Raw genomic sequence first — 144,179 nt, 5'->3', positions numbered from 1 at the left:
ACAGACAGCATAATGCTAGATATACATTTGAATTCAAACAGAAATGTCAGTTTTGGCACCACTTTTTCTTATGGGCCTAATGTGGTTGCATTATTCTTCGGGAATAAAAACACCACAAATCATGAGCACACTAGCAAAAACTGCTGTTGCAATGCGGTCAGTTTTGAAGAATAACATGGTTTGGCACATTGACAGCAATGCTTTACATCATTATGGCACAACAGAGAATTTGAGGAGGCATTAAAGGCACACATTTGCACAGCGGTTGGACCACAAAGTTAAGAATATAGACGGATGCCGAAAGCTTGAAGAAACCCTACCCTGGACTTGATTTTAGTAAATATAAGGAGTCAGCTAACAAGCAGTCCAATAACAAGTGAGTCTATGACATCATCAGAATTTTCTTGGGACAAATCATCATAAATGAGGGAAACATTCGTTTAGGCAAGCAGTCGGCAGGGTTGTTTATGCACAGTGCTGTCATTTCCTGTGCCAATAGTGTGACTTGGAAAACCTGTTAGTGACACTTTTCTAAAAAGCAGTAGTGTAACACTAATCTTTGAAGAAATATGCTTCACCTCTTAAAAACTGGCTTTGTTTTTTTTTAAATTTGTATTAATTATGTTCAGAGGACAATGTGAGACTATAGCTTATGAACAGTCTATTATCTTCTAGTCAGTGAATAAACTATATTCTATTCTATTATACAGTGTCGGACTGGCCCACCGGGATACCAGGAAAACTCCCGGTGGGCCAAGGTGTCAGTGGGCCCTCATGCTGCTAAACTTTTGGCCAATTTCATGGCCATTCCCTTTTTCTATGAGAACAAAGAAGCTAAATAGATGCAATAATTGATTATAGTATGTAAAGAAAACAGACTAGGAGAATAGAGGTTGATTGAGGAGATGAAGAATAATAGTACTGAGAGTGGGCCCCTGGTCTAAGGTTTTTGGGTGGGCCCCTGGTGTCCCAGTCCGACACTGCTATTATATCTATTCTATTATGGCACATGCGCACTCGCGACTGCGCACACATGGGGGGCAGGGTTAGGGTGCTGTTAATATATAAGCTATCAGCAATGGGGTGAACCAACTTGCTCCAGATCAGGCCTGGACTGGCAATCTGTGTATTCTGGTAAATGTCAGAGGGGCTGCTGTAAAATGTCACTATTTATTGGGCCTGTGGGGGGCTGTTTGGACCTCTGTGTACTTGAAATGCCAGGACCTATTTTGAATCCAGGTATTGAACCTGCTCTCAGTGCTACAAATAAGTATGTACTGTATGTGAACTTCTGTGTAGTACTTTTCCTATTTTCCCATCTCACAATATATTTACTATATTATAATCTTTGGGATTATTGCTGTCTTCCACAACATGTCCACACATTAAACTTCTAAAGGGAACATTGTGATTTGCTACCAACAAATTGCAGTTCTAACATTGTTTCTCAAATTGTGAGGCCAGATTCTATGGGCCTCTATGAAGCTCCTTTTACTCTCCGAAACATGATACACTCTGATACACTGGGTCTGCTGAGTCCCTAGGATTTTCTATTGCGTTTCAAAGTTTAAAGATCAAACTAGAACCTTTCTCACAAGAGCGTACTATCAGACATTGCTGTTGAGGTTATGGGAAATTTATATAAAAGTCATTCAAGAAATGGGTCATTTTGTTTAACTGCTGAGCAATTTTAGCCTGCAGGGGGCAGTATATTTCCACATTTATGCCCTTCAGGCTCAGTATTTTAGGGATTAGTATTAATGTTGCAATAGATGCTCTGCTCTGATAAGTACTGCAACTTTAACATTGTTTTTAATTAGAACTGTGTTATAATTACACTGTACAGACACCTAAGCAGCCTTAGCTGGGTGTTTTGGAACTGCTACTATAACAGAACTTGAAAAACTGATGGGTTCTAATTTCAGAGCATAGTTCCCCAAGCTGCCCAGGGGTCCTGTAGTATTGGAATTGTATTTATGTGGCATTGCATGTGCTATATGCCTTATAGGCAAAATAGGAAAGTTGTATAGCTTGGATTGTGGCACATGCTAGTGGCACTACCCACTCATTACAGAATGGCATCCACTGCATACAGAAAAAAACAGAATCGGTAAAAAAAAAAAGTAGTTTGATAATGGGGTTGGTCATATTCCATACCAGTGAATCCACAAAAGGGATATATATATTTATATCTGAAGACAAGTTTAAAGTTGCTGAGAATAGATCCATCTATAACATGTTAAAATTTAATATAAAGGTGAACAACCGCTACCAATATTACAGTATTGGGGATCCCTGTTACCTCAATGAGCTGCTGTTACTACACATTGTCTCCAGTTATGCTACACGTATAGTAAATGATGTGTGAGTTGTCACAAGTTGTGATAAAATTGTGATGCTCAGACCATTACAGAACCTTATTTGTGTCAGCCACTAATAACACATCGCCAGCAGCTGTCCCTGAGTGGAATGAGTGTGCTAATCGCCTTCTTAATGTAAATGAAGGTTCTTGGCTGTCTGCCTGAGGTTTATAGCCTGTAACAAATAATGTCTAATTGGACCATTAGGGATAATGGGCCATGTGATTTATTGAGTACAGGAGTAAATGCCACCTAATCCCACAGCTCCAAGACACACAAGAGCTTGGGCCTGGGGGTAGAAAAGATTCTCCAAACTGTAAAGATTGACAGGTCAGCTTACTTTTATTTGAGAGAATTTCTGACTTTTACTTAATCCATTTGCTCTGTAATAGCACAAAGTCTACAAAAACATTTTTCTACAGATCTACATTGAAGTGACTTAAATAACAACCAAATACACTGTCTAGTGCCTATGGGAAGTCAATCAATCACAAGCTGTTATCCAACCCGATTAATAAACCTGCCTAGCCATAATAGTGGTGGACCACAGGCCAAAATATCCTCTGTGTGTGGACCCATTATTTCTAATTTAGCCTGCAGCTCTACAACACCCAGCATCCAGTGACAGCATACAATTGTGTTGGTTGGTGGGAGTTCAGCTTCAAAAGGCTGAAGGTTATGCTGATCATCCGAAAACCCTTCTGCCAATAATTCCTAGGGACAAGCTAATTATAATATAAAATACTCCATATTTCCATTTCACGGCTTTTCTTATAAAGAGTAACAGAGACAGAAGTATTTATCTATTCTTTACACAATAGAAAATGTACAATCAAGATCAGGCATAAACATTTGTATGATACAATTCTAGATGATTCAGAAGCCTTCTATGAGGTGGTTGCCCCTTGTTGTGATTCTGAGTGGTGTTTATATCAAGCTTTGTGTGCAATCTCCATTATACATATCATTATAGCATTTGATCCACTTCAACCTTTAGTTGTTTAATCTGAATTAAATATTCACTTAGAAGGACAATTTCTGTTTTATTGATATTATTTGGATAAAAATCACTTTTCTGCTATGACCTCCTTTACTGAGCCATGTCGTACTTATATTCTTATCTTGTATTGAATTTTTGCTGGAACTTTTAGGGTAAATATGTGTAGGCATATTTCTCTTTTTTGAGCCAATTTGTTTTATGATTAGGATATTTTCCTGCCACCACTAAATACATGTACTGTGTAGCAGCAATGATTATTTTTGCCAACTACAAAACTGAGCTCGCTGTACTCTGAGATAACAGCATCCCCTGCCTAAAAAAACAGGAGAATATATAGTGTAGCAACATAGGCAATAGCCCAAAGCAAAGCAGCACTGTACTTGACAGGTACTTGCCAGAGATTACATTTTCCTATGGGGAATGACACATAATGGCAAAATACTTGAATTTGCCCTGTGTGCAGGACTGGCAGCACCAAGCAAGTTACCAGGGGCTTATACATAGGCAGTTTTTCTGCATTGAGGCTCAGGTTTGAGCGCACATAAACTCAATAGGTAATTGATTCCATTATATTCTGCCTGGTTGTACTCATGAGTGTTCAGTTGCGTATTACTCCATTTGGGGTGAAGGTGTTTTTTTAGACACAAGACACTGCGTTTTCTTGCGCTTGAAACAAGTTAAGGAACCAATAGAACAGAGGATTTAATTTGGAACTGACAAAAATGCACGAAGTTGCATTTTAGAAACACATATAAATGCATCAAAAAGTCTGTGTGTAAGAACCCTTAGGCCGGTTAAGGTCACAAATTAGGGTAAGGTCACACCTGGAGATTTGGGGAGATTTAGTTGCCCGGCGACTAATCCCCTCTTCTTTGGGGCGACTAATCTCCCCAAATGGCTTCCACTCGCGCTCGCGGCACTTCATTTTCCAAAGTTGCCTCACGAGGAAACGCCTGGTGACTATTCGCCTCTTCTTTGGGGCGACTACATCTCCCTGAATCTCCAGGTGTGACATTACCCTTAGGGTAGAACTACACAATGCATCTTCTTGAGATCTGACGCGATGAGAGGAAACAGATGCAAAGAGGCAGATGTGACAAAAATATGGTAAGTAATAGAAATGTCAGACCTTGTTGCTGTCGGATGAAGATGCAACGTGCAGTGTTAGCATCCATCAGTCATGTCGTGTCGGATGCAGAGTCCGACGTTTCTATTACGTACCTTATTTTTGTTGCGTTTGCCTTGTCGCATCCGTTTCCTCTCATTGTGTCGGATCTCAAGAAGATGCATTGTGTAGTTCTACCCTTAAAGAGATTGTGACACCACTATTTATGTCTTTAATAAGTATACCAATCGTGCACTTCTATTTTGCCTTCCTGCCTCCTTGCAGTCCCCATTCCTGAAATGAGTCATTTACAGTTCCTGTCCCTGCTGTCCCAGGAGTTGATGTCAAGCTTTGCGGTTGGGGCGCAGGACAAATGCAGACAGTACCCCATTTTATCTAAGCTTAGCACCACACATAGTTCATCAATGGCACAACTAAAAGTCACTAGGCTCCACAGTAAAATCATTTTACTGGCACAAACTTTGGGAATAAGACAAAAAACACATATATTTAATATATATATATATATATAACAAATGCTTATCAGTCAGCAGCCACTGGGCCCCCTATACTTTCTGGGCATCCCACGCACCTGAATGCTATGTTTCCTCTGTAGTTACCCCCCCCCCTTTAATTTCTACGAGGGTCTAGAGCAGCTATAAATGCACCCCAGGACAGTCTCTGTGTATAGCCCTCCATCTAACTAGCTAATATAAAATATTTTGCCATTCTGCTAGAAGTTTCAAGGCTTTCTATTTCTCTTGTCACTCTTTTAAATTCATATTTCTTGGCATGAAATTAACCCTCCTATGTTTAATATGCAATAGTTGTCTGTACTTAAGTTGAAATACAAGATCAGTAGCATTTATAACTATTTATGTCAATAAATAGACAAATAGGCATTTGGACAATGAGCTCTGGTACTTGTTAAAAGGGTTGTTCACCTTCCAAACACTTTTTTTCAGTTCAGTTGTTTTCAGATTGTTCCCCAGAAATAAAGATTTTTTTCAATTACTTTCCATTATTTATTTTGTATTGTTTTTCCAAAATCTTAGTTTAAAGTTGAATGCTCCTGTCTCTGGTGTCTGAGTCTGGCCAATCAGTAATTCAGGCGCAGATTCTGAACTGTTACAATTTGCTATATTAGTTGATACATTTCTCAGCAGCATCTCTGGAGTATTAGCAACTATTGTATCAATTCTAACAGCTGCCTGTAATGAAACTCAGGGATTCTGCTCAGCAGGGACAAAGATAAGAAATGTATCAACTAAATGTATCGATTAAGAACAGTTAACATGGTCAGCGACCCCCCTCCCAGAGCTGCTTTAGAAGGTGAAAAATGAAAGTAATTGGAAAAAGTTGTCATTTCTGTTCTGGCAACTGCTTTTCCAGGGAAAACTAGCAGCATTTCACTGAATATGGTTTTTTTTTAACAATTTCTTAAACCAGGTCTTTTCTAGAAGGGCCTTATTCCGCTGTTGATACAAGGCGAGCTAATCTTTAAAACAAAAAACATGAGCATCAGTACGTGCAGTAAATAGGCAAAGTGATCTGTAATAGCTGTGGAAAGGTTTTTTACTCCATTTTCTCAACCAGTGGCCTTTTGCCTAGCTCAGATATAAGAAGTTTTTTGTCACTATATGCTACTTTTCTTTAGAAGCAAAGGATTCCTACTGCAGCCGGTGCAGTTTTGTGGGGCTCTTGTGGTTCCTTTATTGCCTATTATGATTATAATTGTAGAGATCTATTTTTAATTATGCCAATTTGTGTTACCAGATAAAAACAATTCAATAAATAAAAAGGGGAAACAAAGCAAATTAATAACCAAATAAATTATAATTTCCACTTCAGTTGGGTTAGACAAAATGAAAGTAAATTTGGTAAACTGAGTTAAAAACATGGTTTATTAAATAAAAATATAGCTTTACATATAAGTAAGAGCATGTTAGCACATATGTACATTAAATATATAAGAAAATTGCCTACAACTGAAGGACACTGATATCAGACATTAATATGGATAAATCAATAGAATAATGATTACTTCTGTGAACAAGGTTTATTTTGGCATGAAAATGCACAGAAAAAAGGGTGTTGTGAATATTTCAACTTGAATAAAACTATACAACACAAGTAAAAAAAAAACAAGGTGAATTATGCGTTGTATGTTGTGTGACCTTTGCACAGTTACACAAGTAAAGCCATAGGAGAGTGAATTTGTGTTTGTAAGAAATCTAACCCAATAATTGATCTTTGACACTTACATATATCTTTCAAGTCCAGAAGCAAAATGTGTTTGTCTCATATAGGAACTGTTGTTATACTGACAAACCCCATTTATTTGAGTCCCGGGCAAAGACTGGAGCTGGTCTGTGTGATCTACACAAGGTCCAGATCTCATAGCCAGCCTGCTAGTGGAGCCATATAACTGTGAGTTATTGGGGGAATAGCTGGCAGGGGGCACTGGCAGGTGAGGTGGGGATGAGGAATAAGAATAGGTTAGGTTGGAAGACACAGCATTAGAAGACCGATTTAACAATGAACCTACCCCTGTGGGGCTGATTGACTGAGTCTGAAAACAGGAAAGATCTCCTACAGAACAACTGTTGGTCATGTTCCCTAGGTCCCCATTCAAGCCAAGGGAATGGTGAGTAAGCTCTGCACCAGGGGATGGTTGCATCAAAGATTGTTGGTTAATTAAACTGTCTATACTAAACATCCTGTGCTGTCCTTGCCCAGCTCCACCTGGAGACTGGTAGTACTGATGTACCACAGCCGGGTGGTGAGTCTGGTGTATCTGAGGGTTATATCCAGAGCCAACGCTAGAGTATATGCTGTTGGGGTAAGACGCCCTTCCAGTTGGAGTGGGGGTGAAGGCACTACTGTTCTGCATATACCCAGGGTAGGTGGTGATATCTGTCCTCTTAAATCTCTTCCTTCTTCTGAGGAAACTGCCATTGTCAAACATATCCTCAGCTGCAGGATCCAGAGTCCAGTAGTTGCCTTTGCCTGGATGGCCAGGTTCCCTGGGGATCTTTACAAAGCAGTCATTAAGCGTTAGGTTGTGGCGGATGGAGTTCTGCCATTTCTTGGAGTTCTCCCTATAGAAGGGGAACCTTTCCATGATGAATTTGTAAATGCCCCCTAGTGTCAGCTTCCTTTCTGGGGAATTGGCTATGGCCATTGCAATGAGGGCAATATAGCTGTAGGGTGGCTTTCCCCTTTGGACTGGACGTTTTCTTCTCCTGCCTCCAGAGGCCTGGTTGTGTTCTTCTGGTAGCCCATTATTCACACCCTCCTCTGGACTGCAGCTCCCCTTGGATTCACATTTGACTCTGACGGAGCCAGGGGAGTCCATGCTGGGCGAGCTTGGCATGGGGCTGGCAGCTTCAGTGGGTGAGTGCTGGGAATCTGCAGTCATGGTGCACATGCCTGAATAATAAGGGAAACTTGCCAAATTCATAAACAAAACCCTCTCAGTCCCAACACAGCAAAAGTCATCTGGGATCCCTCCAGCCAGGATATGAGGAGTACAGGCTCACCCTACCTGCCTTATATAACAATGAGGAGGAGACCTGGCACCTCCCTGTTTCCCAGCACTGTGAAAAAGCCCTTAATTACTATGCCCGCCCTGATCTCATCCTAAAGATCACGGCCCCCAGTACCGACTAGATAAGCCTCTGCTCTGGGAATGTCAATTACTTTTGTTAGTTCTACCTGCCTGGGACAGACAAACATTTTCATACTTTTTTTTTTGTTGTAACTTTGAAAAACCTTGTAACTTTCACTGTCTCTGTTATTTAACTTACCTAAAAATCCTGCTATTGTTTTGTACTTGCCCCCTCAAAGCTGAAATGAGAGAAGGGTATCTGTGCATATGTGTTTCAAATTTATAAAGCGCATGAGTGTATGTGAGTGTGAGTGATTGGGATTCTGTTTTAAAAATGTGGGTGAGGTGTAGAAAATGGAATGATTTGTATATTTTATTGAATCTAGCTTACAATAGTTTGCTCTCAAGTTTTAAATCTTTCAGTGATGGCATGATCAGACTACAGGTCCCATAATGCAGGATGAGGGATATGCTCAAATAAAAGCAGCAGTGATAGCTAGAACCTACAGCAGCGCTTCTTGTCTTCATCACATCGAACATAATGTTGCAGTCTCTTGTGTCCATTAATAGCTCAAGCAGAATGACTAGAATTCCTATGATTTACTCTAAAGAGCAGTAATAACAGTCAATATGTTCGGCAGTATGTACCAATATGTACATTTTGTTTATATAACTATGCCATAAATCTTATTAAGGCTGTCAGTCACCCATGAAATTGTATTATAAGGCACCTCTGCAGACTTACTTTGTACATAAACAGGGGAATGTAATAAAAGTCGCAAAGAGCAAAACAATTCGCACCAATAAGACTAAAAATCCACATCTTGCAATCTAATATTGTTCCTTAAACTGTGATTGCATTGCGAATTTTAATTGTGCATTGCGAATTTTAATTGCGCACTCATAAGAAGTGCTTGAAGGTGTCGTAATCTTTTGGAGCAAACATAACGACTTTTTCAGTAAGAAGTTTTATTACATTGACTGCGCATTGGCGCAAACTATAAAATTCGCAAACAGTCTTTCACTGTCGGAAGTGGTCGCTAAACAGTTTCCGGGTTCGCAAAAGCTATATTAAATTCGCACAAAGCAAAATTTGGTCGCGCAAAGGCATAACTTTTCGCATTGCGAATAGTTTTTTCGTTAGCGATTTTTATTACATTCCCCCGAAAGTCTTACATTGTAAAATCCACTGCAGGGGCAATACTACCATAGGGGAGGGCAGAATTGTTGCCTTGGGCAGCAGCACCCCAGAAATTACCAAGGGAAGCATACTCCTGCTCTTGGTAACTTTAAATTAAGGGCAGAGATACACACTCAGATTCAGGAAGATTAGTCGCCCAGTGACAAATCTCTTCTTCGGGGCAACTAATCTCCCCGAACTACCATAGGGGAGAGCAGAATTGTTGCCTTGGGCAGCAGCACCCCAGAAATTACCAAGGGAAGCATACTCCTGCTCTTGGTAACTTTAAATTAAGGGCAGAGATACACACTCAGATTCAGGAAGATTAGTCGCCCAGTGACAAATCTCTTCTTCGGGGCAACTAATCTCCCCGAACTACCATAGGGGAGAGCAGAATTGTTGCCTTGGGCAGCAGCACCCCAGAAATTACCAAGGGAAGCATACTCCTGCTCTTGGTAACTTTAAATTAAGGGCAGAGATACACACACAGACTCAGGAAGGTTAGTCGCCCAGCGACAAATCTCCTCTTCTTCGGGGTGACTAATCTCCCCGAACTGCCTCCTGCTGGCTAGAATGTAAATCTCTGGCAGGATGGAAATCAGTGCGCTTCATTTTCCGAAGTCGTCTGAAGTTGCCTCATGAGGAAACTTCGGAAAACGAAGCGCTCCGAGTGCCATCCCACCGGGGAGATTAGTCGCCCCCCACAGAAGAGGAGATTTATGGCCGGGTGACTAATAGCCCCAAATTTGAGCGTGTCTCTGCCCTTAGAGCTGAAATTCCAGTTATTGAACTGGAAATTCAACTCTCCTAGTGCATAGAGTGCAATTGCAGTCTCTGCCTCAGTGATGTGCCCCCCCCCCTTTACCTACTCCGATGCCGAATATCTGAGTGATGGGCAGGCCTGGACTGGTAGTCAAAATAGGCCCTGCCATTCCAAGTACACAGAGGCCCAAACAGCCCCCTACCAGCCCAAACAACCTCCTTCCAGCCCACTATATGGTAACTTTCTATGGAACCATACAGCAGCCCCTCTGGCATTTGCCAGAACCCACAGATTGCCAGTCCGGGCCTGGTGATGGGGGGTTGGCATCAGGGAAAGCGACAGCAGGAGGCCAGGGACAGAGAATTGTCCCAATCCACTGGAGCAGTGAGTGATGTATAACCACCATAAAGGACAGCAGAAATGTGTTGGCCATATATAAATACCAGGAAATAATGAAAAGAATTTAAACAAATAAAATAGGTTTGTTGCTACCAAATTTTTTTCTTTTATAAAGGAATGCTTTCATCCCATAGATGTCTAGAGAGCCATGAATGACCCCTGCTTATTGCCAATAAATCCATTGTATTCTAAATAGTTTATGCATATGCAAAGTGGATCCTCCAATGAAACAGAACTATACAATGTGACAGAAATATAAATAATTTTTACTGGTTACACTGGACCAGTCTAGTGGATAGATTAGACTACGCCAGTCGTGCAGACTGTTCAGTATTGGGTTTGTCAGTTGCCTCGCACATACCCCAAAAAAGGGTTTGTTCATCTTACAAACATATTTTTTTGGTTCAGTTGTTTTCAGATTGTTCACCAGACTTTTTTCAGTTGCTTTCCATCTTTTATTTTTAACTGGTTTTCCCAACTGTACGTTAAAAATGTAATGTTCGTGTCTCTTGGTGTTTCAGTCTGGCAGCTCAGTAATTCAGGTGCAGATTCTGAACTGTTACGATTTGCTACATTTAGTTGATACATTTACCATGCGTCGAAAATGCCCTGATGCTACAAGAGCTTGTTTTAAATAGCAGAATGCTTACTACATGGAGAGATTTTGTGACTTTGATTGTGTTGATGTTTTCTCTTCTAATATCTATTTCCCAGAAAAAATAAGAACAGCACCATTATCCAATAATGAACTTACAGATACTGTACAAGGGGGTTTAACATATTATTTTTATTAGTATATTATGATTTACATGCCAGGAAACTACAGAATTGCAGTACCACTCTCGTCCCCATCTCCTCCAAAATCAACCACAAATAATCATATACCCAATAGTATTGAGCGACCCAATTGCACTCATACCTCAACACCTGGGTGTGCAAGAAGCCCTGTACTCAAAATCATAAAGCACAAAGTAAACATAGGACTCCCTAACCAAATTATGAGGACTCATCCTGGTGGGCTAGCGGGCCATCGGGAACGCCCGCTGCACCTTCGGAGGGGACACCCGCCGCAGTGACATTTCTTCTTCCATCGCCGGTTCTACTATGGCGCATGCGGCGTGCACTTCCAGGTTTCGGTGCGTTGCGATCGTCATGACGTCATGGCAATGGCACGAAACTCTAACAGTCAAAGGGGCTCTGTGCACAAACTCATTGCCCGTTATCTGGGTAAGATTCTGCTCTTGTTTGATTCCTGTTTTGACCCTTGCCTGTACGACCCTTCTGAACTCATATCTTACCCTTGCCTGCCTGACTACTCTGATTCTACCGTTATTGACCCTTGCCTGCCTGACTATCCTTAAACACTGCCTGCACTGACCAGGCCTGTCTGACTACACTTTGTCTATTCCGAGAACTGTGTCTTCCGTCCAAAGACTTTAAAATGACCGTGCCCCTTTGCTCATTCAGAACTCTTGCTTGGCTCCTCTCTTATTAAGTACTGATGGCATCCAATTAGCCGAGGGCTGCTCCCAATGTGAAAGGCGGCTGCTACAGGCAGAAGTCGAGACCAGGGAACCTAGCTCTTGGTATATACTTGGCATATACTCATCCTAAGTCAAATAAGGTTTTCCAAAGAAGATCCAAGATTAGGGGGTAGGATTTTCATGAAGGAGAGTGAAACACTGTTCCATGCATACCGCCGGAGTCTCTTCTAATATCAGCTTCTGTATTATCAGGCATAGGTATTTTATTCAGAAAGCTCTGAATTACAGGAAGGTCATCTCTCATAGGGGTAAATTTATCAAAGAGTGAAGTTCCGCCTCTAGAGTGAAATTCCGCAGCTCTCAATTCATTTCTATGGGATTTTGAAAAGCGTATTTATCAATGGGTGAAAGTGAAAGATCACCCTTTGATAAATACGCCTATAAAAATCCCATAGAAATGAATGGAGAGTGGTGGAATTTCACTCTAGTGGCGGAACTTCACTATTAACTTCACTTTTTGATAAATATACCCTGTAGACTCCTTTTTAATCAAATAATTCAAAGTTTTAAAACCTATTTCCCTTTTCTCTGTAATAACAAAACAGTACCTTGTACTTGATTCCAACTAAGATATAATTAATCCTTTCTGGTGGAGAATCAGTCCTACTGGGTTTTATCAATGTTTAAACATTTTTTATCAGCCTTAAAGTATGGAGATCCGTATCCATATAAGACCTTTATCCAGAAACTGCCAGGTCCTGAGTATTCTGGATAACAGGCCCCATACCTGTACTTTGTACCACAACTATAAATTATATAGTGAATAAAGTACCCCCTTGTAATATATAAGGATATTATAAGTTAGCAAGGAGTTCCATGACCATATAAAAACATAAGGCTGAAGGCCAAGTGCTTTTTTGGTTTCAATCTTTTTATTGATTTCAAACATAAACCAGCTGATTTCTTTCAACAAGTTTATTTGCAGGTTACAAAGAGTTAGAACATTTAAACATTTCAGGTGATAATACAAAGTCTGAATCCATGTGATGTTTCAAACATCAAATAAAACATTCAATAAAATTAATACAATAAATCATCAAAATGTTTCTGATCAATACCTAGATAAAGATTAAGGCACTACAAGAGAGTACTAAACTATCAATGTGAATGAGTCAACTATTCTGCGTGGAAATAGGAGGAGCTTCTGTCAAAGTCCATACAGATCTTTATGAATTTCCAAGTGCTTTTTTACAGGTCATGAAACTCAGTTTCCTTATATTTTGCAACAGGGGTACTTTATTTATTATAATACACAAGTTTCAGTGAGAAACGTAACAGAAATGACATCACTAAGCTCCGATTTAAAGGAACCACCCATTCATGACAGGTAATAGTCTGTATAAAGGGATTAATAATATAAATATGTATAATATATTTATATAATAATAAATATAAATGTCAATTGCACCCACAATTCCCTAATACACAGAGATTGACATAAACCAGATTGGTGATGCAGGATTTAATGGTGGTCCAATAAAGTAATCAGCATCGGAATGGGCTGGCGGGACACCGGGAAAATACACGGTGGGCATGAAGGAATTTAACGGTCAGAGGGGGCCCCCGAGGACTGCCAGGTGGGCCCTTCCTTGTGCAGCCCGGAGGGCCCCGAAGGCTTCAGTCTGACCCTGAAAGTAATATAAAACTGTGCTCATTTAATGTCAAGGCCCTGCTGCCAGAGGCCAAAGGGTTAACTTTAGTTGGGACATGAGATAGAATTGTAGCTACAGAACTGCACGTATACACCCTGTCTGCAGCTGGCAGATATAGACCACAATGCTTGCACCATTCATGCCTGGGAAACTGTTTGATTGAGCAATACGTATTCCAGCAACTGTGCACTCGCCCCAGGAAGTGTTTTACCATGTATGGAAATCCTTGTACCCCCTTTTTATGGTAAATGCCCTGTAAAAGGTATAAAAACTTGGACAAACAGGCCCAGATTTGTGAAAAGGGCGGCAGGATTTTAAGGGCGACATGCCAAGCAGGTGCATTGGCATTTTTTTTAATTTCCTGCATGCCAGTCCGCAGAGCTACAGAACCAATGATGAAAATGTGCCCATTAGCCCAAGTAATGGGGCGATGAGCAGGGGCGATGAGCACCAGCAGGCCTAGGGGTGCCCACTATGTAAATTCGGCCCTGACATTGTAACAAGCTTCCCAATATTCCAATGTTTTGTCTAATAAATAATCCAGTTATCTTGAAATCTTGTTTAATAATGAGGTAGTGGTAAACAAATTACCAAAAGATTATAACCGATGACATCACTATGTACTGGATATCATTTACAGGATATTCATGGCTCTTGTATATTATGAGGATATAAGAAATTCTTTTTGGCTTTAAACAGTCAAATAACTCTACACTCCTGCACAAGGAGATATATTATCCACCATAACCATGTTTCCTCTTTGCTGTGTGCTCATGCGCATGCACACATATTTTAAGGCCAGCACACACAACAAATTGTGGTGCCCACAAAGAAATTTGTGTGAAAACAAAGTGTATCCTAGGTACGAATCTAAAATTTTGGAGCTGTTACAGCTAGTGGCTTTTTATCTTTATAAAGATTTTGGATTTCGTTTTTCCACCATGCGAGGTTCTGTTTAATGTTGGATAGATTTATTTATTACTACTTTATTTGTTTATTTGATTATCACCCTTTTACAATGATGTTATTGTACTTATATTTATATAAGTGTTTATTCCTTTGAGTTGTAAGCTGCATGACATATGCTTTTGTGATATTTTATTGTGGTTAACATGATCTGTTAATTTGAAAAAAAATTGTGCTTTGGAAAACCTAATAAAAATGTTGAAACAAAAACAAACAAACACATTTTGTGTTTATTCTGACCTGTGCACACAGTTAAAATACACATGCAAGTTTAAAATCTGTGCACAAAATGATTTTTTTCGAGCACATAGCGGAGATGAGATTAAGAGGGAACATTGCACCATATAGTATGTCCCCAGTGTCACAGTGTGTTCTTTCACGTGTTTCAGCAGTCTTTGTGTAAGCCTTTTTGCAGTCCCTGTGGATCCTTTCTGCAGTACGTCTTTAATTGCAGTAGGGTTGTACACTGGCACAAAGGGAAGTGCAGGAGAGTTGCAACTTGACATACACCGAAGAACTACACCTCTCTGGTTTCACTGACTACCTACATTTAACTGTGATTTTCACTTGCTTGGAAAGAATTACCAATGAAGAATTTCCTGTTCTGGGTCAGTGCATCATGTCTTAGTTATTCCTTATCTTTTTGTCTGACAGACATGACAGCATTTATTCCTTCTTAACCTTATTCTCCTGACCAGGAAACACGGAGCTCAGGTTTTATGTTTAAACGCAATCTTATGCTCAGGTTGTGACCTGGAACTGCTGAAGGCTGAAAAGGACACATTCTACACAGTCTATTATCAGGGGTGCTTCACCAATGAGGCGAGTTGAGGCTGTCGCCTCAGGCAGCAGCGCCCCACTAGGTACCAGGGGCAGCAAAAATGCTGCTCCTGGTACTTTAAGAGCGAATTTCCGGGGGAGGGGGGGCAGCAGCAACTGCTGCTGCCTCAGGCGGCGGAGGGGCCAGGATCGCCCCTGTCTATTATGGCAAAGCAATCAGCGGTTCCAGAGGACCGTCATTAGAGAAAGTCTCGGCCCCAGTCTTAAGTGATAAATGATATTATTTAGGGGTGTCCAACCTGCAACCCCGCAGGTGTTGTTAAACTGTTGGGAGTTGCAGTGGTAATTGAATAACAGATAGAGGGCTGCTGAGTAGAGTTTTCTTGAGATTTATATTTAAAGGACCAGTAACATAAAAAAAATGTAAAAAAATTTGTTTGTACATAACGAAAAAAAAAACACCAAGACACATTTAACTTTAAATTCGAAAAGTCTTTATTAAGAAATAACTCACCGATTCTCCACTTGCCCACCTCTTCAGAAACGGCGACAGGGCGACAATCCAAAGTGCGGCGCTCGATTTCTTCCATCTGCCTTCAATAGGAGATAGCCAGGGAGGAGAAATCGAGCGCCACACGAAGGATCGTCGCCCTGTCACTGTTTCTGAAGAGGAGCGCAAGCGGAGAATCAGTAAGTTATTTCTTAATGAAGACTTTGCGAATTTAAAGTTAAATGTGTCTTGATGTTTTTTGTTTTGTTATGTACAAACTAATTTTTTTTTACATTTTTTTATGTTACTGGTCCTTTAATCACTAACCATTTTTCCAGAATTTAAGTTTAAGGGGAGGTTATAGAATGGACTATTCTAAGTAACGTTTCAATTGGTCTTTACTATGTAATTTTTATACATTTTTTTTAAATTATTTTCTTCTGACTCTTTCTAGCTTTCAAATGGGGATCACTGACCCCATATAAAAACACATTTTCTGTAAAACTACAAATGTATTGTTATTGATACTTATTACTCATCTTTCTATTCAGGTCCTCTTCTATTCATATTCCAGTCTCTTAATTACATCAGCGCATGGTTGTTGTGGTAATTTAGACCCTAGCGACAAGAATCATACAATCCCAGGGGGTGGCCCTTATTTTTTTAAACGGCAGTTTTCTATTTAGGGTTACCCAATGACTCATACTACTAAAAAAAGTATATTATTATGAAAATGGTTTATTTACATGAAGCAGGGTTTTACATGTGAGCTGTTTTATGCAATATCTTTTTATAGAGACCTACATTGTTTGAGGGGTATAGTTTTCCTTTAATGTTCCTGTCTCTGGTGTTTCAGTCTGGCAGCTCAGTAATTCAGGTGCAGATTCTTAACTGTTTCAATTTTATCAGATTAAAAAACTTCGAAATTAGACCATCGAATAGGCCAAATTCAATAGTCGAACTTTTCTTTTTGAATTTTTTTGGCCGTTTTCAGTCGAATTTAAATCATTCAATCGATCATAAAAATCTTTTGAATCGATCGAACAATTTTCAAAAAAAAATACTTCGACTTTTTAAAATGTAGCCAAATTTTGGCTATAGGTTCTAGGAGGTCCCCATAGGCTAACATAGCAATTCGGCAGGTTTAAGGTGGCGAAGTATCAAAGTCAAACTTTTTAAAGAGACAGTACTTCGATTTTCGAATGGTCGAATATTCAAAGTATTTTCAATTCGAATTGAAGTCGAACTTGAATTTGGCCTATTCGATGGTCAAAGTACCCAAAACTTACTTCGAAATTCAAAGTTTTTAAATTCACTTCGAATTCACTTCAACCCTTAGTAAATGTGCCCCTTAATTGATACATTTCTCAGCAGCATCTATGGAATATTAGCAACTCTTGCATCAATAATAACAACTTTAATGAAACTCAGGGATTCTGCTAAAAAAAGATAAAAAAATGTATTAACTAATGCATCAATTTAGTACAGTTTACAGAGTCAGTGACACCCGCTCCCAGAGCTGATTCAGAAAGACATACAGTAAGAAGGTGGGAAATGAAACTTTAAATTTCAATATTAGAAAAATAATCACAAATAATACCTGGAAAGTAATTGAAAAAAGTCTTCTGGTGAACTACTTGAAAACAAGTGAATTGAAAAAAAGTGTTTGAAGGTAAACAACCCTTTTAATTTTAATAGACACTGGGTATCATAGATATACAAATTAACTAGGCCCAGCGCAGTATGTTCAGTAGCTACTGACACATATATTAGCATGTTTATATTAAGTACAGAAGCTTCTTTTTATACCACCTTTTTTCACTGTCTATTTAGAAGGCACTAATTCTCATTTACTAAAATGGTGCTAAATTATCCAAATAGCAACCAATCTACAATTAGTGTTCCCTTCAGCCCACTATATTGTAAGTAAAATATATCTGATAGCAGAAATTGAAAAAAAAAATTCCATGTATATTGAAAGCTCTTATGTGTTATTAAATGTATAAATATTTCACATGCGTTATACAAGTTACTGAGCAGATCACCCTTTTAAAGGGGTGGTTGACCTTTAGGTTAACTTTTAGTATGTTACAAAATGACTATTTCTAAGCAACGTTTCAATTGATCTTCTTTATCTATTTTGTATAGTTTTTTTAATTATTTGCCTTGACACTTGCCAGCTTTCAAATGGGGGTCACTGGTAATTTGAACCCTAGCAACCAGATTGCTGAAATTGCATACTGGAGAGCTGGGGAATAAAAAGCTAAATAACAGAATATCTCTATGTCATACTAAAAAAGTTAACTCAAAGGTGAATACCCCCTTTGAACTTTGTAAAATGTGGAAACACCTGCACAATACCCTGCTATTGGCAAAAAGAGACACTTTCAATTGAGAAAAATTAGAGGATACAGCCTGATGCCATAAACAACAAAATCCCAAAGCACACTGATGTGACAGTTTGTAGCTAGATTGGCCATTTAAATTGTATAGTTTATTTTCACACTTACTTATCTTGTTTTTTAGTAATTCCTGTTCTGATTGCAAATTAATGGTAGTTACCAGAAAGGAGATAAGTGTCTGTTGCCTGAGGCCTTAGCACACCTCTGTCTCTGTCCAATTCCATCAGATCGACACTAATTCCCCTATTAGCAGAGCGTCTGACATAAACAATGAACTGTGAATCAATAAGTGAAGAATATGCTTTCAGACAACTTTACTGTCCCCAGCCCCATTATAGTCAACTCTTTTTCAGATTGGAGAGTGTGAATGTAAAGCTGGCCATATACTTAAAGGGGCGATTCACCTTTTTTTTTTTTTTCTGAAATATGAATCTATATTAGAAGTTACCTATAGGTCATGTTGATTATTTTTTAGCTGATAGTTCTGCTTTTGTAAAAAAATTATCGCTTGAAGTTTTTAAACCTGACTGTCCCTTCTTACATAGTTACATAGTTGTATAGTTAAATTGGGTTGAAAAAAGACAAAGTCCATCACTCGGCAGTGCATTCCACAACCTCACTGTGAAGAACCACCTACGTTGCTTTAAATGAAAGTTCTTATCTTCTGAAGGGGTGGCCTCTGGTACGGTGATCCTCTTCATGGGTAAAATGGTCCCCTGCTATTTGTCTATAATGTCCTCTAATGTACTTGTAAAGTGTAATCATGTCCCCTCGCAAGCGCCTTTTTTCTAGAGAAAACAACCCCAACCTTGACAGTCTACCCTCATAATTGAAGTCTTCCGTCCCTCTAACCAGTTTAGTTGCGCGTCTCTGCACTCTCTCCAGCTCATTTATATCCCTCTTAAGGACTGGAGTCCAAAACTGCACTGCATACTCCAGATGAGGCCTTACCAGGGACCTATAAAGAGGCATAATTATGTTTTCATCCCTTGAGTTAAAGTGGACCTGTCACCAGACACAAAAAACTGTATAATAAGAGTCCTTTTCAAATTAATCATGAAATCCAATATCTATTTTTTTATTAAAGCATGCATAGCTGTTTTAAGCTCATTTAAAAATCTCAGCTGTCAATCAAATATTTTCTGCCCCTCCTCTATGCCTAAGGCATAGAGGCGGGGCAGACAATTACTTTCACTTTCTATCCAGCACTTCCTAGATGTCACTGCTCTCCACACATTCCCCTATTCTCTTCAACATTTAATTGTGTAACCAGGGCATGGGGATGGACATCCGGGCCCCAATTCTGATGCACAACAAGAATTTGAGATGATGTAAGACTTGCCTTAATAAGTGTCCACAAAATGGCTCCTGCCTGCTTGTTATAATTATGAATTCCCAGACTGAAGGAAACAAGATTCAAATAATTTCTATAGTGTAATTAAAGTTCATTTTGCTTGACTAATGTGACAAAGTAGGATTTTGAATAATTTTTTTGGGTGACGGGTCCCCTTAATGCCCTTTTTTTATGCAAGACAGAACTTTATTTGCTTTAGTAGCCACAGAATGACACTGCCCAGAATTAGACAATTTGTTATCTACAAAAATCCTTCTCATTTAAGGAAACTCCCAACACACTGCCATTTAGTGTATAACTTGCCTTTATATTATTTTTGCCACAACCTTGCATTTATCAACATTGAACCTCATTTTCCAGTTTGCTGCCCAGTTTCCCAACTTAGACAAATCACTCTGCAAAGTGGCAGCATCCTACATGGAACCTATTCTTAATCTGTCAGTTAGAGTTTCTAATGCTAACAGACTCCTGCTGCACAAATATGGCAGCCCCCCTCATAGAGGAACATGGGGCTAAGAAAGGTAATGTAACAGCATCAGGCAAATACTTTTATGGCAAGATTATAACTAGCATTCAAAGACAATCTTTTGATTGATATAAAACAAAAATGTCATTTTCTTTTGATTGATATAAAACAAAAATGTCATTTTCTGGTGTCAGTATCTGTTAACTTTTAGTATGCTATAGAATGGCCAATTCTAAGCAACTTTATAGTTTTTGGATTATTTGCCTTCTTCTTTTGACTATTTCCAACTTTCAAATGGGAGACCCCATCTAAAACAGATGCTCTGTAAGACTATAACTTTATTCTTATTGCTACTTTCTTTTACTCATCTTTCTATTCAGGCCCTCTCCTATTCATATTCCAGTCTCTTATTCAAATCAATGCATGCATGGTTGCTAAGGTAACATGGACCCTGGCAACCAGATTGCTGAAATTGCAAACTGGATAGAGGCTGAATAAAAAGCTAAATAACTCAAAAAACACAAATAATAAAAAATGAAAGACAGTTGCAAATGGTCTCAGAATTTCTCTTTCTACATCATACTCAGCTTCTTTGGTGAGGTTGCAAAATGAGCAGATCTTTCCCCAATATGACCACCTAGAGCTGAGGTTTATATTGGGCTATTCGGATTGCTCTGCCCTCAAACCAAATGATCATATCACAATGATGGTAAGTGCAGGCTGTTGGGATTTTTAAATCTGTCTGATAAATATCCGGTTTTGGGCAGATATACTGTATGTCAAACAGACAACCGGAGGGCCCCATACACGGGCCAATAGGCTGCCAACTCTGTCTGGAAAGATAGTCAGCAACAATTATCAGCCCATATCTGTAGAAAAAAGTCAAATCCACTGGACTTGCTGTGTTTTTTCCTTGAAGACATTTCACAATTCATCCAACTGGCTTTCTCAATTCAGAATAACTTGTAAATATAATCTTTTTTAGGGAATATATCCTCTGGAATGTTGCTCCAATCTGCATACTCTGTTTATCATAATTCACAATGATGTCATTAAATTGGGTGTTGATTGTATTAGCAAGATTGGAACTTTAAGGTGTTATTAAATCTTCCAGAGAGAGGTGCCAAAACAGCATTGTATGTGGCAAACAATAGATGTCGCACCCCCTCCACCTCTATTCAAACCTGGTTTTTCCATTTTTACATGTATGTAGTGATGGGCGAATTTCCGCATTTCGCTGACAATGAATAAATGTGTGCGAAAATTTTTTTGGATGCACGTCCAAAAAGTGGCTCGCGTCAAAATCTTTTGAACCAGTCACTCTCCTGTTCTAGAATCTGGACTTGGCATTCTTCAAACGTGTGTCCTGACCAGAGAAGCTGGCTCTTCTGAGCTGCGCCATATGCTGGTGTAACTGTTGTTTGGTTTCCCCCACATTGTGGAAAACAGATTATGCTGATTGAAGCAACATTCCAGAGGATATATACCAAAGAAATATCCTATATACAAGTTATCCTGAATTGAGAAAGCCAGTGAAATGTCTTCAAGGAAAAAACACAGCAAGTCCAATTGATTTGACTTATATCTACAGATATACCATGACTTGGATGAATAAGAATCTTCACAAACATTGTCAGCTTATGTATGGCCTCCTTAAAGGGGCTGTTCACCTACAAACACATTTTCTAGTTCAGTTGTTTTCAGCTAGTTCACCAGAAATAAATACTGGAAACACTGTTTCTGCTTGGGTGCAGGCAGACACTGCAAGTTTTTGGCGCAGAAAAAGAAACACATTTTGCATTTCATGCCAAATTCCACCTGCAGTTGAAAAGGCAAGCGGCAGGGCAGTGGATTCTCCACCTCTGAAGAATGCTATACTGTACATTGTCTGGCCCTAGCCTAAGGAACAATAAAAAATCTGCTGAAGACTGAGCTTACTTTTTGCTTATGTGAGATCACAAAAAAAAAATCTGTATGGAGTTCTTTTGCAGTATTTTAAATGTTTGAAAAAAAAAAAAAAAGTCCACTAAAATTATAGTTTTTGTCTTATGTGCATGTCTTATGGTAGACAATTAGTCTTCACTAGCAAAGGGTCTATAGGTCCATGTAAGGGCTATACATGACAACCACAACATTTCAGGATGAAGTTTGATTGAATATGTTCAAGGTCATACAGAGCAGTGTGTTCAAAAATTATGCCCCAACCCCAGAGACCCAAAACATAAGATGGTTCTAGTTATAGCCAGAACAGCAGTAGTCCAGGGTTACAACAGTGAGCACCACGGATCGCTTCTCTTCCATCTTCCGCTTTCTTTGCACAGCTGCACACAAGCAGTAGAACGAACAGCCGAACTTTAACTACAATGTCGGCTATTTCGTTCAACTGCGCATGCGTTTGCCTTGGGAAATTTGAAGCAACAAGAAGACGGAAGAGGATCGATCTGTGCTGCTCACTGGTAAAACCCGGTGCAGTTTTCTGCTGATAGGAGCACCGGCCCAGGGTTTCAGGTAAGTCAATACAATCACTTGAAGGTTCCTAACATTTGGCACCCCCAAGTGCAGAATGACTTTCCTTTTCCTCATTTTTAACATATTAATACAATCAAAATCAAAGGATGCCTTTCCTTCTCCTTTAAATGCATTATTAATGATACAATTTCAGTATTTTTGTAATTACACAGTATTTTTATACTCTGCAGTATAATATATCTTTATATATATCTTTAATAACATTTTTACAAATCACAAACGCTTGCTTCAGTGACTCACATAGCTACTTTGTAGGGCCCTGACATCAGTAGAGGACAGTGACTAAAACAGACTTCATGTCAAGATGTTAACAGATTTGGACATGTGTGGGATTTCTGCAGTCTATCTGTAGGAAAATCTGATGTTGAATGCCCCGGCTATGAGCAGGTCACCCTTAAACCTCTAAACATCCCAGGCAAAAAAAAAGCCTAAGGGAAAATGTACTGGGCCTAATCCTTTCTGCCATTCTGCATATTCATGGAACATTGTCATAACACATCAGGCTGTTTGGTAGGACAAAAGATCTGTCGGCACCCCTCCCTATTCCTCTGATGAAGCAGGAGACAAATGCTGAGTAAACACTTGGAAACCATTCACTGGGTCATTCTCATATTGATGAGAAAGGCCTGAATCTTTCTTACAGGCCCAGAACTGCTCAGCCTAATAAAGTACGGCCCATGGCTTGTGAAAAGAGGGGCCTACAGATGATGAAAACATGGATTATCACATTTCACTCTCCTTGTATCAAACCACTGCTTACATTCAGAGTGCACTTGGTCTGACACGCAATTACAAAAAAACGAGGACATTTAGAGAACATGGTAATTGTTCCTGAAATTTTACAGATGACCTTGTTCTAGTAAGAAAACATTTGCTTCTGGCATTTGGCCCTTTCCCATTGTTTCAAGAAGCTTTATCCAAAAAGTTATTATAGCAACCTCTTGTCTACTACTACCCATGGGATCTGAGAGTGGCAGTTATTTATCTAAGCACCACCAATTCACTGTGGCCAGAAGTGAAAAAGAATAAATCAGGGAGAAAGAAGCAAGTTTATAGCTAATATATTTACACTACAGACAGGCAACTATAAAAGCAGGTCCCACTATTGTTTAGGTTGTTCAAAGCAAAAATTACACCAATATGCTGCCCCTCTTCCTCACCCATATCCTCCTTCTCCATGCTCCACCAACAGTCTGAGGGTGTCACATTTTTAATACTTGGGGGCCAAATTAACAAAATCCGAGCTTGCGTTTTTTTCACAATTCGAGAAAAACACCAACATGTCTATTTTGCCAGACAACATGGCTGATGAGTATGTATGTTTGTCCACAATTGTCCCTAAATTATGTATTTTCCTCAGAGATATCTATATCAGCTTAACCACTATTGCCTTTAAAATATGACATTATATATTTAAATATTTTTATATTTTATTATCTGTGGAAGTGATAACTTTCCTGTGAATTATAAATATTGTTACTTATACTGGATAACCTAATGTAGCCTTACCTTCAGTTTCAATTATATTTACATAACTTTAAACCAGTAAAAATGTATAATTAATGTATATTAAAAAGCTGCTATTTTCTTTCATAATGGAAATATTATTTTAATTTATTTATTATTTGTAATCAATATTATTTCATAATGGGTCTAAAATGCCACATGCCCCTCCCCCTTACCTCTATCCTGCTAAATTCTGCAGTCTCTAATTATGCCTTAGAGGTGCTATAATAATGTCTATTAATTCACCGATCCAGTAATATATGTTAATATATAAATGGGCTTAACTTCTCTCCTTGAGTTTCCTGTTTTAATGACATTAATGCCATAAAGGTTGTATAACCAAATGGATAGCAGACAGAGGCTGCATAGCACAAGGTAGTTTCTGCAATACCAGCAGTTTAAAGGGCCAGGCTATTGATTTTCATTTAATTTGTATATATCTTTGAATGCATTTCATTAATATTTGGCCACCACTGTATGGTACTCAAAAGGTTAAAGATTATTGATCCTTTTGGAAAATTAGAAAACTTAGCAAACATTTGCACACTGATGCTAAGCATGTACCTAGCAGATCCTAGTGTCTGGCAGGTGAAACCTTGAGCAAACAAGGGCACTTTAATCCCTTAATGCTCTATTAAAAAGCTGCCAGTCACCACAGGAGGCTTGTTGTACCAGATCACACTAAACTGGGACATCTTAAAACCTTGTTTGACATGCCTCTGTTAAGTGCTGTCAAGATTTTCTTTCAGATTATGAAAATGTCAGTGCTACTTCAGCAGCACAAGAAATACCTTTATTATGCTTAAAATATACAATATATATAAAATATATATATCTAGAAAGAACAAAAAACCAGCACCAGGGGTCTTGTAGTGAAAAAACTTATATTGTTACATAGTATGTAAAACCGACGTTTCGGTCCCTATTGGGACCTTTATATATATCTATATCCTTAATAAAGTCCCTAATGGGGGCCGAAACGTTGGAAATGCATCAAAGAATAAAATAACACTGTTTTATTCACTGAAAAATGGTGTGCGAGTCCTTCTATCTTCCTGTATAACCAAAATTGACCAACGCACCCGAACTAACTACAAATCTGGTATATATATATATAGATAGATAGATAGATAGATAGATAGATAGATAGATAGATATAGAGATAGAGATAGAGATAGATAGATAGATAGATAGATAGATAGATAGATAGATAGATAGATAGATAGATAGATATAAAGATAGATAGATGATAGATAGATAGATAGATAGATAGATAGATAGATAGATAGATAGATAGATAGATAGATATAAAGATAGATAGATGATAGATAGATGATAGATAGATAGATATCAGCCATGCACTGAAAGCCATAGAGATGCCCCTTACATTTTCCAACTCATGTAAATCATTTATAAATATGTAAATCAAGTTTATTGTATGATTAAACTTAAATGTGATGCTCATTTCCTAATACATTTTGACCTTGTTCATATTTGAAACCATATTTCAGACTGAATGTTAATCACCTGTATACCTGCGTGGGCAAAACTTATATTCAGTAAGCTGATTTTATAACAAATAAAACATATATTGAATAAAAGGTTGGAACACAGTGGCTCATTTATGAACATTGGGCAAATTTGCACCTGGCAGTAACCCATAGCAACCAATCAGTGATTAGCTTTTTTCAGACAGTTGCAAGTTCAACACTGAAAGCAATCATCTGATTGGTTGAAATGGGTTACTGCCTAGGTGCAAATTTGCCCAGTGTTTATAAATAAACCCCAGTGTGCTCTTCCCCAGAGCCCTTGGGGAGGTAATTTATTATTTGAAACATCTTTATTACCTGTAGACAAAAGTCAAGCTGCTGCACTCTGTTGTGACAGAAATTAGTCTGCAGACTGTGTGTATCATGGTCAAGTGGGCAGCTGGCTGTCCTTATTCCACCTCTGCTAAAGGTGAAAACAAATATGTTTTAAAAAAATTTTGCTCCATAGGGCATATTGTCCAGTTGCTTTGCTTTCAAACTTGTGAATGTCCATTTAGCTTGCAGTATCTCACTCAGCACTTCATACAACATAACACTGCTTATGTTCTCAGGATTCCTTCATGGTCTTGATTCTATTTTTTTGCTGAACCACCGTTAGTGATGTCAGAGATAAAATTTGCACCTGGGCAAGAATGTGAATCGCTGGCAGAGTGGCAGAGTGGCATCTGTATCGCTTCAGTTTTCATTTTTTACCATTTTAAAAGGATTTTTTAGGAAAGGATTGCCAATGACAATTTCTGTCCCCTTTACAAATAACAAATGAATCTATAATTTGTTGGTAGTTGTCCGAAGTTGCCTCAGATCGAATTTACACCTGGGCAAGAATGTGAATCGATGGCAGGATGGCAGACGCATCGCTTCGATTTTCGGTTTTTACCATTTAAAAAGAATATTTTTAGGACAGGATTGCCAATAACAATTACTGTCCCCTTTAAAATAAATTAATCTATAATTTGTTGGTACTTTGACATTCACCCTGCCAAGATTGTTTGTCTCTGTGTTGCTAAATAGCTTTTTAATAAAACCCTTGTTTTTTTGTAACACTTGTCTAACTACAGTCACTTTTTTTGAATCTATATTACTAAGATTCTATTTCATTTCATCTGACTGGCTTTGTGGAATGCATAAAGGCTCCCATTCCAGTATCTACTGGTGGCTTCCCAGACTGAGGTGATTGCTTACTCAGTGTTGTTCCCATGCTGAGCAAGCAGGACTGAGCTCGACCTCCCAACCATGTTGTTTTAGTGTCAATTTATGCAAACTGTTAAACCTAATAATGCAATAGTGTTGAGTTGCTTATACTGTGACATTTACTAAAATGCTTTTGATAGGGTATGTTCAAATAAAAAAGGTTTCTTATTATCAGCGTCGTACTGGGAGGCCCAGGCCCACAGCCTCAGGGGCCCCCCACATCATCCCCCAGGCCCCCCAGCTGCAAAGTCCTCTCTGCACTCCCCCCCTGGAACACACACATGTGTACCTCTTTTCAGCGCATCACCTGGTTCAGGGAGGGAGTGCAGGGAGTGGATCTGGGCCGGCGGGGCCCAAAAGAGCCGGGGCCCACTGGGTTTTTTTCCCGGGGTCCTGCCAGCCCAGTCTGACCCTGCTTGTATTTATTTTAGGGTTTAGGTATATGTATTTTGAATTCGTCTGTTGGAATGTGTTACTGAAAGTTTTATTTGCTATCTACTTTTTAAGAGCAACACAAATGAAAAAAAGGAAAACTTACAAATCACTGAGGTACATTACTGATAAAGAATATTGCAAAGTGAGAAATGTTATTACAGTATTAAGTCTGCTCTGTTAAATGATCTCATAGAGAGGATTTCATCGATTCTTTTAGGGTCAGGGAACGGGTAAATGAGGGTTGTTGCAACCTTAAAGAGATAATCCATGCTCAGACCATACTGAAGGTATTTTAAGTGCTGTTCACCTTCCTAATACTATTAATTATGTAGCCTGTTTTAGATAATTTTGTAAGAAACTTCCTGCCCAAATGCAATTCCTAAGTTTGGACGACTCCCTGTTGAGAACAGCCACATTTGCGTATCTACCAAACTGCTTCCATTTAGAGGTTGTTCACCTTTCAAATACTTTTTTCAGTTCAGTTGTTTTCAGATTGTTCAGCATAAAGAAATTCTTTTTTTACTTGCTTTCCATCTTCTATTTTTTTACAGTTTTAACCAAAACTGAAGTTTAAAATGTAATGTTTCTGTCCCTAGTGTTTCACTCTGGCAACTCAGTGATCCACGAGCATTCTGAACTGTTACAATTTGCTACATTTAGTGGATACAATCAGTTGATACATATCTCAGCAGCATCTCTGGAGTATTAGCATCTATTGTATCAATTCAAACAGCTGCTTTAAATGAAACTTAGGGATTCTGCTCAGCACCAGCAGATAACAAATGCATCAACTAAATGTATCAGTTTAAAATAGTTAATGAGTCGGCGACCCCCCCCCCCAGAGCTGCTTTAAGAAGTACAAAATTAAACGTTACATTTGAATATTAGAAAAACAGTCACAAAAAAGTCTTTATTTCTGGTGAACTATCTGAAACCAACTGAACTGAAAAAAGTGTTTGAAGGTGAACAACCTCTTTAAAGGAGAACTAAACTCCCTTGCTATCAAAAACTGCTACCCCTACCCTACATAGCCTCCCTCTCTGCCCCGCCCAGCCTAGGTGTTACCTCCTGTATTGCCCCTAAATCTTTAATTTACTCTCCTTGCATAGTCAGTGCAGCTGAGCTCAAGGATAGTAGAGCAAGGTCATTGATGGTGCTGGCATAACCAATTAAACTAAGCTGTATGATTGTTTTTATTTGTTTGGAGTTTAATGGAAGCTGTTTAACCCTTCTAGAACAGTGGGGGGGTGGACCTTTTTGGTTAAAGCATATCTTTCAGTTCCAACTGTTGGTAAGTGCTCATAATACTGTTACAAATATACAAACACTTTGTTTTATGAGCCATTCAGTATTAGATTTCTGGGCGGATTCATCAAAGTTCGAAGTGAATTTTGGAAGTAAAAAACAAAGTAATTTTTGGGTACTTCGACTATCGAATAGTCCAACTTCGATTCGAAATTGAAAAAAATGTAGAAATTCGAATATCGAAATTTATCATGTACTGTCTCTTTAAAACTTCTACTTCGACTATTCGCCACCTAAAAGCTGCTGAAGTGCTATTTTAGCCTATGGGGGACCTCCTAGAACCTATATGGAGGCAATTGGTGGAGTCTGAGAGATCGAAGTTTTTTGGGGGGGAAACTTTGAATCGAAGTAGATCTAAGGCGCTATTCCTTCGATCGTACAATTCGAATACAGACTACTTCGACCCCCAAAAACCTTCAACCTCTATTCGGTTTGTCTTTTTGAAATTGAGTTCAAAGTTTTTTTTACTTCGAACTTCGACCCTTGATAAATCTGCCCCTAAGTGTTGATCCCAAAGCTCATTGCAGCAGCATTGTTAAGATGGGTGTTGATGATTATGTAGGTAACCGTAACACAACCATTGGGTGGGTGGTGAGCCAGAAAGAAAAAGTGATTATCAAACACTGAAGTATTTAAAGGGGAACTATTGTGTAAATGAAAATTTTATATATATATATATATATATATATATATATATATATATATATATATATATATATATCAAAAATCTTCTGACCAGCACTCCCTTTAAAAGTTTAATAATTTTATTGTCATTCTGTAATATCCGACGTTTCGGTCCACATTTGGACATATATATATATATATATATATATATATATATATATATATATATATATATATATATATATATATATATATATACTTCATCTCACTAAAAAAGACATTTTCTAAATATAATCAATTATCTGTGGTTTTCTGTTTTCAGATATATATTATTCTTTAAAGGGGCTCATTTACCCTTTCAATTTCAGAATGTAACATAGACATGAAAAATAATAGATTACATTTCAATATTTCAATATCTGCTTTTCAGATATCCACTGGGCCTTCTACTTTTAGATTTTAAAATCTTAACTTCATAACCTCCCCTAGGTTTTACCAGTAAGCCATTTTCTGTCTTCCTGTTGCATAATATGTTTCTTGTTACCTAGATTTTCTCTGATGAGAAAAACGAGTGTTAGGGTAGATAAAAGTTTACGGTCAGCTAAAGCTTTCCACTGAATAGAAAGTGCATGGGCCTGCCTTGTTACAGTAAACCCATAATCTTGTGGTTTATTGAATAACAAAGACCACATCTAAGTTTGGTTCTCTGTGCTATTTTTAATTCAAAACACAGAAACTCAAAATTAGTTTTTAATGTACCATTGTTTTCTGAAAAGTATTAGAATTATCTTCCTTGCAAGGACCAATAATGGAGTCACTTCAGTTTCCCTGCTTCCCCAGTTTTGCTCAAGAAATAACAAAATGTACAGATTTTTCCTGATTAAAACAATAGCAGCACACATTCACCTATTCACTGAACTCATGTTGAGCAAAGAAGTATACTGCCCCTTTAAATATTTACTTTTCATTCACACTATAGTTCACATCTACATCCACAAGTGCAGTGAGCAAAAGGCAATTTTAAGAGCAAGCGCCATGTTTTTTTCCCATAATGCAGAAGTTTTTTCCCAGAATTCCAGTGTCATTGCAGTTGCAAGGCAGCAATGCCCTTGGCACAATTCTCCTGCGTCGATAGGCACAACAGCACTTGATTGAGATAAACAGCCAGAAGAACTGAATGGTACTGAGTGCAACTATAAGGAAGTGCAAGGAGGGCATGTTGGCCTTTTTTCTCATTTTACCTTTAACGAAAGTGGTTTTCTTAGCCGCTGACTGCTGGGAAGTCGTGGGGACTGCAACTGCACTTGCAGATGTAAATGAGCCCTAATGAGTATTAGAGACCAATTTATGTGTGAATCAAAATATAGATGTTAATTTACATTGCTACATTTACACCCAATATAAGATCAGCATGATGATTAAATAATCATGTCCATATACCGGTATAGGATCCGTTATCCAGAAGGCTCCAAATTATGGGAAGGCCATCTCCCATAGAGTCAATGTTAATCAATTTTTTTTTAAATGATTTCCTTTTTCTCTGCAATAATAAAACAGTACCTTGTACTTGATCCAAACTAAGATATAATGAATCCTTATTGGAGGCAAAACCAGCCTATTGGGTTTAATTAATGTTTAAATGATTTTAGTAGACCATAGAGAATATGAAGATAAAATCCTTTTAATTTGGGTAGCTGATTTAATTGTTCCTCCAGCATTATTATTTGAATGCAGTGTGCATTTTCATATTAATTTCAAACAGGCTGAAATAGATGTGTAGTAAAACATAGCTATATTCAGATAAAATGTAAGTTGTCGATTTTGTGTAAACTTCTATGAGTTTGCATACAGGCTCTGAGCAACGTTCAAAGAAATCCTAATAAATAAAGCCAGTGATGTGCCAGTCTGTTAATCCTAAATACCATCGCAGTGCCTCTAAAACCAGACAATGTTCAATTCTCTGTAGTTTTACGCACAAGTCCGACAGGGCCCCAGAGTTAGTTCCAAAGTAATTGTGAACTAACAACAGATTCATTCATTGAATAGCATTTCATCAAAGACTTTTCTTTGAGTAACATAATGATATAAGTCCAGGTAAAGATGCTAATAAATTAGTGACCTCACGTCCAGATCTTTCTTCATATTTTTCAGGTGGTGAATTAGGCTGTAATTCGTGCTAACCCAAAATTGAGAAAGTGATGATAGATGTTTTGCTCTTTCAGAAGAGAATGAGGTGGCATATTTCAGATGTATCTACATAAATTGGCTCCATTACTATGGCAACATGCTCTCTCAAAGGTCACAAACAAAGGAGGAGCACAATTGCCTTCTAAGAAAATAAAAAGCATCTGTACATTTATTACACATTGGAATTCAGTGATATGTTGGGGTCATCACTGCTTAAACCATTTTACTATTACATGTGTTTATATCATGGCAATAGCAAGGCTGCCTGCAAAAAATTCAATTTAGAGTAAAAACAAACTGTACTCACAAAACTTGCTCAATAATATATTGCTAGGTGGCGTATAAAATGTATTGATCCCTGTTGGAATCTTTGCTGGGAAAAGTGTACACAAGCAAAAGTGTCGCGTGCAGCAAGTAAGTTGCAGGTAAAACTTGTGCAAAATGTATAATGCAACAATAGAATTCTTAATGAATCAGATGCAAGTTGAGCATAGGACTGGCCAGATATGGGATGACTTTGACGTAGTTGGCCAGCTTAACCTTTTAAATGCCATAGATCGTAGAATCTACGTTCTGCAGCACTTCCTGGTTCTCGAGCGGAGGAGCGGCTGTTAGAGCCGCACGCTCTGTTCCTCCTCGATCCCCTGCCCCTAGGCAACGAGCAGAGCAGGGGATCGAGTGGCCCCTGGGGCGCGACTTTTTCAGGTTAGTGCAACAATTACACACACAAACACACCAACACACACTTATTACAGTAATACACACTTAGATTCACACTTACACACACTTACACATACATTTTTGGGGATTGGGGGGGTCACTTACACTCACTGCACTTACACACACGTGCACACGCACACACGCACACACGCGCACATAACATGTAATTTACCATTTGTACACACGCACACGCACATACATGGCATTGTGGCTTTTTTTTTTTTTTTCTTATCGCATCGTCTCTTTTTTTGGCTGAAAAAAATGTTTTATTGCCATTACGAATAGCGTATTCGCTAACCGTACTGTGCAATACCTTTTGTATGTTATTTCGGTGATTATATTGCAATTTTGGGTATTTTGGTGCATTTTTAGCCATTTTATTGAATTTTTAGCCTTTTTATTGCATTTTCAGTTCTGCATATATTGTGTTCACTTGTTTCTAGCCGTATAACCTGTTTGGCCCATCTAAAATATTCAAACTGTGATTCTGACGGCCGATAACACTAGTCTGGAAAAAAAAACATTGATTTTTGTGGTTTTATTGGATTTTTTTGCATTTCACCCTTTACTGCCTTATTTTGTTTTGCCTTGTAAATTTTATCTACTATATATCCATTTGGGGGTCTCTGTGTGCCACATAGTATGGTATATCTATGCATATTGGGCATCAAAGTGTTCAGTAGACCCCTGGCGTTCATATTTAGGATGTTTTATGCTGATACGTTACGAAATGTGGGGCATATAATGGGGTAAAATTCAAGCTTTCTGACAATTTTCAGAAATTTGATAAAAACCGTTATGTTCAGCATTGCTTTGCAGTTTGGCAGTTTGCAGTAGAAACACTTATTTACCCATATTGGATTCATCAGAATGTGTACTTTCTGAAAATATATGGTTTTCTGGGGTATCTGTACTGTTAGGGGGGTCTAATGTCGCATAATACACACACGAGGTGCTTATATTGCAGCAGCCAGCGCGTCAGCTGTGAAAATGTATATACACTATTGTCATTTGGTGGTCTCTGTGCGCCGCATAGTTTGGTATATCTATGCATATTGGGCATCAAAGTGTTCAGTAGACCCCTGGCGTTCATATTTAGGATGTTTTATGCTCATACGTTACGAAATGTGGGGCATATAATAGGGTAAAATTCAATCTTTCTGACGATTTTCAAAAATTTTATAAAAACCGTTATGTTCAGCATTGCTTTGCAGTTTGGCAGTTTGCAGTAGAAACACATATTTACCCATATTGGATTCGTCAGAATGTGTACTTTCTGAAAATATATGGTTTTCTGGGGTCTCTGTACTGTTAGGGGGATCTAATGTCGCATTATACACACACGAGGTGCTTATATTGCAGCAGCCAGCGCGTCAGTTGTGAAAATGTATATACACTATTGTCATTTGGTGGTCTCTGTGCGCCGCATAGTTTGGTATATCTAGGCATATTGGGCATCAAAGTGTTCAGTAGACCCCTGGCGTTCATATTTAGGATGTTTTATGCTCATACATTACGAAATGTGGGGCATATAATGGGGTAAAATTCAATCTTTCTGACGATTTTCAAAAATTTGATAAAAACCGTTATGTTCAGCATTGCTTTGCAGTTTGGCAGTTTGCAGTAGAAACACATATTTACCCATATTGGATTCATCAGAATGTGTACTTTCTGAAAATATATGGTTTTATGGGGTCTCTGTACTGTTAGGGGGGTCTAATGTCGCATAATACACACACCAGGTGCTTATATTGCAGCAGCCAGGGCGTCAGCCGTGAAAATGTATATACACTATTGTCATTTGGGGGTCTCTGTGCGCCACATAGTTTGGTATATCTATGCATATTGGGCATCAAAGTGTTCAGTAGACCCCTGGCGTTCATATTTAGGATGTTTTATGCTGATAAGTTACGAAATGTGGGGCATATAATGGGGTAAAATTCAAGCTTTGTGACAATTTTCAGAAATTTGATAAAAACCGTTACGTTCAGCATTGATTTGCAGTTTGGCAGTTTGCAGTAGAAACACTTATTTACCCATATTGGATTCGTCAGAATGTGTACTTTCTGAAAATATATGGTTTTCTGGGGTCTCTGTACTTTTAGGGGGGTCTAATGTCGCATAATACTCACACCAGGTGCTCATATTGCAGCAGCCAGCGCGTCAGCCGTGAAAATGTATATACACTATTGTCATTTGGGGGTCTCTGTGCGCCACATAGTTTAGTATATCTATGCATATTGGGCATCAAAGTGTTCAGTAGACCCCTGGCGTTCATATTTAGGATGTTTTATGCTGATACGTTACGAAATGTGTGGCATATAATGGGGTAAAATTCAAGCTTTCTGACAATTTTCAGAAATTTGATAAAAACCGTTATGTTCAGCATTGCTTTGCAGTTTGGCAGTTTGCAGTAGAAACACTTATTTACCCATATTGGATTAGTCAGAATGTGTACTTTCTGAAAATATATGGTTTTCTGGGGTCTCTGTACTGTTAGGGGGGTCTAATGTTGCATAATACACACACCATGTGCTTATATTGCAGCAGCCAGCGCATCAGCCGTGAAAATGTATATACACTATTGTCATTTGGGGGTCTCTGTGCGCCACATAGTTTGGTATATCTATGCATACTGGGCATCAAAGTGTTCGGTAGACCCCTGGCGTTCATATTTAGGATGTTTTATGCTGATAAGTTACGAAATGTGGGGCATATAATGGGGTAAAATTCAAGCTTTGTGACGATTTTCAGAAATTTGATAAAAACCGTTACGTTCAGCATTGCTTTGCAGTTTGGCAGTTTGCAGTAGGAACACATATTTACCCATATTGGATTCGTCAGAATGTGTACTTTCTGAAAATATATGGTTTTCTGGGGTCTCTGTACTGTTAGGGGGGTCTAATGTCGCATAATACACACACCAGGTGCTTATATTGCAGCAGCCAGGGCGTCAGCCGTGAAAATGTATATACACTATTGTCATTTGGGGGTCTCTGTGCGCCACATAGTTTGGTATATCTATGCATATTGGGCATCAAAGTGTTCAGTAGACCCCTGGCGTTCATATTTAGGATGTTTTATGCTGATAAGTTACGAAATGTGGGGCATATAATGGGGTAAAATTCAAGCTTTGTGACAATTTTCAGAAATTTGATAAAAACCGTTACGTTCAGCATTGATTTGCAGTTTGGCAGTTTGCAGTAGAAACACTTATTTACCCATATTGGATTCGTCAGAATGTGTACTTTCTGAAAATATATGGTTTTCTGGGGTCTGTGTAATTGTAGGGGGGTCTAATGTCGCATAATACACACACCAGGTGCTCATATTGCAGCAGCCAGCGCGTCAGCCGTGAAAATGTATATACACTATTGTCATTTGGGGGTCTCTGTGCGCCACATAGTTTAGTATATCTATGCATATTGGGCATCAAAGTGTTCAGTAGACCCCTGGCGTTCATATTTAGGATGTTTTATGCTGATACGTTACGAAATGTGTGGCATATAATGGGGTAAAATTCAAGCTTTCTGACAATTTTCAGAAATTTGATAAAAACCGTTATGTTCAGCATTGCTTTGCAGTTTGGCAGTTTGCAGTAGAAACACTTATTTACCCATATTGGATTAGTCAGAATGTGTACTTTCTGAAAATATATGGTTTTCTGGGGTCTCTGTACTGTTAGGGGAGTCTAATGTTGCATAATACACACACCATGTGCTTATATTGCAGCAGCCAGCGCATCAGCCGTGAAAATGTATATACACTATTGTCATTTGGGGGTCTCTGTGCGCCACATAGTTTGGTATATCTATGCATACTGGGCATCAAAGTGTTCGGTAGACCCCTGGCGTTCATATTTAGGATGTTTTATGCTGATAAGTTACGAAATGTGGGGCATATAATGGGGTAAAATTCAAGCTTTGTGACGATTTTCAGAAATTTGATAAAAACCGTTACGTTCAGCATTGCTTTGCAGTTTGGCAGTTAGCAGTAGGAACACATATTTACCCATATTGGATTCGTCAGAATGTGTACTTTCTGAAAATATATGGTTTTCTGGGGTCTCTGTACTGTTGGGGGGGTCTAATGTCGCATATTACACACACCAGGTGCTCATATTGCAGCAGCCAGCGCGCGTCAGCCGTGAAAATATATATACACTATTGTCATTTGGGGGTCTCTGTGCACCGCATAGTTTGGTATATCTATGCATATTGGGCATCAAAGTGTTCAGTAGACCCCTGGCGTTCATATTTAGGATGTTTTATGCTGATAAGTTACGAAATGTGGGGCATATAATGGGGTAAAATTCAAGCTTTGTGACAATTTTCAGAAATTTGATAAAAACCGTTATGTTCAGCATTGCTTTGCAGTTTGGCAGTATGCAGTAGAAACACTTATTTACCCATATTGGATTCGTCAGAATGTGTACTTTCTGAAAATATATGGTTTTCTGGGGTCTCTGTATTGTTAGGTGGTCTAATGTCGCATAATACACACACCGGGTGGTTATATTGCAGCAGCCAGCGCGTCAGCCGTGAAAATGTCTATACATATTGTCATTTGGGGGACTCTGTGCACCACATAGTTTGGTATATCTATGCATATTGGGCATCAAACTGTTTAGTAGACCCCTATGTTTATATTTAGGATGCTTTATGCTGGTAATGATACATGGACAATACGATGCTGGAAAGTTGAAGCTTTGAGGCAATTTCCAGATATTTCACCAAAACCGCCAAATTTGGCAAAGCCTTGCGACTCAGTAGTTTGGAGCAGAAAGGCATGGGTACCCATTTTAGATTCTGTAGAATGTGTACTTTCCAAAAATATACGGGATTGGGGGGTAAACATATATTTCTGTGTTTTTACCCCACAAAAATGCAGTCAATGTGTTGATTTTTCATTAGCTGAAGTTACCCACAGGACAATTTGTATGTGCTAACTTCATTTTGGGGCCTCTAAATGCCATATACTTTGGTAAACTTATGAACAATGGCCACCAAAATGTTCAGAGGAACCCTGGCAATCATATTTAGGGTGCTTTTTCTTAGTACGTAATGACACATGGGTGATATGGTGCTGGGAAGTTGAAGCTTTGAGGCAATTTTCAGATATTTCACCAAAATGGACAACTTTGGGAAAGCCTGGCGACTCAGTAGTTTGGAGCAATAAGGCATGGGTACCCATTTTAGATTCTGTAGAATGTGTACTTTCCAAAAATGTATGGGTTTGGGGGGTAAACATATATTTCTGTGTTTTTACCCCACAAAAATGCAGTCAATGTGTTGATCTTTCATTAGCTGAAGTTACCCACAGAACTATTTGTATGCACTAACTTCATTTTGGGGCCTCTAAATGCCAGATACTTTGGTAAACTTATGAACAATGGCCACCAAACTGTTTGGAGGAACCCTGGCAATCATATTTAGGGTGCTTTTTCTTGGTGCATAACGATACATGGGTGATATGGTGCTGAGAAGTTGAAGCTTTGAGGCAATTTTCAGATATTTCACCAAAACCGACAATTGTGGGAAAGCCTTGCGACTCAGTAGTTTGGAGCAGAAAGGCATGGGTACCCATTTTAGATTCTGTAGAATGTGTACTTTCCAAAAATATATGGGTTTTGGGGGGTAAACATATATTTCTGTGTTTTTACCCCACAAAAATGCAGTCAATGTGTTGATTTCTCAGTAGCTGAAGTAAAGTCCTGAACAATTTGGATGTGCTAACTTCATATTGGTGTCTCTAAATGCCAGATACTTTGGTAAACCTATGCATAATGGGTATCAAACTGTTCAGTGGACCCCTGGCAATCATATTTCAGGTGCTTTTTCTTGGTACCTAATATAGTTTGGGATATGCGGAGCAGCAAAATAAAACCTTTGAAATGATTTTTCAGAATTTTTAATTTTTTTTTGAAAAACCGCTATGTTCAGACAAGCTTTTATGTTTGGTAGTTGGGAGTAGAGAGACATAGTTACCCATTTTGTAATCGGCAGAATGTGTACTTTTCAAAAATGTATGGTTTTCTGGGGTAAACCTACGGTTTCAGGATTTTTTGCCTTGGAATCTAAAGCATGCCGTTTTCTGCCTTAGTGCTTTCAAAATTCGGTAATATACTGCCGGGAGTTTTTGCTGTACAGAAATCCTAAATCTCCCTAAAACTATACATATCTGGTATTGGCACGTTCGAGAGACATAAGGCTTTCCAAATCAGTTGGATTTTCATCCCTAAAATGAAATATTTTTCTGGTATAAATTGATATACGATGAAAAATGGTAATTTTTCATTTTTTTTTGGTATTTAGCACTATAAATTTTTTTGCACAGTTGGAAATACATGAAAACTCAGGCAGATTTAGAAAGCTCAGTTTCTACCGAAAAAAACAATGTATAGTTTTCCTAGGTAAACTATAGGTTTCCCCTCAGAAAATGCCCCTAAAGTGAGAGAGCACAAAATGTTTCAAAAACGGCTGGCATTTCGCGTAACCAAAATGTGAAATTCTGCTGGCACTTAAAGGGTTAAATATATTGCAAAATATGGACAAACAATCCCTGTTTTGTTATTTAATTGCAAATTTTTTTTCTGAACTGGTTCTCCTTTGAAAAAAAGATATGCACTGACTTTGGGGAAAAAAAGAACGTATCGCCCATGCTGCCACCTTTCCCAGGTTTATATAGCATGATAAATAAATCCTTTGGATCTGTGCATGGGCAGTAGCAAATAATGCAAACAATTTACTCTCATGTGCATCTAAAAAGACATCTTATAAAATGACACTAAACTAAAATGTGTGTTGCTGCATTTGTTTTTTTCCTGAAAGAAGCACTGGCCTAGAGGAAGACCTTATCACTTATTTTAACTGGGTATGCCAATATATTAGGGGCTCTCTTGTCCTTTAATGTTACACTATAAGGGTAAGACTAATACAGTTAACCATAACAGCTAATTGGATGTTTCTAACCTGTAGTAGGCTGATAAACTAAAGGTACACTGCACTGATACAATTTGTTACTTTTGCTAAATGATAAGCCCCTGTAGGTCAAATTATATTGGCCTATATCAGTGATCCCCAACCAGTAGCTCGTAAGAAACATGTTGCTCCCCAACCCCTTGGATGTTGCTCTCAGTGACCTTAAAGCAGGTGCTTATTTTTGAATTCCTGGCTTGGAGGCAAGTTTTGGTTGTATAAAAACCAGATGTACTGCCAAACAGACCCTCCTGTAGGCTGTCAGTCCACATAGGGGCTACCAATAGCCAATCACAGCCCTTATTTGGTACCACCCAGGAACATTTTTGTGCTTGTGTTGCTCCCCAACTCTTTTTAAATCTGAATGTTGCTCACAGGTGAAAAAGGTTGGGGACCCCTGTCCTATATGTTTCTGTACAATTCTAGATCAGGGTTTGTGGATAAATCTGGAGCAGTGCTCTACATTTATGAAATACATTTGAGTGTATGCTGCTATGGGTGAACAATGATTTGTTGCTTTAACGTTACAGTAAGTCTGCAGGTGAGTTACCATCCATCTTTCCTATTTCCTTTTTTGATCCAAGTGCCGAAAGCTCAATTCATGTAGGTCCCTTCTGAACTTGTTCCAGGTGCTGTTGAGAGAACTTCCCTTTCTACTGCAGATCTTTTAGCTGAAGCCCAAATTAACCCAGAGGTACACTCTTTTGTGGTTTAAAAAATGTATTCCTTCCAAGTGTAGCTTCCTGAGGAGGTCAGAACACAAACTACTGCCAAGACTAAGCACAGTCCTGGGGCTGCTCATGTGTTTACTTTGAGCTTCTGCTTTCAGAGAAAAATAATTCTGCTAAAATAATTGGCAGATGCAGTAATATTTCTGTGGACTAGCGTGGAATCATGGAATTGCTGTTCTTTCCTCTTGGTTAATGGAGTTCACAGACCTCCATGAAACAATTTAAAAAAAAAACTATGCAGTATAGAAATAAGGGCATTTATACTGCTTTTTGGCCATAATGTAGCAAAATAACACTCCTCCAGCAACGCCCAGGCCCCCTACTCTTGCTGAAAATAGTTCAAACCACTGATTGAAATAGATGGAGAACCAGCGTCCATCACAATGATTCATAACCCAGAACAGAGGAACAGGACTGTCATAGCCTCCTTGTCAGTCTAATAAAGGATATTGTGCAATGGAAAAATCACGTTTCTCCAATATTACATTAGTGCTTTTATTACTCAAAAAAAGAAGATTTGCTGTACTCATAGTAGAAGCAGTTTGATGCATATTTTATCTGTCCACTGTGACAATCTATTTGCCTGACTCACCTGCTGCAAAACAAAGACAGGTATTCAATGGAGTTGACTGACACAAGGTAAATGTGTATGTATGTTCTTGAGCTCCTGTCCTTTTTATCAGAGATTTACTGAAAGGCATGAAGATTTGCAAAGCTTTCCCACTGTTTGACCAAGAGATTTAAGTCTCCACTACCACTAAAGTATGCACTCTCAGCATAAAACCCTGAGCCCAAACTAACCAAAGTGAACTGGAGAATGCATCTTATGTTCACCACAAATCTCACTAACACAAATACATGAATGTGGACTCTAATGAAACCATGTTGCACGCAGCAATACTTTCATTTAAAGGTCTTCTCTCGCTAATAGGCTGAAATGAGCAGATGCTTATCCTAATAATAATCAACATGAAAGATCAAGCTGGAGAGTCCAAACAGATTCCCAGCAGTTTGATCATTTTACTGACAGTTGGGAAATATTTTAATGGATCAACACATTTAGCAAAACCGATAAACGTGTCACTTCATCACATTTATTTATTATCACATTTATTCTTAAGGGTATTGGTGCTTGGCATAGATCAACAACATGGCTGAACACTAATACCCTTCCAAATGATCAGTACAAACTGTATGTGGAAAATAAATATTAAATCCGGCCTCAACCAGTGCGCCCTGTGAGGCCGTATTGACTAGCAGGCCAAGGGGTGGTTCACCTTTAAGTTAACTTTTAGCAACTTTCAGTTGGTCTTCATTATTTATTTTTTATAGTAGTTTTATTATTTGCTTTTTTCTTCAGACTCTTTCCAGCTTTTAAAGCGTTGGTTCACCTTTGAGTTAAACAGGCATTGATTTGAATAAGAGACTGGAATATGAATAGGAGAGGATCTGAATAGAAAGATGAGTAATAAAAAGCAGCGATAGCAATACATTTGTAGCTTTAAAGAGCATTTGCTTTTAGATGAGGTCGCTGACCCCCATTGGAAAGCTGTAAAGCGTCAGAACAAAAATGCAAATAATTAAAAAAAACTATAAAAAATAAATAATGAAGGCCAGTTGAAAAGTTGTTTAGAGTTAGCCATTCTATAACATACTAACAGTTCAATTAAATGTGAATAATCCCTTTAAATGGTGGTCACTGACCCCATCTAAAATCTGTGACTGAGCAACAGATTGATGGTTATAGTTTGGACATTGCAGATCAATGTAATTTGCTAAGTGATGGGCGAATAAATTCACCAGACACGAATTTGCTGTGAAATTCTGCGTTTTTCTGCCAACGAATAAAGTGAAACTGCAGAGAAAATTTTGGTGCGCGTCAGAATAGTCACGCGCATAAGAATTATAACGCGTCAAAATTATTCAGATGCCCATTGACTTTAATGCATTTGAACAAAATAGGCACGCGTATAAAAAGTGTCCTGGGCATCAAAATTGATGCACGTCAAAATAATTTTGACGCCTATTGACTTCAATGCGTTTCACGAATTTCACTGTAAATTCATGAATTTTTCAGTGAAATGTGACAAATTCGCCCGTCACTATTTGATAACTCTGGCCCTCAATGAGCATGGCCGCACAGTTTAAGACAGAATGATATAGAGCATATATGTACATGGAGAAACGAACTGTGGTTATTAAAGGGCTTTAATTTCCTTTAAAACCTAATAATCTGGAAGAGAATACAATCAGGCACTCTTTGCAGACAATGGAGGTTGCACAGTAATTCACTGCATGTCTGGCTGGTACTAAATAAATAAAAAAATCTTGCCATGGTAATTGTACATTCCCTGGATTCAATTTTCTTGTAATTTCCAAGTGAAAAAAAATGCAAAATATTTTGCCAAAATCTATGTACAATATTAGTTCAATTATGGTACCTTATGTTACCCTCTAGCATTACATGTGATGTTAGCCCTGCTTCCCTCCCCTGCTGTAAATGTGTTTTATATAAAGAGAATATGTTCAGCAGTAATAAAACAATCTTTTTTCTGAAAGCAACAGAACAGTGTATCCCGCAGTTCATGAGAAGTTTCAGGGTTCCATGTTCTTATAATAGATCCTGTGTTTGTTGCTTTGCATGGTGGGCAACATGGGCATAGACCAGCCTTTAGTAGTTCCAGGCCTTGCCAGTAAAACAAGTGTGAAATGGGAAATGAAAGGTACTAAGAAACATGTAAAATCAGGTTTATTGTAAGAAAGATTATTGATCCAGAGGGTGGTCTCAGATTTAGCCTTGCTTACTAGGTTGGTGGTCCGTTAAGTTTTGTGTCACCTGTTTTTTTGGCAATTAAATGAAAGTGTTGCAGAGCACCAGAGGTGTGTGAGAGATTACGGAGAAACTATATTACCGGATTTTGTAGGATAAGGGCAAGTCAGTTTACATAGTGTTGGACTGTGGTCCCAAATTTCAGCATGAGAGAAAGATACGCTATGGGGTATATTTATAATGCTGTGTAAAATATACATTTGCTGAAAAAAAGCTGTTTAAAGTAAATGGCGAGTTTATGAAGGTGTGTTATTTTACACCAAGCAAACGGCAGATTTGCTGCCATTATTTTACATTGCTTCAGGCAGAAGTCACTCTAAGAAAAAAACGCTTAAAAACTTACCACGTTTTCTACACAACGCAGCTTGGTGACGTGTGACAAATTATGCCTCCGTTTTTTTACCCTACATAACAAATCTGCCCCTATACATGACATAATACACAGAGAAGTAGACAGGATTCATACAATATGCATATGGCCAGATAGCAGATTAAGCTGACCAGTAGAGATGTGGAGTCCTGGTGCAAATGCCTCAATTCCTGCATCTTAAACAGATTATTCATACCAGAAAAAAGTAATGCTTCGGAAGACCCAATTTGGCCCCTGGTGTCTAGTTACATAGCCCTAGGGCCAATCGCTACAGGTAAGTGTACTTCTGCACACCTGAGTTGCCAGTGAGAGTTTGGTTGGAGCTGCTGCTTTCATTTCAGCTTTAGATAAAAATAAATGTATTACATATGTATAAATGTGTTTTGTGTATAAGTTCTGAGCTCTCTTTACAGGCTGCATTTTTTAGAATATCTAATTGCTGAATAATGTTTTTTTATCATGTTGATTTGAATTTTAAGTGAGGCCATTTAGTGTTGGTTGATATAGTAGTGTATGGTAGAGTCAAAATGCTAACTGTCCTGTTTTTCCAGGGCCATCTCTTAAAGGCTAAGTAAACCTTTACAATAAGTGAATGTTAAATTGATGATGGTGCTATTCTAGGCAATTTTGTAATTTACATTCATTATTTATTTACATTTGATCCCAAGATATTAAGGGATACAGGTACTGTTAATATGAATGAATTTTGTTACAACTGCTCCACCTGCTGGTCAGTTTCCCACCAGTCTGACCACCAAGTAGTCAAGGAAGCAGTAACGGAACTAGGTGGGGGCGGGCCCTGGTGCGGGCCCGCCCCCACCCTCGTCAGTGTGATTTTTCCGAATCCAGCGTGCGCAATCTGCCGGGGGGGCCCTGCGGGGGTGCGGGCCCTGGCACCCCCTGCTCCCCCGGTAGTTGCGCTCCTGCAAGGAAGTTGTCAGGAGAAAGAAAGAGGCTGTTCTGATGTTCTTCTGCTTAGGAAAGATGTGAGAAAGGTTTCTAATTCTTTTCCTAATCAGAAGAACATCAGATCAGCCTCTTTCTTTCTCCTGACAACTTCCTTGACTACTTGGTGATCAGACTGGTGGGAAACTGACCAGCAGGTGGCGCTGTCATGACAAATTCATTCATATTAACAGTACGGGTATCCTCTATTATCTTGGAATCAAGAAAATAAACAATGAATATAAATTACAAAAGTGTTTAGAATAGCACCAAAATCAATTTTACATTCACATATTTTAAAGGTTTATTTATCCTTGGTTTTCAGTATACTAAATGGGTGGAGATTTTTCAGAAAGTAGGCAGGTTTATCATTTTAGATTTTTAGGGGCACATTTACTTAGTTCGAGTGAAGTAATAAAATTAAAAAAAACTTTGAATTTCCAATGTTTTTTTTGGCTACTTCGACCATTGAATTGGCTACTTCGACCTTTGACTACGAATCGAACGATTCGAACTAAAAATCGTTCGACTATTCGACCATTCGATAGTCGAAGTACTGTCTCTTTAAAAAAAACTTCGACCCCCTACTTCGCCATCTAAAACCTACCGAACCTCAATCTTAGCCTATGGGGATTTTTTTGGTCGAAGAAAAATTGTTCGTTCGATGGATTAAAATCCTTCGAATCGAACGGTTCGATTTTTCGTTTGATATAACGAATTGCGGTAAATCCTTCCAACTTGGATATTCGAAGTCAAAGGATTTAACTTCGGCAGTCGAATATATTAACCCTCGATATTCGACCCTATGTAAATCTGCCCCTTAGTGTACAGCAGCTTCCCTGTTTCATATCTTCTACTAGAATAGTGGCCACAGAGAGGATTCTGGGAAATAGATAAGTGGCACAGAGAGGATTCTGGGCAATCAGCAGTCTTTGCATCATGGCCAGAGGTCAAAGTTTCTACAAAATACTTAAGAAAACCAATATTTTCATGGTCCTGTGTGAATGTTTAGTTATAGCACCCATATCCCTAAACTGGATTAGAAATATATATATACATATATATATATATATATATACACATTATGAGTTCCTTGAAAAAGGTCCCAGTGAGGACCGAAACGTTGGAAAATGAACCTGTGAATAAAGACACTTTTATTTCACTGAATTTGAACGAGTGCGGGTCCTGCTTACTGAATTGTATTACACTTTGACCAACGCACCAACATCGATTGAAACAAATCCGGAAGGAGTGCGTCCACTGAACCGACAGTACATATATATATATATATATATATATATATACACATTATGAGATTCTGTTTATTCTTATACATCATATACCCGCACACGGCAAAGGGGTTAAACACAATTCTAGTAATTGTTTTTTTTCTTCTGCAGAACTTTTCTCAGTGTGCTTCTATCACCGCCTAGTGGGAAGTCTGATGATCTGTAGTTGATTAAAGTAGAGAGAGCTCCAGTTGAGAAAGTGCGCCTCTCGGGATCCCAGAGGCAGGGAATGAAGCTAACATCAGCTGCAGATCTGTAAGTTTAAACAACCAAAACCAAAAAAACCTCAAAATTAGCCTAAGGTTTGGCACATTGTTTAAATAAGAGAACTGCACATCTTGAAATTCCGCTTTGTGAAAAAATAAACAGTCATTATAATTTACTGTCAGTTAAAAATAAACGTTACATAGCAAAACACACTTTTTAAACACATTAAAGAAGAAGAACTCTGTTACAGAGAAAAAGTTGCACCCACTAATTATAGTGCTACTTATTCTGGGTTAGTCTTGGATGAAATCCCATAAAATAATGTATAAAAAAGGCATCTATTATGGTCTCTAGCAGAAGAACTGGGTGCCTGAATTCCAAAGAAACATCTTCTACAACTGGAATCAGTAATCTGTACTGTTTAAACTGCAATGTCCCGTACCGTGTGGCCCCTGGTGGTACTAAGCTTGGACATTACATTAATTACATAAGTAAATTAAATAATATAATGACAGTATATTAATTATATGTAAAACATGTTATTATTTAGAAGCCTGAATATGAAAAATATGAATAAATGGACATTTCACTAAAGCCTAAGACTTGTTTAAAAAGGGTTTGATTTGTCAGTTTTGGGGTGGGTTGAACCTAAACCCAAACATTTTTCCCAGGACCCAACTGTGATGTGTTCATTGTCCCAGGAGTCAATCAGTCTACCTTGGCCTACCAGCTGTGAACATAGACAGCAGGAATAAAAAGGTGGAATCGTTAACATTTATGTAAAATCAGAAAACATTTAAGGATCCACACATTGACCAAGGTTATAGGGTGACCACTCACAGGTTTATGAAAATGCTAAATGCTAATGTTTTGCCTCTGCTACTTTAGGAACCAACTTTTAAATGAGAACTAAAGCTTAACTAAAGAAGTAGCTAGAAATGTTGTACATTAAGGGGCAGATTTATCAAAAGCTTTGATCAAATAAAAATCGTTCGATTGAACGATGAAATTGTTTGAATCAAACGATTTTAAGCGATAGATCGAAGGATTTTTATTCGACCAAAAAAAACGTAGAAAAGTGCTGGGGAAGGTCCCCATAGGCTAACATTGGACTTCGGTAGCTTTAATTTTGCAAAGTATGAAGTCGAAGTTTTTTTTCAAGAGACAGTACTTCGATTATCGAATGGTCGAACGACTTTTACTTCGAATCGTTCGAATCATTCGATCGAATTTGACCAATTCGATGGTCGAAGTATCCAAAAAATTACTTTGAAAATTCGCTGGAAAACACGATCAGTTTGAGCAATTAGAGCTTTTTTTTCACATATAGCTATTTTTCAGGTTAACCCCGAGCTCACTGATTCGAGATTTTTCCATTCCAGTTTTTTCTTAAATTAGACATCATTCGAGTTGTGAGTTCATTTGAGGTATAAAAGGCTCACATAAATCTAAAATTCAACCTTTGATAAATAACCCCTTAATATTTAATTAAAAGTGAACTATGCCTTTAATGTGAATAAAGTACTGTCTTGCACTTAATCTTTTGTACCCCTAAAATGGGTTGGTTTAGGATCTTTATAGATACCAGGTAAGACTGCTTTTTTGGGCAAAAGTGATAATCAGCATGGATGTTAAGGTAGCCAATCATTGCAAGGTACTGCAGACTAACAGGACATTCATTATCTGTATGGTTGTGTAAGTACACCCATTACCCATATGAATCCATGGGAACCCTACTAAAATAAATTACCTTTTTTTTGCCCTCAGTCTGTCAATAATCCTCACTAATAAGAATTAGGACTAGAAATTAAGGCCAAATTAAAACTACTGTTTTGGTTTTTACGATCAGTAAAACAGATTTAAGCGGGTCCAATTTTTTTCATTTGAATTGACTGATCCATATATCCACTTGTTACTGGTCACTAAAGAACCCAGCATTTTTCAAGCTTAACTAAATATGGTTATAACCTATTGGCCCCATACATGACACTTGATGGAAACTAAACATAAATAAGATTTGTTTATACAGACACAGAAGCTCATATTGCTGCCCTCCGTTTGTACATGAACTATAATGTATAGCTTCTGAAGCTTTGCATATGGAGGTTAATGATTCTCAGGTTAATAACAGTTTAGCTTTTTGCACTTGGTCAAGGATCCTGGCATACCCTATTGGCCGGGGTGATGTTAGGATCTACAGTCAAACACTTGGGGAATAACAGGCTGAATGGCAACTAGATACCAGCCATATTGCACCATACAATGCTTATGTAAACTAGTAAATCCTTTGAGAAGTATTTGATTTTTTTATTATGATCACATAATTATAGGTAAGTAAAAACCATAAAGTAAGCATATATATTTGCTGTCATTTTTAAGTAATCAAGTGTACATTATTATGCCAGCAAATAATAGAAAAGTAACAACCAGGATAAATCAACCGAACACAATTTGATCAGGTGAAACGAGTTCATAATGTACTAGCATTTAAACAAACTGACTGCATATTAATAAGTGGTCACTTAAAAGAACAACAGTTAAAGCAGTGAGTGATGGATCAGGAATTAATTCTCTGGGGTTATGAAGTAACATGCAAAGGCTTGCCCTACTTTAGATGTCATCTTTATTATTCTAACTGTAATAGTAAATTCTGATGGATGGCTTTATAGTGAACTGTGGGACAGACGTGGGTGGGTCAAAATTAGTACAAAATTTAATTTAACACAAGACTCTGCGCTTGCAGCTTAGAGAGAGCACTGGCCCTAGGCATCCTTTAGAAGAATTGATGCTAAATTGCACAGATGATGATCAGATCTTTGCAGTCATGTTGTAATTGGTTCAAAGCTAAACTAACAGAATACATGCAATAAAGCACATATATACCAGATCAGGCACAATTGTGATTAAGGGGGTTATATACCTGGGTAAATCTACCCCTATTTGGTAATTGATTATAACTGTTTATGGTTTGCTATGGTTTTCTAGACCAGGACAAATGCCCTTGTTACTCCTAATACCAACCAAAAAGATATTGGTTCAACAACAGCCAGAGGGCCACTGGTTTGATATTCATAAGTTACTAATTACGTTACCAACATCTTCAGAAAAGCATTGGAATTGTTGCGGAATGATATTACAGTGACATTAAACACATTTGATAAATTGATGCTGGCTACACAAAATTCTCCGACATCAGACCAATAACCATATAGGACAATAACGCAGACTTATAGCAAGTTGCCAATACATATATATGTCCAATCTCTCTGTAGAAGTTCATTAATGATCCTTTTAATTACCAAAATGATGTCAGCATTTGCCATCTTGGACTATACTAATAAATAGTGTTACTGCGCCATTCGAGGGAAACAGAGGCAACACCCATGCTGCCCAGCATATAGTTCCATCAGAAATTAAGCAGACTGTAGAGAGCTCTAGTAAGGGGGGAAAGTTTATATCAGTACTTGTCCTAAGTATGCAAAGTATACCAGTGTGTTCCAGCCAAGGTTGCTCAGCATTTTGAGGATTCTGTACATCTGAAAATATGTTCAGAATTACTGCGTAGTGAGTTCAACCTTAAAACAGCAAAATTAAAAATGTAAACAGCAGTTCTGGCCCATGGATTTGTAAACAGCTTCATGTGGAGATAGGATTGGCCATTCAATCATGGATAGCTCCTAGAATGTCAAGATATGTTCTGTGCAATAAGATATTCACTTGGCATTCACGTTACAAGCACCTCTTTAAGAGATTTCTCATTAAATGCACCATTTTGAGACAAAATTTTATTTCAGAATGAAAGATATATTTGCAGCTTTCCTGGGTCCCAACAACATCAATTTTAACAATGTGCCACAGTAAAATCACTTTTCTCCTAAATACTGCCTAAAACTGCAAGGTGTGCATTTTTTTGTATTTCATTAAGCTCTAGAGGGGGGGGGGGTTTAGTCACAAGTTGGTGCAAAAGCCTATAGCACCTGTATTTCAGGCATTCTGGGCACCTTCTTTTATATATATGCACCCTTGCCTAAGAATTATTTCCAGAGGTAAACCATTTGTATTTTAGGAGTCATTTTTTTTTCTTTACTTAAACACATTTCTCTAGAATACATTAATTATGGAGTCTTTCAATTCATTTTTAAATCACATATTTCATTAAATAAACCAATCAATATGAACAATTTTAAGTATGTTTACCATGAATCAGAGGTAGATTTTTTAGAATTCTAGCTAAGGGCAACAAGCTAATATATAAGCAGGATCCATTTAACTGAACAAGATAATGTACGAATTTTCACCCATCAAGGGAGTTTACAGTGCACTGCAGACACAGTTAAGTGCAAATGAAATAATGCAGGTTATACATTATGTGCTTATTCTAGTAAATAAATTTTGCCAAGAATGCAAGCACTATTGGGATATGCTCTCTAATGTGTAGCACAATCTCTGTGATGGTTTAAGGGAAGGAAACCAGAGAATATAAATCGGTACCCATTACAACTGGAACATATAGAACTGTAATATAATACATAAAGATACAAAGTTGACTTAAAAAAATTAAAGAAAAAAAATAGAAATGCAAAAAAATAAAAGTGGACAATAAAAGTGTATCCAAGAACTCTAGGGAAGATGACCTAAAATGCTTATTATCCTTCTCTGCCGAAGATATCTTGCACTTTGGTAAAAACCTGGAAAATGGAGAAACAACAGATAAAATCCTTTTAGAACAAGATTATTTTTGTTGCACACTTGGGGGCAGATTCACTAAGGGTCGAATTTCGAAGTTAAAAATACTTCGAAATTCGAATTTTTTTCATTCGAATCCTTCACTCGAAGTTAGTGAATCTGCCCCATGGTATGTGATATTCTTGTTATGTACCGTTACTATATTTTTTTTATATAGCAACAACTACTGCCTGTAGTCTTTAAAGGATTGTTCAGTGTGAAAATAAAAACTAGGTAAACAGGCTGTGCAAAATAAAAAATGTTTCTCATATAGTTATTTAGCCAAAAATGTAATGTATAAAGGCTGAAGTGACTGGATGTCTAACATAATAGCCAGAACACTACTTCCTGCTTTGCAGCTCTCTTGGTTTCCACTGATTGGTTACCAGGCAGTAACCAATCAGAGACTTGAGGGGGGCACATGGGTCATAACTGTTGCTTTTGAATCTGAGCTGAATGCTGAGGATCAATTGCAAACTCACTGAACAGTTATGTCCCATATGGCCCCCCCTTATAGTTACTGACTAACTCAGAGTAAAGGGGAGCTGAAAAGCAGGAACTACTTACCTACTAAGTTCTTTTACCTGCTACGTGTGCCTGAAAATGCAGGAGAGAAGACAACTATTTAGTCAGCTATTAAAGATTCCTGCTATTGAAGCATTCTGTACTGAGCCTATCATATCAATTTACCTCATCTACAGATTTGGAGGCATCCACCTTTCTGACCTTCCCTGTCTTTTCATACAGATCGATGATAGGTCTTGTTGACTGCAGGTACGTTTGTATTCTAAAACAAGAAACACAAATGAATAAATACAGTGCACTTAGAGGAGTTTGTGACATGAGAATCTAGAATGTGTTAAAAATCTTGCTCTCCAAAATGTTATAAAATAATAAATATTAATAACTTTTAAAGTCCGACTTCACTGTCAGTACCATAATGGTAATAGTTAAAAAAATAAAAATAGCAGGCTGACTTTGTTTGCGCTGAAACTAATATAGAGCCCTCTGTGACACTTTTGATACCCTTCACATTACTGTACTCTAGAAGGCGCATCTTTTGTCAATTGCAATAGAAAAAAACCAACTGCTGGGTAAACTATGCTGAAACTCTTCAAAAGTCATTGGTGTCATACTCGGAGAAATTTTCTGATGATGACACTTTTTGTCCAAACACAATAATTTTGGCAGTAAATCTGACCAAAATTGCTAGCCTGAGTCAAATAGGGCAAATTGGCACTTGCTGCACACATTCAGTAAAAGTCATTTTAGATCCGATAACATGGAAACAAACAAAGAATGAGGACTAGTTTATGGTCCCTAGATATTTTAAGATCCATCTTTACTGTTATAACCTTGATTCTAATATAGGGGAAAAAAACTGATGTACAGAATAACATGGGAAATCAAGTTTTACTTGAGTTTCTATGGATCACAGAGACCAAATGTTTTTACTATATCCAGGATTCGGCCATTTTCAGCAGGATTCGGATTTGGCCGAATCCTTGTGCCTGGCCGAAACTTTCGTCACAAAACAAGGAAGTAAAAAAAAAAAATTTCCCTCACTGATTTGCATATGCAAATTAGGGTTTGGATTTGGTTCAGTATTGACCCGAATCTTTCACAAAGGATTTGGGGGTTCAGCCGAATCCAAAAAAGTCGATTCGGTGCACCCCTGATATATATATATTATATTTTTAGGCATGAATACATAATACATTACCTCTTTTCTAAACTCTCCCTGTTATCATCACTCCGACCGCTGCTCTTCCCTCGCTCCAAGCACCGTTCAATACAGGTCTGTTAATGAAAATGAACATTATCCTGCTGCGATCTAGAACTGTAATGAGTTTGCTGCTCATATGCATACAAGTACAATCCCTGTGCACACACGTTCATACTTGCAATCAAGTACAAATAATATATACCAATGCCGTGACTAGGGATGTAGCGAACCGCCGATAATGTGTTCGCGAACGCCGCCGAACAGTCCGCGACATCCCTAGCCGTGACTAGGTATTTTAGCCAAAGAAGGCTCTAAACACAACACTGTTATCTAAGTGGCATGTTGATTTTGGAGTTTGGCCAGATTAGTCGTACTTTCATAGTATTTATATATTTTTACTTAGCCTTGGACTGCTCCCACAATCCCCCTTTTTTGTACTGAATTATTCTGCTGAAAGTTTAAAACATTCCATGTATTGGGGTGTGGTACCCATGCAATCTGATCATGCTGCCAGGGGTCAAATGACTTGGACCATTAATTGGGTGGCCAAATAAAGCAAAAATCCCCTACTGTGGTAAAGTTAATTTTCTTATGTACAGGCAATGGCAGTCTAAAAGACAAGAAAAGAATGCTGACTGGGGTGTGCCCCGGGCTGGGAAAAATGAATCAGACCTGTTAGTTTTCAGCAGAGTAGGCTGCCAACTTCCCCTACCTACCCCAGCTTCAAAGCCACACGTTTAGTCTTAGCACATGCACAGTACAACAAAATATTTCCAACTACTCATTAGCAGATCTATTATATTCAACAAAAGTGTTTTTTCTGTTCATCTTTAAAAAAAAGAAAAGAAAAAAAAAACTGTATTCTATTGCAATGTCAACACTAGAGTAACATGGACATTACCTCATTATCACAATCAAAGAACAACACAAAAGACACATCTGCTTTTCCATTCATTGTTCTTTCCCAGCCTTGCAAGTTGTCTTCATTCCTAGGGAATCCATCAATAAGGAATTTATGCTTGTTGGTATCGATGGCCATGGTCTGTTCCATCGCCTATAGAGTACAAAAAAAACCCCACAAAAACAATGGGAGACATGAGCGTTTTGGTGCCCTTGAGTCACAATGAACACTAAATTAATTATTAAAATATGCAGAACAGTAACTTTTGGTGTGAGAAATAGATAACCCATGCTGGAAAAAAACAGGCTGCATGGCAGGGTGAATGTCAATGAAGTGTGCCAAATAAAATGGCTTTAATGGAAAAAGGGGGATGAAAAACGTAAGAGAAGGATAAATGTCTTGATCACTGTTGAGCACCAAGAATAATACAGGTTTTGGATCTTTTTAGTGTATATCCCTACTACACCTCTAAATCCAGTTGGCCAGAATTAGACAAGATAACTGCAGTGCCTTAAGGGGGTAGCATCTAAGTACAAAAGATTGCTGTTGAAGTTGCTTCATTAACTTATATATATCTCAAGGTCAGTTGTGAAACAGTAACACACTTAAAAACAGCAGCACCATTTGTGGAGAACAGTATTTCTATGGGATGCAAATCTGCTATAATAAGGTAGAATAGTTAATGTAAAATGGGGCATTACTCTGTTGATACAGGGCTGATTTAGAAATATAATTTGTTTATTTACAACAAATTTTTACAGGTAGTCAGCCTAGTAATAAGGTGTCTGACCAATCACACTTCAGTGCAGTCATCCTGCATTTTCCTAAGATTTGAAAAGATTTGTTACAGCTTGATTGATACTCCATAGTGTCTCAGTAAACCAAGGGGCAAATTCACTAACCTCTGAAAATTTGCCAGCAACGGCTTCGCTCACAGCGCAACACTTCGCCAGGCGTAGATTTGCCAGGACACTGCTAATTCACTAAAATCCAGGTGCTGAACGTTGGCGAAGTTGCGCTAGCGTTACTGTGCCAAGCGAAGCGGCGCTAGCGTTGCCTAATTTGCATACAGCGGGAAGTTAAAGTTGAATGGAAGTATACTGTATGTTGCAGCAAATACATTACACTACACAAGCCCGAGAAACCTTAATAAAATGAAAAAGAGTTGTTATATTGCACTACACATGTGCCCAGTGTATAGTTTATGTGCCATATGTTAGGAAATGTAGGGGGTACCCAAAAAAAATGTACGGACTTTTGCAGCCCAGAAAAAAGGAAAGGCCGCCAGCGTTTTTTCGGACTTTTTCAACTAAATTTTGAGTAAGTCCTTTCTACTCTATTGCACTTTGCCTGGTCTGAGGTGGCGAAGGCAAGTCTGGCGCAGGAGGCAACGTTCAGTAAAATCCACATCTTAGTGAATTTGCGGAGTTACGTCCTTTCGCCAGATCGCAAATTCGCCTGGCATTAGGGAGCAAAGAGTCTATCTCCATCGCTAGCGAAGTTACACCGACGACTGTTAGCAAATCGGCGTAGTTCCGAAATTTTCGCCAGCGTTAGTCACTTCGGCCTTTAGTAAATTTGCCTCCAAGAGAGAAGCCATTCTTATCCACAATATAAGGAAACATATCACTTCGAGCATTGTAGTCTGTCTAGTTGCAAATTCACTTCATATGTGAAGGCAACAGTAAGCCATCCTATATAAAACAACTGGTTAACTATGCAACAATAAAACAGGAAAATGTACCCACTATTTAATTGCTACAATAGATCTTACTGGCAGGCATACTAGAGAATGAATTCATTATATAGCAGTGGCTAGACACAAAGAACATATGAAATGAAATCTCATACATGGCTGCACACTGAAAGATGGAAACAGGATGCAAGTGTGCTTGAAGCATGGTGTAATTAGCTGGTTTTATCTAAACCTGTCAATTATATGCCACTCTTTAGCGCTATAAATGCTGATTAGCAACAGCTTTGCAGATTATTCATTTATACATGGTTCGAGGCATGGAAAAAGTGACTCACCGCAAAATACGGTGTAATTCCCATCTTGGAACAAGCTTCATAGCGGCAGGAACTAATTCAGATCAGCTGTCAGTACAGCAAACAGTACCGGACGACATTTTATACAAAGAAGTTTGTTTTTGTTGAAGTCAATGCAACCACTCAGCTTGTTCAAATAATTGCTATTATTAGGCAAGTGCAATTTAGACTGATTAAGCATATTTTTTTAGAAGTTAGATTCCTATAGGCTTGGTCACACATTGGCCTAATGTTCTGAAATAAAAACACATTGCCTCTGCCGAATATACAGAATCAAAACGTGTCCTCCTGTAAAGGAAACAAATCTAACACGGAAACTAGTTTAAACGTGTAAAATGTTACCTTGACCTAGATTAGTCATACTTGTAATCTATAGCAAATGGGCAGCATCAGTCTGGGGTATCTCGTGCCCCTGCCACACAGTTTGTGGGATGAACTTAGGGCCAGGATCACCCAATGTTTTCCCACTACCTGGTGGGCCAGCCAGACCCCGCAGATGGGTCTATGCCTGTGGTATATTTATAAAACACACACAACCCTTTTTTGTCTTCTTCCTTAATACTGATCCCAATATCATATTTGGGTGCTAATGGCTCCGGAAGGTATCTTTGGGCCACAGGCCCATTTCCAAACTCATTTCAATCATCTTCTCTATACTCTTATGGGTTTATGCAAAAGGAATTAAAGGAAAACGATACCCCCAAAATGAATACTTAAGCAACAGAACACAACTCTGTCTGTTAATTGGCTCATGTGACCCAACATGTATGGTTTGTAGGTTTGTTTGTATGCACAATGAATCGTACGATCCCAGGGGGCTGTCCTTATTTTTTTAAAATGGCAATTTTCTATTTATGATTACCCAATGGCACATACTACAGGTATGAGACCTGTTATCCAGAATGCTCGGGACCTGGGGTTTTCCGGATAACGGATCTTTCCGTAATTTGGGTCTTCACACCTTAAGTCTACTAGAAATTAATTTAAACATTAAATAAACCCAATAGGTTGGTTTTGCTTCCACTAAGGATTAATTATATCTTAGTTGGGATCAAGGACAAGCTACTGTTTTATTATTACAGAGAAAAAGGAAATCATTTTAAAAAATTTGGATTATTTGGATAAAATGGAGTCTATGGGAGACAGCCATTCCGTAATTCGGAGCTTTCTGGATATCGGGTTTCCGGATAAGGGATCCTTTACCTGTACTAGAAAAATATATCATTATGAAAATGGTTTAATTACATGAAGCAGGGTTTTACATATGAGCTATTTTAGGCAATATCTTTTTATAGAGACCTACATCGTTTGGGGGGTATAGTTTTCCTTTAAGTCCTCCCAGGTGCAGTAACCCATGGAGACCATTCAACGGAAGCATTTGCTGCTCTCCTGTTTAAAAAGCAAATACGTATTGGTTGTTGTAGTTTATTGAACCTGGGCACACTTCTCTTTGTTGGAATACAGAAGAAATACTGAATGACCATGGTATAGCCATTATCACCACGGCCCAACATCACTTTTCATAGTATATTGGTAGGATAAACTGCCAACCCCAATCATATTTGACTTACTAAAACCTTCATTTTTGGATTTAACCTCAGAATCTGAATGGAAGAACAAATGTGCATAAGCCACACGAAAAGGTTCAAATACACAATTCAAATTTAAAGGTAAACAAAATATTCTATTTCTTTTAAGAGATTTGCATACAATGCAAAAATATTTTTCTTATATTAAAAGTAGGCGCATAATGAGTTCTAAACCATTTCTTGGGACTCTGACTCCCACACTTAATCTGGGTGCCATAGGCACAGTATTAAAACACCAGTAGCATCAAAAAAATTTTTTTTTAAAAAAGTTTGTTAGTATACATCGAAAAAAAAAAAAAAACACCAAGACAAATGAAACTTTAAAATTGTAAAGTCTTTATTAAGAAATAACTTACAGAAACTCAACTTGTGCTCCTCTTGCAGATATACTCCTGCATCTCTTGCATTGCAACCCCGCTGCTTCATAGATAGAAACCACCAAACACTATATTACATTCTGTATTTAAAGGATCAATAACATAAAAAAAAATGCAAGCTGTAATAGAACAACTAGACATAGTTCCCACAACATGTTATGTTTGCTGCTGGAAAAGTTGGTGACAAGTTTCAGGTATCATTTAGGATAAATGGTTTGGCTGCAACAATTTGCAAAGAATGCTTTAAAGGAAAACTATACCCTCAAAATTAATACTTAAGCAACAGATAGTTTATATCAAATTGAATGACATATTAAAGAATCTTACCAAACTGAAATATATATTTACATAAATATTGCCCTTTTACATCTCTTGCCTTGAACCACCATTTCGTGACTCTATCTGTGCTGCCTCAGAGATCACCTGACCAGAAATACTACAACACTAACTGTAACAGGAAGAAGTGAGGAAGCAAAAGGCAGAACTTTGTCTGTTAATTGGCTCATGTGACCTTAGATGTGGTTTGTATGTGTGCACAGTGAATCTTACGATCTCAGGGGGCGGCCCTTATTTTTTAAAATGGCAATTACCCAATGGCACATACTACTAAAAAAGTATATTATTATGATAATGGTTCATTTACATGAAGCAGGGTTTTACACATGAGCTGTTTTACTCAGTATCTTTTAATAGAGACCTACATTGTTTGGGGGGTACAGTTTTCCTTTAAGAGGGAACAGAAAACTTCAAAAGTTATTTTATATACAGTATATATTTTTTTAAGGACCAGTAACATCAAAAAAATGTTAGTATACCATGATAAAAAAACACCAAGACTAATTAAACTTTAAAATCGCACAGCCTTTATTAATAAATAACTTACCGAAACTCCGCCTGCGCTCCTCTTCAGAAAAGGCGACACGGCACGGCAATTTATTTCTTAAAAAAGGCTGTGCGATTTTAAAGTTTAATTAGTCTTAGTGGGGTTTTTTTTCGTGGTATACTAACAAATTTTTCTGATGTTAATGGTCCTTAAAAAAATATATACTGCATATAAAATAACTTTTGAACTTTTCTGTTCCCTCTTAAAGCATTCTTTGCAAACTGTTGCAGCCAAACCATTTATCCTAAATGATGCCTGAAACTTGTCACCAACTTTTCCAGCAGCAAACATAACATGTTGTGGGAACTATGTCTAGTTGTTCTTATTACAGCTTGAATTTTTTTTTATGTTATTGATCCTTTAAATACAGAATGTAATATAGTGTTTGGTGGTTTCTATCTATGAAGCAGCGGGGTTGCAATGCAAGAGATACAGGAGTATATCTAAAATATAGAATGCTTCTCCATTATATACCCCTCTCTGTTGCAACTATCACCTTGCTTATATTCTATATCAGGGGTGTCCAAACTTTTGGCTCGCCGGGCCACATTGGAAAAAGAAAAATTGTCTGGGGCCACACATGAAATACACAAACCTCCTCCTATATCCTTTGCAACATGACGTTTCCTCGGGAACCAAGCTGGGCTGCATTCATATGCATCCTGGGCTGCATGTGGCCCTCAGGCCGCAGTTTGGACACCCCTGTTCTATATGCTAGTGATGAAGGTTATACCTGTATTTTATGTTCCTCCAATTTTGGAACTAACGTTATCCCACTTCAAATTCCATTTTATCCACAGCAAAATAATTTCAACATACCCTTTGTAGCAGGCTGATTGTGATCTCCACTGGCACAATCTTTCCATCCCTTATGTAAGATTCAATAAGCTCACCATACTGGGAGTCTGGTTTTTTCCTCTCATCCCGCAGAAGGTCTCCAGCTGACAGGTGGGTGTACCCATACTTCTATTAAATTAAAAAGAGAATTGTCAAATCCTGGTAAACAATACACAAAAACTATCAATTTATGAACATACGGAGTATCATTCTCAACTGACTAATGACTACAAAAAATTATGGCAACTGTGCATTCATTTGAAAAAAAATGTGTTCATGGTTTATTTGAATGTTTCGAGCAGCATAAACAGCCTCAAGGACTTTCTTTGTATTTATACATCCAAATGTATCCATTGTACATGATTTTGCCCTTTATTTTCTGTTGGGGTGGGGGCTGTAAAGATCCAAAAGCTATTTATATTTTCTAAAATCTTGAAGTGAAAAAGACCTAATCAGCCAAAAGTAAATGAAAAAGCCATTAATGGGGAAGGGGGGTGACTCCCAAAATAACACTTTGCCTACTGAAAGATACTATAAGTCCAAGCAACTTTTTAATACACATTCATAACAGTTTTTCAGTGGTTTTAAAATTATCTGTCAATGTAACTGACAGCAGTATCCTTTTGGTCTGTATGATCCCTAGTAGTAACCATGGGACCCAATTGGTCAGAGATACAAATGATTGAAACGATAGAAAGGTGTGGGCCCATCAGTTAGAGAGCATAGGATATCAGCAATGCCTGGGGGGCCAGATAATTTGGACCGCTATTTCTTAAGGATACAAAAAACTTTTAAACATTAAAAGCACATAGAGGATAGTTCAGGTGAGTAACAGGAAAAAAAAACATTTCCTTGCGCAAACATAAAAAGTGCTGATATCTTTAAAAACCAGTAAAGTAGTACCTTTGTTTCCAAAAACTACACTGCTTTAAACAATATGCTAAAATGTTTGCAGTGTACAGTAAACACTTTGTATAACAGTATCCACGGTTGTAATTATAGAGGAAGCAGACCCTGCTAGTTGGCTGAGGAGGTATCCAAAACAATCCTGAGAAGTTGACTTGCTACTACTTGTACCAAAATATGTGTATGCATGAAGCCCTGAGGGCTACTGACTAATCTGCACGTATGTTCTCCAGTGAACAGCCTAACCAAAGGCATTAAAAGAAAAAAGAAAAGTTAAGATTAAACTTAATACATAATGCACCAAGGAAGATGGATTATACGATATAAAGTAGGTGTTTGAATGCAGATAAAAATCAAAATGAGTCCTAAACCCTGCCTTGATTGACATATGACAAGACACAGCCATTAACCAAGCTAAAATATAAAGAAAACAAAAATAAAACTCATCCCAAATAAAGAAAAAACAAAAAAACAATTCTTCACTAAAGGCAACTGAGACAGAATGCAATATAAAGTAGGTGGTTAGGAAATTATCATTAAGAAATATAGGGGCCGATTCACTAAAGGTCGAAAAATGAGTGTAATTTATAGCAGGCCTTAATTATATCACTTCTTATATTTTTATAATTAACGATCGATTCATTAAAAGTTCACTTGTCTTAGTTAAGAAGCGATGTTTTTACGTTCATTTTAGCTGAATTGTGTGCAGTATTTGATAGCATGCGTTATTTGGTGCGATATTTTACACTGCTGTGCAGAAATGTAGAATTAACGCTTGCGAGATGTCTATTAGCGCATGCGAAAATACTTTGATGAATCGTTTCTTAAATATCGCGTCTTAAATAACGCACAAAACTGTTCGTTAAGGAACCTTTTGTGAATCAGCCCCATAGTCTGCCCACATCCCAGGACCGTAGACTAAGAGAGTATGTATTGGACAGCACAAACATGTAAGCAAATAATCATAGTTGGATCATTAGTTAAATGGGCCCAGCTATACAGAACCACTGTTGCGGAGCACATGCTATCATCAGAAATATCAATCTATAACTACAGTGATTCATCTGCCACACTCAGTAAAGGATTTTGTATGAATCTACTTTCCTCCTTAGGCAATAATGCCTTCTATTGCTCAGTTTCTTCATGAATTCACCGGCCTAATTGAAGGGTATACTTGCAATGGTGTGTGGGCCCTTTAAATATCGTAGCCTTTGGCCTTACACGTCCTAGCGCAGTTTGCTCAGCTGTATACAAAAAATGCAGATCTTCTATTTATGCTGGGAATTGCTAAGTAAATTGCTGATCCAGCCTTAGCCTCCTATGACATTCCTTGTGCTTTACAGTGGAGACAATCGCTTAGCAAAGGTTACCTGCACGATCCTCTCACACTGGGTTCCCTTTCCTGCGCCTGGTCCTCCAAGAACGAACACTACTAAGGGCTTCATGATGTGTCGCACGGAATGAAAAGACGCTGCAGAAACCTGGGGCAAAGTTCTAAGCAGGCGATAAAGCATACAGAGGTAGAGGGAGCAAAAAGCCGGCAGCCTGCTGAGGTGTCACATACAGGAAGTGCATGTCATTTCCGGGACTCTACTACACCCATGCCACCTCACTCGCGCATTTGCTTTGTACGATAGTTTGATGGCACGCCGGCCATCTTTCATTTGGGAAAAAAGTATTCCGAATGCGTATGTTCCCAGGGCTGTAAAGTGCAGGTTGACCTATACAAAACAAACACCCCTTCTGATGACTCTGTTGTGTAATGCTTTGTCCTGGATCTTGTTATCTTGTTTCTTCTATTTGTGTTTTCTAACAAAATAAAAATTCTACCAGCCCAATAAATACTGACTTTCTATGGGACCTTATAGCAGCTCCTCTGGCATCTGCCAGAACCCACAGATTGCCAGTCCGGGCCTGGGTCCCAGGTTCAGGCAGGAGAGGAGGCCCAGTTAAGGCCTGATTTTCAGCCTGCATATTTCAGCAGGCTGATTTCAACTCCCATGTGGCACTAGCCAATGTTGAAGCTTTCCCAAATGAATACAGCTAGCCAGAGTGGAACTAGCACTGTGTGCCTGAAACTGGGTGGACACAGTTCTGTGTGCAGTGGCTGATTCTCGGCTAACTTTTTTCCTCAGGCGGAGATCAGCCCCTGTGTGGCATTAGGCTAGGGCCAGACGATTTAACATTGCAGATTCTGCTCTGCTGCTTCACTTGCATTTTCTACTGCAGGCGGATGTCACGTTTCGTGCTGAAATCTGCCACGTCTGCCTGCACCCAAGCAGAAACAATGTTTCCGGGTAGAGCCAGGGCAGGAGGCTGATCTTAGCATACATGCTGCTAGAATTATTTTCAGCATTAAAAGGGTGGTTCACCTTAAAGTTAACTTTTAGTATGTTAATTCTAAGCAACTTTTTAATTGGTCTTCATTATTTATTTTGTATCGTTTATTAATTATTTGCCTTCTTCTTCTGACTCTTTCCAGCTTTCAAATGGGGGTCATTGACCCCACCTAAAAACAAATGCTCTGTAAGGCTACAAATCTATTATCTATATGTTATTGCTACTTTTTATTATTCATCTTTCTATTCAGGCCTCTCCTGATCATATGCCAATCTCTTATTCAAATCAGTGCATGGTTGCTAGTGAAATTTGGACCCTAGCTACCAGATTGCTAAAATAGCAAGCTCTTGAGGCGCTAAATAAAAAGCTAAATAACTCAAAAACCACAAATAATACAAAATGAAAACCAATTGCAAATTGTCTCAGAATATCACCCTCTACGTCATACTAAAAGTCAATTTAAAGGTGAACGACCCCTTCAATGGGTTCTGCATTATGAATCATTTTTTGAATACCTTATATTGTAAGATTTGCTGTGATGGGAGAAGAACATGTGTTATTATATCACAAAAGCAGAGGTACTACTACTGGCATAGCCACATGCCGGCAATGCTCATGTAACACATTTAGATCCAATACCTGAAAATGTGCAGCAAAGGGGGTGATCTCAACTTTATTTTATGGTGATCAAAACACTTCCACACCATCAGTTTGTCTTATAAACAACCTCTGTGAAGTTCTGTGTAAAGGTATGCAGCTATATAAATGAAAGCTAATACAAATAAAAGTATATATATGCAGCATAATGGTGTCAGCCCCTGCAGTAACTGCAAGGCGCTTGTATCTTCTTCCTCGGCTACTCTGATTTTCTTCCATGCTCCAAAATCTTTCCTAGTTTGTGTGTTTGAATATTACAGGAACATTGTATGACATTGTAAGACCTTCAGTAGAACACGGACCAACGTGAACAAGAGAAAATCAATAAAAAAAAATGTAGCGTCCGCTTGGTTGCCAAGTAACCAGACGTTTCTAGTAAACTATCGCTTTCCATTGAACTTGCACATGCGCAATTCTCTGCTAGGCTTTGTTTCCGTTAAAATTTTGAAAACGGGGGTTTGTGAAAAGGTTAGCGCTCAAAGGATGGAGGCTGTGATTGGCTACTGACTAGCTCTAGAATGTCTCTGATTGGCTTGGGGCATTTCCTTTGGAGCGGGCTCTGCAGCTGTCCTGGCGCCATATTGACTCCTCCCGCTGTTGCTTGTTTGGAATTTTATGTAGTGTATCGAGTAACTGTCATTGTATTTACCGACGGTCCCTCCTTTGGGATCTACCGCCACTCCAGCCGCTCTTACCTGCTTCTGTGCGGGCCGGTTGGTGAGGCTTTCTTTTAAACAGCAGATACTGAGCGCGCAAGTGGTAGGACCCATGCTGAACTGCAAGTAACAGGTACGTCGACCCTTTATGACACAACAGCCGGCTTTTGTATCCACAAATCCCTATATTCCGTGTATTTCCTAATATGGGGCTGCGTACCTTTTACTTGTTTATTGGGAATGTTGGAGTGAGTGCATTGAATAAAATGTTTTTGTAACTACTGGCATTTAAAGAGCCAATATACCCGGCAATAATAAATGTACACGTCTTTGCAATACACTTGTAAAAGAAATGCTTTCTTCTCAGAGAGTAGAGTTAAAGGGTTTTATATACACTGAAATAAAATCTGCCAATGGGCTTGCTCATTCATTTGGGCCTTTCTGTGCTTCTTACACTCCTGGGCCCCCCTGCATACACTCTGCTCCCTACCTAGGGTTGCCACCTTTTCTTTGAAATAAATACCGGCCTTCCTAAATATTTCTTTTTTCCCTATTAATAATTGGGGTCAACCATCATTTTTACCACCAGGTGGCAACCCTATCCCTACCCTGGGAAGGAGCTCTGAATTATGGCTGTCCACAGGAGGTGGTAGAAGTCAGTGGCTATAAAGTCATTTGTGATTGCTCTTTGAAAGAAGTTTCAGTCTGTTCATACCTATGCGTTCCTTGTTCTGACTCCTAAGGGTCAGGCCAAATGAGCAGATTTGGAGAGATTATTCGGCCCAGCGACAAATCTCTTATTCGGGGCGACAATCTCCCCAAACTGCCTTCCCTCCGCCGGCTAAAATCGCCTGGGTGAATTCACATTTAGCACTTTAATTTCTGAAGTTGCCTCACGAGGAAACAGGGGAAGGCAGTTCATGGAGATTGTTGCCCCGAAGAAGAGGAGATTTGTCGCTGTGGCAACTAATCTCCCCGAATCGGCTAGTGTGGCCAGACCCTTGCACGCCTTTATCTTCCTAAAGAATATCAGTGATGGGTTGGTTCCCTCACCAAATTCACTAGCACACAGGGCAAATGCAGTAGGCAGATCCCTAAAAAATGTTTGTTTCATGAGCCAGAGAACAGAAAGTGATGAACAAATACTGCTTTCAAATACATTTACAAATAGATTTAGGCTAGTTCCACAGTGGGCATATATAAACCTGCTGCATTAATTGGGTGATTTCAGTCCCTACATGGGCAGTAGCCTCCTCTTCCTTTTGCATTTGGCGTGTCTTTGCTAAAATATGCCAAAATGCATCAGCCAGGGTTCTTTTCTCAGTACAGCACTGCACCATCGTACTCCTTCAGGTTGTCCATCACAGGAAGTTCCCATGCACTGTACGATGACCAATATGTTGCCTTTAAATTATTTATATATAAATTGTGTTTTGCACAAGGAGTGTTATGTGGAACTGCTTAAAGGACGCTTGTTTTTTACAAAGTTTGGATCATCCATTAGCTTCAAATAAACTGTTAAGTGAAATGTCCTCTTTCATGAGAAGTTTTCGTTCTATGGAAATCTATAAAAATATTTGAACCTTGGTTATCTCCCTGAGTAAATTCTTAGACTATGGCACATATGCAAACAGACAGGAGTGAACAAGGTCCACTTGTCACTGAGCTTTTCTGGCCAAAATCCCTGGCATGCGCATTGAAGGATGGATCTTATTCCTGTCACTATGCATATGAAGTGATCACATTTTCTTTGCCAGTATTTTACACAGGAAGAGACCCCCTCTGTCAAAAGTTTATTTTTATGCTGAAATTTTCTTATCTGTTATGGAAACAAGTGTCATGAAGCTTAATTTCATTAAAATAACTGCCCCCATTGCTACAAAGCTGCTTATGAAACTTTATTTGGGCTTCTTGATCAAATACTCAGTTTGTATCCGAAAAGAGGAGCAAAAAATAATGTATAAATGCTTAAACTGTTTTATTGGTTTGTGTTTTTAGATTTATAATGTAAAAATCAGGCAGTATGTTGCCTAGTGACTGTTTTAAAACAAGTATAATGCACTATTCAGTTTGTTCTTGGCTGAGCCGACATGCATACGGTTTCTCATAAGTCGTGTGAAAGATTTGTTCCGCCTATGATGAATTCCGGGAGTTCTTAAATATTAAAGGCGTTCTAACTAGCTGTTGTGTACTTTGCTTGATCTGTTTGCAGCACAGTGTCTCAGAAAATCAGCGGAAAAATCAGAAGATCAGGGGAAATTTAAAAAAAAAAAAGAGCATCCACGAGAAGAATATAGTGGGGGGGGGGGTTGAGACGAAAGAGTGATGTTATCTTTAAATCGTTTCTAAATCTTGTTTTAAGGCGATGAGCACGTCCATAAATTTGAAGAACACACAGTTCTATAAGGAAGTAAGGGGGGTTTCTATGGAAAACCAAAGAAATCTAAGGTAAGATTTAATGTGCATACCATAGGCTCTTAATGAATATGGAAGGCTGTTCAGTAACTGTTACATATTGTATATACCTTACTCGGCTTCATCCAAAATATTAGCAACTATCTATTTCCTGTCTACTGTTGCATATTTGGTACATGCTAGGCCAGTGGGCCACAACCTTTTTTGGCCCAGGGACAGGTGTAAAGCCCAAATTATTTGTAAGGATTGGGGGGGCTGTCAACTGAACACGCAGCATAAATTTTGCGTGTGGCATCAAATTTTGGGCTCACCAGCGTCACATTTGCGTGCCCGCATCAAAGGCACATGCCACATCAAATCTGGGCTCGGCGGCCCAGTTCAGGTATGTCCACGGCCCGACAGTTAGGGACCCCTGTGCTAGGCAATGGGGGAAAGATTTTAATGAGAATTGTTGAATAGTGCTGCTTCCTTAGGCACATTTTATAGCTGTGTCAACTGTTAGAGGCACATTTATCAAGGGTCGAATTTCAAATTCATGTGAGTTTTTTTTTTTTTTTTTTTAAAGTCCCATGAACTCGAAATTCGACCAATCGAAATTTATAAATTACATTTTTTTTTTAACTTAGATGAATAGAATCGACCCGAACATTTGAGTCAAATTCGATTTGAATTTAAAATAAACCAGCAATGCGTCAGGTTTTAGTTGGCGAATAGTTTCTACTAGAGTCTCTCAAAATGTGGTGCTGCACCCTCTGACCTAGTTTGAGTAGCTTGTGCAGAATATCTTAAAGCACTATATTGTGTTTGAGTATAGAGATGGTGTTCCTTTATTCCAGTCATAGACAATTAGTATCTTATGCATTGTAGTACATACACAGTCAAAAAATAGTAGCCGCTCTGTTCCACACTAATCTCGAGTGCTCAGCCACCAGTGCTCCTGCTGTACATATAGCAATTCAGAATGGATTTGGCGGCACTCCGATTTAAAATAAGAGAACATTTATTGCAACAATTGGTGGATGCACATAGTCTAAAGGCTGTAGAAGTTCCTTATATGTGAACCTATACAAGAGGTGAAGAGGACCCTTCCCAAAAGATCTTACAATCTACAAATAATAAAGATGTTGGCCTATAGAAGAGTTACAGGTAACAAAAGTTGGACATCCCCCTTTGAACCTAGCCAAAGTTCTACCAAACTGATAGGATTTTGCAAAAATAGAAAAACACTTTATCATGTAGCGATGTTTGAATTGTATTTTATAAATGATTAACGTGCACCACAGCCTTACAGGTGACAAATGCCTAATCACTTCCTTTCTCATTTGCATACATTTAAGTCTGTCACATCAGTGCTATGCAAAAGAAGCTCCCGTATGTGCAGTAGTTCTTAATTGCCTGTTGATCCCTGCACTGTACTGAGACCAGGATTAGGTAACCGGTTCATTTTAAGGTTTTGTCCAAGATTAATAAAAGCTGTGTCATGTCCACATCCAGCCCCTTATGAAGTGCCTATTGTATCATTAATATTCCAAATCCAGCTTGTATGTTGCTTTTGCAGTGCAGCTTGTAAGTGAACGTCTTTTCATAATAGATGGCTTGAGGCAACCTTTAATGCTAAGTGTGCCCTTTAAATCTGTGTATGATAATAGAAATTATATCTTATCTTATTATCGAGAAGTAAATTGGCATTACATGTTAAAAGATGCTTCAGATATAACTGGTTGAATAATTTACTTAATATTTGTTTCCCCCCTATTTCTAGGAGTATGTCAAACCGTATGTTATCTGTAAATTTCCCTCCATCCAAATGTGCATTGTGGGACCCAGCTCCCATGGGGGATCCTTTTGGCTTGCATTTCAGCTATTACAGGTACTTATAGTATCATGTTTCCTATACAATCCAAGTTTAGTAAAAAGGCCTCATTGCACTTGCTTTTAGCTGCAGAATTCTGTAGTTGTACATCAATCTGTGTATGTATATAGTGTGTGAGAAAAGCATAAACAAGATTTGGTGAAATAAACAGTGTATTAAAGGAACAGTAACACCAAAAATGTAAGTGTTTTAAAGTAATTAAAATATAATGAACCGTTAAATGCACTGGTGCAACTGGTGTGTTTGCATTAGAAACACTTCTAGTTTATATAAACAAGCTGCTGTGTAGCCATGGGAGCAGCAATTCAAAGCATAGGTTACGTAGCAGATACCAGATGCACTATGTAGAATCCTAGTGTATTCTATTACTGAGCTTATCTGCTAAGTAGCCTGTGCCTTTTCTACTTTTTAATTTAAATGGCTGCCCCCATAGCTGCACGATAGCCTATTTACATGACTATAGTTGTCTTATAACTTTTACCAATGCATCGTAACAATACATTATATTTTAATTACTTTAAAATGTTTGTTTTATTTTTTGTTGTTAATGTTCCTTTAAGGTACAACCAATGCATCCCAGAACTTTGTTTTTATGCACAAATGTATAAAAAAAAGTTCACAAGGGAGGTGCAAATGGTGGAGCAATCCTAAAAATGTTTTATGGGGGGGGGGGGGGGTTGCACCTGAGATTGCCCACTCTGTTTAGAATTCTACTTAACTTTATAACTCGATCTCAGAATCGTGCTTGTTCTCCAAACATTTAAACCTTGTGGGAATTTATCCAATTGGGTAATCCAGTTGATTGAACTGGCCAAATCCAGTCCAATCACAGATTTGTTCTGAATCTATGTATTTTAATTAATTCCAATCATTATGGATGGATGGAAAAAGCTTGTTCATTCACTCCAATGTGAATGTGACTTTAAGCTCTGAACCATGGCCAGTTTTACATTTATTTCTCTAATAAAACTTAACTGAAAGTGGTAATGGAACCAGTCTCAATTGTCGTGACAACTGAACACTCTCGTGTCTGCATTTTTATAAAGAAAGATTCCTTGTTTGGATCTAGCAAGCAAATTTATTTTGAGCAAAGTATCTTTGTGAAACTAACGTAATGTAAAATGATGAGCCAGCAGCTCCAGAAGTCTTTTTATTTATTTATTTATTTATTTATGTTATTTGAAAATCAAATAGAAGTGGATCTGGGGTTTTCTGCATAACTGATCTTTCCGTGATTTGGATCTTCATACCTTAAGTCTACTAGAAAATCTGTAAACATTAAATAAACCCAATAGGCTGGTTTTGCTTCCCATAAGGTTTCATTAAATCTTGGTTTGGATCAAGTAAAATCTACTGTTTTATTAGTACAGAGAAAAAGGAAATAATTTTAATAAACTTGGATTATTGTATAAAATGGAGTTTATGGGAGACAGGCAATCTAATTCGCAGCTTTCCGGATAACTGATCCCATACCTGTAATCATCATAGAGCTTGTGTAAATTCAGATCCATGTATACCATATGGTTAAATACAACTTAATGGTGTCTATAGGAGGCATGCACATTACGGGCCGATTCACTAAGGGTCGAATATCGAGGGTTAATTAACCCTCGATATTTGACTAGGAATTAAAATCCTTCGAATATCGAAGTCGAAGGATTTAGCGCAGATAGTTCGAACGATCGAAGGATAATTCCTTAGATTCGATGGATTTTAATCCAACGATCGAAGGAATATTCTTCGATAAAAAAAAGTTAGCCAAGCCTATGGGGACCTTCCCCATAGGCTAACATTGACTTCGGTAGCTTTTAGATGGCGAACTAGGGGGTCGAAGTTTTTTTTAAAGAGACAGTACTTCGACTATCGAATGGTCGAATAGTCAAACGATTTTTACTTCGAATCCTTCGATTCGTAGTCGAAGTAGCCCCAAAAAAAACTTCGAAATTCAAGGTTTTTTACCTTCGAATCCTTCACTCGAAGTTAGTGAATCGGCCCCTACGCAATGCTACATGTTTTATAGCTATATATTTAAAAAAAAAATTGGTGAGATTTACATGCAAATCATTATATCAAAACATCTGTATGAGGTTAACCAACCAACCCTTTAATGATATTTCCTAATTTGAAAAGAAAAAAAAAAGCTCATTATATTATAAATACATTTGTTGTTCTTTGCCCCTAGAAATCCCAGATTGCTTGTTTCGGAAAAGGCTTTGCGTCTTTCTTCTCGTCATGCCAAGACCGGGAGAAAGCCTTTTTCCTGTTTCTTGCTGGGAACTTTTTCAGTAGATGAAGGTTAGTATGTGCGTTTTCCTGCCAATCTTTTATCCTATTTTGATGTGGGTGTTTTTATACTAATTTTACATATCCCTCTACATTTGCAGTAATTCAGCCTTGTTGATAACATCTACATGTATTATGTAGTATCTTTTTTTTTTACGTAAGAACGAGTCTTGCAACATAACTTTTTGTTGTGATAATATGAACTGAAATACTTTGTTTATATTTCAGTTTTGCACTTTGTCTGGATTTATAAAATGTAAAACTTTGTGATCTACTGAAATACAGCATACAGTTTAAGGGGCAGATTTATTAAAAGTTGAAAAGTAAATTAGTATTAGAATTTTCGTTTGTTTTTTTTCTTCTTTTTTTTTTTGCCTTCAAAATTTACAAATTCGAATATTAATCCCCCAATTCAAATGTAAATTTGTATGTGAGATTTATGGAAATGGTTCTAATTCGAATATTCGCCACTTGAAACCTGAGTGCAAAGGTCAGTTGAACCATTTGAATATGTCAATTGCCTTCCTGACATTCGAGTTTTTTTGGAGGGAAAACTCTATTCAAATTTTCAGGTTGGGACTATTCGATCGAATATTAGACGTTCAAATTTTTTCTTAAATAACCTGCCATTCGAGTTATGAATATATTAAAATTATTAAAGTGAAAAGAAAATTCGAAATTTGACCTTGGATAAATCTGTCCATAAATGTGGTTATTCTCTATTTCAGATGAGGAAGGTGTAACATTAACGGTTGATCGCTTTGACCCGGGCCGAGAGAAAACAGGCAGTGGCAGCAGTAAAGTCCCAACTGCACAGCTTCCTGGAGACTTTATAATCCCTTGCACTATCAGTATAGGAAAAGGCTCGAACAATGTTATTGTACATACCCCTGAAGATTTGACATCCTCTTTTATGGTTTGTTTTGATTTGTTGCTTCAGTTTTGTTTTGATGTTGCTTTTTCATTTCCATGCAACTTATATTTGGTCTTATCTGTAATTCTTTACATTTGACCTACCTTGGTTCCTAGCGTTCTCTAAGATAAAATTTACTAGTTATCCAGGCATTTTATTTCATGACTTAAAAGAAGGCCTCGTTATATAATCTCCGGTAGGGCTTTGCTTTTCACTACTGTACCAACTACACATTTTGTTGACGGCACTTTAAAGTGTTTGTCAACTCCACTCACATCAGTTTATCTGCAGTTAATGGAACTGAATACCCTATACCTCTATTTATAATACTGCCCCTTCATACACACAGCCATTAATATCTGTCCGTTTGGCGATGTTACTAAACAAGTCAATCTTTGTCCAATTTGGACCCCTATGTGTAGGACCAAACCAGGCTGATCCAATTGTTTTGGCCCACAGGCCAAGTATATTAAAACAGAATCCTATGCAGACCCATCAGGAAGGGATTGCAGCAACTCTGCGATGCTCTACTATTGCAATAGTATTTTCAAACCCGCCTGATCCCTATTGGGAAGGTCCCCATGCACATACAGAGAAGCTGCCAACTCCGCTGTAGGGCTTATACTCACAGGCGTTTTGCTCTGCATTACGTTTTTCTGCGTGGGGGTGGGGCGTACTGGTGAAACCCAGCCTATCCTTTCTACCAGTCCTGTACATGCATGCATGCATACTGGCACCCTTTTCGCCCACGCAAGCTGTATTAGATTGTCTCATAAGTGTTACTGTTTTTCAGATTTTTTTTTTTTTCATACTTCATATATTATATATATATGAATTACTTTATTTTTATTTTATTGGGGATACAACTTCACTTTTTTCTGTTATCATCTTTTTCATTCAAGGCTTAGATGCTGTTGTTGTTTGAAAATGTCAAGTAGGTCGACAGAACTGAATATGAGTTGTTGGACTTAAATTATATTGTTTTGTAGACAGAAAATACATACTTGTATTTTTGTTTTAAGAGTCTACAGAGCCATCTTCACGGCAAAGAAGCCTTGGATCTCGCTAAATTGCTCGCCATGAGAGCTCATATCACTTACACCGAGAACATGGACAATCTTCACTTTGATCTTCACTGGGCGGCTGTTACTGTTGCAAATACATTTGAAAGTACTCCCATAAAGCCTGTGCCAATTATACCCACAGCCTTAGCCAGGAATCTGGGCAGTCATAATAATATTGCACATCTTCAAGGAACACACAAAAGCGGGTAAGCTCCTTCTGTTTTAAGTGTGCTTTAATGTAGTACCAAAATAATGCTAGTTTTGTTTCGACTTTTAGAATGCATATTTTTTTAATACATTTTGCAATGTTCTTTTGAAATGAATTTTTATTTCCATTTTCTCGGTTATTGCTTTATACATTTAAAGTATGGTAAGTGGTAGAGTAATTGAAAATAATGTCTACTGCTATCAAACTTATAATATAGTATAGAAGTCTACAAACTTCTTACTTTCTCCTAGTACTTTTATGCAGATGCTCAGAGCTTGCCGTTTTAATACAGTATAAAGAATATGTAAAATAATATTGGGGCATTTTATGTTCAAGGCCTTGACGAAGTTGAACAAAATAAGGAGTTTTGGTTACTACTTACAGCTGTATCTAGTATAGGTCAATCTAAAAACAACTGGACTTGCTGAGTTATCAATGAAGACGTTTCACTACTCATCCGAGCAGGTTCTTCAGTTCAACTGACTGGTGTGGGAATTTTTTGGCATATAAACTCTTCCACTAATCCAATCACAATGGCACATTGTAACTCTTCCAAAAACGTCTTCATTGATTACTCAGCAAGTCCAGTTGTTTTTAGATTGACCAATACTAGATATACCATGACCTGGATGAATGAAAATCTTCATAGTCATACTTACAGCTGTACAATCAAATGTCTCGTACATTGGACACACTGGTCATTATTTAGAGGGACTCTCTTCCATGAAATGTTTCTTTCCCAAAAATTAAACAATGGACTTGTAAATAACACCTGCTTTGTCTAACCCACTCACAATGTATCCAGTAGTAACTAATGTTACACTTAAATTTGAACTTAGATTTGGTAACTTATGGCATGTGAAAAACCAGCAAGAAAAGTTCTCTCTCATAGAATTAGAGCTAAAAACCAAAATGTTGCACAATTCTAATCAAAATGTAGGCCATTATACAAGGCTGGAATTGCAGTTAATCTGTAAGCCTGCTTTCTGTTAACATTTTATCTGAAAGGACATAATTAAAGCATGTATAACAAATAGCACACCCATCATTATCAATAGTGGAAATCGCCCGTTTTGTAAGTCCTTTCATTCTAATTAAATGTGCACCTTTCAACTTTATTTACTTTCGTCATTTTAAAATCAAATAAGTTTGTTCAGTAAATGTACTAAATGTATTTATGTATGCCTCTAGGTATCTGACAATGGACCAGACACGGAAGCTGTTGCTTGTACTGGAATCTGATCCAAAGGTTTATATGTTGCCGCTTGTGGGAATGTAAGTCCGAACTGTGTTCCTTTTTCTCTGACCAGTAGTGCACTCACTCCTGTGAACATTAACACAACTAAAACCTCTTTATTACAAGACAAGCACATTGCTATCTGCCAATGCACAGAAATTCCAAAATGAGCTAAAATCTTAATTTCAAACTGAGGTCTTCTAAATGGAGTCTGCCACTGGAATATCAGCTGTCTGCGCCACACTAAAATATTGTATTTTAAGTGGCTGGTATTGTGCCAAATAGAACACAGGTCAGAGGGTAGCTGGTTCAGTGGGGGGCACTGAAGGGCAAAAGTGACTTGAAGGGACCGGGTTCTCACGGACGCAGGGTCAGCAAAACCTGGGTTAGAGAACGTTACAGCTTGCTGTTTGTAAAAATATATATATCTTGCCTCTACAGGATGAGATCAAGGGTGGCGTTCTAAATTCTTGTATTGATGGGTATGCATTCCGCTAAATATACCAATGTTTTCATAGAACTTTAGGAATAGCCTCACTGTTTGTATGAAATTGGGCGACAAAAGAAATACAATTAGATTGTCTCTCTTTATCCTGGGGATATCTGACCCCGGGTAAAGTACACTATTCTTAATGTTAGGATTCTATTGCCTCTTTTTTAACTTTGTTTATTTTGTCTGAAGTATTCTGTGCAATGCTATTGACTGACCTAGTGGGGGAGGATCTCAAAGGTGTTATAGCCAAACAGTGAATTTATTTTAGTATATTCTGTTAAATATTAAAGGAAAACTATACGCCCCAAACAATGTAGGTCTTTATTAAAAGATACTGAGTAAAACAACTCATGTCTAAAACCCTGCTTCATGTAAATGAACCATTATCATACTAATATACTTTTTTAGTAGTATGTGCCATTGGGTAATCATAAATAGAAAATTGCCATTTTAAAAAATAAGGGCCGCCCCCTGAGATCGTACGATTCACTGTGCACACATACAAACCACATGTAAGGTCACATGAGCCAATTAACAGACAGAGTTCTGCCTTTTGCTTCCTCACTTCTTCCTGTTACAGTTAGTGTTGTAGTATTTCTAGTCAGGTGATCTCTGAGGCAGCACAGATAGAGTCACGAAATGGTGGTTCAAGGCAAGAGATGTAAAAGGGCAATATTTATGTAAATATATATTCCAGTTTGGTAAGATTCTTTAATATGTCATTCAATTTGATATAAACTATAATCTGTTGCTTAAGTATTCATTTTGGGGGTATAGTTTTCCTTTAATGTTGCTTATACTTCAATTACTATGGGTATAGCAATATAACAGTTGAGTCCTATTGTTTACATACACATTTGCTGAAGATGTTCAAACATAGTATTTTTTTTTAACTTCACTATTATGTTGCCGTACTTTCCTTAAAGCTAGCCATTAACAGTGTGCAGCTTATTGGCCGTGTGTGGGGCCCTCAGACAGGTTTCCCAAATCGATATCTGGCATGGGTAAAAATCCTGTCCGGTCGTAGACCACATCTGTCCGTTGATGCAGTCCTGCGATCCGACAGCCTGTATTGCTTTAATTATGATGCGATTGTTGGGCCCTCAGGGGGAAAGATCCACTCGTTTGGTGAAATCGACAAACGAGCGGATCTCTGTGTGTGTGTGTGGCCAACTTAAATCAGAAAATATATCTACTTTTTCTCTGAGGTGAATTCAAATTAATCACTCAGAGCGGGATTTATTTTGTAATATTTTTTTATTTTTTACAGATGGCTAAGTGGTATAACTCATATTCACAGCCCCCAGGTATGGGCTGCCTGCTTGAGATATATATTCAGTTCTTCAATACATGAAAGGTGAGTTGTTTAAAGCCAGTTTGTTTAATTATATGTCACCGTATGTTTAACTGTTATTCACAGCACAGATATTTCATAGCTAAACCTTTGTCTTTTATTTTGCTGACACACTGTTATTGCCTACTTAAAGGGGTGGTTCACCTTTTAAGGTAACTTTTATTATGTTATAGAATGGCCTATTCTAAGAAACTTTTTTTTTTTTTTTTTTAATTGGTTTTCATTATTTATTTTTTTTATAGTTAGTCTTCTGACTCTGCAGCTCTACAACCACTTTACCAATGGTTACAGCAGTGATTTGGGGATTATCTATTGCCCATTGTGGCTTGGTGTAAAATCCTCAACATCCATTTTTAGTATATTTTGGCTTTTCTTTCAGCATTTTATAAGTTATGCAAAATTTGTGGGCATCATACCATAAATACAGGCTACTTCAGAGTGAAGGAATAAACAATCATTTATTTTTCAACTCAAAAGGGCTTTTCCAGCAGTCGTTAAGTCTAAATCACCTTCTGCTTACTTCCTTAAAACACTCCTTGGATGCCCAGCCCACACCTTTAGCTGGTTAACCCTGTGGTGACTCTTAAAGGGATGGCTCAAAACCTAAATAATGGGGATATATATCTGCCATCTAAGATGTATCCCCTCCGACTTGTAGATGCTATTGCAGACTTGTACAGCGGACTTGGTAAATGAATGAGTATCACTAAATAACGGATATTGTCTTTATTAACAGGGTGCTCTCAGAGTCTGGGAGTTTCCTTATCATTCTCTATTCGCTTACACACAAGGAGCCAGAGTTTTATGAATGTAGTCCTTGTGTAAAGCATGACCCACTGGGCTTTCAGTTGCTGACCTGCCAAGATACATTACATCTTTTCAAAGTAAGTTGCATTTTCTTTATTGGACATTATTCTTATATAGAGTATGGCATTACAAATGTGTTTTCAAATATCAAATTTAAACTTCATTCCAGAATGCTGAAGTTTCAAAAAATCCACTCCTTCGGTTTGAACTTTCCAGTGAATGTCAGGAATTGGAGGCTGACTTGTTTAATGAAACCTGCAAGAACAAGTCCACCACTGTGTAAGTTTTCAACAAAATACTCCTTTCTTTTTAATAATTATGACTGAACACTGAGAAACAAGGTTCTAATATTCTAGTGTTTATTTGGATATAAATATTTACCATGTAACAAGACTTGACAGCACAAGATTTTATGGAATGCTACTTTACCTTGTCCTTTAGAATAGCACTACCACAGTAAATAATATAGAACTCTTTCAGTTGATTAAAACGAGTTGCTATATTGAAAAGCTGTTTTGTGTGTGTTTGTCGGGGGGGGGGGGGTAAGGTTTATCCGTTATTTGAAATCATAACTAATAGTACAATTCTTCTAGCCTGAAAAAAAAAATTGTCTAGTCAATGTTAAAATAGTTAGTCGTTACAACAAGCCACAACAGCAATTAATTAACGCATCTCCAAATAATGACATTGCAATATTATTAGTTGAAATGGTTCTAAACTAAACAGATAAAATATCTCTAAGAAAATGCCTGTTCTACCTGTTGGTGTTTCTTATGAGCAATCAATGGGTTTCTCAACCGTGAAAATTACATCACTCCACTCTCTAAATTCACCACTAGAGGGATTTTGTTAAAGGAACCTTCTGGGAAGTGTTCATCTTTGAATGAAAGATAACTGTAATTTAGTCTATAACTGCTAATTATTGTACATTCCCTTCAATTTGCTAAAAAAAATATGCAAGTGGCAAAACTCCATCTGTCATTTCACTTTTAAACATGGTTATATGATTTTTTGCAGTGCCTTTCATGCTATACTTTCATATAACCTGTTATGAGTTCATATAATTATCAGCATGATACTGTATGTTGAATGAGTGCAATGCAATTTTGTTGCACAGGAGAATTTTTTTTTTTAAATTTTTTTTTAAATTTTTTTGTTTTGTATTTTAATTTGTCTGGTGATTTGTTCTGTCTGCTTTTGCTTCGATTTAATACCTCTCTCGCAGACTTCTATTTATATTTCTCTGTAATGAAATGGTATTACCAATAGAACAAGGAAACAGTCTGAAAAATAAAGACTTGCTTCAAGTCTGAAGTCTTTTAAGCAATAAATTGTACTATTTGATTTCTTACATTAAAAGAATTAAATTGTTCAGTATAAAAATAAAAACTGGGTATATAGGCTGTACAAAATAAAAAATGTTGGTTAGCCAAAAATGTAATGTATAAAGGCTGGAGTGACTGGATGTGTAAAAATAGCCAGAACACTACTTCCTGCTTTGCAGCTCTCTTGGTTTCCACGGATTGGTTACCAGGCAGTAACCGATCAAACAGTTGAGGGGGGCACATAGGTCATAACTGTTTTTGAATCTGAGCTGCTCAATATACTCGAGTATAAGCCGAGGTACCTAATTTTACCTACAAAAACTGGGAAAACTTATTGACTCTAGTATAAGCCTAGACACAACTACAGCCCTGTCTCCCAGCAGCGCACATTCTGCCAAAGCGACCCCCCCAGCGATCAACCGGACTTCTTTGCAAAGTTGATGGTGACAGAGAATTGCCAAACGGATTACTGTGTGTATTGTCCCACTGTCATGTGCAGAGGGTGCTGTTTGATATTGCAGTCACTGTTAATCTTTCATATAACCAACAGAGGGTGCACTGTTATTCTTCCATATAACCAACAGAGGGCACTGTGTGATATTGCAGTCACTGTTATTCTTTCATATAACCAACAGAGGGCGCTGTGTGATATTGCAGTCACTGTTATTCTTTCATATAACCAACAGAGGGCGCACTGTTATTCTTTCATATAACCAACAGAGGGCATTGTGGGATATTGCAGTCTCTCCCCAAGTGTACTGTTGGTATAGGAATGATTAAAAGTGACTGCAATCTCAGCTACTCGGGTCGGGTACCGCTGACCCGAGTATAAGCCGAGGTAGACTTTTTCAGCACATTTTGGATGCTGAAAAACTCGGCTTATACTCGGGTATATACGGTACTGAGAAAAGGCACACTGGCACACAAGATGTGAAAACCTTGCAAAAATTTATTACGCAAGTGCAATGTTTCGGGACAAGCCCCTTTGTCAAGCAAGCTTGACAAAGGGGCTTGGCCCGAAACATTGCACTTCCGGTAATAAAATTTCGCAAATTTTGCATTCACATCTTGTGTGCCTTTTCTCAGTATCTGATTTGAGGTTGCTGGTTACCTCTATCACTGAGCACCAAGTGGATTTGGATATATCTGCACAGACAGGTGTGCGGGAGCAATCACCAATTTGTACTGATCAATTTCAACTCACTGAACAGTTATGTCCCATGTGGCTCCATTATATTAGAGACATTTTTTATTTTGCACAGCCTATCTTATTTACCCAGTTTTTACAATGAGCTATTCCTTTAAGGGGCAGATTGATTATGGCTTAAGTAGTTTTCCACAAAAAAAATGAGTTTTCAAGGTCAAAAATAAATTTGTGGGGTTAAAAGGAGGAACCAGAAGATGGCGCCGGAGTACATGACAGGGATACTTTTTCCACTGAGTTACTAAGGAGGGAGAAAGCAGTGAGGGGGGCCAATGGACGGAAGGGGATGTGGATTGAGTGTCAAGGTCATGTAGGAGTCAATGGCAGAGGTCCCTTGAACCATTTGAAGATGTTAAAAGCCTGCATTATGTTAAGTTTGTGTTTTTCGTGGGTTTGATCAATTTAAGTTTTCAGGGTTTTTTTTTTTTTTTTTCTTAAATTAGAAACAAATCGAGTTGTGAGTTCATTCGAGGTTTTAAAAAGCTTGCATAGCTCCAAAATTCAAGCTTTGATAACCCCCCCCCCCCCCCCAAGGTATTAAAATGTAACAATTTAGAGAGTTTCTAAACATATTTTCTTAGCTGTAACTGAGACCAGAAAATAAAATGGATTATTTTTAAACTAACTTTTACTAAACAAATATTTGTGGAGCACAATTTGAAAACCAAACACAAATTTTGTGAAGGTGAACTACCTGTTTAATTCTTGTATACCTTTATTAACATTCAGCATAAAATAATGCATACCTAGCTCTTTTGTTCATTTTTATTTATTTTCATTTAGTTTTAAACAAAGTCCACTTCCTAATAAACTGTCAACAAGCGACCATGATTCTGGAGTGGAAGAGGAAGATTTTTCCCCAAGACCATCTCCTCGGCCCCATCCTTCAGTCCAACAGGTAACTTTAATTAAGAAACTAGCCTTTTTCTCTGTAATTAAAAAAAAACAAAAAACAGTACCAGTAAAAGGCAAAATAAATCATTTGTACAATGATTAGAAAGGGTCAGCACTTTCTTAAAGGAACAATTCAGTTTAAACTAACTATTAGAAACATTTTTTTATTTTGCACCCAGTTTTTATACTGAACAATTCCAATGCATTTTTTCCCCCTAATGCATAAATCAGGGGTGTCCAAACTACGGCCCGCGGGCCAACTGCGGCCCGCGACTCATTTTTAATTGGGCCGCAGCATTTCACACCACCCCCCTCCCCAGTCGGTGCAGTGGAAGTGGCCATCGGTGAAGAGGAAGTCTGCTGCAGTGCCAGAGAGGGAGCCGGAAGAGGAGCAGAACGTCGCAGCAGGTCACACGCGCACCTGCTGCACTTGAGAATACTGCTGCCGACTGGGATTCGACCTCCTCCCCATTCCCACTGCAGCAGCCAGCCTCCGTGAGTTTTTAAAGCTCTCCGTTCTCTCTCCATTACACACTAAACTTCTGTCACTCCCCCTCCCTCTCAGAAACTAAAGGTGGACTCCTTGATTGTGACTTACTTCCCTGCTGCCTCACATTCATTTCTATGTGATCACTGAGACACGTGAGAAGTGTTGAAAATGTGCTGCTGCAGCTTGATCCTGCTTATCTAACAAGTGTCTCAGTGATCACATAGAAATGAATGTGCAGCAGCAGGAAAGTAAGTCACAGTCAAGGAGTCCAGTCCACCTTTAGTTTCTGAGAGGGAGGGGGGGAGCTGGCAGCTCCAGAAGGAGAGGAGCTTGTGTGTAACGGAGACTAGAGTTGTAAAACTATTGGGGGGGGGGGGGGGTTTGAGTCAGGGGATAGAAAGGGTTTTTTAGTAGTGTAGCTTTTTTTTCATGCCTGGTTTCTGAGAGGGAGGGGGAGTTACAGAAGGTGAGTGTGTAATGGAGAGAGAATGAACAGTTGAATAAAAAATTACAAGATTACAGAGAGTGGGTGGGGGCTGGCTATCAGGCCTGGACTGGGAGTCAAAATAGGCCCTGCCATTCCACGTACACAGAGGCCCAAACATCCCCCTACCAGCCCAAATAGCCCCCTACCAGCCCACTATTTGGTAACTTTCTATGGAACCATATAGCAGCCCCTCTGGTATTTGCAGAACCCATAGACTGCCAGTCCGGGCCTGCTGGCTAAGGGGAAAGAAGGAGATCAGTGCAGTAGGACAGTCTGATTTTAACATGTCTATGGCAGGAAAATGCAAAGGAGACTTATGTTTAGGCTGTGCACACAGCGCTGCTCTGGGCATTTTGTTGCCTAGGCAATTAACACTGTGGTAGACCACAAAACATAATTGATCCCTATTGATGTAGCTTCAAAACAAGTCTGTTTGTGTATTAATTAGCCTCCCTGACAATAATGCAGAGGGAAACCTATCTCACACTTTCAGTCGAGGAACAACACAGCAGAAAACAGATTACTGGACTGGGTGTGTATTTATATACCTTGTGATAAAGCATTGATCTTGGGTACAAATGGACTGCAGTAGCTGCCAGCACAAGCAAAATACGATTGTAATTTCCTATGATAACATGATGAAGCCGGGACTTATACCCAGTGTTTTGAGGCATATTAATCAAAGGGTAAAGAACTAGGTCTCTACAGTAATACAAAGCCTACTGAAATATCTGGTTTATGGTTAGTTGACCGTTATAGTGACATGTTTATTTGGGCTGTTTTTGTCGCCTGTCTAAGATCCAGTCTCATAATGCAATCTCCTATGCAGGTATCCAGAATTCATCCATCTGTTCCTGAACTTTCTTTGGTCTTCAGCAGTTTCTTTGACCCCAAATCTGCTTCACACAACCCAGAAAACAGGACTAGAAACAACTCTCCATTTTCCTCAACTCCACAAAATGTAAATAATATGTTTGCTGGTGCACCCAAACCCAACAAAGAACCACAACCCTGTGATAATCAGGCTAGCGGTTTACTCCCAAGACCTGCTCCTTCTCTGAACACAAATTCAACAGCAATGAAACCTTCCAAAGTTAAATCTTCCCCAGCTGATTATCAGCCCCCTCACCTACAGTCATCTAACCAGATCAGGAGAAACTCCACATCTACCTCTTCTGCCTTTTCAACCCCAAGGAGTGGATGCTCCCCAGACTCTACAGTACATCAGGTTAAAGGATCATGTGAACAAGAACAAAACATAAATGGAAGTGCACAGCCACAAGGGACAACTCCATTAATGAGGTCTGGATCCTATTCCCGGCAGGTTTCATCAAATTTTCCCAACCATAATGTCACTTTTCCACTCCATTCAAGGCATGTGGCAGAAGTGGCAAAACCATCTCCTAATCTGGCACCCTTTCATCAAACTAATGTTTGCACCAGTTGCCATAGTCCTGTATCTTGCCATTCAAAAAACTGTTGGCCTGCCATGGGACATTTAACTTACCATACTATGGAAAATCCACCTGAAACTTGTGAAAGTGTTATGCCTGCTTACCAAAATGTGGTTTGTCCTAGTGTCTGCTGCCCACAAACTGCAGGTAAAACAGAGTTTTGTTCTCCTGTTGACCTAGTATTACTGTCACCAGGGAGGAGAGACTCTTTGCCATTAAACCCTTGCAGTCCTCACACATGTAGACATACTCCACCTCCAGTTATCCCTACAGCTACTGGAATGCTTGGCCTTTCTACAGAAGCTTATCGGCTCTTTGCGGAACAGGACAAACAGCTGAAACTGCTCCAGGCTCAGGTTTGCTTCAATTCTAAGCCTAAACCTAACTTTTCATGGGTTTTTTTTTTGGTTTTTTTTTTTAACCTGTCTCTGTGCTATTAAAAAGCTATACCTCCTTTTGAATAGTAGTTTTTTTTTTCATGCTAGTTTGTGTCATGCAGTTTGTTTTTGTTTTGTTTTTTTTTTTTGGTACTATGTATAAAAGCATTTCCTATGGATCTTATGTCCTTGACAGATTCAGCGTTTGCTGGAAGCTCAAGCAGCCGAGTCTGAACCTTCTAAGACAACCATCCCTAATAACTCCAAGCAGAAGCAAGTTGAATCTGTTTCCACTGAGCAAGAAATAAAAACAAGTGTTAGCATTGCTGTCAGTACAGGTATTTTGCTCTGACTGTACAGATACAAGTGTAATGTGCTTTAAATGAATGCTGATGAAATTGAATTTCTTCTTTCAGTGACATTTTTTTCCCTAGAATACATTGACCAGCAGGTGGCAGTATTCAGTAAATTAGTCTTTCTCTTCAACTATTGCAAGTTAATTCATTTATGTAATTACATTTGGGGGCTTAATATGTTTTACTTTTTAAATCTCCAAATGCCTTTTTCTATGGTCTGTTCGCTAAAGTTGATTAGAAAATGCTTTCTTCTAAAGGTGCAAGTTTATTTTGGAACCCTCCTTGTCCAGAGAAAGAAGAGTCCATGGATAAACAAGATGATTCTGCTTTCTGTAATGAGTTTAGTGTTAATGTGAACACTGAAGATACAAGTCACGCCACTATCACTTCCTCCATTAGGGCAGTGGACATACACAGTTTTTCAGAAAGCACTCAGCTGACTGACCGTGGAAATTGCACGGCTTCCTTACAGTAAGTGACATTAAAATCTGTGCTTTATGTGTAAACTCACTAGATTGAAAGACATCTGTAATCTGAAGCTTTAAAGTATTTTCCCACTTGCTTTTTAGTCTTGCCTGCAAACAGAAATGTACAGTTTGACTCATCTTAAGCGTAAACTGTCATACAGACCTAAAAAGATCAAAAGGCTTTATCCAAGTGAAGCCGAGCAAGAGATTAGTAGGAAATTCGTTTTTTATCCCTTAGTTTGTACCTCAAATGTGCTGCAGGTTTATGTTTGCCTCATTTGGCTTAAAGGAACAGTTGTGTGAAAATAAAAACTTGATAAATAGCCTGTCCAAAATAAAGAATGTTTCTATGGTTAGCCAAAAATGTAATGTATAAAGGCTGGAGTGACTGGATGTCTAAAATAACAGAACAGAACTTCCTACTTTTCAGCTCTCTTAACGCTGAGTTAGTAGAGACTTGAAGTGAGGCCACATGGGACATAACTGTTCAGTGAGTTTTCAGTTGATCCTCAGCATTCAGCTCAGATTCAAAAGCAACAGATATGACCCATGTGCCCCCCTCAAGTCACTGATTGAAACCAAGAGAGCTGAAAAGCAGGAAGTAGTGTTCTGGCTATTATGTTAGGCATCCATTCACTCCAGCCTTTATACATTACATTTTTGCCTTACTATATTAGAAACATTTTATTTTGGGACAGGCTATCTAATTATCTGGTTTTTATAATGAACAATTAAGAGAAGAGAGCCTGACTGTGTTTGGCTATTCCGCTGCAATCGGAGCAGTTGGCCCTGGGCTCCCTGTGACTTTGCCCTCCATTTGCTTGGCAACATTACAGTGATCCTAAGGTTTGGCCCAAGGGTGCCCAGACTTTTACACTGGGATCTACTCTTAACGCCTGGCACCCATCAGGAGTTTGCAACAGTAGTAAATTCATGGATCTGCACACACACTATTCTCTGCAGTCAGGGACGTGGCCCCTCTTTTTTTGTTTACCACTAACAAGATCAAAGTTTCGGGGTGGGGGAGGGGTTTAACCTCCCTTCATTATAACACATTAATATGAAAGTTTGAACACACTCCCTTCCCCTCCATGCTTGCTGCTCTTGGCTTTCCCTGCTCTCAGCCCTCCCTCCCTTCTTCTCCGTGCCTGCAGCCCACCCTCTCACCTTTCCTTTGTGCTGCTCTTGTCTCCCTACCTTCACTCCGTGCTGTGCCTCCCTGCCTTCCCTCCGTGCTGTGCTTCTCTCCCTTTCCTTCGAGCTGTTCGTGTCCCCTTCTCCTTCCTCCATGTCTTCTCTGCTCTTCAGCCAAGCCAGAACACCCACCCTCCCTCTCTCACTGCTGATGCCAGGCCCCAGATTGCGGTCTACCACGAACATTACCGCAATCTATGTCCTGGGCACCCCTGGTTTGGCCAATTGGATCACATTGTGAGTAGGATAGTGTGTGATTGCTGTAATTTTTGCTATTTGAAGTTTTTAGTCACACAAGCTAAAGCTGGCTTTACATGGGCTGACAAAAGCTGCCAACAGTCGGCAGCTTATTGACGTGTGTGGGGCCCTCCGATTTATTTCCCCCTATCGATATCTGGCCGATAGTCAGCCAGATATCGATCGGGCAGGGTTAAAAATCCCGTCAGATTGCTGGCCGCATCTGTTCGTTGATGTGGTTCCACGATCTTACTGCCCGTATTGGCTGCATTATGATCTGATCCTTGGGCCCATAATTGGATCAGCCCGATATTGCCACCTCTGTGTATGGCCACCTTAAAGGAGAAGGAAAGGTTAAAACTAAGTAAGCCTTATCAGAAAGGTCCACCTCAATATACCAGTAAATCCTCAAATTAATGCTGCTCGGAGTCCCCGTCAAAAGAAACACTGCATTTCTTTCCTTCTATTGTGTACACATGAGCTTCTATATCAGACTTCCTGCCTTCAGCTTAAACCTCATTGCCCTGGGCAAGAGCATGCGCAGTTTGTGCCTCTTTCCCTCCCACCTCCCTTCTCTACTGTAATCTGAGCCTAGAGCAGGGATAGACTCAGGCAGGAAGTGATGTCATACCATGTTAATACTGCAGCTCCTATCCTAAACAAACAGAGAGTTTCTAGAGCCTTTTACTCAGGTATGGTAAAACATTCTACAGAATAAATATAACATTCTAGCTTGCACTATTGCAGCTAATCTATTGGCAATAAAATGCCTCTGTAGCTTTCCTTCTCCTTTAAGAGACTGTTTAGTTTGGCAGCTGTAATCTGGTTGGATCATGAGTACAGTAAAATCTGTGGATGGCCCCATATCAATTTGGTCTTTAAATGATTTGTTTTCAAATAAGTGTCCGTTCCTTAGAAGGTGATTCACTGCTTTAAACAGTCTGACTCATTCTTTCAATATGTGTTCAGTACCAGCCCTGAAGCAGCAGTAACTATTAAAGGGGGGAACTTTTACGTATAGAGAAAGAAAATGTAATTATAAACAACTTTCTAGTATACATTAATTTTATTTTCTGATGAACATCAAACCTTTTTTATCTGTATTACTGTTGACATCCTGTGCACTCCTCTCTCTGACTCCTGAAGCAATGTCACAGAAACCAGCTAATTAACAGATCTGCAGGAGAACCGACTTTTGTGCGAAGTTATCAGCACCAAATAACAAAAGGATAAACCCTGTTTTTTAACTGCAACTACATCTACAAACGTTATAGCCACTGATAATATTTCATGTATATTTGAATGCTGCTTAGAATAACAATCTTTCATTATATTAAAAAAAAAAAAAAAAAATCCGTTTTTGGTGGGAGGACTTCTTTGATTTAATTGTTAATCCCTGATGCAAATCTAGCAAGAAAGATAATTTATATTGTATCTGAAAAGTTCAGTAATGTCCTACTATAACAGGCTCTGTCTTTGTTTTATATAATTCCTATAAATACATTGTCATTCATTAAAACTCCTGTACACAAATAATGGTTACTGCTAACTATGTGTTGCTTATAACTATATGTGTATAATTAAGTAATGAAATGTGTTGTTGTTTTGTTTTCTTCTTTGTAATTTATGTTCTTTACATTTCTTGAGCGGGGAGCCCCCTCCTTTTCTTAATCTCCTTGTTCAGTTAGAATCCTTATCTGCCACAAACTGTTAAAGGGTGTGTAAGAATGTGTATGCTACTTTCGAAAAAGGGAGAAGCATCAAAAATAACTTGTGTGTGTGTGTGTGTGTATATATAAAATATATGTAGTCCACTTGTGTAGAGTAACCTTTGTTTTGCTCGAAATGTATTGTAAAATGTTTTCCCCTTTTTTAGTAGTCCTGTAGAATCCATGATTTAATATTTCATGTTGTGTTCTCAGTGTTTCCCATGAAAGGGATGATGCCAGTTACCCATTACCTGATGTACAACAGGACATTAACAATTCTAAAAGCCTTTCAAATCAAACTGATCACACGGAGAGCCCAAACACAGCAGAGATTGACAGTGGAGTATCTGCTGTTCGTCCAGAGAAGTTTTATCAGGATTTACTGGTAAGCAAATAGCAACTAGTCCTGCAGGTCATTATAACTAGAACAAAGTGACATTTTATTATTTTCTTTCATTCTAGACTCAGGTAAACAATCTATTGAAGACCTCATCAACTGAGGATGAGATGACCAGTACAAAAATTGATTCAGGCCATATAATAGAGAAGACAGAGTCTTTGCCTTGTAACCCTACTGAAAATAATGACAAAAATGTGCTAAAGGCAACTCTGAAACAGCTGAAGAGTCTGGGAGTAAATATCGATATGAATACATCTGCGCTGCAGGCAACTAAGGCTGACACTGCAGACAGTGCAAGGTAATTTTGTGCGGAGGCGTATGTGAGCTGCCACTAGGGTTGCCACCTTTTCCGGAAAAAAATACCGGCCTTCCTATATATTTAACTTTTTTCCCTATTAATAACATTGGGATCAACCATAATTTTTACCGGCAAGGCCAGTAAAATACCGGCCAGATGCAACCCTAGCTACCACCCATTTTGCTTTATTTTTGTCTTGCTATAGTCTTGTACATAGTACATGTGTTGTTTTTTTTTGACCTTCCAAGTAGGGATGCACTGAATCCAGAATTCAGCCCTTTTCATCCGCTTCTGCCTAGTTGAACCGAATCCTAATTTGAATATGCAAATTAGCGGTGGGAGGAAAATCACATGACTTTTTGTCAAAAAACAAGGAAGTAACGTTTTCCCCTTCCCACCCCTAATTTACATATGCAAATTAGGGTTTGGTTCGGTATTCGGACGAAACTTTCACAAAGGATTTGGGGGTTCGGTCGAATCCAAAATAATGGATTCGGTGCATCCCTAATTCCAAGTAGTCATTATTAAATGGAAAATGTGTAAACAATATATGTTTCTGTCAATTTAAGAGTATTGATTTCTGAAACCAAACACTCCTTAACTATATTAAAAAATAAATAAATAAATCTGGTTCTACCTAATGTAGTATATGGGTATGGTCGCACTGGAAATTTGGGGAGATTTAGTCGCCGGGCCACTCTAATCGCCTCTTCTTTGGGGCGACTAATCTCCCCCAAACTGCTTCCCCCTGTCTCTTTGCCTTGCTAGAATGAAAAATCACCTGCGGCATGGCACTCGCGGAGCTTCGTTTTCCAAAGTTGCCTCGAGAGGAGACTTCGGGGCAACTTCGGAAAGAAGCGCAGCGAGTGCCATGCCGCAGGTGATTTCTCATCAGCAGTTTGGGGAGATTAGTCGCCCCCAAAGAAGAGGCGACTAAATCTATTCTTTTGTGACTTTTTTTTTTTTTAACGTCTTCTAGTTTTTCTTCGTAAAACATGTGGTTACAGAGACACTGCTATATTCCAGGAGATTTGTCATCTAAATTTACTGACATCTGCCATATCTTTGGCAGTTGAAAATACAAACCATGTTAGAACTATCTCCTTGGCTGTTCACAATATCCTCTGTAGTATAGGCAATCTGTTATAGCTAATAACCAAGAAGAATTGCTATGGTAACATGGCTAATAGAGCAAATGCCAACTTGTAGCTTTCTATGGCATGCCTGCATGTGATGGGAACACAGTTAGTTTGAACCAATAAACCGTTGGGATCAAACTTTTCCTTTCTACCATATAACGCCTCTTGACCTTTTGGAAGATGATTGGTTGAAGTAGGCTACCTGACTTTATAGTAGGTATATCTAACCAGAAACGGCTGTTAAGAGCTTGATTAGTAATCAAAAGGCTGTGTTTTCATGTAATTTGTAGCTGCCACTTCATGTCTTCTGTTTGTACTAAATGTATGGTTTCATTTTTATTGCATTAACTGTCTTGTTTTCTTCCTGCAGCATACTTGCCTGTATCAATCCAGAGGCAGTTATCCCTAGACTAAACTACATGTCTTTCTCTAATATTGGCTTGAGTGGGTTTGTCCCTAATGGGGTGGACTTAAGCATGGAGGCAAATGCCATTGCCTTGAAGTATCTAAATGAATCCCAGCTGAACCAGCTTTCCCTGAGCCATGCAAATAAGAACAAGCAAAGTGATTCTATATCTTACAACAGTCTCTTACCTGGAACTACTGAGAAAAGCATGGTTGGGCTTAGTTTGATTTCTCCAAGCAACATGTCTTTTGCGACCAAGAAATACATGAAACGATATGGCTTGATAGAAAGTAGCGACAGCAGCATGGAGGAACCCGATTTAGCCAATGCCAGTAGCTTTGCCTTGACACCGATGTCCAGTGATTCCACAAGTGAAAATAGACTGTTCTTTAATGATTCCTGTAAAGATGGCAACTTTGTTACTTGTGAGGAGCAGAAAAGGAAAAATGCTGACGTTGACTCTGCCATTGGGTGGGCTCATCATCCAGAAACAAATAAACTAAGAAATATTACAAATGAGATCTCAGGGAAGTTTATAAACGTGGCACCTCTGCAGGAGGATAGACCTTTGCATTTCCTGAAAGACTTAAAGGCCAGGACAAAATTGTCAGCAGGAAAAGCGCAATTTACTCAGCACCCAGAAAAAGAGAACACTGGGGATGTGCAGTTTTTTCATGAAAAACATGATGGCTTCTCTGGAAAAAAGAGTCTTGGTGGAACAAGTACAGTCGGTGATATTTTAGATGTTAACAGACTTAGGCAGCTTCCCAAACTGTTCTGAATGCTTTTTACTCAGTTTTTTTTATAATAATCTATCCATTCCTTCCCATGGAAGATGTGATCTAAAAGCTAAACATTTTGCAAAGCAGAACTGGTTATGTTGATGCTGTGCTGTTGTCACTGTTAAACCTGTGTCATTTTTCTACTAGATCTGGCTAAATTTAGTTTTTCTTTAAGCTCTGCTGATGTCCCTCCATTTTTATTGTGTGTCTGTAAAAGGAGGAGTATGCTCCTGTGGAATACACAATTACCCCCTTACTGCTTTAAGTTCTTAAACTGTGATAACGTGAAACATGCAGGCACAGTTCATGTACACCTTTAAATGATGCTGATTACTTTATTTATAATTCCAGTTATTTTTAATAATGTGAGATTTCTCAAGCTATCCTTTTTATTAAGAGTTTACACTTTGCACTTACTGCATGTCTTTTAATTGTGTGTGCGACTGTGTTGTAGTACTTGTATGGAATGCAGAAAACAGGTAACCTTTCTGTTTGCACATTTTAACTGATCTTGGGTGACTGCTGCATATACTGTTTTTATTGGTGTATAACTGTTATATATTTTATATTTTTAATAAAGACAAACGTATTACTAGTCGGTAGTATGTATTGAATTGCAGTAATCAGAATGCAGAACTTTTATTTGCTGTGTTCCAGACGGAGACCAGAAAGCGCTGAAGTAAATATTGTTATGGGTGTACTTGCAGGATCTGAAATACAAAACTAACTCCCCCCCCACTGTAGCTCTTTGCTGCAACCAGTAAACCGTGTCATAAATCAAAGTGTAAATTGCCAATGTAAATCTATGTTGCCAGCAATTGGGGTTGGCACAAACCATGTCCTTGGAAAATGACATTGCTGCAGAAGTTCTGTGCATAATTGAAACCAGCACTCTCAGCATTATCCTGATGAGGACAATCCCTCGGTACAGATTAGCTTCATAAACTTTTTTAGCTACATACACTCTTTGCTGCAGAAAAGGATAATTTTACACATGTAGATGATCTCTCTCTATGGGAAGAAATGGCCTGACTCAGATGGACCATTTGTCTAGCTCTGGTATCGTTTGCCTCTGAATCTATAGTTGCATGCTTGGCAGTATTAACTCTCATACATCTGAGTGTTATATAATAGAAAATTTGGACCAAAAAAAAAACCAAGCCCCTACCCATCCAAGTTCAACTTTTGTCCAAGTTGATTCTGCATAGCTTCTAGATGATTCAGAGGAAGATGGAAAACAACCTCTACACAATCAGGCCAATCTACTTTTCATTTAGTAACCTTTTATTTCTCCCACGTCTAGGCCCTAGGGGGACAACGGGGTTGTGGGGTAAAGGGTCCCTCCCATCAGGAGGAAGGAAAATGAGAAAAGGTCAAAGCTGAAGCCCCTCCTACTCCTCCTTTATCCCCGGTTCACCCAGAAGGGCGCAAGTTTTTTCAGTGTCCTTCGAACAGGAGGTTTGGACTAGCCTCTAGGTAGGCTTCTAAGAGAACATGGTTGATGACTAGCATCAACACCAGGGGTGAGGCTGGGTCAGCTGAGCTGTTCCCTTATGTGAGCCCCCAACACAGGACCGGTCTTCAGGAAAGGACAGATCCTTACCACCCGCTGGAGAAAGACAAATGCTCTGCATCAGAGCTCCTCTCCCTTTCTCATCAAGTATGTCTTGCCTGCTAAAACACACACGGGGACAGCGTAGTAAGAGCGGTCAGCCCTAGGCCACCCACCCAGCGCGGACGCAGAGCATGTGATGTCACAGGTGTGCAGCTCTTCGCACCTCAACGTCCGTCTCGCACCCTTTTTCCCTTATCACTGACACGTTGCAGTCAGTCCCTACCAGCGTCTTCCTGGGTGCAGAGCCTCTCTCGCTCCTCCCCTAACGGTGTCATACCAACAGCACAGGCACTCTGATTCTTACAAACACGTACAGACACGAGGGCAGGGGGGATTTGTTCACAAGGGGGGCAGACACCCTAACAACGCAATTACTTTCTTTGCCTGCTCCAATGCCTCCACTAAATTTCAGGAGCGCCAAGTAGATCCTCTCTGCTCCACTTGCAGCCCCAATACAGCCTTCTCACTCCTCACACTTGTTGCCCCATTCCTTCCCTGGGACCCTCACACTGGGGGGGATTCCCCTTCCCAGGGCACCTCTGATGCTCCAGGCTGGGCCATTTTACTGTCAATCCCTTTCCAACCTTCAATGCATTCCACAACTGGCCTCATCTATAGACAGGATGTTGGCAAAGATGAGCAGTGATTCCACCACTACGTTCAAGCAAAGCAACCACAGAGCCACACGGTCACTATGCTCAGGGGTACTAACTCAGGCTCCTCCTCAGATGAGGAAGTTACTGAAGGGGAAATTGTTTCCTCCTTGGCAAACTCTGACTCTGGAGAGGAGGACTCAGCCGACACTGGTTCCGGGGTCGAAGGCCTCATTAGGATGGTGCTAGAGACATTACACATTCAGGATTAGGACGCTGCCCAGAAGAGGACTACCTCACTGTTTAAGAGACAACACAAAACCGCAGCAGTTTTTCCAGCTCATGCAGACACTTGTCCAGGAAGAATGGGAAACTGGACATTTGTTATATTGTAGCTAGTAAAATAATGCTTACTGGTTACGATCAGTAACTGTGCTGGTTTCATTTAGCACCTATGTTGGTAAATCCACTCTGCTGCCATATTTGTGCAGCAAAAGTCCATTAGCATTAGAAACTCTGACAGGTTGAGAAGGGACAGTCAGGTTTGGGAACTTCAAGTAACACTTACAAAAGTAACCCTATCAGTGAAAAATTATCAACTTGATCTATCAGTAACTTTTTTTTATATTGAGTAAAGTGTCAGTGTCACTTTAAATAAGTCTTAATTGATCTTAAAAATAAGAAAATACCAACTTCCGCATAGAATCCTCTATTAAAATTCTAATCTGTATTAACCCCAATATCACCCCAACGTCCCCAATGGATGAGTACTTGACATAATTTACAAAGGCCAGTTTATGTACCAAAACACAGTAATGCTGGCAAATATTGATGCAACAAAAAAACATATGTAGCAGGTGAATCCTAATCTGAAAATGAAAGCAAAAACCTCCAGCTCTACAAATACTAAGCTGACGGAAGTGTTTCCCAGTGGCTCATTGCAAGGAGACTCATTCTGTTAGGCTAACGTGAAGCTATGAGACAAGAGCAGCTTGCTATAAGTGGAGTCGTTTTGGGAAAAGTCCCAATAATCCTCTGATTAGTGACCGTCATCTTGTAAAGACTTAATCTAAAAATAAGTCACTTTGCCAAGTCTGTTCCATCTCTTGCATTTCCTGTTGGACAGAGGAAGTGGGCTGAAACCGATAGTGTTTCCTGGATGTAACCTAAACATCACAGAGAAGTCGTGGTGACCGTGCTACATACTGTAAATATCCCTTCCTGCTGCTCGCAGTTCTCTGCCAGGGAACAATAATAATGCATATAGTTAATGTTGTGTCTGAGAGAAATGTCAGCACAGCACCAGAATTATATGACCTCATGTTAATGACATGCAGGGACGGGCTCCTAATGGTCACACTCTCTTTCACTTTCAGTCATTTGGGCCCTTGTAGATTTACTGTATTTTTGTGTTGTGTGTATGTTATTGTACTGCTGTCCCTGGTATGAAACATGCCTAGCATATAAGGTCAAGTGTTGGGGGCTTAGTCATCTTCTTGGTCCTGTAGATGTTGTTTTTTTCTTCTTTTACAAAAACTAGCTTGGGGGAGGCAAAGAGTTATTCAATGTATTTTATCTGTACCGGATTATGATGAATGCTCCAATTTATAACTTATTTGGTGTAGGGAATAATCAAGAGCATAAGCACAGTTAAAATGCCCCCTACCTGAAAATACCATAGACTTGTTAGGTGTGCCTGTAGTAATAGAGGCAAAATTAAATCACCCCACCCCTAAACAATTACAGTGGGGAAAACAAACCCTTTAGTTAACGAGGGCACCCATCCCACCTTATAATGTCCTAGGGGCCCTCCATTCTCACCCTGCCCAACACAACATAACGACTAATGGATATAAATATGCTGGATCTTATTATCCAGGGCAACTGTCATAAATCAGGCTGACATTTAACAATTTGACAGCAGTTAAGCTAAAGTGTGAATGAATGTATTTTTTTTACCACAGGTGAAACACTGCTGAAAAATCTCTCCCATCTGCATAAGATATAGAACAAGCTGTTACCACTACGTGACTGAAAAATGGTGGATTTTCTTATTCCTTACCAGTAGTAGCTCAGAGCTACAAATTAACCAAGTGGGACCTATTATCTGGAATGCATGGGACCAGGGGGTCTGCCTGTAATTTGGATCTCTATAACTTTCATCTAGCATTGGACTGGGGGGTCTGGGGCTCATCGGGGCTGCTTTCTTAAGTTCCACCTGGTGCCACAAGCCGCCTCCACCCGCACGTACCTTGTAGCATATGCTGTTTTCTCTTATTGCACCCACAACCTGGGCCAAGGGGAGGTGAAGGGGCAGCATCCAGAGTTTCAGTAAGAGTGGGTCTGCTTTCTACCTCAATTTGATTGTTTTGTCATCAATATGGGCTCATGCAGCTGAGTTACCATCAAGTACATGTTACTGTTTTATTATTACACAGAAAAGGTAATTATTAAAACAGAAATTTTGAATTATATGCATGAAATTGAGTCTATAAGAGAAAGGTTTCCCATAATTAGAGCTTTCTGGATATTGCTTAGAAAAAATACATATAATAGGATGCTTGAATTTAGGACCTGTTAAAAAAGGCCTTTGGTTGCTGGGATAAAGCCCCCAGTTTAAAAGGGTATATAAGTCCAAAGCCAAAAAAGTTATCCCAAAACTCTATATTATATTAAAAATTAGTCTTTATTCAAGAATCATGTTAAAAAGATAGGCATACAGACCACATGGTATTCCGTCTGGATATCGGGTTTATAGGGAGAGATCCCATACTGTAGCACAAACAGCAATGCCTTCAATGATCATTTATTTTTCCACAAAGACACCTTAAACATTATATGCTAACACAATAGCTTGCTATTCCACCCACTTCATCTGCACATTATCAGTTCATCTAACCACAAATCCTAATGTTCCTTTTAACCTATGAAACATCTGAATGCAGTCGAAAAGGTACAGCTTTCTCCCCTATTTAGGTTGAAAAAAATAATTGTGTGTTACAGTTCATTACTATTCATTGCTTTTTAGAGGAATATCTGCTAGGTCAGGCTTACTAGAGAATGTCTCTTCATGTTTCATTTCCCCTAGCTGCCCAAGCAAGGAATGGAAGAAAATTGCATGGCATCCACCCATCTTTAAGTGACCAGGTCTGCCTTCTGCTTCTACGCAAATCATCTTAAATATATTGCTCCCCTTTGTGGAGCTCTCCTTATTGCACATTTGTCAAGATTATATACCTGCCAGTAAGAGTGGTGCAGTGGTAGCACTGTATCTAATTATTTACAATTACCAGCAGTCAGCTGATCAATTAAAGACAATATTATATTAGTCCAGGCAGGAATGGGGGACTGAATAATACATTGTAGAATAGGCAGCTACCAAGATATCAACCATGGCATTTCCCTTGGCTTTAAATTTCGGCTGCATGTTATAATAGCAGGACAACAGAATGCTGTTATTCAGCAGTTTGGTTTCACATTCACCATAGTAAACCAACAAAATTTTCGATGAAACATATTAAGTGTCCTGAAATCAAATAAACAAATGTATTGGATTTTTCCATGTAGTGAACCATTTTTCATTGAACCAGCCAGTCTGGTCCTGGGCTTCAACTGTGCCAGCAATAGAAAGTCAAGCAGCCATAGATGGTGGCTTCCAACCCTGCCGCAACAATCTGAATTTTATAAAAGAATTCATGGGGGTAGGACCACCATCAGTAATCATGGGACCCCGTTCTACTAAGTTATTATTATGCAGGCTATGAAAACTTCCTAGACAGATGCCAGAAATATGGCAGTTCCACTCACATGTAGCCCTATTTATATGCAAAACAAGGCAGACTGTAGAAAAAAGCAAGTTGTTCAGTATAGTCTAGTGCGCTGCCCTTACCTAAATCATAATCCAAGGATAAATCTTGAAATGATGATCTTTTTTTGCTGGAAGGAAATGAAGATGAAGGGAGTAATTATTCAAGGTCTCTAAGGAAGCCAAAAGAAATGAAAGCTACAAGAGAGTAGCCAGAGGATTCTGTGTTATGCTCTATGTACAGGAAACAGGATATCATTCCTGGGGCATAGGCCATAGGTAGTCTTTAAAGTTTCCACAAACTTTGCCTGGAAAGGTAACACCAAAAGCAGGATGTTACTTCTTTTATGCACAGATGCCAGGCATTGTGATTCTATATGTCTGAGATACCAACGGTGTCTCATATTCCCATATGATTTACAAACATAATGCAATCTGCAAAGTGCAAAATCTGGGTACAAAAATTCCACTGCACCTTACATGGGAGCACCAAAAGATTTGAAGGGCTGATGAAACCATTGTTTTTTGGGAAATATAAGTAATGAACTGTGTGCACCCTAGTGTGGCTTGAAGGGATTTTTGGAAAACTGATAATGGAATATGACATGGAAAACTGCAGAAACAGATCATTCTTAGGCATTCTATAAATAAGAGGCTTTCTGTCTGAATATCAAATGTCCCTTTATGTCAACCATTTATGGTCTGAATACGCCAACTGACCTTGTGTCAAATTTGCGTGAAATTCTTCTGTGTCTAGGTTATCGTTTTTAAACTTTGCTTGGGATTTGAATTTGTTATCTGGAAACCCACTATCCAGAAAACTCCGAATTAGGCTAAGGCCATCTCCCACAGACTCCATTTTATCCAAATAAACCACATTTTTAAAAATGATTTTCTTTTTCTCTGTAATAATAAAACAGTACCTTGTACTTGATGCAAACTAAAATACAATTAATCCTTATTCAAAGCAATTGGGTTTGTTTAATGTTTATTTAATGTTTACAAGATTTTCTAGTAGAGTTAAGGCATATCCAAATTAGGGAAAGATCTGTTAACTAGAAAACGCCAGGTCCCGAGCATTCTGGATAATAGGTCACATACCTGTACTGGAAAATCTGGCTAATTCCCACCCAGTTTTAAGCTTCCATGAGCAGTCTAACTGGACCCATAATGATCTGGTTGTTCAACTTATTACCAGAACACCAGACTGGGGCATTAACCCTCCATGGATGGCCTTTTAAGTTTGGGACAAAAGGCTGATCTACCCATGTGTGGGCAGCATTACTATTAACAATTTCTTAGTTTCTTTTTATGAGAAGGTAAGTAGAGACCTCGATTCTGGGTTGGCAGTGGATGTGATTTACTTAGACTTTGCTAAAGCATTTAATAAAGTGCCATACAAAAGGTTACTGGTTAAATTAAGGAATGTTGGCCTGGAACATAGTATTTGTACCTGGATAGAGAACTGGCTAAAAGATAAACTACAAAGAGTGGTGGTAAATGGAACATTTTCTAATTGGACCAGTGTTGTTAGTGGAGTACCACAGGGCTCTGTACTAGGTCCCTTGCTTTTCAACTTGTTTATTAATGACCTGGAGGTGGGCATTGAAAGTACTGTTTCTATTTTTGCAGATGATACTAAATTGTGCAGAACTATAGGTTCCATGCAGGATGCTGCCACTTTGCAGAGTGATTTGTCTAAATTGGAAAACTGGGCAGCAAACTGGAAAAGGAGGTTCAATGTTGATAAATGCAAGGTTATGCACTTTGGCAAAAATAACATAAATGCAAGTTATACACTAAATGGCAGTGTGTTGGGAGTTTCCTTAAATGAGAATGATCTAGGGGTCTTTTTAGATAACATGTTGTCTAATTCTGGGCAGTGTCATTCTGTGGCTACTAAAGCAAATAAAGTTCTGTCTTGCATAAAAAAGGGCATTAACTCAAGGGATGGAAACATAATTATGCCTCTTTATAGGTCCCTGGTAAGGCCTCATCTGGAGTATGCAGTGCAGTTTTGGACTCCAGTCCTTAAGAGGGATATAAATGAGCTGGAGAGAGTGCAGAGACGTGCAACTAAATTGGTTAGAGGGATGGAAGACTTTAATTATGAGGGTAGACTGTCAAGGTTGGGGTTGTTTTCTCTGGAAAAAAGGCGCTTGCGAGGGGACATGATTACACTTTACAAGTACATTAGAGGACATTATAGACAAATAGCAGGGGACCTTTTTACCCATAAAGTGGATCACCGTACCAGAGGCCACCCCTTTAGACTAGAAGAAAAGAACTTTAATTTGAAGCAACGTAGAGGGTTCTTCACAGTCAGGACAGTGAGGTTGTGGAATGCACTCCGGGGTGATGTTGTGATGGCTGATTCAGTTAATGCCTTTAAGAATGGCTTGGATGATTTTTTGGACAGACATAATATCAAAGGCTATTGTGATACTAAACTCTATAGTTAGTATAGGTATGGGTATATAGAATTTAATTAAAAGTAGGGAGGGGTGTGTGTGTGGATGCTGGGTTTTCATTTGGAGGGGTTGAACTTGATGGACTTTTTCTTTTTTCAACCCAATTTAACTATGTAACTATGTAACTACCGGTATGTAACTATGTAACAAAGATATATGGAAAGCGCATCTCAATCTCTGATATATGTGGTATAATGTGGCATAGTGTGGAGATGTAGAATGGCATTCAGCCTGCAGTCTTGTGCATTTACATGGTCATGGAACTTCTTGGTGATTTCTGAAATTGTTATAATTTATTGCAGGAGGTGCATTATTCCCTAAATAACATTACAATTGTGGCGAGGCAATAGTTTTATAACTTTTCTTTCACATCTAGGTGTGTAGCAGACTGATACAATAAGTGCTGTAGGTTGCAGGATCCCAAAGTGATAGAGATCATTCAGCAGCCGGGTAACGGTGAGATAAAATAACTATTGTGCAATAGAAGAACTCAAGGCTACTTTAAGTAGAGACACTTTGTACTTTGTAATCCCAATACTTATCACAAACAATTGAAGAATGGTCTCCATCTCTGCTCATAAAAATGTCTGAAATGCCATTTACATTTTGGTAGACATTGGAGGGCCTTATCCGAAAGGAATCACTAAAATAATACTTTACATTCAGCATGAAGACAGACAGGAAAGTGACACTTGTGAGGCCAATTTTCCTATGGTCTATGGTTGTGATTGAAAATAACACCATTTTGACGTAGAATGGCAGACTATCTGGGAGAAGGCCAGTAAGACATCAGTACGTACTGTTATATTGGAGAAAGCCTATAAACTGATATTTAGATGGTACATTACCCCATCGAAGCTGGCCCGTCTCTCGAAAAACACTCTCTCCCCGCAATGCTTTGCAGGATGTGGAGAACAGGGTACGTTTTATCACATGTGGTGGACCTGCGAAACAGTCAAAGCATTTTGGAAAATGGTAGCCCATACCCTGTCAACTGTTTTCAACCAACGCATTGAGCCAGAGCCCGTGTCGTTCCTACTGGGCTTGCCTATTGACTCATTGAAATCCTCTGAATCTAACAAATTGGCGACACATATTCTAACGGCTGCAAAAACGTTAAGGGCTTCCAAATGGAAGGGTGTCTCTCTCCCAACCCAGCAGGCTTTAATTGCCAAAGTGAAATGGATTAGAAATATGGAGACGATTAGGGCATACTTGCAGGGCGAAGAATATCAAAATGGTCTAATGTGGCTCCCTTGGGCGGAATATGAGACAGCTCAAACAGACGCGAACTGACTCACGGAATTGGCTCCTTTGCACTCACCCTCTGACCCCCCCCCCCCCCGTTTACCTTTGTTCTTCTTTCTTTCTTTTCTTACTTTCTTCCCTTTAAGAAATCTGGGAAAGCACCGATACCGGATTAGGCAATCCTGCCCATGTAACACAGGTTGATTTGAAGGAGATGCAGATAAAAACGACAGTGACAAGTTTATTAGATAACTGTGAAGGTTTATTTGCTGTATAGAGCTACATGTGTTGCAAGTCTTCCAACTCTGCTTGCCAATCTGTGATAATGTCAACTGTTTTATAACTTACATGTTCATACGTGTGCTCATACTATGCTTGTTCAAGTTTTACGGAAAATAAAAATCTTTAAATAAAAAAAAAAAAAAGAAAATAACACAATTTTATTGGCTATAATTAAAATGACTCCTACTGGGCTTAATTCAGTGTAGGACTGGAGCTCAATTAAATATATGTCATTTACAAATTGTTTACAAATGTCAGATAATTTATTAATTTATTGGGATTTACAAACTTTAATGTGTGTAAGAGGAAAGCAAAGTATCCCATACACTAACCCTTACTTTAAAAAAACATCCCAGTACATCAAGATGTCCTTACCCCACAATACATGTACTTTTTTTAATGCAAAATCCATTCGTTCTATGAGACCACAACAATAATAAGTAATCCTTGAGGGCAGGCTGCATTTATATTACTTTTACAACATTTAGGGATTATATACAAATCATTCAATTAAATATTAAATGAGCATTACATTCTGTGTAGGGATGCACTGAATCCCCTATTATAGGATTTGGCCGAATCTCCAAACAGAATCTGAACCATAATTTGCATATTTGCACAGGGAGGAAGAGAACCACAAGCAGTTAAAAAAATTATTTTGGATTCGGTGCAGCCAGGCACTTGGATTTGGCTATTTCCGAATCCTGCTAAACAAGGCTGAATCTTGGCTGAATCCAGAAACAAATCCTGGATTCAGCGCATCCCTAATTCTATAGCACAAGGTGCATATTCTTAGGCAGTAGAGATGTGTCTGAATGCACCACTGAGGCTCCATTCACCTGTTATTTGTCCTTTTCAGCTCCATGTTTAGGTTGAAAGATGCTGGAGCTATCACCATCAGGCATTTCCTATTCAAGCAAATGAGAGGCCGCAGTGGGGATTCAGGTGGATTTGGCCTGTGTGCTATCAGCCTAACATTTAAAGGCTCCGAAAATTTTACAGAGGGGAAAACCGTACCTGCGACCCCTGTGAAAGACTGCTGTGTTACAAATATAGCTACAATATTAGCCATACTTAATGGCAGAAGTGCTGGTTTTGCGAGAGAAAGGAAGAATACCCTGCCCCCAGGAAACAGGAAATACATTTCCTCTTCAAGCATAAAATTTGTTACTTTTTTCCCCACCACATCTGCGTTTTACTAGACTCCAAGGTATAGCTACAATCCAAATATAAAGACCAATCAGAACTAGCATCAAGCTTGTAACTTGTAACCTGGATGGACAAATTGGTTCTTAATTGCCATCAAATTGTAATTTTCTACCAGAAAGTGTTTTATATGTGAGTTCCTATTTTTTTTTTTTATCACCAAGTTCTTATTTTGAGTTTCTCATATACTAAGCTTCCCGACTGCAATGTCCAGACCCAGGCCTAGGATGAAAGACAACTGCACTGGGGACTGGCACTTTTCGAGGGATGGGATAAGGGGCTAGAAACCAGGAATGTGACATCAGAAAGGAAGTGAGTCTGGGGTGTAAAGAATCAAAGCAGTCTACATTCTAAATCAGGGTGCTGGTGTCATCCTTAAACATAAGACTATACCCATCTATGTTGTAAAATGCACTAAGTTTGCTCAGGAGCAGTAACCCATAGCAACCAATAACCAGGAAGCATTTACTGGTCACCAGTTTTAAACCAACATCTTATTGGTTAATATGGGTTTCTGCACCTGCAAAGCAAAAGTGTTTTTCATTATATTTCCCACATATGAGAGGATTTAGTTGCCCTTTAGGGAAATACAAAATATTTCAAAATGTAATAAACAAGAGGGCAATATGTAACATGTATTTCATGTATTAACTTTTAGTATGATGTAGAGAGTGATATTCTGAGGCAATTTGCAATTGGTTTTCATTTTTTGAACAATTTTTATTCAGCAGCTCTCCAGTTTGCAATTTCAGCAATCTGTTTGCTAGGGTCCAATATACCCTAGCGACCATGCACTGATTTGAATAAGAATAAGACTGAAATATTAATGGTAGAGGAGCTGAAAAAAAATATGAGTGATAAAACGTAGCAATAACAATATATTTGTACCCTTGCAGAGCATTTGTTTTTTTAGATGGGGTCAGTGACCCCCATTTGAAAGCTGGAAAGCAAATAATTCAATAACTATTAAAAATAAACAATGAAGACCAATTGAAAAGTTAGCATTGGCCATGCATACTAAACTAACATACTAAAAGTTAACTTAAAGGTGAACCATCTCTTACTCTAACTATTCCTGACCTTGGTGACTGCACATGTGGATGGTAAACAACAGGAAGTGGTAAACACAATATATTTCTCTTACTTCCTGTGGGATTTGATAAGTGGGTCTATGGATGGACATATCATTGGCCACTTTTGGCCCATCTTTCTTCAGTTGCCTCAACTGTAATATTGTTAGACCCTTAACCCAATGGACCTTATATACATGTGGGTATGGTCATCAACTGAGCAGATGTATCCACATATCCCATTTACACCATTCCCAGATTCCAATCAGTTATAGTGTCTTTGGGTTTCAACAGTCAAAAAATGTCAATGTAGCCAACCTTTGTTTGTAACCCTTTGATATATGTGTATAGTGTCAAATAAATTAGTATCCCCTTGGGACAGGAATATATTAATTATTATGGCTTTTATGCTAATAATTCTAACATTGTAATTCTCTCCACTGTTAGTAGCGGTGATTCCAATGAGTAGATAGATATAACTGATTATACTGCTGCTGGTAGTAGCCCTGTCACTGCCCCAGAATTCCTGTATCCGCTCATTGCCTGAGTCTGTCCCAGTGCTGCCCAGCTCAGCTTATTATATGTTTTCAAACATTCCAAATCATGGCTGTCTAAAAAATAATGTGAGAATGTTGTAGTGGCTGTGAGGGTTTCCTCCTGTTCAACTCTTAACCTTTAGTTTTCTCAGAATCAAAATCATTGGACAGGTCTGGTGAATAATCCCCAGATAGTCTTGGCGGGGGGGGGGGTTGGATTTTATTCTTCCTGGTGGAAAGCTCTTTTCCAACAGGGTACAGGCCACTCCTCTGTGCATGGAAGGTAGGTAATAGTCAAAAACAAGCAGGGCCGCCATCATGGGGCACAGGGGGTACTGCTGTACCGGGCTGGGCCTAAAGGGGGGCCTGGCTGTGCTGCACTTTTCGAAATAGCCAGGCCCCCCTTGACAGCGCTGAAGCTGTGCCGCCTCTCCTGAGGTCACAAACAGCCGAAATGCCGAAGCCGCAAAAGACCCGAAATCATGAAAACAGCCGAAGTTGAAGTCCAGAAGCGGCAAAAAGACCCAAAGTCACGAAAACAGTCGAAATTGAAGTCCTGAAGTGATGAAAAGACCCGAAGTCACTAAAGGAGGCGAAGTTGAAGTACTGAAGCCACAAGTTCAATTCTACTGAACACCAATGTGGTTTTTTTTTTATCCCCTGGCCACCAATGTATTATTTTAATAATCTATAGGCCTCTGCCACCAATGTTTTTTTAATATAAAATATTTTCTAGGGCCACAATTTTATTTTTTACTTGTAAGGGGCCCCAATGTACAACAAAACAAAATGTTGTTGTACGGGGCCCAGTGATATCTAATGGCGGCCCTGAAAACAACAAATCATTAAAATCCCTAATTTACGTTAGAGATTGTAGACAGTAATACAGTAGTAATACATCCTCAGTATGGGAAAGGGGCAAGCAGTATGCTTATATATAGAGCAGTACAAGTCCAGTGTAATCTATGGGGCTCTATCTAGCACCCTTCTACTACTCGCCTGTAGGGGACATCGCTGTCTCTAAATGTTACTAGCAGGTGCAACCACAAGGGGTGTCCTTGTTTGTAGTGAAATCAGAGTTCACTATCACTAAGGACAGCTTGAACTGTGGGAGTTGTAGTTCAATAATGGTTGAACAATAGGGGCATAATAGCAATGCTGCGACCTAAAGGGTTAATGCCGGCTTACATGGATTTGGTGTCGCGTGCCCACCTCTTGCACCTCCTAGCCAATTTACTGCAAGTCATTACATTTAATTAGGCGCTGAGTAGGTGTTTCCAATCTAATAAAAGGCACAGTATAATCACTTCCGTGAGAAACGGTGCATTTTATTAATGCCATTCTGATGATGCCTTCTCTCTCTCTCTATTATATATGTGTGTGTGTGTGTGTATATATATATATATATATATATATATATATATAAAATACACAAAAGCCATGAATATCCTGTAACTGATATCCTTTGGTGAGTTCTGATGTCATCAGTTATAAACGGTAAGTTCTGATGTCATTTCTGTCACATGACTCACTGAAACTTGTGTATTATAATAAATAAATACGCCCAGTTGCAAAATATGAGGATATTAGAAGTTATGGAGTTCCATGACCTTCGGTCTGGTGTTTTTATATGGTCATGAAACTCCTCGGTAACATAATATCCTTATATTTTACAAGAGGGGGTACTTTATTCACTATATATATATATATATATATATATATATATATATATATATATATATATATATATATATATATATATATATATATATATATATTATTTTATATATATCAGCATCTAAGCACAAGCTGAGAAATAAAACTTCTACAAGGCATCTATTCCTATCCATATAGCCCCGCCGTATTTTTCCTCTCTCCCTCGATAAAATTGCCAAATAATAATGAATCATTTCATAAATAATAGGCTTAGAGGCTTATCAGGGCAGGCTGGCCAGTGCGGGCGCCTTATCTGTGTAGGACACATTGCTGAAGTGTTCCTCTCTCCATACTAAATAGGAAACGAGACAGGCAGGGGAATAGATCCAACTCTCCTACTACAGCAGCAGCCACCCAACTACTCCCCTAAAATCCACCCACTGCAGCCATCGAAAGGCCACAAAATGGCTCCACTCACTTTCCAGAATGAAAGGCAAACGGTGAGTAAATCCTAAAGCGGCTTTTGTTTTCTGCAGGCAGGGGTCGGGGGGTGCGTTATGAGGGGGGTCGTCGTTTGCTGAGATGCGTTGGGACCCCCAGGAACCCACAGAAATACTGTACAAAATCGCATTTGACATTTCATTTTTGTTTTATGACATGTGGAGTGGGGCTTCAGGCAGATCAATGAGGGGGCACAGCCATTTATTATGATATAACTGTACAGTTAGAGAGCACAACAGACTAACAAATGGCTGCTAATCTTCATAGGGGAATATACATTTATATTATATACCTATTATAGCGCCGCTTTCACATATTATTGCATTTCCTTAAGCTTTTCCACAATTTGTGAAGATATTTATACAGAATATATATATAGCCATTTCTAAGATCTCTTCTATTTTTCACTACGAAATAAAATGAAAGATAACTTGAATGGGTTTGTTTTGTTAATCAGTCGCGCAATAAATACAATGGCCCTGTTTTTTTTCTGTCAAAATACATCCCATGATTTGGATCAGTTTCCCATAACATAAACATAATTATCATATAATATTCGCCAACATACACCGTTACATTTCTGCCCATTATATGCCAATTATGTCAATTTAACCTCAATTTAGTAATTCTTTTTTGGCACTAGAACAGTCAGCATATGAAAGTATTTATTACATCTTCAATAACTAGAGGTTGATATTTTTATTTCGCGTTTGTTGACTGAATAGAGACAGATACTCAGCTGTACAGATGTTTTGGCCGCTTTTACATTTTTGTTTTGGTAAAAGGTTTTCGAATAGGTAGACGATTGATAGATTTTTTTTTTTTTTAATTAGTTTTGTCGTTTACTTAGAACCTATTTATTTGGAAATCTAGCAATAGGAGGATACGGTGCAACTTCCCTTGCAGAATTACAAAGCTAATATTGATCGCTCTGCAATTCAGAATGTTCGGTAAATTCGGCTGTGAGTGAATAAAGGAATATACAAATACTAAGCATATTTTTTTTTTACTGTATAAATCACAATTCTATATAGCAGGATCGGTGTATCTTTTTTACACCGCCTTGTACACTGACATTAGTGCATCCGATCCCTGTACAAAACGAATTGTTTATTCCATACCCCATGCTAGTTATGAATAAAACTCAGTGCATGGCGTATTAACGCCTCTATAGTGCCAGGCGAGGCTGATTGTGCAGCGTTTTATGGAATATGTTCTATTGCATATTAAATGTTACAGTCTGTATTATGAAGAGCACCAAAGGTTCTGTTGCCCCCAGTTCACCACTGCAGTGTTGGCAAGAACCAGGGTCAGTACCAACAGGCCACTATTGTGCATAATGCACTGCAGCTGATATATATTGTATGTCATATAATTAGATAGATAGATAGATAGATAGATAGATAGATAGATAGATAGATAGATAGATAGATAGATAGATTAGATAGATAATAGATTTCTCTAGAAATATAGACATAGATTTCTAATTTTGGAGATGTAGTAAAACTCTGGCTTCGGGTTGGGACACTTTATATATATATATATATATATATATATATATATATAGATAGATAGATAGATAGATAGATAGATAGATAGATAGATAGATAGATATAGATAGATATAAATATATATTAATTTATCATGTGTATATAAATATTTCAGATGTACAGACAGCATCATCCACTGTCACACACACAGCAGGAACGCACATTGTGGTTACAACTGGCACCATTGTTACATCATTATTACCAAACACACACACACACACACTGCACACAAGGGCAACGCATTGTTTGCAGATGACTGAAAATGTTGCTCGTCCTATTGCCACAAATTAGCTGTTAATATTGTTGTATTGCAACATTATTGAAAATCCAATTGAAGAAAATGTAGCGAAATGGAATGTTTTGGCAATATAATGGCACTTCTATTGGAGGAAGCAAAGCGGCAGGCAAGGCCAGATGATAAAGCAAATGTCGAAATAAATAAATGTGCGGATAAAGTCGCCAGCTTCCTGGATGAGAATTACTCGACTTATTGTATTGTGGCATTGCAATAGGATCTACCACTCTCTAGTAAGGCAAAATATAGAAAAAACGTATTTCCTGCCTTGGAAAAAACGAGCGAGACTCCATGCAGAACTGTTTTAGCTTTACTATCAGTCCAAGTTGTTTGTTTATTTATGTTGTATTTGCTGTTTCTGTGTTGTTAGAGCTGCTGCTACTCCCCCGACCCCATATTCCACTGCAGCGACGTTCACAGACTCCTCTCATTTCTTTTTCGGTACAAGACACAATCCCATCACAGGGGGTGGAAGGCAGAGAGGATCCTGTAGGCAAAGAAAGTCTCATCCCAGTTGATATCACAATGGCTTGTTGGCACTGCCTGGCACAACTCGCTCACTGATGAAAATGATATCTTGTTGTTGGGGGTTCAGCCGCTTGTAATAATAACATGTGTGCTCAATATTCAGAGCATATGAATAGACGAGTATGATAATAGTTTGATTTCCGGATGGAACAATAAGTTCTGGGTGCATAGGTGTGTCAGTACTATGTATGTGCATGGGTGTGTGAGACATATTTAGGTGCAGGGGTGTATGACAGGAATGCTTCGGTGTGAAGATGTAAGTAATATTTGCTCGGGTGACAGTAACATTTATGTGTATAGTGGTGTGATGTAGGTTAGATTTGATGTATGGGTATATTATATGACTTATCTTTGGAGTAAGTGGGTGTGTGACGGAGGTGTCCATAATATTTGTGTGCATGGGCTGGACAATAATATTTTTGGTGTATGGGTTTGACCCTAGAATTTTGGGAGTCCGGCTAATATTTGTGTGCATAGATCAATAATTTATAGATACACAGGTGTGTGATTAATATTTGGGTGCAGGGGTGACTAATGTATAGATACACAGGTGTGTGATTAATATTTGGGTGCAGGGTGACTAATGTATAGATACACAGGTGTGTGATTAATATTTGGGTGCAGGGGTGACTAATGTATAGATACACAGATGTATAATTCTTATTTGGGTGCAGGGTGACTAATGTATAGAAGCGCATGTGTGTGATTAATATTTGGGTGCATGTTTGTGTGACTAATTATTGGTGTGTGCCAGTAACAGTTGAGTGTATGGGTGAGAGCGGTGTATGTACACCTAGTGCATGGGCGTGGCTAATATTTGGGTGCATGCGTGTGGCATATAATATTTGTCTGTATGTGCGTGGAATGTATGTGTAAATACGTGGGTGTTACAGAAATTGCACCGGGTTGTGTGATGAATGTTGTGGTTTCATGGGAGTGCCAGTACTATGGGGGTGTATGCAGGAGGTGTGTGTAATATTCGGGTGCAGGGGGTAATTGTGGTGCTTCTCTTGTGATGTGCCATAGTGATTACTTGTGCCTGTGACTGTCCGTATGTACACATACACTGGAGCAGATATATGGATAGCTGATGTTATTCTGGGGCAGGTAGGATAAGATGAGGTGTGGGGATATGTAGAAATACACGGTGATGATGAAGATGGTATTTATATGGTGTGTTTCATCTCCCGCCCCAGGTAATGTATCAGTAGGAGGGAGAGCCGCGCTGTGATCATCGTGTGTCCGTGAAGATGATGGAGAGACCGGGCACAGACAAGGAGGGCACCCGCGATGTTGCACCGTCCCCTGCACGGCAAGACGCAGCGGAGCCAGAGAGAACTGTGGAGATGAGTGGTGCGGTGAAAGAAGGGGCGGCCCTCAACCCCCCCTCTCGAGCTGTCCCGGTGATTGAGCTGCTCAGGAGGGGGGAGGGATCGGGGAATATAAAGGCCAGAGAGCTGAGACTGCAGAGCATCAGGACCACTGAGCTGTGCAGAGCAACAGAACTGTGCAGAGCCCCACTCACCCCAACTACAGACCTGTGCCGACCTCCACTTACCCCGGCTGCTGAACTCTGCGGAGCATCACTGACTCCAGCTGCAGAGCTGTGCACAACCCCAAGCTCCGTCACTCAACCGCCTCTCACTGTTACCACTGAGCTCTGCAGACCCCCGACCCTCTTGCCCAGCACCGGACCCCCAGCTGAACAAGCTCTAGAAGCCCGGATGGTGCAGCTGAGTCCCACGGCTTCCCTCCCATTGCAGGCAGCGGGCAGAACCATGCTGTATGGACTCAACCAGCCTCTGGCTTCGGCTAACAGGTCAGTGCTTGCTTTGCATTACTTCTTCTGTATGTACCCCCTTTTACTACAGCTAATGTATATCTCTCCTGCTTACATCCCATAGTGTACTCTCTCTAATGGCTCTTTCTTACATCCCATAGTGTACTCTCTCTAATGGCTCTTTCTTACATCCCATAGTGTACTCTCTCTAATGGCTCTTTCTTACATCCCATAGTGTACTCTCTCTAATGGCTCTTTCTTTTTTTTAAATCACATAGTCCCACTATGTCCATCTCTATGTCCATCTCTAATGTTCTGACCTACATCTCAATTTACTGAGCCTGTTACCCCTTCAGCCTGAATTGTGTAACCTGCACAGCATCTTTGTTGCCATATCTAATCCAACTAAACATCTCTGCATCCTCCAGCAGCCTTCCACTAAATGGAATCCAAAGAGCACCCTGGCATAGTCTCAGCGCAGCATCCCAATATATACCAGTTAGTTTATGTAACCAATGCAACATACACATCCAAATCTATTCCATATACATTCAACAGCATGGTTGCACATCCCAGACAATGCATGTGACTAGAACTCTAGCAAATGCATCAAATGAGCATTACATTCAACATTAGTCAATGCATCTATCCAGCACAGTATTGCAGCACATTGCATACAATGCATCATAGCATATCCCACCCATAGCATGTAACCAGCAAATAATCCTAGCAACCACATTCAATAAATGTACCCACATAACATCTAAGTACATCCCATTAAAAGCATCCAACCAACCCAGTATTCTAGTAAATACCGTACAATGCAAACAATAAATTGCATCTCACTGCATTAGTCAAGTAGTTTGCCTTGAAATTAAATGAATCCCACACAGTTTACCTTGGAGAAAATCCAATTGAATTGCAGCCTTGCAGCTCACCATGCAGAGCAACCAAATGTATTATACTCACAAGGCTGGGTGATCAAGTGATTTCTGCTGGCATTCAATAGAGCACCTTAGTGCATTGTACTCTTTTTATAATGCAGTTGCACCTTAAATAACAATAGAGCACATCGCATTGAAGCAGCACACCTAGGGGTGTACACTTATACATACTACCCAGGAATGCCATCCTATGTATCACACACTGCATTTCACACCCACACAACCTTGCATAGCACCCAAAGAATTCGCTTTACAGAGCACCCCTCCCAATGTATGCAGATATCACTCCTAGCATAGCATGTTTGCTTGCAGAGCAAATCAAGGATTCCTAGCCACCCTTCTCTGCAGATAATCCTAATGCATCTCTACAATGTGCTGTACCCTTCCAAACATCTTATAAGGTGCCAGAACAGGTCTGCATGTCTATACTATATTAAACCTCTGCCTATTGAACTGGCTTATAGATTTTGGACGAAAGCCACTTGGATGATGTCATTGTATGCTATTTGCTGTCATTTTCCATTTCCCATGAATCCTTGATTTTTGTATAAAAACACTATAAGGGCTCATTGTCCTGCGACATTGTAGATTAGCAAACTTTTAGATTGTTTACCAACTTCTAATTCATTCCTATTATTTTTAATTCATTATGATTCCTAATTATTCATTATTATCAGTTTTATTAACATGCAGTTATAAGATTCAACATATTCCGCTGCCCTGAGTAACAGAAGTTTGTATCCATCAAACAAACAAATAATTGGCAAATACTAACCAATAAAGCATATACATAGGAATTTGCTTGTTTAATGAATAAACTACTAATTCTTCCTGCAAAATGATGGCATGAGAGACTTCAACATTATTATATGAGAAAATCTAAATGTATAGAAATAATCTCTACAATGTATAGAAATAGTCTCTATATAGCTCTATAATTTATTTACCCTTTTTAGCAGTTGATTTTGAAACACTTTAGATTTTACGCTGCTCATATTTAAGTTGCTTTAGCATTTTCTTCCTTTCCCTGCCTGTGAAGCATTCCAATTCCTTTAACAATTAATATTACATTTTATGCTAGATCTTAATTTCCATACACCCTCTTACAATATGGATTTTATCTACCACTTCCTGTATCCTGGTCATTATTTTAAACCATCTTCCTGTCTCTATTTCCTTTTCCTTGTCATAGTTATATTGCTTGCACTTATTGCTTCCTTTATCCAAGACAGAATCTTTCACCCCTTGCCCAAATACAAACGATGTGGGTTTGGGGCATATATTGGGTTAATAGTGCATTTTTGTATGTAAGCCTGCCAGCTCTCTAAACCAGTAATGATAATAAACCACATGTGTTTAATCTGAATTTTGATCCTTCCGTTGTTTCCTTATCTTTCTGTACAACTGTGCCTATTATTGTGCCATGTGTATGTTACATTCAGTTATTTTTGAAATGTATTTATGTATGACTTTATTTGCAAAGCGCTGTTAATAAGCCACATAAAAACAAATACACATATTTTTTTTTTAGTGGCTACTTTGATGACTCAGAAACCTTCCCCATGTACACCAGCAATTCCAGAGCTAAGCGAAGACTTGGTCCCTATGAAGTGGAAATCACTGAAGGTAAAATATTTAACATGATCTTATTCATTTAAGAATCTGATGTAGGGCAATCAGATGCGGCCCGTGCAGAATGTTTGAAACAGTATAGAACTATATTAAATAGCATTTGTTAGTACATGCATTACTGATGTCCAGCCTGTACCAAAAATGTCCCCAGTAACTCCACACCTTCTTTTCTTCTGATTCACTGCACATGCTCTGTGCTGCTGTCAGTTACTGAGCTTAAGGGCCAATGCACAAGATACTGTATATATATATAGGATATTAAAGTCACAATATAAGGCTGATTAGTAATTTAAATCAAATTCTCATTACTCAGCAGCACAGAAACCAGTGCAATTAGCCTCAGAACTTAATAATCTGCGTTGTAGCATTGTCTTCTATAACAGGCAAAAAACTCATTTTCTGCTTGATGATTTGCAGCTGCCCAGAACACACTGAGCATGTGCGTGTCTCTGACACACATAACAAAGATGGTGAGCTCCTGTGACAATTTTGGAGGTTTTGGTCATTATTGTTTTATAAATTCTGAACATTAGGCTGGTGCAGTAGGTTCAGTGTGTAAAATATGGAGTATTTAGCCATATTCACTTTTAGGGTTTAATTTTCCTTCAAGGCCCTCTGCTTGTGGAAAAGTATATCCAACATCCAGATTTTTGGTATTTAATTTTTGATTGTGTAGTTTTATTGTAAGATGTACTTTTATTATAATCTAGTATAGTATACTATATTATACAGTTGATTTTAAGTTTTCCCTCATTTTACATTGTTGTTTTGTCCCACCTATATATTATGCATAATATATTTCCCTGATTTTACATTTTCCTGGATTTTACACCATTTTTTTCTTGTCCCCTGAAAAATGTAAAATGGGGGTTCTACTGTACATATATTATACAGTTGCTGTCTTTGCCTTCAATTACAGTTATAGCTGAAAGGCCAGTTATAGCATTTAGACCAGACTTGATGTGTGTACAGAAATAATACTGAAAAAAAAAAAATAGTAATGACAGGTAATCATTCCTTATAATAGGTCACCAAACAAAAGTGGTCAGACGCATCTTTACCAACAGCCGAGAGAGGTGGAGGCAGCAGAACGTAAATGGCGCATTTGCTGAACTTCGCAGACTCATCCCGACTCACCCACCAGACAAGAAACTCAGCAAGAATGAAATCCTTCGACTGGCAATGAAATACATCAACTTTCTGGCCAAACTTCTCGATGACCAAGAAGAAGAAGGCAACCAAAGGAATAAAGGAAATAAAAATAATGGAATGGTTCACCAAGAACTGCTTCAAGATATGCTTTCTCCGAACTCTAGCTGTGGAAGTTCTTTAGACGGTGCACCGAGCCCTGATAGTTATTCAGAGGAACATGATACATTGGACTCCAAGCACAACAGAAATCTCCATCAGGCCATGCTCCCTGTAGATGGCAATGGACAGCAATGATTAAATGAAGATCAGCATCATTCCCAATAGTTCCTCATGGGTATTGACTATGACCCACTGGGCGTGGACCAGTGTTTTATTGGTATTGATGCATACTTTTGGGATGAAGACAATATATGAATCTTTAAGGTACTTTATTTATAATAAAAAAACAACAATCATCTTTATAATGTACAGACCATCCCTTCAATGCAACAAAATCCAGTGTGCAAGAGGACTCTCATGTTTATAGATAAGGTATAATGTATTCCAGTGCAAGAAAGGTTCCTTCTATGTAATGCAACATGTCGCTGCTTGATAGCTATCTGCACATCGGATACAATGTCAACCCAGTTAAACATATAGCATAATCATTTTTATTGACAGAGCCTCAAGGTTGGATTTTGGAACCATTGAAAAAAAAAAACCCAAGCAGAAATATTTTTACTTGGTACCTGTTTAAGAGAAGGTACATATACATACATTTATTTTGCAATTGTTGTGTTCACATCAGTATTATTTAAAAAAACAAAAAACATTTGTCACAGTATCTATTATTTGCAAGTTGTGGTTAAAATCGACATTTATAATGTAACAACTTTTATATTTTAACCGCATTTGAAACTAATGCAGTGTTATGTTACAGAATATAAGTGTTCTCCATTGACTTTGTAAATGGCAGTGACTTTTTTTTATTTTTATCCTGAACAAAGTCTCATTATTCACAAGATCCTGCATTCATTAGTCCATGTTTAGTGCCAAAGACTCTAAATCGATGCTATTAGTTGCCATTTTGAGTGCATAAAGAAGTAGCCCTTCTATGGATCAAAATGTTATTTGAAGTATTAGTGTTGTTGTGTGGCCCTATCCTTCTTACAAGGCATTGCCCCAAGGTCCTATATGTTAATGTTCAACATCTTAGATCACCTTCCTCCAAACATCATTCTTAGTTTCACTCAATGATTACTAACTTCTTCTAGTGTTTAATGCTACAAAAGACTAATCAAAATGTTTCCACACCTCAACAGACCTACAACGACCAAGTAAAGAATATTATCTTTATAAAAAGAGTTAATTTATTTCCTGCTACTCCATTACCATGGAGTAGTTTATATTCTGCTAATCATATGACTTGCATATTAGCAAATTTAATTACATGAAGCTATTCTACAGTCATTAAATCAGAAAATAATGTATGAAAGTCTCTCCAAAAGTCAATGCACTCAAGTGTCAGCATAAAGCGATCTTCTTAGCTTGCTGGACAATTGTAGTAGTTACTGCAAACATATTCAATCACTATGTGAAAATGTATAGTATTTTTGTCAATATTCCATTAACAGTTTGCCTCCTGGTTTATTAATTTAGGAAGGTTAGACATAGGGGGTTTATGGCAAAGGGGGATTTTCATTGGAATGTAACCGCCACTGTTTTCTACTTGTGCCCTGTGCCATAGGCATATAATTAAATTTATTATTTTCTTATTGAGCAAGCCTCAGCAGGAATTCTATGGAATGGAATTCTAGTGGGTAGCATTGTTTCAGAAACCCTTATTTTTTTTTATTTTTTTGAGGGCAAAACAGAGTTATAATTTTGCTTTGCCAGCCATGGACCAGCAACACCACAGTGTCTGAAGAGTGATTGGCTGAGAGCTCATTCACATGAGAATTCTGATTATTTATGGCACTTCACTGACAATAAACAGAAACCCATTTCATTGTGACATAATGGGCACCTTTTGCTCTTGTACATACAGGTAGTCTTTGGTCATGCAATAAAAAAGGTACACTGACCTTAATGGATTTATAAAATAATGATTGCCTTGTTATTAATGCAGATGAATGTTTTGAGATTTGCCTGGCTGTGTGCAGTTGGTAAATTGAAAAGGTACATATATTTCTTCTTTCGCTTACGCTAAATCTTGATGTTAATGACAGCACTTTCCATTAATGTTGTACTGTTAGAGTAAGTCTTGAGTTTGGTTTCTGCATTTTCTGCAGAACGTAAGTAACCAGGCCTGGTACCCATTTAACCCTTCCTTTGCTCCAAAAGAATGGGAAGGGTTAACTTTGTAAAGCCGTTTAGGCAAACAGTTAATGCGCTATTCAGAGAAAAAACAATTTTTTTGTTATATAATGTAATATTGAGAAAATTCCTTAATAAAATATCTGAAAAATATCACTTTCTGGCACTGTCTCCTGTTTTACCTCTGCATTGTGTCTATTCATGAAATATGAGGGATTAAGGCTCCTTTAATTTATAAATAAATTATTTTGAAATATGCTCACAAGTAAAATGTATGTTAGGGGCATTGCATCAAAAACATCACTGTGAGAAAAACTTGGGAAATTATGTGAGGATAATATCTCTTTTTTTATGTTCATCTTGTTTTACTGCTTTGTAGGACATTTAAGGAAAGGGTTAATAAGAGGACCCTGAATGATAAAGACAGGCTGTGGCCTCCAGCTTGAGAGGAAAGGATATTCTGTTGTTATCAACAGCCAGAGTTCCCTGGGTTGTTCATTCCAGATATAGATGAAAAACAATTTGGGTAGATAATATATTTGAATTCTAACTTGTACTCTGGCAAAACGTCCCCAGTGAGTAAGCAGCAGTTGACAAATCTTTTTAACACACTTTCAGGATCTCACTCTGAGGCCTGTACTCATAGGCCCCCATCATTCTTGCACTGTCTAGTCCTTTTTCATCGCACCTGTTATCCATCACCTACTATGCTGTTGGGTGTCACTAGGGGGCATGATAGAGGCATTTCCATTCTCTTGTCCATATGGCTAAATCAGCTTGACAGCCAAACGTTTAAACACAGGGAACTCTGTTATTACTAGCTGCCAAAGGACAAGTGTTAGTTACATAATCCCATCCATTTTATTCCATTTTAACTGCTAGAATGTTACCCTTCTTAATTCTTTGCACACACAACATGATGTATGACTGGGTTAAATAAACTGTGGTTTCTTATTTATTACTTATTACTTATTTATTAGTTTGTCTCTCTACTACAAACATATAAGAATACTGTAATTGGTGTAAAGGGAAACAAAAACAGGTATGGGATCCGTTATCCAGAAACCCATTACCCAGAAAGCTAAAAGAAAGGTATGGAGGTCCCGAGCATTCAGGATAAGAGATCCCATGCCTGTGCTACATATTATTAATAATATACTATAATAAACAAAGCACTAGATAGTTTTGATTCTGAAATGGACTTTGGATATAAGGAGTCTGTTGCTAAGAGAACCACAGTACTATACATGTGTGATTGAACTGTATCAATCACCTGGGCTCTATCATTACTAGGATTTTACTTTCAACATTCTGCAGGTAAACAAATTTTACATTTTGCCTTTGTACATATATAGCCTGCCTTTGGAATATAATATTAATGCAGCATTGTGTTGTTTAAGCAGAGGTCAGAATGTCATCCCTGAGCCCCCCTGCAATACATTAAGGTTGATTTATCTTATTATTGGGTATATGCTGTCAAAAATCTGGAAAGTGGAAAGGGTGAGCATTCCCAGACCTTGCTGGCTATGGGTATACCTCCCACCCAACTTCATTAATACACAAAAAGCCAGTGGGAAAAGCTGTTTTATCTTCCCAATTCCCAACTGTAATCAATATGTCTTTCCTCCAGCGAGTAGAACAGCTAGTTATCTCTATTGCCTCCATATATTCTCACTCCATGACAATGAGCAGGGAAGCTAGCTGGGCTCTAGGGAAATACCCTGGTAATTATATGCTGCTCAGAGCAGCAACTATAAACATCACTATGCATATGAGCTCAGAGCGTTCACCCACTGCTTTTTTATATGCATTGATAATAGCAGAACTGGAAATCAGAGATAATTACAGTTCATTCAAAGAGCTTCTTTAGCAGTAATACAAAATAAATGGGGGAGTGTCTGCACACCAGGTAATCACACTCTCATAGAAAAATATTGAGCTGTTGTTTATAATGTGTATAATATGGAGCACTAATATCATCATTTTGTATAATTAATGAAAGCAAAATGAAAATTTTGAAGAGAAAGATAACTGTCCCACTATATGTGGTGTGGGTGTGTATTATTTGTTATAAATTAGATCTCATAGATCCATATTGTTTTGAAAGTGACCCAATATGTATCCAATACTGAATAACTTCCTGTTCGCATCTCGACGGCAGGTAGACTGACCCACATCATGTAGTTATTTTTGTTGAGTCTGAGACCAAATCCACCAGTGACATCAAAGAATGCTGGGCTGAAGTTCAAAGAGGTTAAATACTATATGGAAGGATCACTTTCTGTTCCACTCTAGTTAAAGGGAATGTCAACCCAAGAAATCATTTTTTGCCTATATTCATTTATTACAAATTTTCTATGTTTTTTAAGTTATTTGTATATGTAATGTTATTGAAAGTAGTGATTGTCTGTATCTTTCTCTTCTATGTCCTGATGACTCAGACTGTTTATAACATGGAAAACAAGGCAGCTGATTAACAGACCTCATTTGGGAAACTTAAGGCCCCCGGACAGATATAAGATGCCAACGGCCTTCCCTGATATAAATATATCTGGCCAAAGTCGGGCAGATGTTGATCAGCAGGTTTAAAAATCCTGTTGGATCGAGGACCACATCAGTTTGTTGCTGCAGTTTTTGATCCAACCTCCCGTATTATTCTCATTGTGATGCGATCTTTGGGCCCTCAAGGTGGGCATATCAGGGAGAGATCCGCTCATTTGGCAACGTCACCAAACAAGCGGATCTCCCTATATATGGCCAGTTTAAGACTTTTGCAACTTTGTTTAAAAAGTAACAACCTGGAGGTAAGCAAACACTGATTTCAATAGCAAATTGTTTTTACAAATAACTTTAACCCTTCATGGTTAGGGAAGCAATCAATCAGCAGGTAGCATTTCCTGGTAACCTGCAAACATATTGTTATATGCTATGGGTCACTCCATCTGGGCAAACCATTTATTACACAAAGAGGGCTAATGAAACTCCATTTTTAAGAAAAGTGATTTTTATTGAGCCCTATATAATATAATATTCTCTGTTAGTCCTATGATAGGAAGTACTCATATGACTAAAGGTGGCCATACACGGGCAGATAAAGCTGCCGATATCGGTCCTTTAGACCAATTCAGCAATTTATTTGCCCATGTACGGGGGGCTTCTGATGGGTCTTCCCGATTGATATCTGGCCACGATATCGATCGGGAAGGTTTAATTTTTCTGCCGACCGACCCGTCGGAGTCCATTGCTCCTCATTGTAATCCGATCGTTCTGCCCTAGGGGTGAATGTTCGGATTACCCCGATATAGCCCTGTTGTTGGTGGGCATATCAGTGAAAGATCTGCTTGTTTGGCGATGTCGCCAAATGAGCGAATCTCTTCATGTACGACCTGCTTAAGATAAGAGCAGTTTTTTTAATGGGCTGAATCAGTGATGTTACAAGAGTACTCACAAGTGTCAAACAAAAGACTTCTCCATAGTGTCTACCAAACATTTAATAGTCAGTTCGCATCTGCTGGATGGAAGACTCTGCTTATTTCCATAACACAGAGCTGGGATTTGGCAGAGCTCTTTAAAAGCTATTTGTAGGCCAAACCAATTTACAGTGCTCAATTACTTGTTGGCCTGTGACCAGCCAGAAAGATGCAGGTATAGAAAGCTGAAATCTGACTTCAGATGGAAATTCTGCTTTCCACAACTGTCCTTTAATAGGTGATATAAAGGTTCTGAAGATTCCCATTCAGAGAGAGCTGAAAACGAAACCATCGGTAGGGGGTCTTAAAGGACTGGACTCTATTAAAAGAGCTAAAAGGTGGCCTTTTCACAGATTTTTTTCTATATAGTGAGGGGAGTCTTTGCAAGGAAGCTGTTTTTGCAAGATATGAACATTTTGAAAATAAATGTAAAAATGAAGAGGCAGAAAAAATTGCAGACACCACATTTTATCACATTAAAATAGAGTCTTCCTGCTGCTCCCTAAAAAATTGTATATGAAGACTTTTCTTTTGCACAATATTAAACAATGATGGTCAATGGTAAATTCAGGACTTACCTCATTCATCTTAAAAAATCTATATAGGAATTATAAGAATGCTGTAAAACAAGGTGGCTGTAAGGTGTATTTACTGTATTTGAGGATGATCCCTGCTCTAGCATAAAATGAATCATATTTTTTCAACATTATGCTGGGCACATTGGTAGTTTTTTTTTTAACATACTGGCTAGAGTTCGTTCACTTTATGGCCCAAAATTATTGCATAGGGCAGTCAAGGTCAGGGATTAAAATTGTCAAAGTCTGAAAATTAGACAGACTGATGATTCTTTAGTGAATAAACAGAAACTAGATTGCGGGGTAATGCCAAAAAACTGAATTTGGATATTTGCCGGGAAAAAAACCTCACATTTTTCTAGATTTATTATACCCCGAGGATGGAAAAAGTCTGAATCTGAAAATCCTGCATCTCAGACCTGCTGAGGTTGTATTTAAATCAATGGGGGAGGTCCCTATCCTATCTGGAAGTTTCTGTGGTCTGAGCTGAGAAATTAGTCCGAAAATAAGGCTTAAAATCCAACTATTTCGGGCTTTTGGGGCAAAAATCCAAAAAAATTATATGATTCGGGGTTTTACTCATTTTATCTAGTTTTTTCTGATTCTGAAAGATTCTGACAAGGGTTAAGCATTACCGCATTATTGTTACACTATGGGGGCATGTGCAAGGTCTCTCTGGCAGTCACTTGCACAACCTAAAGCAATAAGTGATATGTGCATGACTGTATGACTATTTACAGACAGAACCTTGGAAAACTATGCATCTGGTTAGTATGTTAAACCTCTTAATTTAACAGCCATTTATGTAAAGATAAGAACAACATTTTGGTGCAAATAATACCAAGTTTGCTGGTACTAGGCAACACTACCGTAGGCTAAAATTAGTATCATTACCATAGGGTAACATTAGAATTAGTGCAGATTTAGAGGGCAAGATATAAAATAACATCCGTCATGGATATGGTAAGTCTTTAGCCTAACCTTTTCTTTAACTGCTGTGCTGACGTGATAGGGCGCAGCTGCTAATGCTGCAGGCTCAAGTGTTCCTTGTATGGGCCCTACATTACTACTGGCTATATAGCATTGATAATGAACTCTGAAGTCCGCTTGCATGACTGTGCCTTGACTTTTTTTTATTGTATGTTGTTCTACTTTTTTCTCCTATATTCTAAGCTTTTTTTTCAGAAGACATATGGTTTCTGTATTACCAGATGGCATGATAATTACTCACACAGGGGTTCATTTACTCTCTTCTGTGTAAAATGTAAAAAAGAGTTTCAATCCACTATGTTATCTGTTGTGCTCTTTAAACAAGGTCTCTGTTTTGGTTCGCAAAGACCTGTGTTTACCCCATGAACACTGTGATGCCTGCCTTCAACATCTCTGTATTCAACAGAAGTGAACAGGAGATGTTATCCTAACCCCTTATTCTGTCTTTGGGGCTGATTTACAAAGAGGGGTGCACCAGTGCAGTTGGCCATAGCAACCATTCAGATTGTGGAGGATTTAATCATCACCTTCAGTTATCACATGATCCAAAGTCTTATGATATTTAGGATTCAGTCTGGCCAGGAACAAGAATTCGCTGAATCCTGCAAAAAAGGATTACCCTAAACAAATTCTTGGATTCTGTGCATCACTAATAATTATGAAACGGTCAAGTCCAAAGTAATGAAGGTGAATTACAACCTGTTTGCATCAACATACCACTTGCATCTTAGGATCACAGAAGATAAAGTCACCAGGGCCTGACACAAGGATCAGACGGTAATGTCTCTTTTAACTCTGCCTAAAATATTCAGGCAGTAATTATAATTAAAGAAGACATTTCAAAATCCTTCTAATTAAAACAGGTTAAAAAGACTCAAATGAGCATCTTGTGAGTTTTACAAACTCCCCAATAGGGACATAGATGTCACACATGAGGAGGATGTGCTGAGAACAGTACGGGAAAACAATCAGTGCAGCTAGCCAGGCTTCCCTTGGGATTTCTGCAGAGAATAGCAGGAATAGAGAGTGGGTATTTGATTGTGTCACACAATGTCTGGGAAAAGACTTGCCCTTTAGCTACTGGTGTGAATTGACTTCAAGGACAGTACCAGCCCAATACCCTGGAGGAATGCCTGATCCTGAGAGCAGAGGCAGAAGCAAACTTCCAGGAACTGTTAATTAAAAATACCAAAGCACCCTCTGAATGATCCTGATCAGTGTACTGATACCACAAATTGAGGGTAATAAATTCAATGACTTTGACAAATAGTTTGTCAGCAGGAACTGTTCATTGTCAATTTTGTTGTAGATAAACAGAATTAGAAAAAAAAGAGGAGCACTAAGTGTGTGTGCCCAGGCTTCTGTGTGTACCTGTGCATACGCGTATGTCTACATACACTGTACGGCTATAGAGCTTGTCATTATTTAATGATGTGTTATTTGCATTTGGCTCTTTTTCATGTGTTAAAGATCTGGACCATACCCAGGTAGATTCAAGATGCTTATTTGGCTGCTTCAGACCTAGTCTGCAGCTTATCTGCCCGTGTATGGCATGGCCATAACAATAAATATCTAGCTGAAAATAGACATCTATAGGGCAGGTTTAAACAAATCAGTGCCTCTCCCCAAATATGATCTTATCATTGGCCCTAAGGGAATAAGCCAGATTTGGTTTGGTATATATATATATATATATATATGTGATAACAAACAAACTTTTTGAATTTCAATTACATAAAAAATATAATTAAAGGGAGTAAGGTGTATAGAGTGGGTAGTATTGGGAAACTGCTGCTGATGGATGACAGGGGTGTCTGGGAATGGGAGCAAGGGGTCCCCAGATTTAACTGAAGACAATGGACATATATTATACCACTGGGAAATCCCAAAATTGAAACTGGTCTTTTTAAACAATGCAAGTGGTTCAACTAAGATATGCTAGTGCTGGAGCACTCCAAAGCGCAATTCTGCAGTACAGTGCTGCCCATGGAACCAAGAATTACAGGGAGAGGAATAAACAGAGGACAACATTATCAGTTTACTGCTGATTTTACATCATTTCACCCAAGGGACCCATCTGCTACAGGGAAATAGTAAAAACATTTACAACACATGTGTTTGTCTTTGTTTAATGGTTTGGCTCCATAAATTCTGGAATATTCAATAGGGTGACCACCTGCTTGACAATGCGAAGAACAAGCCCAACTATTAGCTGTAGTTCAGGCTAATTAGTGTATAGCTCTTGGTGAGAAATGTGACTACAAATAAACTTTCCTATCCCCTGTTTCCTAAATAATCTAAAAGATAAATTTGATTAAGTATCTAGTATATGGTCATAAGATTATTCACTGTATGCAGACAAAGCTGGTATGGTGTAAAACTGAACTTCAAAGAACATTGAGGAAACTTGTGGATCAGCCAAGTGTATGCTACTGTTGTGTGTTTATTCAGACAATTACTGTGTTTTTCTTAAACTGGAGTTAAAATGTATATGTCTGAACACAACAGGGGTCAAATCTAAACTCTTCACTTTTTTGCTGAAATACCACCCTTATAGTAGTATGTCTTTGCTAATGGGACCACAGATCCAATTGTTTAATGTACTTCTGGAATATCACGGTGTTTGGCACTCATTTGTCAAGTGGTTGTCCAGGCACCTCAAACCACAGTCTACACACACACAGCAGGTTTGAAAGTTAGCGACTGTGTTAAATTGTGGTAATTACCCAATCCTAAGGCAATCTTTAGAGTCCCGGGAAAGTTTTGACTAATACTGGTGACTTTTCAGCACATTTATGTTAACCTTTTCTATTTTAATAACTGTATCCATTGTACACCTGGCTGCTAATAAATCAGAGACCAATGGCCTTCAAAATGAGCATTTAAGGAGTGGTTCTTATAGAATGGTTAATTCTAAGCAACTTTTCAATTGGCTTTAATTGTTTTGATCATTTTTGAATTATTATTCTGATTCTTTCCAGCTTTCAAATGCGGGTCACTGACCCCATCTAAAAACAAATGCTCTGTAATACTACAAATTTAGAATGATTGCTACTTTTTAATTACTCATCTTTCTATTCAGGCCCACTCCTATTAATATTGCAGTCTCTCATTCAAACAATGCATGGTTGTCTAAGGTAATTTGGAACCAAGCAACCAGATTGTTGAATCTGCAAACTGGCAAGTGATATGGTTTAAAAAGTCCCATTTAACTCCATATTTAACTAGAAACCTTTATCTCACACTGCTTCTCTCCAAATGTTATTCTGTTATGAAGCTAGTGGTTAGTGGTATTCACTGCATTATTACTAAACATGTTAATATTATTGTCCAGGCATTATAAATGTTGCTGTATTCTGCATGTCACAGTAAGCTCCCCAAAGTCAGATTCATTGGTCTGGTAACAGTGTTACCAACATACAGCACTTCTATAGGCTGCCATTTTCAATATAGACATAGCATTTGCCATGTAATTAGCAACTGTCATTTGGTATATGTTGCCTACATCTCTGGCTAATATACTTGTCAACACCAGCCATATGCCTAAAGCACATTTGCACTTTTAGAGGATATCAGAAATTCGCATTTGGCCCAGGTATGGAGTTGCATTGAAAGAGAAAAGGCAGCACAACTCCAGTATTGACATATAGTTAGGTATTTAGGCAACTTGTGACAAAGATGAATTAGAATTAAGGGTGATTTACAAAGTGCAATTTTTGAAAGCAAATGGCAACGTAGTGTTTCTTCCCAATGACTGAGAGTTGTGCTGGAGGCAATTACATTTTAACAAATTTAATCGCTTGTGGCAAACACAGTAGGGATTCTGTCTCTTTTGGTGCTTGGAGTTAAAAACCTGCTTTGGGAAATACCCTGAAATTACCCTCATGTTCAGGTTGACAGTAGCTTCAGTGGTCCCCAGTGTCAATACTCTCACTTGCTCAGAGTTCCAGGCCCAGATTTGTGGCAAGGCCACAAAGGCCCTGGCCTAGGGCAGCAAGATTTTAGGGGCGGCATGCTGCCCAGCCACTTTCAGGAGCACTGAGGATGTGCAGCTCTTTAACATGTGTAATCCCCAGTGCTCCATCACGAACTGACGCATCTGCTTGCTCGTGAGGGAAGGGGGTCTCAAGGGGAGGGTGCTTGCAGGGGGGGACACAGACCCACTGGCCTAAGGGTGGCCCAATTAGACATCCAGGACTGCAGAATTCAGTGAATGAGACAGAACGCTATAAACACTCTTCAGTAATTCTTCCCTTAAAGTCACTGCCAGGTCTTTTTAACCGTCAGATGAAATGTGGCACTTTTATTCCAGTGAGTGCTACGTCTTTCCTTGTCTTTGGCCCTCATTTTGGACATTTAATAAATCTTCAGCTCTGGCCCATAGCCCAGTTGCCTAGGACTCATTAGCAGAGACAAACAAATTTGATCTGAGCAATATCTGTTGGTTTCTGAGTTTAAAGAAAGGCTTTCCAGGCTGCTGCCATCCTATTCAGTAAATGTTGTCCTTCCATCAGGCCTGCCATTCACCTTAGCTGTTCTTGGGTTAATAATGTGGCCCTTTGTTTCTTACACAAATCTACAAGGGCATGTCATTAAGTGCAGTTGTTTGTACTTGTTGGCCGTGTGCTAAATAGTTTGATCTGTGACCAGGGCATTTTAGTAATAGTAATAGAAGCAGCAGAAACAACATATATTAGCTGTTAACAACACTGACAGCGGGACTGCTCATAAAATCCAATGAATGCAAACTGGGGCCTTGTCCATGTCAAGTCTGACCTTAATGCATAAACAAAGATACTCAAGGGTCATGTATAAAAGTGCACTAAGTGAAAGATACATGGTGCTCATTGCCAAAGTATAAGGACCCAGTCCAGTGTTTTTTTTCCCACTCTTGAATTGAAGAGAGTTTGGGAAAGAATAATTCCATTTCATTACAGTTGTGTTTATAATTTTTAACATTTTAATCTGTAAAGCCGTCATTTTGGTCTCTTTGAATCTGAAATGCCATGTAGGAAAATGCAAGAATTAATAAACAAGATTTATTAACTTTAGGGGGAATACATGATTCATTTGCTATACTGTGAATATTTGTCTATATTTTAAATGTTGTAATATTTATTTAATGTAGGATTTAATGAAATGTTTTCAGTAGAAAGATTTAACAACACTCAGCTTCGCAGGCACCATAACATTCATGCATAATGCAGATTTCTGCAGCATCGATTATTTATATTTTCTTGCATCTCTTTTTTACAGAGATTTCCAGACTTCCTAGAGAACATTTAGCAATCTGGGACAGGTTTGCCCCATGGATAGCACACAAAGGTACTGCTCTTTGTTCTCCCAGAGCTGCTCCTTCCAGTGAATACTTTGTTGCAAGCATTTGGCAATACAGTGGCACCCCAACCAATTGTATAAACATGTGGCAACAACCTTTTATGACATTACCCTCACATTTGAAATGGATCAAGTTGTGTATACTTAATATAAATGCAGACCTGCATTCTGTGATCTGGTAACCCTACACTATGTATCCAAACTTGTAAACTCATTCCCTGTAATTACTTGTTTTGTATAGAAAACTGTTTAATTACTCACAGGAGGTGCTCCACGTAGGCCCTGCTGCAAACAAAAAGCCTCCTCAAATTCCAAAAAGTGTAGAACATGGGCACACTCCACATAATGCTTCTGCAGACAATCTTTTGAAGAAAACTTCTTTTATTTATGAGATCCCAGCAAACGTTTCGGGGACGTGCCCCTTCATCCAGTGATGCACTATGCAATTATCTTAAAGGTAACAGCAGCTGATATGTACTGTATATGAAAAGTCATGCTGTGATATATAGAGTGCATGGGTTTCTATACAGGAAACAGCTGGCTCGATTCCTATCAATTTATCCACTTTCTAAGTTCAAATACTGTCTCCGAATTTCATATTGGAAGAGAGTTCTGAAGCAGGAATAAACATTACAGGAAGCACCGATCAGCAGGTTTCAGTGGAAGATAACTTTCCTTTAACTGCACAGCAATATCCTTTCACACATTCACCTAATATGGGTCTAATTTCCAGAATTCTCAAATATAAACATTTGGGGTCCTGCATGTCAACATTATGACTATGACAATCTAGCAATAAAAACACAACTGATGGGAATGGACAGGGATAAGAAAACATTTTTGTGTATGCTAATAGCAAATGTCATGCCCCCTAACCACCCACTGCTCAGTTCATATATTATTTTGCACTATTTTTCAGTTCACTGTTTCTCCATCAGTCTTTCTCCAGGTAAAATCACCTATGCCCTTTCACAGATCATAGATTATCATTTGCTTCTTGGCCCCTCTTTTTGGCTTGTATCCCCTGTGCCCATTTTTAGACCACTGTTTATTTGCTACTCTCCTTGTTCAACTCGATTCATAATCCCTGTGCTGTCATATCGTAGCCTCTCTTTTCCCCTCCTCCACTGTGTTTACACCCTATTAGTTTATAGCCATATTAAAACTCCTAGCTCATGACCTTCGTATAACACATTACCTGTGTGTGTCTCTATCTATGTGGGGTGTCCTTGTGCTTTGTAGGCTAAATGTCACCTTTAATTACCTGGTATTTCTGCCTATGTTGTACAGTAATTGCAATCTTATTGTGACTGATATAACACAAGGATAAGTTATCATGGTTTCTTCAAAAATGGCAGCTATCATAAAGGCTCCCTTATTCTTCAATGCCCTGCTTCTTCCAAATAGATTTATTTTTCTGCATAAGAAACCCTGGAGTTGAACCTTATTCATGGTAGATATCAGGAAATGTGCATTTTGGAAGTGACACCAGATCTTACGCATCACTTTAGACTATGGAGCTGGAGCTTTGCTGCAGGGGTGAGCATACCACAAGGAGTATCAGGTAATCGAATGTAATATGTATGCTACATATATTCTAAAAACATTGGAAATTAAAATGCAGAACAGAAGATAGGAGGGAAACTGTGGCATCAAGGTATAATGCTCATATGTTGTCTTATGTCCTCCACTGTAGCACTCTTATGGACAAAATGAAATTATATGCCATGCATGACACAGTGCTGTTTCTTTTAAAGATTTACAGTTAAAACAAATTAGACAAGCAAACCTATGGGCTCCCTACATACATTTCTCATTTTATTATTATTGTTGTTGTTTTAATAGAAGATTAATTTACATGTTTACTTCAGTTAATTTGCCAAAATGAATCCATAAAACAGCACCCTCTCATGTGGGAATGCTACAAAAGGTTCAATAAAGCTTATCTATGGAAACATTTGGTTGTGAGAAAACAATCATCTGGCTGAAATGTATTATCTCGTCTTGTTGTGTTACAGAGTTATTTCAGTTAAACTCTCCCTGGAGGGACTCGAGTCTGTCCCTATCTATTATATACAGCTAATGAAGCTTCATCAGCCCCATCAATGAATTGCTAATAAGATTTCCATCTTGTGGGATACAGGCCACACATTTTATGTTTCTGGGAAAGTTGTTCTATGAATCTGTAATTATAATTATAATTTATATTTTATATACAAAGAACAATACCAGTTAGGAGGAGGCAGGAAGTGAGACCTGTAATGGTGAGATATCTCTAATCTTTAACATATTCATGAAGGGATAACGCTCAGTTATGATTTTCTTTATTTTGATGCAGGTTAGCCATTGCTTGTCTGTTTATAAGACTGTATATGGTAAAAAAAAAACTGCTCCTATGAAGAAAGGATGGACAAAAGGGACTTTCCATTCCAGAAGGACAGCTGTAAATGACTTTGGTCAAGCTACCCATTGTTGGGTCCCCACATAAAATGAACCCATTTCCTCCATACTGAATTGCCATCTGAGCAGGGATTCCTCCTTGCTTCTTTAGTGTAGGGCCCAGGGCATCTACCCCTATTTACAAATTTACAGATCCCAACTGGGATTCAGAATAGGCCCTGGCATTTGAAATACACAACAGACGATACTGACCCTAACCGACATCAGCAATGGCTTTCTACTTCTGAATCACAAAGCAGCCCAGCAGTACAATCCAAGTTCTTTTGTGGATGATGGAATGCTACCTGGAAAATACTTTAACCATTATAATTGAATCATTCACAACCACAGGTATATAAAGAAATATTACTTACTAATGCATGTACAGGTATGGGATCTGTTATCCAGAATGCTCGGCACTTGTGGTTTTCTGGGTAATGGATCTTTCCGTAATTTGGATCTTCATACCTTTAGTCTACTAGAAATCATTAAAAGATTAAATAAACCCAATAGGCTGGTTTTTCCTCCAATAAGGATTAATTATATCTAAATTGGGATCAAGTAAAATGTACTGTTTTATTATTACAGAGAAAAAGCTAAAAAATTAAAAAGACATTGGAGGCAAGTCTATGGGAGATGGGCTTTCCGTAATTCAGAGCTTTCCGGATAATGGGTTTCTGGATAATGGATCCCATACTTGTATAAGACTAATTTGTAAAAATTCTGTTTCAGGTAATTATATAGTTCTAATCTTTTTTAGAGTTTTGATGAGTCTCGCTAGAGTCAGTATATGATTAAAAAAAATAATGTTTGAAATAAGAGATACTGCACATTATATATGTTTTGCTATGGACAGGATTAATAATCTGGTTTGACACATCAGTAAAGTATATTAAACTGAATTTATTAATTGGATGGAATGTATTTATTTTATCAGTTGTTTCTTTATTGTCACCTTTTGTTACAGGAATACCAGTTGCTCTCCAATGTACTTATTTATTACCAGGATCTTGATACAGCTGAATGGCAATCCTTGCATGTGTAGCTCCCTCTGCTGGATTCAAAATCTCAAAGAACACCAGTTCTATACCATTGCATTTGTGCTTTCAGTTTTAATGTTTGGAGGATATTTTATAAGTCTGCTGCACCACGCAATTCAATCACTGGCACGTTTTTTTTCCATCCTGCACAGTTAAATGTTATACAGTTTTAATTCATTTAATGGCAGAAATATGGTTGGTTTGGCTCCACCCACAGCGTGATGCTTCGTCTATAAACTTTCATTTGTACTCCATTGTTCTGCCAACAGGTAAGCTGAATAATATATACATAGCAGTGAATAAACAGTTACTCATTAAAGTGCCTAGTTTGTAGAGAATAATTGACATACTTATAACTTTGCCTGCTGAGTGACAGAGAAATGAATAAACAGATTATCTGCGGGACTCATGACCAACCTCTTTAAAAAGCAACCTTGTTACTTATTAATCTGCAAATATAAACAACTCTGTAATCATTTAGCAGAGGTACCGAACTGACTGGCCCACTTTATCAAAAGAGAATTGTAAGAGACAAATCTGATAAACTGAGCAAATAGGAGACCAGTCAAAGGGTCATCATACATTCATACATAGTCTTTCAAGATTTTCAGGTGGTGCTGCTGTCTGAATATACAAGAGATAAAGTGGGGTTTAGGGACCCAACTCTCTTTAGGGAGACTATGAAGACATTGAGTTTCCTCATGAGGCAACTTCGGGCGAACTTCGGAAAACGAAAGTAGGGGAAGGCAGTTCAGGAAGGTGGTCGCCCCGAAGAAGAGGCAATCTGTCACTGGGGCGACTAATCTCCCCGCGTGCCCTTAAAGTGGCCATAGACTCCAAGATCCGCTCGTTTGGCGACATCGCCAAACGAGCGGATCTTTCCCCGATATGCCACTAAACTGCGTGGCTATATCGGGGGTAATTCGAATGTTCGGCCGTATGGCCGAACGATCGAATTACGATGCGCCAAGCGTCTCCGACGGGTCGGTCGGGTAAAAATCCAACCTTCCCGATCGATATCGTGGCCAGATATCGATCGGGAAGACCCGTCGGAAGCCCCCATACACGGGCAGATAAGCTGTCAAATCGGTCCAAACGACCGATATCGGCAGCTTTATCTGCCCGTGTATGGCCACCTTTACTCTTAAATGACATAGACTGCAATCACAAAACAATATGAACCATGCTTGAGATGCAAGATGCAAGGGCTTGTTTTCCTAGAATTCCAAAGTATCTGTTTAGTAAAAGCCAAAAACTTTCTTCTACTTGGGATATCAGCTGCTGTCCCCCATTATCTTCTCAGGAAAATGTTTGCTCAGTAAACACGCACAGGAACCGATCTCTGTGAATCTCTGTGAATGAAGTTAAGACATTCAGGTCCCTCCCAGAGGTGTATCTTTTGGATTTGGCATTAACTATCCCTAAAACTTCCTTGTTTTCTGCAGTGTGATGTTATATTCCATTTCAGATCGCAGGAAAGGCAGCAGTGGAATCTCTCGGCAACTATGTTCTCCCTGCAGTATGTGCTCCTTATCCTAATTTCACTGGGGCAGGTCTATTCCCAGCAAGGTATGTTGCATGGCTTTTGCATTCAGTTGTCTGACACCTTTTATAGAATCATATGATTTGTGGGTACCGTCCCTGTGAGAGTAAAACATATTTATTTAACTACTACTCATGTCTGAGGTGTAATACGTCTGTTCCTTCAGACACTATTTGTTCTGGATAATCTAAGACAGTGGTCCCCAACCAGTGGCTCATGAGCAACATGTTGCACCCAAACACCTTGGATGTTGCTCCCAGTGGCCTCAAAGAGGTGCTGCTTTTTGAATTCCTGGTTTGGAGGCAAGTTTTGGTTGTATAAAAACCAGGTGTACTGCCAAACAGAGCCGCCTGTAGGCTGCCAGTCCACATAGTGGCTACCAATAGCCAATCACAGCCCTTATTTGGCACCCCCTTGAAATATTTTTATGCTTGTGTTGCTCCCTGACTCAAATGTTGCTCACATGTAGAAAAGGTTGGGGACCCCTGATCTAAGAGAATCATTTCTAAATTCACTTGCTGTATTGTTCGCTAGTGCAATGGCTGTTCTATTCATAAATCCTGCATGTTGCACCTATGTAATAAGTAAAGTGAATGTTTACTATAAATTCTACTTTAGTAAGTTGTAGGCAGTGTTTTGCATTATTATATTTCATGTGAGTTGAGACTTTCATATGAGCTTGTAGCTGAGATTGTCTTGATTGATTTATATTACCGGTATATTTAAAGCCTCCAAGAGTCTGCTTTTATGCAAGTATATTGAATGGAATGGAGCTGGCTAAGCAACTTTTCAGTTTTTCAATTATAGTTTTTGAACTATTTGCCTTCTTCTGACCTTTTCCAGCTTTCAAATGGACCCCATCTGATCTAAAAAAAAAAAAAAAACTATTGTAAGGCCACAAATGTATTGTTTTTACTACTTTTTATTACTCATCTCATATTCCAGTCTCTTACTCAAATCAATGCATGGTTGCTAGGGAAAATTGGAACCCAGCAACCAGATTGCTGAAATTGCAAACTGAAGCTGCAGAATAAAAAGATAAATAACTGAAAAACCACAAATGATAAAAAATGAAATCTGATGGGATGGCCAAACTGTTCCCCACAGTTAGTTGGGAAAATCATTTGACTAGCCAAAATGGCTGACCTTTTACAAACTCTAGCACACAAATCCTCACATGGATTCATTAGATGAATTAAATGACTTTGCAAAACAAGTTGCAGGTAGTGATATAACTATACATCCCAGGGCCACAATGCAAAATATTTAAGGGCCCCTAAAGCTCTATCCTTATTACCTATCCCTCCCCCATAACTGGCAGCAGTTGCAGGGTTAAAAAAGACTTGTAATTTCTTTCATAACCAATCTGGAAAAAAATGAGCAATTACACCTCATCTCTTAAGAGTTGCTCCCGAGTAATCAGAATATTATGATGTCTGTAAGTATTATGAGCTAGGTCATCTATTCCTTAGGTTCAACCTTAGTACAAGTATGGTTGGGTAACTCAAAGGAGACCTTTTCCCAAGTCCTTTACTATAGAAACAATGCCTGCATTTTTATATCTGTCAAAATTTGTGTAGGAAATAGTACTTGATGGGTACAGGTCCCTTGCTTGGAAAACATTTATATAAACGATGAAATTCATGCCAGAAAATTTTCTTTTACTGTTGTCATACAGGGAAGTTGTAACTGCTACTTGTATTTAGCTGGAAACAGATTTCATTGCTTTAGGGGTCAGGTAGCCAATAACTGCCCTACAGAAAATAATGAAATCAATTTCAATGGGATACAAATAACTAATCTATGAATGTACCATTATGCAAACTGCATGGCAGTCAACTAATGAGGTAATTATGAGGTTTGAAAACAATAAGAGTCTATAAGACTTGTTTTTCGGAGTAAAAGTGGGTCACACCCATGTCTGCGGTAAGGATTTGTTTATTAAAATAAAATCCATTCTACCATATTACTGTACCATGTGGCTGCCACAGGCACTGTTTCAGCCAAGTACATGGAAGATATTTCAGTTTACCTTGGCAAAGCAAGAAGTAATTTATTTCCTACACACTTTGTGAATAATTTACTGAATACATATATTGTACATAAAATGGGGTGCAATGTTTGCTACATCTCACCTATACAAATGACTGCATTATAAAAATAATATATTAATGAAATCAGCTTTCCTATTAGTTAATTAAAATATTTAAATTGTTATTATTATTATTGTAACTGTAAATGCTCTTGAATCTGTCCATCCCTTTCTATTCACTGCCCAACTAGTTCTGACTTTTTAAACAATGGACCAGAAGCCAGGTGCTTTACATTCCTATGAAGAAGCAGGATATACCTGGGTGCCTTGGGCAAGATGGAAACAGCCCACAATGAACAAATGTACCCTGGGCCAGTGCACTTTTTCAAGAGGAGCGCCAGTGATTAGAGTCACTGGGGGTTGCTGAACAAATGATGATTTTAAATTACTATGAGCTCACTACTATTTCACTAAATTGTACATAGCAATGTAATATGCAGCATTCGGTATACTTCCTTATACAAACAATCAGCAACCTGTACAACTTTCTCTGCATTACTGCCAGTTCAGTTTTAATTATCCCTTTATCCTGCATGCCAATATAAATTCATGAATCATCATAGTCTTCCCGAAACACAGAGCCATCTGAATTAACAACTTAAATATATGTTAGCTGAGAGACGAGATCTAACTCTAATGATTAGAGTCTACAGAGCCAGAAAGGTGACTATTTTACAGCATTTAAAGGGGTGGTTTACTTTAAGTTAACTTTTATTATGTTATAGAATGGCTAAGCAACTTTTAAATTGGTCTTCATTTTTTATCAATTTTTAATTATTTACATTCTTCTTCAGACTCTTTCGAGCTTTCAAACGGGGGTCAAATTCCAGTCTCTTATTCAAATCAATGCATGGTTGCTAGGATAATTTGGACCCTGAAAGAGTTATTTTATTTGTCTTGGCTGATAATTAGCCAATTGGTCTAAAGCTTGCCATAGATGCAAAGATCCGATCGCTCAAATCCTCGAACGATCGGACTTATTGGACTTCCCCATCTCCTGACCTGCCACTAACCTTTCAGATCAAATAAAGTAGAAAAAGAACAGATCGCCCCTAGAGCAATCATACGAAAGTTATGGCCAACAAAAGCTAGTGACAATCTCCCACTGAAGATCGTCAGATCGGCAATACATGATGCAGAGATATTATCGGCAGCCAACAGAAATTTTCTAACGTGTCCGATCGACTGAACGACCGATCGGCATGGCACAACACGACAGACATCGGGACACTCCACACACGATCCGAAATCTTTGCGTCTATGGCCAGCTTTAGGCTTTCAGTGAAGCTTGCTGTGATGACCTAACAGTAGATCTATGTCACGGAGCTTAGCCAGCTGCATATGTCTCAATCTCAGATAGGCTTAATGACCTATTCTTTCCTAAAAGCAAACATGTTGATCGCTTTTTTTTTCCCCTTATTATTCTTCTTATGTACCACTGTTATGTATGTGTGTTTAATAAAACTGTTAAATGAAAACTTTAAAAAAACAAAACATTTTGCTCAGTGAACAGGCCACCGGTTGGGGATCACTGATAGAGAGTCTTTGTGAATCAGGAGTAAGTTAAGTTAAATGGACATTCTCTCTAACTGAGAAAAGATGCTTCCCATATAGGTCTGTCTGTTTATGGGAGTCACAGTTGGTGTAATTCAGTATGAGTAGCAAGCACTTTTGAATAGTGGTACCATCAGGGGAATCTGAGAGCAGGTTTTGGAACCCCTGCATTAATCAAAGGAAAGTAGCATTACATTAGAGTTATTAGAGTTATATTAAAGCAGAAATCATAGGCAGCCAAATCAGTTTACCTTAGACCATATCCAGGATGTGGGAACAATGTGGCCTTTCCGTAGGTTTCATTATATGGGAGTTCTTCTCAAAGCTCAAAGTTCTTTCATGTATAGTATCTGGGATGACACTTTCAACAAGGTTTTCCAGGTTCAATGATCTCACAGTCAAGTTTGCACTGTGTTGATTTCAGATTTTGCTGACTCGTTTCCAAGATTCTGAATTAGGCCTTGTGAGTATTTTCCCCTACCTGTTCTTGTGCATGTATAGTAGCTATCTAATTTAGGGTAAGTTAGAGCTTTCAGATAGCACAGGATATTTCAAGATTTTTTTGAATATGTACATGTGTCTCAACATAAACCCAAACTCTAGCAAAGATATCTAGAAATATAAGCCTTGCAGAGATGTTTCTTTTTCACTTACACTTTTTCATTACGGTATCTTTTGTCCAGTGGAAATGTTTTACATATAGTGTACATCCCTATCTCTTTCAAAAAGTTGGCTTGCTTCTATAAAAATGTATTTATAGATGGTGCCTGTCAGGTTGGTGCCATTTATTTGGCTTTGTTGACTTATCCTACATTTAATTGCTGTAATTACTCATTTAACTGTGATATTTAATATATTATGGTATGAAACAATGAAATATACTGAATATGTTTGGCATCTGTGATGGTACCTCATAGACACTGTGATCTTATATCACTGCTTATTTATATAGTGAATTAAGTACCCCCTCTTGTAAAATATAAGGATATTATAAGTTACAGAGGAGTTCCATGATCATATAAAAAACACAATGCTGAAGGCTGTGTTTTTATACAGGTCATGGAACTCTGAGGTGACTGCTAATATCCTCATATTTTGCAACTGGGGGTACTTTATTATTATAATACACAAGTTTCAGTGAGTCAAGTGACAGAAATTACATCACGAAGAACCGTTTATAAGGATATAATTTACAGGATATTAATGGCTCTTGTGTATTATATGAGAATAACATTTGAGAGAATTTGTATATTTATATCACACCACTGTATTAATTTTAGAGAGATTTTCAGGGCCTTTCCATAACCCTATTGCCAGTATTTGTTTTGATACACTTTATTGTCCAATTATGAATTTGTTTTTAATGGAGGTTATTTATTGTTACCATTATATTCATTGAAGGAGGTTCTTACTTATATAACACTACTAATAAAAGTTTTGCCCCGAATGAAATGCTACATTAGTTTTTATGAATTCAAACCCCATACTTTTCTGTTGCGGTCATCATTTTAGCAAAGAGATCATCTCTTCCTCTCCAAGCTGTTCCCTAATGCACATGTGCAAATGTTTTTTCAACATTAATATATAGTAGAATATCAGATGACACAAACTCTGGCAAATGTGCAAAAAACTTGTAGTTTATTGAGATCCACACACTCCAGAGAGCACTTGAGAAAGGAGGTTGTACCTTTCGAAACATTGTGTGGATCTCAATAAACTACAAGTTTTTTGCACGTTTGCCAGAGTTTGTGTCATCTGATTTTCTACTATATATGGATTACTGAAACCAAGGTTTGCAGCAAGGTTTCCAGATTGAGCACCACCCGAAATACACGCACAGGTTTTACATTACCACTGATTAAGCTTACCGTTTTTTCCAACATTACCCTGAGAACAACATTCATTTCTGAAAGGAAAGGAAGCAGGGATATTCTGATCCAGGTACTAAATTCTATTTGAAGGTGTTGGAAAATTACAGCACAACTAATGAGCACAGAGCAGAACTGTGGGAATATGTTACCTATCATATTGTGGCTAGTTGATATAAATAATGTTGTCAATAGACTTTTCTTCTTCTTAAATTGATTGTATTGTATATTGTGTATTTTTGTTAATAAATGATCATGCTCTGCACACTACCAGCCACACTATTATTTTTGTGGGTTACTAACTGGGCCTACTATGTTGTATTTATCATCAATATATCCACATTTATTATTTTTAATTAATGATGAAATTCACCACTGATTTCAGTATTCCTTTAACTGCTTGCCTACCTGACTGCCAACATTATAGACTTTATATTTCTGGGTTCCTCCTTGATTTATTCTTTGCTATATGTTGTTTGACAGTAGACAGTACCGGAAGATCAAAGGGCTCTTTGTTTGAGTATTGCATATTGAAAATGGTGAAATAGATTTCCCACAAATGTCTGTCTTGCAGTTCATCATAATACTGGAAGAAGATTTCCTCAGTGGTTAACAGGACTAATCGCAATGACAGTCTTCCTCTTTCTTGTCCTTGTGGTCTTTGTAGCCAAGAGGCTTTGGAATAAGAGAACGCAGTGAGTGTGCAAACCTTACTTTATCTTACATTCTTCACCCATGTGAATTTAGTAAAACCTCAGTCTAGTTCATAACTCTAATAAATAACAAAGTTATTTAACCAATAGAGCTTATTCTTTTGGCATAACTACAGAGGAACAAGACCCTGTGTCTGCAGGGGGCTCAGGAGGTATAGGTAGCCCAATGAGGCCCAAATAAAGAGCAACTTCAACCTGACTGCCTAAAGCACTCCTGATAGAGTCTTGCTTATATTTCAGCCCTGAAAAAACAAAGTGTTATACGAAGGATATCCTGTCCTGAGGGTGGTATTGCTGCAGTATTTAGAATCATTAAAAAGTGGTATCATTGTACCCTTCAGAACAAAACAGATCATTTAATAAATTTAATTGAAAAAAAGAAAAGTAAACTGTGGAAAACAATTAGCAGATTGGCTGATCCACTGTTTAAAAGCAAGAACAGTTTGATTGCTATAGGTTACTATGGCTTTCCTAAGTCAATGTGAAATTCTGGAAGGTTGAAGACAAGTAAATATTTACAGTAAGCACAGTGGAGACCATTGGAGAGAGAAACTATGCAAGAATAGATGCATTATAATCAATGCCCTCATAGTTTCAGCAGAATGAGCTTACCCCTCCCAGGGCTAAACCTGGATTACCTTGGCTCTCTTGCTCAGCAGGTTCTTGCAACATCACCTCATCATCATTTTCTGTGGTAACCAAATAATAAAGTGTGGCTTTTGTTGCTGGCTCTCCCTACACTCGTGCCAAAGCTCACTTAATTGGCATGCTTTTCTTCCCCCAGTGGTTTGTGACAGGGTGCCCAGGCATAGACGTTAGAAGTCCTAGAGAAAACACTTCTTAAACCAGAACCACTCATTTGTTAAAGTCTGAAATCTGATGTCAATACGTTATATATAGATGCAGTTTTTTTGCAATCATTATTTTCTCTCATTACTCCATTTTTATTTCAGGGAAAAAACAAACATGAAAGACTTTGAAGAAGTGGTAGCCAATGGAACCAGTGAATCTTATGAGGCTAGAAAAGAAAATATCAGGTGAGTACGTCATGCGATATGAAGGATTTAAAGGAGAAGGAAAGGTTAAAACTAAGTAAGCCTTAGTAGAAAGGTCCACCTAAATATACCAGTAAACACTCAAAGTAATGCTGCTCTGAGTCCTCTGTCAAAAGAAACACTGCATTTCTTTCCTTCTATTATGTACTCATGGGCTTCTGTATCAGACTTCCTGCCTTCAGCGTAAACCTCTTGACCCCGGCGTGAGCATGCTCAGTTTGCTCCCCCCCCCTTCTCTGCTGTAATCTGAGCCCAGAGCTATAAGTGAGCAGGGAGAGACTCAGGCAGGAAGTGATGTCACACCAAGCTAATACTGCAGCTGATATCCTAAACAAAGAGCTTCTAGAGCTTTTTACTCAGATATGGTAAAGCATTCTGCAGAATAAATATAGCTTTCTAGCTTGCACTATTGCAGCTAATCTATTGGCAATAAAATGCTTCTGTAGCTTTCCTTCTCCTTTGAGGTCAGTGGTATTAGAGATCACATAGTGTAGACTGATAAATCTGATAGATAGGCAGGAATAGTTTTTATTTATATTCTATGTGCTAATCCCAAGTACTAATGTCCTCCATCTGCAGAAAAATCCTAGTGCTTGCTAGCAAGTTGTATCATTGGCTAAAGGGAAGTTATAGTTCCCGAATTTCCCCTTATAAAATATATCAACTTATAACAGTGATTTACATTTACTGTATTTTCCTATCGATATTTAGTAAAAACTCTTCTTACTGTATATACCATCTCACTTTGGATAAGTATAAAGTATATAATAGGGTACAAATAGGGTATACAACAGGGTAGCATTTTTAATATGTTCTCCTTTCTAATTTCAGATCCAGTGAACATTTTCATGCATATGAAAATCCCATTGAAGTCGATGACAATATCCGCACTACAGCTATGTAACTAATCCTTGGGTTTACAGCATGTAAACAGTGTACATATAGAGTGACAAAAATCACAACTGTCTGATATCAGAATGATAAAGTAGTTTTTATCTGTGTCTTGACATTGTATTGTGTTGTATGTATTAAATCTCAGCTTCCCCTACCTAGTAAAATACAGTTTATTGATTATGAGTTAGGTAAGGCATTACGTCTAGAAAAACTTACTGTTAATGGTGTTTATACTTACAGTTTCTACAGGATTAATGTTACTTAATACAATAGCTAAATGAATTCCAGCCATCTTTAGCCCAGTTGTGAAGAGACCAAGACACCAACTGTTTTGAAATAATAATAATAAAGTCATGAACTCAATTCTACATGAAACAGTTGTAATAAAATGTTAATATCTAATGGAGATCAGAGGTGAGTTCATCCATATAGATATATTAGTATCAATTATCTGTACCTCTGGAGTTTAAAGACTCCCAGACTACCATTGATGGGCTAAATACCAATTTGTAGAAAGTAAAGTAATACCAGTGTGTAGTACATCTTGTTTTTCTGCACAGATGCCGAACATATCCCAACATAGCTGGGTGGCCAAATAACTGTATTGTAAGGAGCAGTGTATGTGTTAGGTTCCTTCCTCTTCAAAGCTGGTGATGCCCTGGAGGTCAGAGACTGACCTGGTGCAGATCTATTACATAGGCATAACATATAACAGCTCATATCATCTGCATACAACACACTAATCTGTTGCACAGATGGAGCCTCCTCAACTTGCTGCCATGTGACATAGAAGGAACATAGCAAATGGCATTGGCTGTTTATCACAAGAATCGTGTAAACGTGATCTGTTTTTTTGATCTGTGCAATACAGATATGGGACCTGTCATCCAGAATGCTCGGGCCTGGGGTTTTCCAGATAACAGGTCTTTCTTTAATTTGGATCTAATAGCTTGAGTCCACTAGAAAATAATGTAAACATTAAATAAACCCAATAGGCTGGTTTTGATTTCTATATGGATTAATTATATCTTAGTTTGGATCAAGTACAAGGTACTGTTTTATTATTACAATGAAAAAGGAAATCAATTTTAAAATTTTTGATTAATTGGATAAAATGGAGTCTATGGAGATGGCCTTTATGTAATTCGGAGCTTTCTGGATATCGGGTTTCCAGATAACGGATCCCATACCTGTATATACACTGATTATCGTCCCTAAAGATTTGGGGGCTCAAAAATGTTTGATATGGAAACATCTAGTTCCACTTTAGCTTAGTTGCATTTGTCAGGCTTTTTATAATGGAATAACCTCATAAAGCACCAGTTTCACAGAATGTCACTTTTTTTTTTAATACGTTTTTACTCTGAGTTTTTACAAAAACAAAAAAGATAAACAATAGTGCTTGGCGCTTACAAGAAGACTGGGTAACGTCACCTTTAAATAAACTTGTTGTAGGTTATAGACTGGCCTATTGTAAGCAACTTCTCAAGTGATCTTCATTTTTTTATACTTTATCCAAATAAAAGCCTTCCTATTCTGCATTCTCTGTATTGGCCTGCAACTGAATATGCTACCTAGATGCTACCGTCATTGACCCCCTAGATTTTGAGGTTTCACTCTTATTGTTGTTTATTGCTGTTTCTCATTCTTATTTCTTTTTTATTCAATTTACAATTTTGTACAATTGCTGTTTGGTTGCTAGGGCAATAAAAACGTAACAACCAGATGGCAAATACCATGCCTAGACTGGCAACTCCCAAAATAAATGAAATCATTAAAAAAAATACTCACACAATAAGTAAAAACTGAAAACTAAATACAACTAGTTCATAGTATGTCTACAATACATTAAACTGTTATTTTAGTATGACCTATCCCTTTAATTCAGAGAAAAATTATGGTTTCTGCCAATCAATGACAATGCTACTGGATAGCATTATCTGTAGGTTCAGTCAAACAATCTGGCAAGGGACAAACTCTTTAGATGAGAGATGACAAACGACCGTTGTACATGTTCCTCTTTCTTTAATGCAAATGTACAATAAATGTTAGAAATATGTGTTGACATTTGTGTTAACAGTACTGTGTCATTTACAACTGTAACTGATCTATACAGCATACTTATGTTTATGTGATCAACATCTGCAAATATTATTATAGTAATCTATATAAAATCACTATATCAGTGCTTCTGTAGTTAATGTTTTATCATAATAAAAGTACCAATGAAATTAGCAAGGTAAAGTAAAATGTATTCTTACACAGTGCCTCTGCTAAACGAGCAAGTAGATCATTAAAGGCTTCTTGGTTAATAAGGTAGAAATTGTAAATATTTTGCCTGCCGATCTCATGTTATAAGTTAATGGTAACCCTGCTACATATCACATTCCAAACACAGAACTGAGATCAGCACATTGCTATATGCCAGCTTATAAACCTGTTCCTAAAATGTATCTAAACTTGTAATTCATGTGTAATAAACCTCTGATATTGGACAACACTGCCACACAAATTTCCTCGTGTAAAGGCAATCAGAGCACCCTTGGGGCCTGTACGAGCAACATTAGCATTGTTTAGTAAACGTTAAACCCCATATTTAACCCTTTAAGTGCCAGCAGAATTTCACATTTTGGTTACGCGAAATGCCAGCCGTTTTTGAAACATTTTGTGCTCTCTCACTTTAGGGGCATTTTCTGAGGGGAAACCTATAGTTTACCTAGGAAAACTATACATTGTTTTTTTCGGTAGAAACTGAGCTTTCTAAATCTGCCTGAGTTTTCATGTATTTCCACCTGTGCAAAAAAATTTATAGTGCTAAATACCAAAAAAAAATGAAAAATTACCATTTTTCATCGTATATCAATTTATACCAGAAAAATATTTCATTTTACGGATGAAAATCCAACTGATTTGGAAAGCCTTATGTCTCTCGAACGTGCCAATACCAGATATGTATAGTTTTAGGGAGATTTAGGACTTCTGTACCTCAAAAACTCCCGGCAGTATATTGCCGAATTTTGAAAGCACTAAGGCAGAAAACGGCATGCTTTAGATTCCAAGGCAAAAACTCCTGAAACCGTAGGTTTACCCCAGAAAACCATGCATTTTTGAAAAGTACACATTCTGCCGATTACAAAATGGGTAACTATGTCTCTCTAATCCCAACTACCAAACATAAAAGCTTGTCTGAACATAGCGGTTTTTCAAAAAAAAATTCAAAATTCTGAAAAATCATTGCAAAGGTTTTATTTTGCTGCTCCGCATATCCCAAACTATATTAGGTACCAAGAAAAAGCACCTGAAATATGATTGCCAGGGGTCCACTGAACAGTTTGATACCCATTATGCATAGGTTTACCAAAGTATCTGGCATTTAGAGACACCAATATGAAGTTAGCACATCCAAATTGATCAGGACTTTACTTCAGCTACTGAGAAATCAACACATTGACTGCATTTTTTGTGGGGTAAAAACACAGAAATATATGTTTACCCCCCAAACCCATATATTTTTGGAAAGTACACATTCTACAGAATCTAAAATGGGTACCCATGCCTTTCTGCTCCAAACTACTGAGTCGCAAGGCTTTCCCAAAATTGTCGGTTTTGGTGAAATATGTGAAAATTGCCTCAAACCTTCAACTTCCCAGCACCATATCACCCATGTATCATTATGTACTAAGAAAAAGCACCCTAAATATGATTGCCAGGGTTCCTCTGAACATTTTGGTGGCCATTGTTCATAGGTTTACCAAAGTATCTGGCATTTAGAGGCCCCAAAATGAAGTTAGCGCATACAAACAGTCCCGTGGGTAACTTCAGCTAATGAAAAATCAAACACATTGACTGCATTTTTGTGGGGTAAAAACACAGAAATATATGTTTACCCCCAAAACCCATATATTTTTGGAAAGTACACATTCTACTGAATCTAAAATGGGTACCCATGCCTTTCTGCTCCAAACTACTGAGTCGCAAGGCTTTCCCACAATTGTCAGTTTTGGTGAAATATGTGAAAATTGCCTCAAACCTTCAACTTCTCAGCACCATATCACCCATGTATCGTTACACACCAAGAAAAAGCACCCTAAATATGATTGCCAGGGTTCCTCCAAACAGTTTGGTGGCCATTGTTCATAGGTTTACCAAAGTATCTGGCATTTAGAGGCCCCAAAATGAAGTTAGCGCATACAAACAGTCCCGTGGGTAACTTCAGCTAATGAAAAATCAACACATTGACTGCATTTTTGTGGGGTAAAAACACAGAAATATATGTTTACCCCCAAAACCCATATATTTTTGGAAAGTACACATTCTACCGAATCTAAAATGGGTACCCATGCCTTTCTGCTCCAAACTACTGAGTCGCAAGGCTTTCCCACAATTGTCGGTTTTGGTGAAATATCTGAAAATTGCCTCAAAGCTTCAACTTCTCAGCACCATATCACCCATGTATCGTTACGCACCAAGAAAAAGCACCCTAAATATGATTGCCAGGGTTCCTCCAAACAGTTTGGTGGCCATTGTTCATAGGTTTACCAAAGTATCTGGCATTTAGAGGCCCCAAAATGAAGTTAGCGCATACAAACAGTCCCGTGGGTAACTTCAGCTAATGAAAAATCAACACATTGACTGCATTTTTGTGGGGTAAAAACACAGAAATATATGTTTACCCCCAAAGCCCATATATTTTTGGAAAGTACACATTCTACCGAATCTAAAATGGGTACCCATGCCTTTTTGCTCCAAACTACTGAGTCGCAAGGCTTTCCCACAATTGTCGGTTTTGGTGAAATATCTGAAAATTGCCTCAAAGCTTCAACTTCTCAGCACCATATCACCCATGTATCGTTACGCACCAAGAAAAAGCACCCTAAATATGATTGCCAGGGTTCCTCCAAACAGTTTGGTGGCCATTGTTCATAGGTTTACCAAAGTATCTGGCATTTAGAGGCCCCAAAATGAAGTTAGCGCATACAAACAGTCCCGTGGGTAACTTCAGCTAATGAAAAATCAACACATTGACTGCATTTTTGTGGGGTAAAAACACAGAAATATATGTTTACCCCCAAAACCCATATATTTTTGGAAAGTACACATTCTACCGAATCTAAAATGGGTCCCCATGCCTTTCTGCTCCAAACTACTGAGTCGCAAGGCTTTCCCAAAGTTGTCGGTTTTGGTGAAATATCTGAAAATTGCCTCAAAGCTTCAACTTCCCAGCACCATATCACCCATGTATCATTACGTACTAAGAAAAAGCACCCTAAATATGATTGCCAGGGTTCCTCTGAACATTTTGGTGGCCATTGTTCATAAGTTTACCAAAGTATCTGGCATTTAGAGGCCCCAAAATGAAGTTAGCGCATACAAACAGTTCTGTGGGTAACTTCAGCTAATGAAAAATCAACACATTGACTGCATTTTTGCGGGGTAAAAACACAGAAATATATGTTTGCCCCCCAAAACCCATATAGTTTTGGAAAGTACACATTCTACCGAATCTAAAATGGGTACCCATGCCTTTCTGCTCCAAACTACTGAGTCGCAAGGCTTTCCCACAATTGTCGGTTTTGGTGAAATATCTGAAAATTGCCTCAAACCTTCAACTTCTCAGCACCATATCACCCATGTATCGTTATGCACCAAGAAAAAGCACCCTAAATATGATTGCCAGGGTTCCTCCGAACAGTTTGGTGGCCATTGTTCATAGGTTTACCAAAGTATCTGGCATTTAGAGGCCTCAAAATGAAGTTAGTGCATACAAATAGTCCTGTGGGTAACTTCAGCTAATGAAAGATCAACACATTAACTGCATTTTTTGTGGGGTAAAAACACAGAAATATATGTTTACCCCCCAAACCCATACATTTTTGGAAAGTACACATTCTACAGAATCTAAAATGGGTACCCATGCCTTATTGCTCCAAACTACTGAGTCGCAAGGCTTTCCCAAAGTTGTCGGTTTTGGTGAAATATCTGAAAACTGCCTCAATGCTTCAACTATCCAGCATCATATCACCCATGTATCATTACGTATCACAAAAAAGCACCCAAATTGTGATTGCCAGGGGTCCTCCAAACAGTTTGGTGCCCACTGTGCATAGGTTTACCAAAGTATATGGCATTTAGAGGCCCCAAAATGAAGTTAGCACATACAAATTGTCCTGTGGGTAACGTCAGCTAATGAAAAATCAGCACATTGTCTGCATTTTTGTGGGGTAAAAACACAGAAATATATGTTTACCCCCCAAACCCATACATTTTTGGAAAGTACACATTCTACAGAATCTAAAATGGGTACCCATGCCTTTCTGCTCCAAACTACTGAGTCGCAAGGCTTTGCCAAATTTGGCGGTTTTGGTGAAATATCTGAAAATTGCCTCAAAGCTTCAACTTTCCAGCAACGTATTGTCCATGTATCATTACCAGCATAAAGCATCCTAAATATAAACATAGGGGTCTACTAAA

General features: G+C 38.4%; 5 protein-coding genes across 5 annotated transcripts; 3 read left to right on the top strand and 2 right to left on the bottom strand.

Annotated features, from left to right (window-relative positions):
- Nucleotides 1-6,512: 6,512 nt before the first annotated feature.
- On the bottom strand, nt 6,513-7,990 carry foxe3.L (forkhead box E3 L homeolog). The gene is given in 1 exon segment (NM_001085733.2): nt 6,513-7,990. A coding segment is annotated over 1 exon segment (1,098 nt). The 5' UTR covers nt 7,824-7,990; the 3' UTR covers nt 6,513-6,725.
- A 41,247-nt stretch (nt 7,991-49,237) lies between these two features.
- On the bottom strand, nt 49,238-61,007 carry cmpk1.L (cytidine monophosphate (UMP-CMP) kinase 1, cytosolic L homeolog). Its single transcript, XM_018258392.2, has 6 exons — nt 60,831-61,007; nt 58,537-58,683; nt 52,820-52,972; nt 51,916-51,992; nt 50,883-50,979; nt 49,238-50,155 (listed from the first exon to the last, which is right to left on the bottom strand). Exons 1-6 carry the CDS (start codon nt 60,972-60,974, stop codon nt 50,114-50,116), a joined length of 660 nt encoding a protein of 219 aa, XP_018113881.1. The 5' UTR covers nt 60,975-61,007; the 3' UTR covers nt 49,238-50,113.
- A 2,069-nt stretch (nt 61,008-63,076) lies between these two features.
- On the top strand, nt 63,077-89,574 carry stil.L (STIL, centriolar assembly protein L homeolog). Its single transcript, NM_001091352.1, is given in 17 exon segments — nt 63,077-63,246; nt 65,476-65,561; nt 67,291-67,398; nt 69,584-69,696; nt 70,413-70,600; nt 71,620-71,867; nt 73,061-73,144; nt 74,870-74,956; nt 75,690-75,837; nt 75,930-76,039; nt 79,073-79,187; nt 80,990-81,970; nt 82,188-82,329; nt 82,605-82,818; nt 86,168-86,339; nt 86,417-86,652; nt 88,162-89,574. Coding segments are annotated over 16 exon segments (3,846 nt in total). The 5' UTR covers nt 63,077-63,246; nt 65,476-65,478; the 3' UTR covers nt 88,979-89,574.
- A 14,242-nt stretch (nt 89,575-103,816) lies between these two features.
- Nucleotides 103,817-114,291, top strand: tal1.L (T-cell acute lymphocytic leukemia 1 L homeolog). The gene is made up of 4 exons (XM_018258391.2): nt 103,817-103,961; nt 107,532-108,154; nt 110,591-110,685; nt 111,719-114,291. The coding sequence occupies exons 2-4, from the start codon at nt 107,586-107,588 to the stop codon at nt 112,135-112,137; spliced, it is 1,083 nt and encodes a 360-aa protein (XP_018113880.1). The 5' UTR covers nt 103,817-103,961; nt 107,532-107,585; the 3' UTR covers nt 112,138-114,291.
- A 12,906-nt stretch (nt 114,292-127,197) lies between these two features.
- Nucleotides 127,198-138,103, top strand: pdzk1ip1.L (pdzk1 interacting protein 1 L homeolog). The gene is made up of 6 exons (XM_018258390.2): nt 127,198-127,300; nt 127,917-128,258; nt 129,458-129,558; nt 135,621-135,741; nt 136,713-136,796; nt 137,646-138,103. Exons 3-6 carry the CDS (start codon nt 129,495-129,497, stop codon nt 137,716-137,718), a joined length of 342 nt encoding a protein of 113 aa, XP_018113879.1. The 5' UTR covers nt 127,198-127,300; nt 127,917-128,258; nt 129,458-129,494; the 3' UTR covers nt 137,719-138,103.
- The last annotated feature ends 6,076 nt before the right edge of the window (nt 138,104-144,179 follow it).

This window comes from Xenopus laevis, chromosome 4L (assembly GCF_017654675.1).
Source record: "Xenopus laevis strain J_2021 chromosome 4L, Xenopus_laevis_v10.1, whole genome shotgun sequence".
Taxonomy (NCBI): Eukaryota; Metazoa; Chordata; class Amphibia; order Anura; family Pipidae; genus Xenopus; species Xenopus laevis.
The sequence above is the reverse complement of the archived record's forward strand: the minus strand, read 5'-3'. Positions and strand labels throughout refer to the sequence as shown.

Bases quoted from the DNA above. Each gene is read 5' to 3' on its own strand.
- cmpk1.L (XM_018258392.2), bottom strand. From the start codon at position 60,974: ATGCTTTATCGCCTGCTTAGAACTTTGCCCCAGGTTTCTGCAGCGTCT. The intron at 52,973-58,536 runs GTATGTTGAAAT...TGTACTCTATAG, and splicing joins CAATCAGCCTGCTACAAAGG to GCGATGGAACAGACCATGGC. The intron at 50,980-51,915 runs GTAATGTATTAT...TTCTTGTTTTAG, and splicing joins AGGGAGAGTTTAGAAAAGAG to AATACAAACGTACCTGCAGT.
- tal1.L (XM_018258391.2), top strand. From the start codon at position 107,586: ATGATGGAGAGACCGGGCACAGACAAGGAGGGCACCCGCGATGTTGCA. The intron at 108,155-110,590 runs GTCAGTGCTTGC...TTTTTTTTTTAG, and splicing joins CCTCTGGCTTCGGCTAACAG to TGGCTACTTTGATGACTCAG. The intron at 110,686-111,718 runs GTAAAATATTTA...TCCTTATAATAG, and splicing joins TGAAGTGGAAATCACTGAAG to GTCACCAAACAAAAGTGGTC.
- pdzk1ip1.L (XM_018258390.2), top strand. From the start codon at position 129,495: ATGTTCTCCCTGCAGTATGTGCTCCTTATCCTAATTTCACTGGGGCAG. The intron at 129,559-135,620 runs GTATGTTGCATG...TCTGTCTTGCAG, and splicing joins GCAGGTCTATTCCCAGCAAG to TTCATCATAATACTGGAAGA. The intron at 136,797-137,645 runs GTGAGTACGTCA...TTCTAATTTCAG, and splicing joins GCTAGAAAAGAAAATATCAG to ATCCAGTGAACATTTTCATG.